The 121,690-nt window shown below is 44.4% G+C and overlaps 2 protein-coding genes across 3 annotated transcripts; both read left to right on the top strand.

The window, feature by feature from the left end:
* Positions 1-5,671: 5,671 nt before the first annotated feature.
* On the top strand, positions 5,672-35,852 carry TMEM87B (transmembrane protein 87B). The gene is made up of 20 exons (XM_069954578.1): positions 5,672-6,205; positions 16,988-17,048; positions 17,249-17,340; positions 20,862-20,963; positions 21,820-21,930; positions 22,823-22,840; positions 23,310-23,406; positions 25,933-25,994; positions 27,202-27,385; positions 27,476-27,575; positions 29,254-29,347; positions 29,892-29,967; positions 30,508-30,612; positions 30,691-30,749; positions 31,756-31,859; positions 33,530-33,600; positions 33,688-33,758; positions 34,512-34,564; positions 35,133-35,163; positions 35,245-35,852. Exons 1-20 carry the CDS (start codon positions 6,089-6,091, stop codon positions 35,284-35,286), a joined length of 1,650 nt encoding a protein of 549 aa, XP_069810679.1. The 5' UTR covers positions 5,672-6,088; the 3' UTR covers positions 35,287-35,852.
* Positions 35,853-47,505: 11,653 nt separating this feature from the next.
* FBLN7 (fibulin 7) lies at positions 47,506-100,747 on the top strand. Of its 2 annotated transcripts, none has more exons than XM_069954547.1 (8): positions 47,506-47,626; positions 79,613-79,772; positions 80,834-81,004; positions 89,182-89,307; positions 89,806-89,943; positions 91,500-91,637; positions 96,923-97,061; positions 100,083-100,747. In XM_069954547.1, exons 2-8 carry the CDS (start codon positions 79,655-79,657, stop codon positions 100,453-100,455), a joined length of 1,203 nt encoding a protein of 400 aa, XP_069810648.1. In that variant the 5' UTR covers positions 47,506-47,626; positions 79,613-79,654; the 3' UTR covers positions 100,456-100,747. The 2 variants fall into 2 exon arrangements, with proteins under 2 accessions (XP_069810648.1, XP_069810647.1); XM_069954546.1 differs by lacking the exon at positions 47,506-47,626 and adding an exon at positions 53,345-53,664.
* The last annotated feature ends 20,943 nt before the right edge of the window (positions 100,748-121,690 follow it).

Below are 121,690 nucleotides of genomic sequence, written 5' to 3'. Positions count from 1 at the left end.
GCTGTGTTATCAGGGTTATACAGTTACTATACATTATACACCACATGCTGATTACTATACTGTACGGTAACTTATATATCACATATCCAGCTGCTGTGTTATTAGGGTTATACAGTTACTATACATTATACACCACTAGCTAATTGCTATACTGTACAGTATAGTACATGTTATTTACAATAAAAAAAGCATTATTTTTGGGGTGTGGAACCAATTGTCTGCATATCGGTGATTTCAGTGAAAATTTGCTTTGGTATAAGAGTTGATATGTATGTATATATATATATATATATATATATATACACTCACCGGCCACTTTATTAGGTACACCATGCTAGTAACGGGTTGGACCCCCTTTTGCCTTCAGAACTGCCTCAATTCTTGGTGGCATAGATACAACAAGGTGCTGGAAGCTTCCTCAGAGATTTTGGTCCATATTGACATGATGGCATCACACAGTTGCCGCAGATTTGTCGGCTGCACATCCATGATGCCAATCTCCCGTTCCACCACATCCCAAAGATGCTCTATTGGATTGAGATCTGGTGACTGTGGAGGCCATTGGAGTACAGTGAACTCATTGTCATGTTCAAGAAACCAGTCTGAGATGATTCTAGCTTTATGACATGGCGCATTATCCTGCTGAAAGTAGCCATCAGATGTTGGGTCCATTGTGGTCATAAAGGGATGGACATGGTCAGCAACAATACTCAGGTAGGCTGTGGCGTTGCAACGATGCTCAATTGGTACCAAGGGGCCCAAAGAGTGCCAAGAAAATATTCCCCACACCATGACACCACCACCACCACCAGCCTGAACCGTTGGTACAAGGCAGGATGGATCCATGCTTTCATGTTGTTGACGCCAAATTCTGACCCTACTATCCGAATGTCACAGCAGAAATCGAGACTCATCAGACCAGGCAACGTTTTTCCAATCTTCTACTGTCCAATTTCGATGAGCTTGTGCAAATTGTAGCCTCAGTTTCCTGTTCTTAGCTGAGCGGAGTGGCCCCCGGTGTGGTCTTCTGCTGCTGTAGCCCATCTGCCTCAAAGTTGGCCGTACTGTGCGTTCAGAGATGCTCTTCGGCCTACCTTGGTTGTAACGGTTGGCTATTTGAGTCACTGTTGCCTTTCTATCAGCTGGAACCAGTCTGCCCATTCTCCTCTGACCTCTGGCATCAACAAGGCATTTCCGCCCACAGAACTGCCGCTCACTGGATGTTTTTTCTTTTTCGGACCATTCTCTGTAAACCCTAGAGATGGTTGTGCGTGAAAATCCCAGTAGATCAGCAGTTTCTGAAATACTCAGACCAGCCCTTCTGGCACCAACAACCATGCCACGTTCAAAGGCACTCAAATCACCTTTCTTCCCCATACTGATGCTCGGTTTGAACTGCAGGACATTGTCTTGACCGTGTCTACATGCCTAAATGCACTGAGTTGCCGCCATGTGATTGGCTGATTAGAAATTAAGTGGTAACGTGCAGTTGGACAGATGTACCTAATAAAGTGGCCGGTGAGTGTATATATATATATATATATATTAGCTATGTCCCTGCAGCCCTTGTACTTACCGGGACTTCTGATCCCGTCTCTGAAGTGACAGGGCACTCAGCCAATCACTGGCCAAGGCGAGCCAAAGCTACAGCCAGTGATTGGCTGATAAGCCTGTCACTTCAGAGATGGGTGGGTGGACACCAGGGAGCCTGGACGAGTAAATAAAATCTTTATCTTTTTCTTTGCCCTAACAAAAACGCATATCGGCCATGCATCACTATTACACGTGGTCAGGTGACGATGATTCATTGTCTTTATAACATGGAGCAATAATCTACCTGAAAAGGCCTGAACGGGCAGATTATCGCTCTGCATAATAGGGCCCTAAGGCAGAAGACAACAGATCAGGTGGACAATGCACCATCCACAATGGTCTTATAGTCAGTGACTGGTTCTAGGAATATGAATTCCCCGGCCTTCATGGTTCCTAGATTTCAATCCTATAGAGCTGTGATGGTGAACCAATGGTCAGAGGTCATAGATCGCACCTTTCATGTGTATGTGCATGTGTAGACCATGGATCTGCAGGGCGGTGACCTACAAATACAAGCTGCCACCTCTGACCTCCGACTGCAGAGGAAGAAGGCCGCCCGGCAGCTGGAGCCTCAGGTATGTGGTGATACCTGGCCCCTGCAACACACAAATGTCTACTGGGGGAAGCCCTGCATGGGGTTTCCCAAACAGGCCACCAGGGGCAATGGAGCTGGGATAAGCAGAACTTTTCTGCGGTAAGACACACGCAACCGTGTTGCCCCCAATATCCCCTCATGGGTTGAATGCACTGTGCCTGGCTCAGTGAGGACGGGGTTAAGTAGCGATGCACAGCATCATTTTCCTCCAGGCCCAGCTGTCTCCTGTGTGTGATCGCGGCAGTGCTGGATCCAGCAGGGGGCGCTGTGACCTGCAGAAGGAGCAGCAGCAGCTTCTTGTTTAGACTTTGAGCTCCACTGCCCCCCCCCCCCCTCTGCAGGTCAGAGTTTACAATCTTTATTTTTATTTTTGGAAAATCGAACTTGTAATTTTTTATTTTTTTTTAAGAAAAAAATTATATCAATTTTCCAATTATGGGTCAATTAATTTGATTAATCGCATAGCCCTAGTTCAAGAGTTAACTCTATGATATACAGTCATCTGCTGGACCATATATCACGGACATGTGATATGAATGTGGCCTTAATGCTAAAAGGCTGTGTTCCCACATTGGATTTTTTATATACATGCCCTATGAGAACACCACGTTTCAGCACTTTCTGGGTGCTCTTCCCAGCCGTGCTAGCCACTGGGAATGGTGTGAATGGTGCAAACTGCAGGAGGGACTGGGATTTTAAAGTGAATGTAGCAATAGTTACATCACTTTGGGTTTTTCCACATTAACAGAACAGCGCTGGTGCGGGGTCCTTTTTTTGAACAGCCACCCAGTTCTCGCGCACGGCACCGGTTTATTCCTGAGCACTGACTGCCCGGGAGCACTGTGAGAAAGCCTGCCGGCCCCCAGTGTGACGATCTCCCCTCTCCTCTGTAATGCAGCTCCATTGATTCTTATGGAGCCACGTAACAGAGGGACGTTCTCTGCCTAATAATACCAGCCTGTTACTGCCTCAGGCCCAGAATGCCCAGAAAGTTCCCTGTCTGCTGGTACCCAGCTTCTCCCAATACCTGTGGTGGTGGTTACTGGGGTAATAATTTGAGGGTTAGTGAGGGGACGCCGTCCTTTAGGCGGTTTTCATTGCTAAGCTGTAAAGTAATAAGACAGCGGTCATCAATTATTATTGAAATAAGACCCCCACACCCCTCGTCGACAATTTTATTTAAAAAAAATCCACAGTTTATCAATGTAGTCCACCGAATCCGATGTGGTCCTCGGGATTGCCATGTTGGCACTTCTAAATAAATTAATAGGTTTTGGGCTTCAGTTTGGGCACTTGGGTCTCTAAAAGGTTCGTCCTCACTGCCATAGAGCTTTCCTGGGATGAGGTAGAGTGTCAGGGCCATCATCTCATGTGCGACAACTATGATTCCCTTACGTCCCATTGGCATCACAACATATGGGGTAAATTCGCCCCTGCGACGAAGGAATATTTAATGAAAAAATAACAATGAAATTTTAATCCCCTCCTCCATGAGGTATAAATAGGCTCCACCTCCCCCTAGACCTCAGTCTTTTTTTACTTCGTTGCTGTTAGCCCTAGGGGACTTTGTCGCTCCTCCGTTTTTATGCTTTGTTTACCTGTTGCATTCAGGTTTTCTCTCCAGGTAATGATTGCTGGGATGCCGCTGGAGCCGGTGTCCAGGTAGTATCCTGATATTTGCTTCTGCAGGTCTTAGCGTTTAGATTTTACCCGAGCCGCTGACTTTTCTTCCAGTCGCGTTCGACTGTGGAACGCATCGACGCTGCGTGCGTCTCAGCACTGCGGCGTCGGCGTGATGTCACTTCCGGCAGACCGAGCTCTCTGCACGCCGGATTAGCTGTGTGTCCAAGGCAGAAGGTAAGCTGTTGCTACCTCTAGGTCTGGCTGTCTTCCTCTGGAAGGATTTTCTGTGACTCATCTGAGTCTAATAGAAATCATCTGAGTGCAAAGGTTATCCTTAGGTTCCTTCCAGGATTCCTGCCTATGATGGCTTCATTTGCCAACAACAACCAGCCTATAGTATTGCCTGTATTTTCTCCCACTGGATCATCTGAAGAAGACTTGGATCTTTCTTTATTGGACGTATCCAGTGCTATCAAGATCTATCTACATAGAGTAGGTGATTTTCGTAAAGATGAAAATTTCTTTATCCCTTTCGCAGGAAAGAACAAGGGGAGGAAGGCTTCAAAACCTTCAATATCCAGATGGATCTGTGACTCCATTGCCTTATGTTACTCCTCTGCTGATCTGGATCCACCAGAATTTACCAGGGCTCACTCTACTAGAGCTGTGGCCTCCACTTGGGCAGAGCGTGCCGCTGTGCCACTTGAGGACATATGCCAGGCAGCTACCTGGTCGTCTTTGATTACCTTTGTGAGATATTTCAGGCTGGATACTTCTTTCTTGTCAAGAACAACCTTTGCAAGATATGTTCTTAATGCGGACGTAATAAATAACCCGCCCATTGGGGATAATGCTTGCTAATTCCCCATATGTTGTGATGCCAATGGGACGTAAGGGAAGCTAAAATTATGTTAATTTGTTTTCCCTGAGACCCATTGGCATCACAAGACTCCCTCCCTGTGTTTTATGTTTCTAGGGGGAGGTGGAGCCTATTTATACCTCATGGAGGAGGGGATTAAAATTTAATTGTTATTTTTTCATTAAATATTCCTTCGTCGCAGGGGCGAATTTACCCCATATGTTGTGATGCCAATGGGTCTCAGGGAAAACAAATTAACATAATAATTTTAGCTTCTTACTGTGTAGGCAGATATTCCTGCCAAATCTTATTACCTGCTCCTAGTGCTGACCTATGCCATGATAAACTACTGCAGTTCTGAAGCTGAAGGCTTAGGGCAGGCCAACACAGCACTGGACAGGGTCTCTAGTAGTGTTGAGCGGATCTGTCAAAGTGTTCGCGTTCGGCAACATTATCCAAACGTCCGGCAATTGATTCCCTGCGGCTGCAGAAGTTGGAAGTTATGGAAAACACGGACACAACCATGGTGTGTATGCAGGTTCTCCTGGCAGCCCTAGGGCGGCATCCAACTTCTGCAGTCGCAGGGAATCAACAGGAGCAAATGTATTAGTATTAGTAAAGCCGACTGCCTTAGAGATCCGCTCCGGGTGCCAGGAAAAGCTGGAGAAGTTTCCAGGGAATAGATCCAGCTTTTCCAGGCACCCGGAGCGTGATAAAGCACTCTGCTAATACTGTAGATTTTCTCATCTCTAGTTACCACAGTGGTGTGTGTGTGTATATATATATATATATATATATATATATATATATATATACACATATGTGATTTATCAAGCTGTCACAATCTGTGTTGTTGCCCATAGCAACCAATCACAGCTCAGCTTTCATTTTACCAGACCACTATAAGAAATAAAAGCTGAGCGCTGATTGGCTGCTATGTGAGGTAACCCTCCTCCGTAGTATAGACGTGTATATGGCGGTAAGCTGTCGGCTGGCAGCCGCTGTCCTGCCCACACAACACACGTACATTCCTCCACAGCACTGAGGATTTCATCGTCACCCGCAGTATCACACACCAGAGCGCCCACAGCCGAGGTGTCCCCACCACAGGCGCCATATAGGCGGCGATCACAACCCAGAATAAACAATAGTTGGTCCTCGAAAACATGGCGGTCACCGAGAACACATAGGGACAGTTATTATACCACATTCATCCCCTGGAAATGGAAGTTTGGTGACAAATCCTAACCTACAGTGTGTATACAATGTGGCCATGACAAAGGGGCGTCTAGGAAGTGTCTGTCCGCCTCCTCCTCCAGGTACAGCGGTGATGTCACAGCCGGCCAGGTGAGCAGGAGCCGTCAGCGAGGAGGAACAAGAACCGGAGCGGCGCCGCCGTCTGAGGAGCCGCTAGCAGTATGGTGGCCGCCCGCATCTGTCGCTGTCTTCCGCCGGTCGTGGTGTGCCTGTGGCTGGGCCTGTACGCGGTGGAGGCGGTCCCGGAGCCCGGCATCTGGAGTGTCTCCATGTCTAACGTGAGTTCTGTCACTTCCTCCTATCAGTGTGCGGTGCGATGAGGCGGGTGACCCGGGGCGCGCGTCACGTGACCGGGCAGCTGTCACCTCTGACCCCGGGACAGGCGGTGAGCGACACCAACTGAGCGGACTGAGACTTGTAGTCCTACAGCAGCGTCTGTCCACAGCACAACTCCACCTTACTAACAACTTCTGACAGAGCTAAAGTGACCTGAAAACTGCCCCCCATTATATACAGGACCCCATTATACTGCCCCCATTATATACAGGGCCCCATTATATACAGGACCCCATTATATACAGGACCCCATTATATACAGGACCCCATTATATACAGGACCCCATTATATACTGCCCCCCATTATATACAGGACCCCATTATATACAGGACCCCATTATATACTGCCCCCCATTATACTGCCCCCCATTATACTGCCTCCCATTATACAGGACCCCATTATATACAGGACCCCATTATATACTGCCCCCCATTATATACTGCCCCCCATTATATACAGGACCCCATTATATACTGCCCCCCATTATATACTGCCCCCCATTATATACAGGACCCCATTATATACTGCCCCCCATTATATACAGGACCCCATTATATACAGGACCCCATTATATACTGCCCCCCATTATATGCAGGACCCCATTATACTGCCCCCCATTATATACAGGACCCCATTATATACAGGACCCAATTATATACTGCCCCCCATTATATAAGGACCCCATTATATAAGGACCCCATTATATACAGGACCCCATTATATACTGCCCCCCCATTATATACAGGACCCCATTATATAAGGACCCCATTATACTGCCCCCCATTATATACAGGACCCCATTATATACTGCCCCCCATTATATACAGGACCCCATTATATACTGCCCCCCATTATATACAGGACCCCATTATATACAGCACCCCATTATATAAGGACCCCATTATATACAGGACCCCATTATATACTGCCCCCCATTATATACAGGACCCCATTATATACAGCACCCCATTATACTGCCCCCCATTATATACAGCACCCCATTATATACAGGACCCCATTATATACAGGACCCCATTATATACTGCCCCCCATTATATACAGGACCCCATTATATACAGGACCCCATTATACTGCCCCCCATTATATACAGGACCCCATTATATACAGGACCCCATTATATACAGGACCCCATTATATACAGCACCCCATTATACTGCCCCCCATTATATACAGGACCCCATTATATACAGGACCCCATTATATACAGGACCCCATTATACTGCCCCCCATTATATACAGGACCCCATTATATACAGGACCCCATTATACTGCCCCCCATTATATACAGGACCCCATTATACTGCCCCCCATTATATACAGGACCCCATTATACTGCCCCCCATTATATACAGGACCCCATTATATACAGGACCCCATTATATACAGGACCCCATTATATACTGCCCCCCATTATATACAGGACCCCATTATATACAGGACCCCATTATACTGCCCCCATTATATACAGGACCCCATTATACTGCCCCCCATTATATACAGGACCCCATTATATACAGGACCCCATTATATACAGGACCCCATTATATACTGCCCCCCATTATATACAGGACCCCATTATATACAGGACCCCATTATACTGCCCCCCATTATATACAGGACCCCATTATATACAGGACCCCATTATATACTGCCCCCCATTATATACAGGACCCCATTATATACTGCCCCCCATTATATACAGGACCCCATTATATACTGCCCCCCATTATATACAGGACCCCATTATATACAGGACCCCATTATACTGCCCCCCATTATATACAGGACCCCATTACATACAGGACCCCCATTACATAAGGACCCCATTATACTGCCCCCCATTACATACAGGACCCCCATTACATACAGGACCCCATTATACTGCCCCCCATTACATACAGGACCCCATTACATACAGGACCCCATTACATATAGGACCCCATTACATAAGGACCCCATTATATAGAGGACCCCCATTACATACAGGACCCCCATTACATACAGGACCCCTGTTACATGGTGACCCCCATTATACTGGACCACATTACATACAGGACCCCCATTATACTGGACCCCCATTACATAGAGGACCCCCATTATACTGGACCCCATTACATACAGGACCCCCATTATACAGGACCCCCATTACATACAGGACCCCCATTATACAGGACCCCCATTATACTGGACCCCCATTACATACAGTTCCCCTATTATACTGGACCCCATTATATACAGAACTCTCATTATACTGGACCCCCATTACATACAGGACCCCCATTATACTGGACCCCCATTATACTAGACCCCATTACATTCAGGACTCCCATTACACTGGACCCCATTACATACAGGGCCCCCATTATACTGGACCTCATTACATACAGGACCCCCATTACATACAGGATCCCCATTATACTGGCCCCCTTTTACATGGTGACCCCCATTATACTGGCCCCCCGTTACATGGTGACCCTATTATACTGGCCCCCTGTTACATGTTGACCCCGTTATACTGGACCCCCACAGTGGGACCTTGGATTACGAGTAACTTAGTCTGAGAGCATTTTGCAGGACAAGCTCTTAATTAAAGGGATTGTCCAGCGAAAATCTTTTTCTTTCAAATAAACGTGTCAGAAAGTTATATAGATTTGTAATTTACTTCTATTAAAAAAAATCTCAAGTCTTCCCATACTTATCAGCTGCTGTATGTCATGCACCATCTTGCCTACACATGGCGCTGGATGGTGTATGACGGCTGCTTCCCTCTGACCCTGGTGCAGCTGCGAGGTCCTCCATGTCTAAGCTCTTCACACTGGGGGACTAGCTACCAGACACTCCACATACCCATCTACTGTGGGAATTAACCCCTTCCCTGATAGCTGCTCCAGGCAGCCGGCACTAGGATCACCTGGGGAGTTGTGCGTGTGAAGGGAGAGTTAACTGATTAACCCCTTCTTTACTGGTACCATCTTCTTTATTAATACAAAACACCTCATCTACCTTATGTTTGGGTTATGGAATTAATCTGCAATTTAGTTATTTCTTATGTGATTCTATTAAACAATCTCCAGTCTTCCAGTACTTATCAGCTGCTGTATGTCCTGCAGGAAGTGGTGTAAAATTTCCTCGCAAATTTTACTTGTAAAGTCAATATTTGCCTAGAAAATGAACTTTATCCCCCAAAACACATTTCACCATCATTGCAGCCCGGCCTTACAAGGAGCAGCTAACATCGTTTCAGTGATTGCTCCATTAACACAGGTGTGGGTGTTGGTGAGGACAGGGCTGGAGATCAATCTGTCATGATTAAGTAAGAATGACACCACTGGACACTTTAAAAGGAGGCTGGTGCTTGGCATCATTGTTTCTCTTCTGTTAACCATGGTTATCTCTAAAGAAACACGTCCAGTCTTCATTGCACTGCACAAAAATGGCCGAACAGGGAAGAGTATTGCAGCTAGGAAGATTGCACCTCAGTCACCAATCTATCGTATCATCAAGAACTTCAAGGAGAGAGGTTCCATTGTTGCCAAAAAGGCTCCAGGGCGCCCAAGAAAGACCAGCAAGCACCAGGACCGTCTCTTAAGGGTACAAACCCACACACCGTATACGCAGCAGATACGCAGCAAATACGCAGCAGATTTGATGCTGTGTTCAGTTATTTAGATCTAATCTGCTGGGTATTGCGTATCGCAGCAGTAAATACGCTGCGTATACGGTGTGTGGGTTTGTACCCTAAAAGTGTGGTCAGCTGCGGGATGGGGCTACCAGCAGTGCAGAGCTTGCTCAGGAATGGCAGCAGGCAGGTGTGAGGGCATCTGCACTGTGCACTGTGAGACAGCGGAGACTCTTGGAGCAAGGCCTGGTCTCAGGGAGGGCAGCAAAGAAGCCACTTCTCTCCAGAAAAACATCAGGAACAGACTGATAATCTGCAAAGGGTCCAGGGAGTGGACTGCTGAGGACTGGGGGAAAGGTCCAGGGTAGTGATGTCACGATACCAGAATTTTGAGTTCGATACCGATACTAACTTTTTTATTTCGATACTCAATACCAGTTCGATACTTAGTAAAGTATAAAAGAAAAAAAAAAAAATGGTAGAAATATAATACCCCTGCACTATTACAGTGATACCAATTTTTGGACTATTTTTATTTTATTGTGTTAAAAATAAAGTTAGTGATATCTGTCTAAGACAGCTCTGCTACATCAGCTATCAGTAAGACAGCTCTGCTGCATCAGCTATCACTAAGACAGCTCTGCTGCATCAGCTATCACTAAGACAGCTCTGCTACATCAGCTATCAGTAAGACAGCTCTGCTGCATCAGCTATCACTAAGACAGCTCTGCTGCATCAGCTATCACTAAGACAGCTCTGCTGCATCAGCTATCACTAAGACAGCTCTGCTGCATCAGCTATCACTAAGACAGCTCTGCTACATCAGCTATCACTAAGACAGCTCTGCTACATCAGCTATCACTAAGACAGCTCTGCTGCATCAGCTATCACTAAGACAGCTCTGCTGCATCAGCTATCACTAAGACAGCTCTGCTGCATCAGCTATCACTAAGACAGCTCTGCTGCATCAGCTATCACTAAGACAGCTCTGCTGCATCAGCTATCACTAAGACAGCTCTGCTGCATCAGCTATCACTAAGACAGCTCTGCTGCATCAGCTATCACTAAGACAGCTCTGCTGCATCAGCTATCACTAAGACAGCTCTGCTGCATCAGCTATCACTAAGACAGCTCTGCTGCATCAGCTATCACTAAGACAGCTCTGCTACATCAGCTATCACTAAGACAGCTCTGCTGCATCAGCTATCACTAAGACAGCTCTGCTGCATCAGCTATCACTAAGACAGCTCTGCTGCATCAGCTATCACTAAGACAGCTCTGCTGTATCAGCTATCACTAAGACAGCTCTGCTACATCAGCTATCACTAAGACAGCTCTGCTACATCAGCTATCACTAAGACAGCTCTGCTACATCAGCTATCAGTAAGACAGCTCTGCTACATCAGCTATCACTAAGACAGCTCTGCTACATCAGATATCACTAAGACAGCTCTGCTACATCAGCTATCACTAAGACAGCTCTGCTACATCAGCTATCACTAAGACAGCTCTGCTACATCAGCTATCACTAAGACAGCTCTGCTACATCAGCTATCACTAAGACAACTCTGCTACATCAGCTATCACTAAGACAACTCTGCTACATCAGCTATCACTAAGACAACTCTGCTACATCAGCTATCACTAAGACAGCTCTGCTGCATCAGCTATCACAGACAGCTCTGCAGCATCAGCTATCACAGACAGCTCTGCAGCATCAGCTATCACTAAGACAGCTCTGCTGCATCAGATAACACTAAGACAGCTCTGCTACATCCGATATCACTAAGACAGCTCTGCTGCATCCGATATCACTAAGACAGCTCTGCTACATCAGATAACACTAAGACAGCTCTGCTGCATCAGATATCACTAAGACAGCTCTGCTACATCAGCTATCACTAAGACAGCTCTGCTACATCCGATATCACTAAGACAGCTCTGCTACATCAGCTATCACTAAGACAGCTCTGCTGCATCCGATATCACTAAGACAGCTCTGCTACATCAGATAACACTAAGACAGCTCTGCTGCATCAGATATCACTAAGACAGCTCTGCTGCATCAGATAACACTAAGACAGCTCTGCTGCATCAGATAACACTAAGACAGCTCTGCTACATCAGCTATCACTAAGATAGCTCTGCTACATCAGCTATCACTAAGACAGCTCTCCTGCACCACCCACCACTAAGACAGCTCTGCTGCACCAGTTACCAAGATTGCGGAGGAAGAGAAGAGGTTACACAGAATCCCACACACTACAGCCGATCTTATCTGCTCCTCTCAGCCCCGGCCACCTCCCCCACCTGCCAGCCGGCTGGATCCTCACATGTGCTGCACTTCCCCCGGCCTCCTCTCCCGCGTCTCACAGACCCCCGCTCTCCCTCTTCATCCTCCCCACCTCCAGCCTTCTCCGTGACCTCCCGCTCTCCCTCTCCAGCCGCTCTCTTCTGTGCAGCTCCGGCTCCTCTCCCGGACATCCCGCTCTCCCTCTCCTCCGTCCTCTCTCCCGGACCTCCCGCTCTCCCTCCAGCCTTCTCCTCCGTCCTCCTCTCCCGCTCTCCCTCTCCAGCCGCTCTCCGTGCAGCTCCGACTCCTCGGCATAAATCATCTCTCTGATAACAGAGTCTGGCGGAGCCGGACTCTGTTATTAGAGAGACACCAGCAGCGGGGGTCTGTTACACACAGTAGCCGACCCCCGCTGTATATGGAGCGGGCTCAGGAGGGCTCAGATGCCGCTGTCAGTGTGACAGCGGCATCTATATACTTAAATAGCCGACACTAGCAATAGCTAAGTACCGGCTATTTGAAATTGGCGCCAATGGGAGCGGAGGGAGGGAGAGCAGAGGAGGAGACTGCAGGGGGCAGGGGGAGGCACATAGAGAACATGGCCGGCGCTCAGCTAGCCGCCCACCGTGTTCTCTGCTTAACTTAAAGTTTCGATACCAGGAAATCCTGGTATCGAACCGTTTTTTTGCCCGAAATATCGATAGTAGTATCGATATTTCGGTGCATCGTGCATCCCTAGTCCAGGGAGTGGACTGCTGAGGACTGGGGGAAAGGTACAGGGAGTGGACTGCTGAGGACTGGGGGAAAGGTACAGGGAGCGGACTGCTGAGGACTGGGGGAAAGGTACAGGGAGCAGACTACTGAGGACTGGGGGAAAGGTCCAGGGAGCAGACTGCTGAGGACTGGGGGAAAGGTCCAGGGAGTGGACTGCTGAGGACTGGGGGAAAGGTGCAGGGAGCGGACTGCTGAGGACTGGGGGAAAGGTGCAGGGAGTGGACTGAGGACTGGGGGAAAGGTCCAGGGAGTGGACTGCTGAGGACTGGGGGAAAGTCATTGTCTCTGATGAATCCCCTTTCCGATTGTTTGGGACATCTGGAAAACAGCTTATTGGGAGAAGACGAGGTGAGCGCTACCACTAGTCTTGTCTCATGCCGACTGTAACCGGCATCCTGAAACCATTCATGTGTGGGGTTGCTTCTCAGCCGAGGGAATCGGCTCTCTCACAGTCTTGCCTAAAAACACGGCCATGAATAAAGAATGGGACCAGAATGTCCTCCAAGAGCAACTTCTCCCAACCGTCCGAGAGCAGTTTGGCCACCAACAATGCCTTTTCCAGCATGATGGAGCACCTTGCCATAAAGCAAAGGTGATCACTAAATGGCTCAGGGAACAAAACATAGAGATTTTGGGTCCATGGACGGGAAACTCCTCAGATCTTAATCCCATTGAGAACTTGTGGTCAATCATCAAGAGACGGGAGGACAAACAAAAACCAACAAATTCTGACAAAATGCAAGCATTGATTGTGCAAGAATGGACGGCTATCAGTCAGGATTTGGTCCAGCAGTTGTGTGAGAGCAGCCGGGGAGAATTGCAGAGGTCCTGAAGAAGAAGCCGCAACACTGCAAATATTATAGACTTGCTGCAGTAACTCATCTAGCTGTCAGTATAAGCTTCTGTTACTCATAATATGATTGTAATTATATTTCTGTATGTGATAAAAACATCTGAGAAACACACATAAAAACCAGAGGGCAGGGGATCATGGGAAAATAAAAGATTTGTGTAATTCTCAAAACTTTTAGCCATGACATACAGCAGCTGATAAGTATGGGACGACTTGAGATTTTTAAATGAAAGTAAATTACAAATCTATATAACTTTCTGAAACCATTTGATTTGAAATAACGAGATTTTTGCTGTAGTACCCCTTTAATACAAGACTGAAAGCGTCTCTGCATCTCTCTACGGGGCAGTGTCTGTGTGATCCCTGATGGAGACTGAGGGTACAAACACACACACCGTATACGCAACAGATATGCAACAAATACACAGCAGATTTGATGCTGTGTTCAGTTATTTAGATCTAATCTGCTGCGTATTTGCTGCGTAGACGGTGTGTGGGTTTATACCCTGAGGCTACATACACCCCGGTTATTCCAGGCGCACCGTCCTGTCACCTTTGCTCTCTTTTACTGTAATGACTTGTAGGAGCAGCCCAGTTGTATAGCAGACTCCTGTAAGGTTTTATCACTAGTATTATAGTCGTTCCTGCAGCAGTCACCTGCATTGTTTGTTTCCATTGTGACCGCTTGCAGTTCTTCTGCTGGTTGTTGAAGGGCATAGAGTTATGACACCATTGTTTCAGCTTGTGTGTTATATGAAGACAAACTTGCCAAACCCTTCAAGTTTCGCTGTCGTTACAAAAAAGTTTTGATCGCTCTGGGTCATACCTGTACTGATCGGGAGAACGAGCAACACATCCTCCCCCCACTCTGAGTTAAGGCCCTATTACATAAAACGATTCCAATAATCATCTCTTGTAATAGAAGACAACAATCAGCCATCTTGAACGATGTCGGCTGATCGTTGTCTGTCGTCTTTCAACATGTTGAAAGACAAACGACTAAGATAGCAACAATCTGATGCTGTCGCTCCGTGTAATAGGAGTGGCAGCAGCAGACCTCCGCTATCACCTATGGGCTGCTTGGTTAGCTTTGGTTAGCTGCCTGGATGATCCAGCGATCACCCGGGCAGCCCCCCTGCAGCTTCCCGTGCCCCCCCTGCACTTACCCACTTGCTGCCAGCATGTGTAATAACGCCGGCAGTGAGTGGGGAACGAGGAGCAAGTAAGCACTGACAGCGCACGTTTTCTTCTCTCCGTTGCCCTGTGTAATAGGGGATTTAGAAAAAAAAGTCGGACTTGTAATGGAGCCCGACTATTTATTCTAACTCAAAGCGTTGAAATGCCGGGCTGTACATCGATCTTCTCCTGGCTCGTTCCCCTGATCGGTACAGGTGTGAGCACTCAGACGCTGACCGAACAAAGCTTTTGACATCTCTCTCTGATGTCTCTATGATGTGTCTCTGATCCCGCTTGTCCGATCTCTGATCTTGCATGTAATAGCGCTGGTAGCGCTCGCTGTGATGTCTCTATGACGTGTCTGTGATGTGTCTCTATGAAGCATCTCTGTGATGTCTCTATGACGCGTCTCTGTGATGTCTCTATAACGCGTCTGTGATGTCTCTGATGTCTCTGTGATGTCTGTGACGCGTCTCTGTGATGTCTCTGTGACGCGTCTCTGTGATGTCTCTATGACGCGTCTCTGTGATGTCTCTGTGATGTCCCTATGACATGTCTCTGTGATGTCTCTATGACGCGTCTCTGTAATGTCTCTGTGACGCGTCTCTATGATGTCTCTATGACGCGTCTCTGTGATGTCTCTGTGACGCGTCTCTGTGATGTCTCTGTGACGCGTCTCTGTGATGTCTCTGTGACGTCTCTATGACGCGTCTCTGTGACGTCTCTATGACGCGTCTCTGTGATGTCTCTATGACGCGTAATAGTTACCAGCGTCCACTAAAGCTTCGCTCCCACAGCTGATAGAACGGTGTGCAGGAACGCTGTGAGCTTCAGAAAGCAGCCGCTCCTGGTCAAACCGGACATAGACATTAGATAAAAGCATCAAAACGATGGACGACAGACCCCACATAGAGCCAGGCCAGTACTCTAGCAGAAAGTGAAGCTGAGCGGAGGAACCCAGCGGCGTTTTGATAAAAGGACAACACCACCGGGATCCCCACGCCAGCGTCTAACAGGTTCTGCAAACAACATTTTCTGTACGTGTGATGGTCCATTCGCTCTAAGATCGGTCTTCAGTTTACAAGGATATGGCCCCAGAACTCAGAGCCCTGATCTCAACATCATCAAGTCTGTCTGAGATTATAAGAAGAGACAGAAGGGCCTGAGCAGCAACATCCATAAAGCTTGGGATTTGTCTTCCCTTGTACACAGCCCCAAGGCGTTTATTCAGATACTTCCTGCTGGTACCTAGAATAATTTAATGTTATAGTGTCCCCCCCCCCCTTACTCTATGTGTAATTCCCCACACAACCCACAAGCTTAGATGCTGCACATGTGATATTTACCTGTATAACACTTGTCTGTGTCTTCTTTCTGCTCTAATATTGCTTCATTTCATAGGTGCACAGTGTCATCTAGGCGGGGCTTCACTGCAGTTGGGTCCTCTTTAGTATATGGAAAGTGTCATCTAGGCGGAGCTTCACAGTAGTTGGGCCCCCTCTCCTATATGCATAGTGTCATCTAGGCGGGGCTTCACAATATTTGGGCCCTCTTTCCTATATGGACCGTGTCACCTAGGCGGGGCTTCATGACAGTTGGGCCCCCTCTCCTATATGCATAGTGTCATCTAGGCGGGGCTTCCCGGCAGTTGGGCCCTCTCTCCTATATGGACAGTGTCATCTAGGCGTGGCTTCCCGGCAGTTGGGCCCTCTCTCCTATATGGACAGTGTCATCTAGGCGTGGCTTCCCGGCAGTTGGGCCCTCTCTCCTATATGGACAGTGTCATCTAGGCGTGGCTTCCCGGCAGTTGGGCCCTCTCTCCTATATGGACAGTGTCATCTAGGCGTGGCTTCCCGGCAGTTGGGCCCTCTCTCCTATATGGACAGTGTCATCTAGGCGGGGCTTCTCAGCAGTTGGGTCATCACTTTCTTTTGGGAGAGGTGGATACAAGAAGTCACACTAAAATCCTGACGTTTTCTTCTTTCAGGGTGACAAGCCTCTCTTATTCAGAAAGATATTGTTCAACCATACAAACATACAGCTGAAACGTGAGTACTGCACACTGTGTACCTTATTCTTAGAATTTTATGTCCTGCTTACCGTACTGCTATTGCAGAACTACATTTCCCATCATGCCTGGACAGACAACACTTTAGAGAAGCTGCATCACATGACACTTACTATTTCATCTATATAGTTTAATATAAAATGTCATTTAATGAATGTTTTATGAATTTTTCCTGAACAGTTGAAAGAATGGAGTGCGCAGATCCCGTGAAGATCACTGTGGTCTGGTTTCTCAGACATCACAAGTGTTACAATGAATTTTCCACCATTGATGTAAGTTACGTCTTAGTGTACAGGTTCTATAATTCGGCCTGTGTTAGTGGAGATGGGAATACCCCTGTAAGTGTCCAACAGACGTCATACATCGGCTGGGTACTGAGACCCTCACTTAGAGTTGGATACGGCCAGGAGAAGCCATCCACTCCGCAGCCTGCTGCCTTTTCTGTCTGGCTGGAGGAGACTGTCCGCATACACTTACCATGGAGACCATCCGAACACCCAGGCCACAAATAGGCAAAACTTTTTATAAGTCTGTGTTCTTTGGTTGTCTTTTTTTATTGGTACTATTTTTGGCTACTTATAACTCCATTGGCGCTGTTCTGGTGCAGTTAGTCGTTTACTCCTCGGTCTGGTGAGACAGTTACGAACACTGCCTGCCCCCTTAGCTACACTGCCCGCCCCCTTAGCTACACTGCCCGCCCCCATAGCACCGAACCGCCCCAGCTATCCCATCCCTTGTAATGATAATCAATGAAGCAGGCTAGCTGGGGGCGGGAAGTGCTCCTAACTGTCTTACCGCATCGAGGAGGAAGGTAAGAGACACGCTATAAGGGACATCCCTTCCTCCTCAGCGTCTCCTGTGCTATAGAGACATATCAGCAGGTTAGATTTTTCTAACCTGCTGATAGTTCCCCTTTAAGTCGTCTTGGTGTAAGCTCTGCCTCTTTTAATGCTGTAGTTCAGTGTAAATGCTGCTCACTCCACAGTCACCAGTCACCAGACCATTTATTAATGCACAAAACCAGTGTTACCAATTACACAAAACAAAGGAAAAGTGGTAAATTTTTTTTACAGGTAATAATTTTAAGTTGGCATCTACATTTTTTTAGACTTAGGCGCCAAAAGCACTGAAGTAGTGTATATGTATTTGTTTTTGCTTGGTTGGCTATAAACTATGCACTGCCCCTTCAGTATTTACAATCTTCTGTTCTTTTATAGGAGTACTCCGGTAAAAAAAATGTTTTTAAATCAGCTGGTGTGAAAAAGTTGTATAGATTTGTAATTTAATTTTAAAAATCTCCAGTCTTCCAGTACTTATCAGCTGCCGTATGTCCTGCAGGAAGTGGTGTATTATTTCCAAGCTGACCCAGTGTTCTCTGTTGCCACCTCTGTCCATGTCAGGAACTGTCCAGAGCAGGTGAGGTTTTCTATGGGGATTTGCTGCTGCTCTGGACAGTTCCTGACATGGACAGAGGTGGCAGCAGAGAGCACTGTGTCAGACTGGAAAAAATACACCACTTCCTGCACAACATAGAGCAGCTAATGAGTACTGGAAGACTGGAGATTTTTTTTAAATAGAAGTAAAATACAAATCCATATAACTTTCTTACACCACTTGATAAAAAACAAAAACCCCGGAGTACCCCTTTAAACTACATAAATTCTCTTATAGGAAGGCTGCACAGATTAAGTCCCCATTGGCCTGATCTTATTTTGTTCTCATTATATTATCTGGCCCTTATAAATGAGCAGTAAGATTCTATTCTTGGCTTCAGAAAAGGTTAATAACTAATTTACTTTTCCATGTATCTATTATCTGCACTGATAAATATTTACAGGACATTGCCCACTCGCTCTGGAGGATATATATATATATATATATATATATATATATATATATATATATATATATTTCTAATCTTACTTCTATATGTCAGCCTATAGACATATTTGATGATAGGATGGAGCAGCCATGCAGGATCTCCAGCCTTTTGGGCCATATCTATACACTCCGTTCACATTCTGGAATGATTTACATTCAGCCTGTTAGAGGGGAGATCAGTACTAATGCTGGAGTTGTGAACCATGCTCAAACAGACAAAGTTTTATAGAAGGGTGTCTCCTTACATGATACAGGGACTTTCTGTGTTGTTTGACATTAAAGTATATCTGTCATTAGAATTTTTTTTTTTTTTTTTTTTGCAGAAATCAATAGTACAAGCAATTTTAAGAAACTCTGTAATAGGTTTTATAAGGCAAAAAAGCCTCTTTCTATACTCAAAAAGCTGTTTCCCAGCCTCCTCCCCCAACTTCCTATCTGTGCATTATCAGGCAAAGCCGTCTACATTACTGAGGAGCAAAGTGAGGATGGGTTCTGCTATGTCCTTTATAACCTATGGAGGAGGGAGGGGTCAAGGGGGATGAGTGAGAAGGGAGAGCAGAGAAGCAGCTGTACAGTTTGGAGACTGTCTGGACACATAAAATGCTGGATTCACAGGTCAGAAAGGTCAGTGCAGGTCTGGGAGCTTGGTGAGAGAAGATTGCAGTATGATGTTTTGTACAGCCCTGCTTTTCTCCTCTCCGTGCTTACTCATCCCCCTTAGCCCCTCCTCTCTCCATAGACCATAATGGACACAGAAAGCCTGCCTCTTCTGAAGTAAGGGGGGGGGGGGCTGGGAAACAGATTCTTGAGTACAGAAGGAAACTTAAAAAAAACAAAAAAAACACAGTACAGTGTTTCTTAAAATCACTTGTACTATTGATTTCTGAAAAGTGGCGTTTGCAAGACAGTTACACTTTAAATTACGATTTGTGTAATTTGCGCTTGGTTACATAGTGTTCATCAGTCTGGGTCATGGGTCTCCAAACTGCGGCCCTCCAGCTGTTGCAAAACTACAACTCCCATCATGCCTTGACAGCTAAAGCTTTGGATTTGGCTGTCTAGGCATGATGGGAAATGTAGTTTTGCAACAGCTGGAGGGCCGCAGTTTGGAGACCCATGGTCTGGGTGGTAGCTAATAGTCTAGTGACTTTGTATAATTGCATCTAAAACCCTCAGTACAACGAATATTGCTCGTCCAGTACTATCATACAAGAAAAGGCTCATGTACTGATCCGTCATATTGCACAACGTCCCACGTGCCAATAAAGGTGCAGTTATATAAATAAGAATAGAGGGATCAGTAAAGAGCCCCACCTCCACACGTTCTATCTCCAGTCTTTTGTGTATGATCAGTCGGACATAAGGATTCATTTGTTTAGGTTCATCCGTCCTGAAAATTGCTTTGGATTGTTGGTCCCCGGGTAATAGTATCTGGATCTGGATCTCTCCCTTGGTTTCTCCCTGGCTTTTGGCCTTAGCGGAGCAGTCACCCTTATAAGCAGATGAACTGCTATCACACCCCTAATTCATGTCCTGTTATACCTGCCCAACGTCTTAAAGGGAAACTATCAGCAGGATCATCCACCGGACCATGGAGCACATGACTAACTGCACCGGAACAGCGCAGAGGAGGAAGGTAAGAGACGTACTATAAGAGACATAGCTTCCTCCTCCGCGTCTCCTGTGCTATAGGGACATATCAGCAGGGGAGATTCCTCTAACCTGCTGATAGTTCCCCTTTAAAGCGATCATACAATGTAGAGGAAGATCAGCCGCGCCTGACTTGGAGACAACCCCTCTAATAATGGATGCTGATCTCTGATACGTATGTGCAGCGTCAGGTCTTGTAGATCAGTTTGTGTTTGCTGGATCTCTGTACATCTGTAGATCTAAGAGGACCTTTATTTTCCAGGAGCTGCAAATGACCATTTCCAACATATTTACTGAGAAAAATGAAGAAAACTCCTACACCTTTACCTGTGACAATCTAAACCCTCAGCTCCCTCTGCGTAACGTAAGTCCTCTGTCCCGGACGTCTCTCTGCCGGTGTTGGGCAGCACTTTTGCCCTATATTTCTCTTCCATAACGCAGTACAGGTGAAATAGAGGAAACAAATAGATGCATGCGAAATTTAAAGGGGTTGTCAGGGCAAAATTAACTTGTCCCTTTTCTACAGGGGGGTCCCACCTCTGTACCCCCTACCGATCTCCATTTGGGGTCTCCGGCTTCTTTGTTTTGAATACAGCCGCATATACGGCACATGATCTGCAACCCTATTCATTCCTATGGAGCTGCTGGAAATGCTTACTCGGCTCCATAGGAATAAATGGAGTGGTGGGTCACGTGCTGTATCTGTGGCTGTATTCATAACAATAAAGCCGGCGGCTTCTTTGAGTAAAAGAAATGGGAGTGGGATTTTGTAAGCTCATGTGATGTTGAACCCGTAGCCTTGGAGTCGGCAGCACTATGCTGGGTTATTGAAGTGAACCCTACACAGTCACTATACAGGGTATGGGGCCGTCTGCTTCTGCCTCTTATATATAACCCAGTAGACAGGGAATTATCTCTTAGGTCTTTTTGACATATTTTTTCGTGGCCGCCATCTTGCAGACAGACATTTAATTTCTGTACTTACCTGTATCGTCACTACAGCAGCCATCTGTGTGCGCTTTATGGCAGCTGAGCATGGAGTCTTATAGATTGTACAGTCTCCAGGAAGTGATGGAATACATCTGTACCCTTGCCCGAAAAACTAGAGGAGATATATGAAGGGCTGGCTGTCAGGCTGTCACTAAATGGCTCTTTTGCTGCCCCGCTGACAGCACTCTGAGCTGTAGGGACGGGTAGGACATGTGATCCCATTTGTACAGGTCACTTGCACAATGGTTATGCACATATTTACCGAGCATCTAAAATGGATTGTTTTTTTTTTTCTTTCTTTTTTTTTACAGGCCAAGTTAACAAATTCACTGAACAGTCAGGTAGGATATTTTGTTCCAGCTTTTATCTTGCAGGGTTTCTGCCAGTACGTGTAGTAAGGACACCAATGGATATCCCCATCTTGTAGGGATAGTTTCCCAGTCCCCCCTGGCCGCTGGAGGTGGCTAGGATATTGACTATAATGGGAGTTGTGTAAATGGCATGGCCCTATGTACTCTGAGATGACCAAGAGATGAGAATAGCTTTTTAAAGGGGATGAACACCACTGACGTTAAAGGGAACCAATCGGGAGTATTTTGCATACAATGCTGTTAGCAGCTCTTGAAGCGTTCCCTTAGGCCGGGTTCACACTGCGTTTTTTCAGTCCGTTTAACGGATGCCTTTTTAAATGGTTACTTTTACTGTGCACCAAAACGTGGTTAATAGGAAAAACTGATTTTTTTTTTTAAACAGACTGCCCCTACCCCCTAATCGCACCTCCAACAGTTACCCCGGGCAGTGACGTGCAATGAATGTCAGAAGGGCAGGGATACCATCTGGATAAGATTTTGTAATTCTTCTCTTTTGCATGTGATACAACCATGTGAGAGGACAGGTTTCTTGTCTGATTGGTTCCCTTTAACCCCTTAACAGCAGGGGGTAGTTTATTTATGCCCTTGATGCCTGGTCTTTAGTGCTTTTGGGGTAAGTGTACACCCCTTCCCCTAGGGTATACAACTATAAAGCGAGCTCAGGAGCTAGGCCTGCTTCATAGTGGGTGATTGCAGCTGGTCCTCACATTTTACTTTTATGTAAATGTTATGTAAAGATGGGTAGCACTGTATTCAGACTGATGTATACAATAAAGACATCTTATCAGTTTTAACGTAAAGTGCATTATGTAAACACGGAACAGCCAAAATTTGCTAAACTTTTTTATTTTTTATTTTTCAGAAAGGCGTCCAATCCAAGGTGAGATCCTGAAATCCTGTATGCAAGATTTGAATATTGGAAGAGATTTATTAAAAGGAGTTTGCATGCATTTACCACCTACATACAGAATAAGTATTACATGTGTGACTGCCACCACAGGTCCAACCGCTCGGACCCAGTAAGAATAAGGATCCCTGGATGGAATAAGACTGTGCCTGCATGACTGCTGCTAAACTACAATTCCCATCATGTCTGGACAAAGCTAAAGCTGCCTTATCTCTCCAGGCATGATGGGAATTGTAGTTTAACGACAGCTGGAGGGATGTGAGATTGACACCTGAGGTTGTATATTCTCAGAGATATGGTGTATATTCCGTGTAATTTATAGAAATACACACTCTATTCTATAGAAATCGCCTCCACTGGATCATCAGGTCTTTTCAGCAGCATGTAAATGGACAACACTGTTTTTTTTAAATTATTTTTTAATTATTTTTTAATTTCTCAGTCGCGTGATGTTGTGGCCCAAACTCAGCAAGACGGACCTTATGTTTTTGCAGTCCAGGTATCATCAGAAGCAAAGGATTCAAAGTGGAGTTTAACAGGTATCAACTGTTTGAATTTGCGGATGGTCCATGCAGTATGAGCTTTAGCATGATCAGAGTCAGGGCTAAAGACAGGCAGCCACCATCACACAGCTGTCATTAACCCCTTTTAGCGGTCGCAGCGTTTAAGGCAGTCAGTGATCGGAAAAGTACTTGTCACTGACTGATGGGGACCCTCGCAGTCACATAGTTTTGATTACTTTCCCTGACAGACGGAGGGTTAATACTTACTCCATCCTGTCGGATAAGCAATCTTCTCAAAGAGTCTGCCTCAGGCAGACTGTATTAGAAGAGCCCAGATAATACTGATCAGTATATGCAATCTATTGATTGCAAATGTAAGTTCCCTAGGGAGATTTATGAAGTTTAAAAAAAAAAAAAAAAAGTTTTAAAAAATATTTTAAAAAAATAATAATCTCCCCAAGAAAGTTTAAATCACCCCCTTTCTTATTATATAAATAAAAATATATAAAAAATAAATAAACATATTTGGTATTGAAGGTATTGAAGGGTCTGATCTATTGAAATATTCCAATATTGTTCCCGCACAGTGAAAGGCAAAGAGGGGGAAAAAAACACCAGGATTGCTGAATTTTTAATTAGATTTTTTCATTTTTTTTTTTATTATAGATTAGATAAAAATAAAAAGCCTTTAAAAACTCCCATTTGCACCAATATGTCAGCAAGAAAAACTATACATAATGGTGTAAGAAATGACGCACCAACCAGCCCTGGAAGTGGAAAAATAAAAGCGTCATGGCTCTTAGAAGGCGAGAAGGAACATTGCTTCAATGTGACCTGGACATTTGGGCATCAATTACCTTAATCATAAAGGGGTTAATATAGATAATTTAAGGATTTAATTAAAATTTAAAGGGGTTATTTGACCATTATTCATAAATTAAGATGTTGCTGTCCTACAGCAAGTCAATTGATACACCACAGACCACTCCAGACAGCTGTATGACCTTACCTATAGTCAGCTGTTGTTTATTAGGCATCATACTCTTCTAGCGGTTTGTGTTAAAGGGGTATTCCCCCCAAAATTATTTTTGCATTAATACGTTGCCCACCCATAGCTTTCCATCTTTCCAATATAAAGTTACTATGGATTCTGCACAGTTTTGCTGTTATCCAGGTGTATTCACCCCCACCGAACGCATAGAATCGTCAAATCTTAGTCCAACGCGACACGCTCCCTGCTCCTGGCCCCCGCCCTCCGAGACAGCATCAAGTGTCCTCAGTCTCTTCAATGGGCCGGGTTAGTGCTTCTAACCCAGTCCACTGAAGTGAGGGAGGGCACTGAGACAGTGACAGCTGCTGCAGCTTATCACCGTCTCCCTCTCTGACAGCAAGTCCCCAACCCCCCCCCCTCCACAGTGTGTGCTTGCCCTCACCCGCCCTGCACCCTCTATCCCCCCACCTGAAGCGTACCCACTCTCTCTGCTCACCCCGTGGCCGCTCCTGTGAGTGCAGCCCCCCCCCCCCCCCCGGGGGCGATCTCCCGGTGGCTGCTCGATATCAGTCCCCTCAAACCCCCCCCCCCCCCCCCCACACACACACATACGGTGGGTGCCCCCCCCCCGCAGTGCGATCTCCCAGTGGCCACTTCATATCCCACCCCCCTGACCCGGAAATCTGACCAGGCGGCCGTCTGTGGCTTTGTTGCCCCTCCCCCCCCCCCGCCTCCCGCGGCACCCCCGTCCCCCCGCATCTGATATCTGATCGTGGCACCAATCACCTCCTCCCGCATCTGACCCAACATCTTACTGAGTGCCCTCCTGTGGCCTCCGTCCGGCTGGCTCCCGCTGCTCCCCCACCACCACCTGACCCGGAGGCTGTTCCGGCCGCCTCCCGTGGCACCCCACCCCCCTGTCCGGCATCTGACATCTGATCACGGCAACAACACTGTCTTCCCCCCCCCACCCCGGATCTGACCCGGCATCTTACTGGGTGCCCTCCCGTGGCATCTGATTGCCGCAATCCACTGACACCAGTCGCCTCCATTCCCCCCGTATCTGACACACAACCAGCACCATTCCCCCCGCCAGCACCACAACCGCTCACCTGGGCACACTCTGGAAACTCGGGGGGGGGGGGGGGAAAGCCAATATGCTAAACCTCATCATAGAGCTCCCGGACCCTGCCAGCTGTCCTCTTTTCTCATGTTCTGGGTACGTCATGACCCGGGTTTGACATCACAGACTGGTGGGATTTAGCATGCTCAGCCAATCAGTGACGATGAGGAGACCAGAACCGGGACAGGTCAATATACCATCTTTTTTATTTCCCCCACCCTCTGCCCGTAATGAATTTTTGCCCCCGACCCCCACTGGACTTCTCCTTTAATCTTCAACAACCATAATGACAACGCGGTGGGGCAGTGTTATCACACGCAGGGCATGTGGAGGAGTTCATTGTAAATACTGACTATGGAGCTTCCCTGCTGTATATCATGGCTATGTGATAGGAAGGTGCAGATATGAAGAGCAGATATTCACAAGCCGCCTTTCTCTCTCCTGACAGTGTCTACCTCAATGGAAAGCCCTCATGGATACATCTCTGCCTCAGAGTGGCCACTGATGATAGTAAGTATATCATCATTTTATTCACTATTTAAAGGGAACCTGTCACTAGGTTTGTGCTGCCTGAACCATGGCCAGTATAAAACATTGCCAGGCTCCGCTATCACATCGATGTATGATTCACTGTGAATGGCTGTGCTGTTTTAGAGATGTCATACTCGTAACTTTGGCCAGAACAGGGATCCTAGTCATTGGGGTGGTTCACCAGCCTAGACTGATAGACCTCTCCTTATATGCAAATCAGGAAAGATCTGTCAGTCATGGTTGTTGGACCGCCCTGATGACTCTGAGCCGTGTTATTACCGGCCAAATTTACAACTATGTATTCTCTGAAACTGCACCGCTCTTCAGAGGAAATCATATAACTGTGTGGTAAGGGATATGGAACTTAAGAAAGGAGAAAATACTTTTATGCTTCTTTATGTAAATAGTTCAAGAGGTTTCCAGAATATGTGAAATATAATGACCGTGAGAGCATGGACTTTATATCATTTAAAGGGGTATTCCACTCAAACATAACTTCTGATATGTTGCTGCCCATGGTGAGACTAACCATTCCTTCCATATTTGTTATTACCTATTCAATCTCCTTCCTCCAGTTCTTAGCTGCCGCTTTCTGCTGAAGACACAAAAATCTGTGTGTGAGCTTTTCTCTCTGCCCCCCCCCTTCTGAGACGGCTGATGTAAACAAGTCCCTGGCAGGCTTTATCTGCAACATTGTAGCTTCTTTGTAATGCTGAGAGGGTTAATGACAGTGAATTCATCAGCAACCTCAGATTAACCCTCTCAGCATTACAGAGAAGCTACAATGTTGCAGATAAAGCCAGCCAGGGGCTTGCTTACATCAGCTGTCTCAGAAGGCAGGGGGGAGGAGGGGGATAAAGAGAAAAGCTCACACACTGCATTTTGTGTCTTTAGCAGAAAGCAACAGCTCGGAACTGGGGGAAGAAGACTGAATAGATAATAACAAGTATGGAAGGAATTGTTAGTCTCACCATGGGCAGCAACATAGCAAAAGTTGAGTGGAATATCCCTTTAATCCCATTAAAAAAACACTGCAGTAAACCAGCTCCTCCCGGCCTGAAATGGCTGATACCAGGAAGCAATAGAGTCTCTTATATTGAGGATATAAGGATTTGAGTATTGATGTGTTGCGTAGCCTCCTGTATTCTGCAGGGTATAATAGAATGACAGGTGTTTGTCTTTGCAGTTCTATATGGTGATGTGCATTATGTACATTGTGCTGGGGGTGATGTGGTTCGTCTGGTCCGCCTGCTACTGGAAGGACTTGTTAAGAATCCAGTTTTGGATAGCAGCTGTTATATTCCTGGGAATGCTGGAGAAAGCCGTGTTCTATGCCGAATACCAGAACATTAACAGCACCGGAGTGTCCTGTGAGTGACTGCTTTTTTATGGCATTGTCATTGTGAGTTATAATACACACGTGGTATACCGCTATAACCATGCTCTGTATCTCTCTGTAGCTCCTGGTCTGCTGATATTTGCAGAGTTGGTTTCTGCTGTTAAAAGAACATTGGCCCGATTATTAGTGACCATTGTCAGCTTGGGATATGGTATAGTAAAGTAAGTGATTTTTATTAGACTTCTCACAGCTGTTACTTATGTGCTCACAACATATACCCAGAGCCGACACTGGATGTTCTGCTGCCTGAGGCAAAACCTGAGATTTTCAGCAAACAATTGTACCAGCACAGTTTACGGTATAATAGTCCTGGTCCTGACTGCCTGGCATTCCTTATGAGCATCCTGGTGCCATTTACAGGTCACGGGTTATTGGATCCAACAGTACAGAAGGAGAGTGTATAGCAGAAGATACTACACAGTATGACTTACCGCCACTCCATCTAACATGCTGCCCCTCAGGGACTCAGCAATTTGCCTTTCATACAACTTTTCTCTTGTATAATCGTAATACAATACAATACTGTCAGGGGCAAATAGATAACAGCTATACTTAGTGAATCAAGGTCTAGTCTGCTGAAGGCTGATATATAACAGCTATACTTACTGTATCCAGGTCCAGTCTCCTGAAGGCTGCTATATAACAGCTATACTTACCGTATCCAGGTCCAGTCTCCTGAAGGCAGCTATATACCAGCTATACTTACTGTATCCAGGTCCAGTCTCCTGAAGGCAGCTATATAGCAGCTATACTTACTGTATCCAGGTCCAGTCTCCTGAAGGATGCTATATAACAGCTATACTTACTGTATCCAGGTCCAGTCTCCTGAAGGCAGCTATATAACAACTATACTTACTGTATCCAGGTCCAGTCTCCTGAAGGCAGCTATATAAGAGCTATACTTACTGTATCCAGGTCCAGTTTCCTGAAGGCTGCTATATAACAGCTATACTTACTGTATCCAGGTCTAAACACAGAAAGTGGCATGTTTTCCAACAAAAAAAAACAAACAATAATTTTTGCCTCCAGTTACATAAGAAATATAGCCTACATTTTATGGACGAATACATATGAAAAACAAATGTGTCATGTTTACTTCCTGTGTACACAAATAGGAAGAGATTAATCAGTTTCATGATACGGATAACAGGTTACCTTTGAAGAAATCGCCTTTTGTATTTTATTATTGCTCTCATGCCCCTCTGTCTCCATTGCCGTTTACAGTAAATGTAGTTGCCAGAACAGGGGGACCTTGATAACCGGAGTTAGATTTGGCACTTTAGACTGTAAACTATAGAAATGAGGATGGTGAGCATTGATAAAAGATTGTGATTTACCATGTACTAGATGGATAGTAGATAATGCTCAGGTGTACGGGATGAAACAATCCACCTTATTCTTCTAGCACTGGGAAAGACGGGTGCTGGGTATCAGCTGGCTGCTGGTCATTCTCAGTGACAGTACTGTAACCATTGAGTGCAGGCAGTGTGTACACCTTTTTGTCATGTGTTGGAATACGCATGAATAATGTGTGTGACTCTGACCATAACCCTCTGTATGCAGTAACAGGCCATGTTCACACTGCGTAAGTTTCATATTAATCGCGGCCGATGTTGCCGTTTTGCAACAGCGACTGTAATTAATATAAAACTTGCATAATGCTGCCGTCTATGGAATCACGACCGGAGTGTATACACATAGTATACACTCCGGCCGGGTCTTACTCCATGTGAACATGGCCACACTGTGGGAATGCAGAATTTCTGTAGATCATTTTAATCTCAATACCAGTGAATTTCATTGTTTATTGAATTGGCGTCTCCTTGTTTCCACGGTCAGGCCACGATTAGGAGCCGTCATGCATCGTGTGGTCGGAATGGGCATCCTCTATCTGATATTTGCCACTGTTGAAGGAGTTATGAGAGTCATTGGGGTAAAGTCTTTTTGTTATGTCTCATGTGGTTTTAGGTTTTGGTTGTGTCGCCGTCAGTAGTAGTGACCACCTTCTGCTATGCAACCGCCATATAAGACAAGCCATATTATTCACAGGCCAGTTTTACCATTATCCTTGTGAAGCGTTTTTGCAGTCCATTTAACTTCTCTATTTTCTGGGGGGAAAAAACAGATGCAATTGTGTGCCATTTGTATGGATCCGTTTTTTCCATTGCCCTCCATTATATAAAAAAAAGAGAGAAATGGATTAAAACGGATCTGTTTTTTGTTTTTTTCCCCCCCTAAGCATACACAAGTGTTTTTTTTATTTTTATTTTTTAAATTAACCATTTAAAAACGGATCCGTTAAACGGACTGCAAAAATGCGATGTGAACCCCCCCACACACACACTAACCAAACGCTCTTCCTTATTATATGTAACATATATGTATTACTGCAGAGATACATCATTGTGGATCTTTCTACCTCTGGCGGAAGTATAAGAATTGCTGACTTCTTTTTTTTTTTTTTTTTTTTATTCCAGACAAAAGAATCTGATTTGGTGTTGCTGGCGAGTATCCCCCTGGCTCTGTTGGACTCTGCCTTGTGCTGGTGGATATCCTTTACTGTCCAGTCATTGCACTGTAGGAGCAGACACCACTAATAGAGATGAGTGCAGCTGGAGCATGCTCTGGTCCGTCTGTGCTATATGTGCGACCGCCAGGCCACCGTAAAAAGGATCAGCGATCATTAGGAGGTTAAAGTGGTTATCCAGGCTTAGAAAAACATGGTCCTTGAGAAACAGAACCGCTTGTCCTCAGGTTGGGAGTGGGGGTTTTGCAGCTCTGTTCCATTAAAATGAACGGAGGTGAATCGTATTACCACACATGGATGTGACGTCCACAAAAAACACAGATCCCATGAATTCCTATTGGTAATTTGTACTGCAATCGCAATCCGCACCAGGACATGAGGTGCGGATTGCGGATTGTGTGAATAACCCAATAGAAAACAACAGGCAATAAGTAGATCTGTGAGTGTGGATCCGCACTTTGCAGGACGTGTGAATAAGGATTTAAAGGGCTACAAAGGTTACTGTACAATGACAGGGTTATGTGCTTCTCTATTTTCTGGTATATTCCTCAGCCATATATACATATTTGTAAGTCTGGCACAAACAATGAAGACCCTAAAGTTAAGGAAGAATGCCGTGAAATATTCACTATATAGACACTTCACCAACACCTTGATATTTGCTATATTAGGTAAGTTCTGCACATACTGCATATACTCATGGTCGGCAATGGGGACCCGGTCCTGATTTGTATCTTCTTTCCCTGAAGCTTCTGTAGTGTTTATGGCTTGGACAACAAAGAAGTTCAGACTGACAGACTGTCCCTCCGTAAGTACAACGCAGAAACATTAGTACTAAATAGACTGATCTATGCACGCAGGTAAAGAATAATATGAAGTAACATCTCATATGTTCAATATGGAAGCAATATCCCAGCAAAGCAAGAGCAGTTGTTTTCCACCATGGACACTTATTCCCTATCCACTTGGCTATCTTCAGCAGTCCCATAGACAATGAATGGAGCACCCTACTGTGCTATGGCAGTAAAACCCTTGAGATTTTAAATCAACTGGTTCCAGAAAATGTCAGAGATTTGTAATTTACCTCTATTAAAAAATCTCCCATCTTCCAGTACTGATCAGCTACTGTATGTCCTGCAGGAAATGGTGTATTCTCTCCAGTCTGACACAGTGCTCTCTGCTGCCACCTCTGCGCATGTCAGGAATGGGGATTTGCTGCTGCTCTGGACAGTTCCTGACATGGACAGAGGTGGCAGCAGAGAGCGCTGTGTCAGACTGGAGAGAATACACCACTTCATGCAGAACATACAGCAGCTGATAAGTACTGGAAGACTGGAGATTTTGTAATAGAAGTAAAATGCAGATCTCTGGCACCAGTTAATTTGAAAGATTTTTTTTTTTTGTGAACTACCCCTTAAAGCAGTTAGCATGCAGATCCTAATTTTAATAGTAAAATCTGGAATATTGTTGCTTTTTGAATAGTTTTGGTAAATGTCATTGTGTGCTTCTTACTTAGTGCCATTCCTATATGTGACATGCAGTAACCTCTGTAGTACCATACATGTCGGCCTCTTCCACTTCTACCCATCATGGCTGTTCATGTGTAATGTCATTGACAGAACTGGAGTTTGTGATATTACTAAGAATATTGCAGTTTGGATAATACGGGAGTAACACATCTCACCAACATAGTGAGAAGTAATGACATGTGATTTCCATATCTAGTTGTGCGACCGCTTCATGGAGTTTGATCTAAACAGACATTAGATTTCAGTCTCTTGTATTAACACTGTCCGTCTTCACATCCTTTACAGGACTGGATGGAGCTGTGGGTGGATGATGCTTTCTGGCGATTCCTCTTCTCTGTTGTGTTATTGGTTATCATGTTTCTGTGGAGACCATCGGCGAACAACCAAAGGTACAGAGCAGGAGGTTCCTGTAGTGTCCTTGAGTGCTGTACTAAGGGGGGCACCTTTGCATTGGTTTATAATCGGAGATTCTGAAGGAAAATTTAAAGGGCAAAAATTTTTTTCTTTTAAATCAGCTTGTTTTACAAAGTCATATAGATTTGTAATGTACTTTTTATTTAAAAATCTCCAGTCTTCTAGTACTTATCAGCTGCTGTATGTCCTGCAGGGAGTGGTGTATTCTCTCCAGTCTGACACAGTGTTCTCTGCTGCCACCTCTGTCCATGTCAGGAACTGTCCAGAGCAGGAGAGGTTTTCTATGGAGATTTGCTGCTACTCTGGACAGTTCCTGACATGGACAGAGGTGGCAGCAGAGAGCGCTGTGTCAGACTGGAGAGAATACACCACTTCCTGCAGGACATGCAGCACTTGATAAGTACTGGAAGACTTGAGATTTTAAATAGAAGTAATTTATAAATCTGTAAAACCTTCTGAAACCAGTTGATTTAAAAGAAAAAAGATTTTTGCTGGAGTACCCCTTTAATAACAAATGTTCTGCAAGTATTCTTCCAATGAAAAAAGACGCCTTTCAGAAATCACACTGCCTGCGGGTATGCTCCTGGTGCTATGGCCAATATCCAGAAACTGATTGCCAGGCCTGCATGATGGAAGTGTAGATGTCCGTTCTGTTTCCTCCTGAGCACGTTGGGTTGTGGAATATGCTGGGGAATTGCTGATACTTTAGAACACTTTGCACTTTAACGAATCACTGCACCGAGTCTTGGACAAGAGGAGGTCAGGATTTCCTGCTATAAATAATTGTTATAGTGTTTATATATAATAATAATAATAAATGAATGAAGGTTTGGGGGGCATTTATAAAGACCGGTTAACTCGTCTGCCAGTCTTAAATAAAGCCCTGCCCCCATTTACCCCACCAAATTCACTAATCCGGCCTGACCTGGGCAGGTGTGGATTTCTGCCATGATGTACGCCTGCGAGTGGGCATAAATTATGGTAAATCAGACACTGGGATGAAGCCACGTATCCACCCGCCTTGCTGCACCCCCCTGCTCGCCTGGTACAGCGGGCATACGCCAGGGAGAAGGGGCAAATCTGCTTTCAGAAATGTCCCCCCCTTAAGAACAGTTCTTGCTTTACCAGAGATGCAGGCGGTGTACCTCTTAAAAAGGGGGGGTGCACAACCCTGAACTGGGTGCTTCCCATAACAGACCAATAACCAATTGTAGCTCAACAGAAAAGAACGGAGGTATGTTATATAAAGGAGCACTCCAACAAAAATGCTAAACTATGAAAATATTTATTATAAGTTCCAAAAAGCAAAAAATATACAAAGGCAAAGAGACAAAACAGAATCCCTATACACTTAAAATATCCACAACCATGAGGGACCCGTACAATAAAAGGATCCCCCGGGCCTGCAACACGGTAAACAGTACAACCCATAAACCCTCCTTATTCAGCACATAGCACTTTATATGCTTTAGGAGAAGGTGTGACCACTATATCAATCAATGACCCACAGTGTGCGCCATATTATATCACATAGCATATAATATATGACTAAATAAGCAAAATAAGCTAGTGCAAAAAAAAAAAAAAAAATTCCGTGGTTTGTCGGTGTACCCCTTGTGATGTGTCTGGAATTGATCATTTGCAGGTACGCGTTCACTCCTCTCATGGACGACTCGGACGATGAGGTGGAAGAATTCCTGGTAACGGATCACTTAGGTGAGTGTGACATCCGGATTTCCTCAGTCTTTGCTCAGTGCCGCTATCTTCACTATTAAGCACGACTGTTCTGTCTGTTTTCTCTAGCTGAAGGCATGAAGCTTAGAGGAATAAAGACCGAGGCCAACGGTACGGCCAAGCCTAGTGCGCCTAGTGCTGTGAGTATCACCTCATGTTAGCATACATTTAGGTTGCTGCTTATAAAAGTCTGGGCAGGGGATGGGTGAGGAAAAAAAATCTGTGCTGTGATGTGCACGTACCTAGTGGGAAAAGTGAGAGAAAAGAAGGTGCGCAGGGTCGTCTGTCATCTAGGGAACCAACGTGTATGGAAAGTGCAAACCCATTGGACTGGACCTGAATGTAATACCTGTTAGCCCAGGGATGGGGTCTCTACCTGTTACAAAACTACAACTCCCATCTTGCCTGGCCAGCTAACAGAGGCGTCCATCAAGAGTGTATCACCATGTATACCTTCATTGGGGATTATATATGTTTTGTAGTGTCGGTATACCAATCCAGGTCACCTGTGTGGAGGCCCTCGTAGTGATTGAGGGACCTCGGATTCTATGGGGGAGCCTCCCAATGATACCTTAGTGTAAGGCACTAAACAGGTTGGGGTTGTTTCCTCCCAGTAACTTGCTAGGCCTGGTTCACACTGCACTTTTGCAGTTCTTTTAAGGTACACAAAAACGTGGTCAATCGTGTTTTTATGTACGCTAAAAAAAATTGGATCGTATTTATTTTTATGTTAATGATGCAAAAAACATCCAAATACATGCAGACAAATGCTTTCCTTTTTGCACCCGTTTTTTTTATCCGTATTTTTTGCAGTGTGTCCCAGCCTTACTGATGCTTCTGCATATAAGGGGACCTGAATTCTGTATAAAATATCTTTATTTCCTTTTGTTTAGGATGAAGACCTGAAGTGGGTGGAAGAAAATATTCCGTCTTCTTTCGCTGATGTGTAAGTATTGTTTTTCCCTAAAATCTGCATGATGTAATTGCATTTTATTCCATCCTAATATTTATCGGACACGTTTTCCTGTATAGAAACCGACTTGTTTGATTTTTTTTATGGTGGGGAATTTGCATAGATGTTTTAAAGTGACTCTGTACCCACTAACAGCGGATGGTGGGGGGGCAAAAAAAAATCATATCAACTCACCTCTCCAGTGCTGGATCGCTGGTCCAGGACTCCCGCTGGTCGGCCCCGATCTGGCTGATGGACTGACCAATCAGCCAGTCTGTGAATGGGGTGGGGTGCCACTCTAGTCACTGATTGGCTGACGGGGCCTTCCATCATCCGGGACAGGCATTTTCCCCCTATTCATGATGTCCTCACAACTCGGGGGGGGAGATACCTTTTGTCGGGGGCAGTCAGGTGGCGCATCAACAGTACAGGGAGAGGTAAGTAATGGTTGCTTGTTACTTTCTCCCCTGACGGCTGACACATTTTCTAAAATGGACTTTAGCACTTTTTATAATACTTTTATACCATTTATTAAACTCTATGTTATTTTGATTCATTTCAGAGCCCTTCCAGTCTTATTGGACTCTGATGAGGTAAGTGCCACTGAAATAGTCAGCAATAGTCCGTTGTTTTCCGTCACTTGTTTATTTTTTATGTTGTTTTTGGCCGCACAGGAGATTATGATGACCAAATATGAAATGTCAAAAACGGAGTGACGCCCGGAGGGATGAGGTCTCCCGTCTGTAATGTGAACTGCTCCGCAGCGGCGCCTGCATTGGTGGAGACTGCTTCAGCGTGGAAGAGTCTGAAGAGTAACCTAATGTACGGTGTGTGTGTAATACTATCCCATTATAAGAGACTCTTCTTATTTTTATCGTTATCTGAATAATTCCGTTCTCAGAGAGGATTATTGTACAGAAAAGCAAATGTGAAGACGCCGCCTCCTCAACATTTCTTTCTCTTTTTTTTTTTTTTAATGGATATAACAAGTGCTCAGTCTTGACATGTGTGACCTATACATGTGTTATACACTCTTTTATATACTTAGCACATGACATACTATTCTCCTCCTGTCATTCAGCGTGTTTGTGTGTATTCTTTGTACTGCAGGCGGTTACTGCAGGATTTCAATAAACATAATGGTAAAGGGGAAGTTCAGCAAAAATAAAAAAAAACTTTCAAATCAACTGGTGACAGAAAGTGTCAAAGATTTGTAATTTACTTCTATTAAAAAATCTCAAGACTTCCCATACTTATTAGCTGCTTTATGTCCTGCAGGAAGTCTTGTTGTATTTTCAGTCTGACACAGTGCTCTCTGCTGACATCTCTGGCCGAGACAGGAACCATCCAGAGGAGGAGACGTGTTCTATGGGGATTCATAGAAAATGGAGACAACAGTTCCTGTCTTGGCCAGAGATGTCAGCAGAGAGCACTGTGTCAGGCTGAAAATAAAACATTTCCTGCAGGACATACAGAAGCTAATAAGTATGGGAAGACTTGTGATTTTTTAATAGAACTAAATTACAAATCTATATAACTTGATTTAAAAGAAAAAGATTTTCGCTGGAGTTCCCCTTTAAAGACACCTTTTAAATTTTCTTTCTATACTCTAGTACCATTACGCATATAGCCTATTCCTTATTTATTTGTTCGCTTACATCCTAATTTATGATTTGTTCATATTCTTTGCCTTAAAAAACAAAGCACATTCTGGGCACGTGGCATCCGTTTTGCAGGCCGGAGGTGGGGCCCTTCTCTTCTAGTATGCATACATTTTTGTGATGCACATTGCTTATTTATGAATATGCAGAGATCCGTGTATATAAGAACACCTATGATCCCACGCTAATAACGTTTTTCAGCACCTTTCTTTCTTTTCGCGGAAAACGATTTTTTGTGAATGAGCAAAATGTTGTCGAGAATAATTTATGCCGGATAGTAAACGCCTGCAGCCTGCCCCATGTTACCGGCTGCTTCATTCTCACAACAGCAATAACTACATTTGTATGGTTTGTACCTGGCTTTATGGATTTACAGGATTATATTTTGTTAATGTGAATATTATCGAAGATGGAAAAGTATATTATAGTTTTTTTACATTTTCAGTGAGCTTTGTTAAGGCCCTATTACACAGACAGATTATGTGACAGATCACTGAAGCCAAAGCCAGGAGTGGATGTGAAAAGAGGAGAAGTCTGTCTTTCCTTTATGACCTGTTCCTGGCTTTGGCTTCAATGATCTGTCAGATCAATCTGTCTGTGTAATAGGCCTTTATTCAGTATTTTACATTTCTCTCCCAAATAAGAGAAGATCATTGGTATTACCTAGTATAAACTCTAACGGCCATCGACATAGCTGCTACTGTGTCAGGGTTTGTAGGACGGTTTCATAGAGTAAAGGGAGGAAAGATAAGGTTTGTGTTTCTTTTATCAAAGGTATAGTTTTGATGATGATGATGATGATGGCATCTTTGTTTTCCAAAAAGTTTCAAGGTGCCTGGATCGTTTTTGTACATTTTGAAGGCAGTGTTGGGTCGGTATTTATGTGGGTATAGACGCATGGGCCTAATGTACAGCCCACAATGTGATCCGTGGCTTCAGGATCCATCTCCAAAGTGTGGATCATGTAATGAAGAAAGTCCACAGCTCCATAAAACTACTTACATTTATTTCATATCCTTAAAATGCTACAAGGCAGATAAAAAAGCACCAACGTGTTTCGGGATGACGTCCCTTAGTCATGACCAGAAACATGTTGGCGTTTTTATTTGCTTTGTATTGTTTTAAGGATATGAAACCAACACAATTAGTATCTTGGAGCTGTGGACTTTCTTTGTTATACAATTAAACAGCTGGTGAACGGCCCAGAGTTCCCGCTCCAACGTCCAATTACCTATAGGAATTATTACCTAATGGACTATATATGCACACAGTGAGCTGACATACCTGCTTCCATAGTGTGGACCTTGTTAAATAATGTTTTGTTTTTCCCCCCAATGTGATGGACCATGCTCAGTTATATCACTATGAAGGAAAATTAGAGTAAGTTGCTTCTCGCAGTTGCTTAGATTTCAGAAGCAGATAGAACATTTGTTTCGATACAATCCAGTGATTTTTCTCCTTAGTCATTATTGTATCCGGACCACAATAACCCAAGTAAGGGGTCTGCAGTGCTGTACTACATATATGTGTACTCAGCGTCTCTGAAATGTTACTACAATACACAGATCTTGTCCCTTTTTAAAGAAGAAGTCCTGCGAAAGTAAAAAAAAAAAAAAAATCAATGCCGGGCAAGGGGTGTGTGGGAACATAAAGAATTAATACTTACCAGTCTCTGTGCCCTGTAGTACCGCTGTCTCCCAGTTCAGCTCCCGCTGCTGGATTTCCTGCCTAGCCAGTCAGTGATTGGATGAGCGAACAGTCCATCAGCCGGGTACATAACATTGCAGCAGCAGGAGGATGCAGGCGGCTGTGCAGGGGCACAGGGACAGGTAAGTATGCATTCTGTATTATGTCCCCACACCTCCTGCCTATCTTTTACTGTTGCTGGAATTCTCCTTTAAAGCAACACTTCTAGGGGAGAATACCATCATCATATAACATCCAATGGCAATATCTTTTCTGTCTAATCTATACAGAATCTGTCATTTAAAAAAAAAAAAAAAAAAAAAAAAAAAAACTGTAAAAATCAGTGACATATGGGGATAGTAGGACCACGTGGACTCCCATTATATTATGGAAGCTGAAATACTAGTGTCTGCATATGGCCGAACATTGGCACATGAGGATATTGATTACTTCTATAGAAGCACGCCAAAGCTAAAACCGTATTGTATGGAAAACAGTATAAATTATAAGTAATAAACATGCGGTATGCATATGGGACTTGGACCTGTGCGGTAATACAGCTCTACTATGTTTCATCTGCTTTATATTCAGGTGTGTTATACTTAATAAATATTGGAGGGACATAAGAAACAAACGTCTCTAGACCTCTAATATTCTGTACATGTATAAGGAATTAGCGGCTCTATGGTCCCCAGTATAGACTTGTAATATTCTGTACATGTATAAGAAATAAGCGGCTCTATGGTCCCCAGTATAGACCTGTAATAATCTGTACATGTATAAGGAATTAGCGGCTCTATAGTCCCCGATATAGACCTGTAATAATCTGTACATGTATAAGGAATAAGCGGCTCTATGGTCCCCAGTATAGACCTGTAATAATCTGTACATGTATAAGTAATAAGCGGCTCTATGGTCCCCAGTATAGACCTGTAATATTCTGTACATGTATAAGGAATAAGCGGCTCTATGGTCCCCAGTATAGACCTGTAATATTCTGTACATGTATAAGGAATTAGCGGCTCTATGGTCCCCAGTATAGACCTGTAATATTCTGTACATGTATAAGGAATAAGCGGCTCTATGGTCCCTGGTATAGACCTGTAATATTCTGTACATGTATAAGGAATAAGCGGCTCTATGGTCCCCAGTATAGACCTGTAATATTCTGTACATGTATAAGGAATAAGCGGCTCTATGGTCCCTGGTATAGACCTGTAATATTCTGTACATGTATAAGGAATAAGCGGCTCTATGGTCCCCGGTATAGACCTGTAATAATCTGTACATGTATAAGGAATAAGCGGCTCTATGGTCCCCAGTATAGACCTGTAATAATCTGTACATGTATAAGGAATAAGTGGCTCTATGGTCCCCAGTATAGACCTGTAATAATCTGTACATGTATAAGAAATAAGCGGCTCTATGGTCCCTGGTATAGACCTGTAATATTCTGTACATGTATAAGGAATAAGTGGCTGTATGGTCCCCAGTATAGACCTGTAATATTCTGTACATGTATAAGGAATAAGCGGCTCTATGGTCCCCAGTATAGACCTGTAATAATCTGTACATGTATAAGGAATAAGCGGCTCTATGGTCCCCAGTATAGACCTGTAATATTCTGTACATGTATAAGGAATAAGCGGCTCTATGGTCCCCAGTATAGACCTGTAATAATCTGTACATGTATAAGGAATAAGCGGCTCTATGGTCCCCAGTATAGACCTGTAATAATCTGTACATGTATAAGGAATAAGCGGCTCTATGGTCCCCAGTATAGACCTGTAATATTCTGTACATGTATAAGGAATAAGCGGCTCTATGGTCCCCAGTATAGACCTGTAATAATCTGTACATGTATAAGGAATAAGCGGCTCTATGGTCCTCGGTATAGACCTGTAATATTCTGTACATGTATAAGGAATAAGCGGCTCTATGGTCCTCGGTATAGACCTGTAATATTCTGTACATGTATAAGGAATAAGCGGCTCTATGGTCCCCGGTATAGACCTGTAATATTCTGTACATGTATATGTATGTAACAGTGCAGCTGCATGAGCACACAGACTCATTGTTGGATCTACGCGACCATAAGGATGCTGACTCTTCTCTATCTGCACTATGGACTATGGATGGAACAAAACTGTTTTATGTTCAATATTTATTGAAAACAATTTAAAATCCTTTTCATACGGAAATATGTTTTCTTCTAATGAGAGATGGGCATGTCGATTCTGAAGGTATTTCTTTACTTGAAACGTAAGTCTGTGTTACTGTGCCTTAAACTTATTCTGACGTTGAATAAAACTGTGTTTCTAAGGTTTGTTGTTGTGTTTTTAAGTGTGAATTAACTTTTTTTTTTTTTCAAATTTTACAAAAAGATTGAAGGCTTAAACCATGCTCAACATGGGGTAGACCTTAAAGTGTCACTGTGGTTTTTTTTTTTTGGCAGAAATCAATAGTACAGGAGATTTTAAGAAACTTTGTAATTGGGTTTATTAGCCGAAAAAAGCATTTTTATCATGAAAAAGCAGTTTAAAGCTCTCCCCCTGTCTTTATTGTTCTCTTATGGAGAGGGGAGGAGTTGAGGGAGATGAGGCACCAAAACAGGACAACAAAGAGTTAATTTACTGTTTCATCACCGGGCTATCTCCTCTGAAGTCAGCACTGACCTCTGAATACCGGCTATCACACAGGTCCCGCTGTGTAACCTTTGTTCTCTGCTGCTGACTAATCTCCCTCCTCCCCCTCCCCTCTCCATAGAACAGACAGGGCCCGACTGATGTAAACCAGTCGACATTTCCTGATAATAAGCAGTGAATGAGAGAGAGAGAAGGGAGGGGGGACCTGGGGAAAGTCTTTTTGAATGCAGATAATGGCATAAACCAAATTACAAAGTTTCTTAAAATCGCCTGGTCTTTTTATTTCTTCCAAAAAAAAAAAAAATGAAATGACAGTGACACTCTCATTAGAGACTCTCTCATTAGGTTTCTGCTGTCCTATCTCAGGGTAGCGCATATTATTGAAAGAGAAGCTGAACAGAATAATGGATCACATACATTGTTCTGTGCAGCTGATCCAGAGATCTCCTCCTGAATAACATGGACAATAAATAGTCCTCTCCATTATGTGCATGAGCCCAGTAGTCCTGGATATTCATGAGAAGCAGAAAACTCCGCCCACCAGCTGCTGATTGGCATGCTGTGTATAGGCAGTCACCTATCAATCAGCAGCTGGAGGGTGGGGGAAGGGGGTGTGGCAAGAATCCTATTCTCCTGCATATTAGGAGAACGGTTGAACAGAATGATGTAAGTAATACACTGATCTGTTCAGCATTTCTGTCACTAGTTTACACTGCCCTCATTTAAGATGAAATAAACCTAGTGACAAAATAGTGTGGTTTTGCATAAAGGAGGGCATGGCTTACACTGGCAAAATTGTGCAATAAATGCACCAAAAACTAAACCAATAGAAAGATGGTGCAAACTAAAACTAGTCTGAAGATGACGTTTACACTGTCTGAGACTCTTAAAAATCTGCTGCATCTGTATAATGTCTAGTTCCATGGCCTAAATGAGAGCCAACCCAGCGAGATCAGTGCCCCTTGGTCAGGAAAAACTGTGGGCTACTCATAAACCTTCAATCCCTCTCATCGTAATCGCTCTGATTGTTCAGCTGAAAGTTCTCTCTCCTGTCCGCCCCATTCACATGAATGTTCAGCCTGGTCGAATGAAGGGGTAAGCTGCAACCAGACAGTTCTGGAGGTGGCTTATCTCTCCAAGAACAACTGGGCTGGGCAGTGAAATTCCATCATGCTTGACCCCTGTGTTCACCAACATCATCCATCTGAAACAGACGATAAAAACAATCTAGTCTGCCCTCCTAGTATTTCCCCTTTTATTATCTTAGGATAGATATATGTATATACCAAGCAGGTTACATTCAGTTATTGTAGATTTCCCTACCACATCTGCTGGAAGTTTCCTCCAAGCATCTACTACTCTTTCAGTAAAGTAATATTTTCTTGTGTGCTTCCTGACCTTTATTTTTTAAAATAACATTTTGTAACTAATAAAATGTAAAAGCCTGCTCTAAGACCTGGTTTATCTGTCCTCGGCTGATCGCTGTCACTTTTACAAGGGACTATTACGGCCGCAGGAGCATTTCTGGAAACAATTCTGGCTGATAATCGGCCCATATAAAAGGCTCCTAAATGTAGCTGCTCTGTGTAAACGCACCATTAGTGAAAATGGCCAAATTGTGCCCAATTAGCCATTCTCCTTCCCAGGTGTCATGTGACTGGTTATTGTTACGTGACCTCAGGTGTGAATGGGGAGCAGGTGGGTTGTATTTGCTGCCATCTCTCTCCTACTGGTAACTAAGTCCGACATGGCACCTGATGGCAGAAAACCATCTGAGAAGAAAGAATTGTTGCTCTACATGTAGACGGCCTCGGCCAGGCATGCCAACCCCCGGTGCCAGAATTATCGGCCCACAGGACATTGAAGCGGAGTATAATATGGGCAGTCCGGCCTGCCATCTAATGATAATCAATGGGGCGGGCCGGATAAGGCTAGGGCGGCGGGCAGTGCTCCTTACCGGACTGAGCAGTATACGACTAACTGCATGGGAACGGTGCTGAGGATGAAGGTAAGAGACAACTATAAGAGACATAATTATATCCTCAGCATCTCCTGTGTAATAAGGAAGAATCAGCAGGTTATAGTCGTCAGTTCCCCTTTATTATCCCCCCACCATCCCTCATGCACTCGCCGACCCTCCCATTACTTCTGTCTGTCTTCCCTCCCCCCCTCATTTGTCTGCACCTCACACAACCCCATCCAAGATTTTGCCCCAACCTCCCCCATACTCTGGAACTCTCTACCCCGACATGTCCATTGTTCTCCAACACAGGAGCCAGAAGCAACAAACTCTGCAAGCTAAGTACTTCTATATTGTATTGTGAGCGAGTTTTGGAGCGTGCGAGTTTTTGATCTAAAGTGTGTTTTTGTCTCAAGTGTGGGACTTTAATATTCTGGGACTTTAGATTCGGGGAGTTTTAGAGGAAAACAAATTGTTTATTTGCTTTTGAACACATTGTTTGCTTTTGTTGCTTGTTTGTTTTTTCTTTCTTTATACATAATATCCCCATATAAATGAGCGCCATGTTTGACAATGCGGCCCAATGTACATCTTGTGCGATGTATGCAATCCTTGATCAACCGATCGAGGGTGCATACCATTGTGGGAGATGTGTGCATGTTGCTGGTTTGGAAGCCCAGATCCTGGATCTAAATGAGCAGCTGCAACGATTGAGATGCATTGGCAAACTGGAAAGGGGTCTGCTTCTGACTGAGCAAGCACTCCAAGGGGTAGATGGGGGAGAGTGTGATAGCATGGAGGTACAGGAGGAAGAGGCAGCTAGTTGGGTCACAGTTAGAAAAAGGGGTAGAGGGAAGAGTGTGAGGGAGGCCAGTCCTGATCTGGCACACCCCAACAAGTTTGCCAAATTGGCGGATGAGGGGGATGTTGATTCAGGGGTGGCATTGCTGCAGCAGGACACTGCCTCTGAAAGCCAGGGGGGTGTCTGCTCCAGTAAGGTGGGAAACAGGAGTTCAGGGCAGGCCAGGCAGGTACTGGTAGTGGGGGACTCAATTATTAGGGGGACAGACAGGGCAATCTGTCACAAAGACCGGGATCGTCGAACAGTGTGTTGCCTTCCTGGCGCTCGAGTTCGTCACATCGCGGATCGGGCTGACAGATTACTGGGAGGGGCTGGCGATGACCCAGCAGTCATGGTGCACATTGGCACCAATGATAAAGTTAGAGGTAGGTGGCGGGTCCTTAAAAATGATTTCAGGGACTTAGGCAGGAAGCTTAAAACTAGGACCTCCAAGGTGATATTTTCCGAAATATTACCTGTACCACGAGCCACACCTGAGAGACAGCGGGAGATTAGGGAGGTAAATAAGTGGCTCAAGAGCTGGTGTAGGGTAGAGGGGTTTGGGTTCATGGAGAACTGGGCCGACTTCTCGGTCGGTTACAGGCTCTACGGTAGGGACGGGCTGCATCTCAATGGGGAGGGTGCAGCCGTGCTGGGGGAGAAGATGGCTAAGAGGTTGGAGGAGTGTTTAAACTAGGGACCGGGGGGGAGGGCAACTACAATATAGTAAGTGAAGACAGAGTAGATGGAGAGCTGGGCCTAGATTATGGAACTGGGGGTGGAGCGGCGGGAGGGGTTAGAACAGTCACTAGTGACAAGAGGAAAGGGAATATGGACAAATATATTAAATGTATGTATACTAATGCTCGAAGCCTCACTAATAAAGCTGAGGAATTAGAACTCATAATGGTTGAAGAGAAATATGATATAGTGGGGATAAGCGAGACATGGCTGGATGAGACCTATGACTGGGCCGTTAATATCCAGGGTTATAGTCTATTCAGAAATGACCGTAAAAATAAGAAAGGGGGAGGGGTCTGTCTATATGTTAAATCCTGCCTTAAGCCTATTCTGCGGGAGGATATATGTGATGATAATGTGGAGTCTCTTTGGGTAGAAATAAGGGGAGGGACGAAGAATAATAAAATTCTTATAGGAGTGATTTATAAACCGCCAAGTATAGTGGAAGAATCAGAAAATCTTCTTATAAGACAAATAGATGCGGCAGCGAAGCAGGGGGAAGTCATTATTATGGGGGACTTTAACTACCCAAATATCAACTGGAAAGCAGAAACCTGCAGCTCCAGGAAGGGAAGCGTGTTTTTGGAAATAGTAAAAGATAATTACCTTTCCCAACTAGTAGAGGAACCAACAAGAGGGGGGGCCCTTCTGGACCTGATCTTAACCAATAGGCCCGACAGAATATCAAAAATAGAGGTGGGGGGTCACCTAGGTAATAGTGACCATAACATAGTAAGTTTTCAATTATCCTTCAATAAAATGATTAGCAGAGGGGCTACAAAAACATTAAATTTCAGGAAGGCTAATTTCCAAAAACTAAGAGAGGACCTTGGGAACATAGACTGGGACACAGCCCTGAGATATAAGAGAGGACTCCGGGGACATAGACTGGGACAATGCCTTCAGAAATAAAAGTACACAAGAGAAATGGGACATATTTAAGAGCATCCTGTGTAAATCGTGTGAACGACACATACCATATGGGAATAAACGTAGTAGAAATAAGAGAAATCCAATGTGGTTAACTACAGCTGTAAGGGGTGCAATAAATGATAAGAAACAAGCATTCAGACAACTAAAACAAGAAGGTAGTGGGGAAGCATTGAGCAACTATAGACAGAAGAATAGAATGTGTAAAACGCAAATAAAAGAAGCAAAAATAGCAACAGAAAGAAGGATAGCCAAAGAAAGTAAAACAAATCCCAAAATGTTCTTCACCTATATAAATAACAAAAGACTTAAAACCGAAAATGTTGGTCCCCTCAAAAATAATCTGGGTGTAATGGTGGAGGGGGAAGAGGAAAAGGCCAATCTACTAAATACATTCTTCTCTACTGTATTCACAGAGGAGAATCCCATAACAGACGATATGACTAGGGATAATGTTAATCCTCCCATAAATCTCACCTGCCTAACACAACAAGAAGTGGGGAAACGCCTTAAAAATATTAAAATCCATAAGTCACCGGGCCCAGAAGGTATCCATCCTAGAGTTTTGCAAGAATTAAATACTGTGTTAGACAGACCGTTATTCCTATTATTTAAAGATTCTATTACGACAGGGATTCTTCCACAGGACTGGCGCATAGCTAATGTGGTACCAATATTCAAGAAGGGGTCAAGGAGTGATCCTGGAAACTACAGGCCCGTAAGTCTAACATCTATAGTAGGTAAAGTATTTGAGGGGATTGTAAGAGATGCTATACTGGGGTATCTTAATGAAAATAATCTTATGACTCAGCACCAGCATGGATTTATGAAGGATCGGTCCTGTCAGACTAATCTGATCGGCTTCTATGAAGAGGTAAGTTATAGACTGGACCTGGGGGAGGCTGTGGATGTTGTGTATCTGGACTTTTCAAAGGCATTTGATACTGTGCCGCATGAAAGGTTGGTCTACAAAATGAGGATGCTGGGACTCGGGGAAAACGTATGCAAATGGGTAAGTAACTGGTTGTGTGATAGAAAACAGAGGGTGGTCATTGATGGAACATATTCAGATTGGGTTTTAGTTACTAGTGGGGTACCACAGGGGTCAGTGTTGGGTCCACTTCTTTTTAATATTTTTATTAATGATCTTGTAGAGGGGCTACAGAGCAGAATCTCCATTTTTGCAGATGATACTAAACTGGGTAAAGTAATCAGTACAGAGGATGATAATATCATATTACAGAGGGATTTGGAGAAGCTAGAGGCTTGGGCGGAGAAATGGCAAATGAAGTTTAATGTGGATAAATGTAAGGTTATGCATTTGGGCCATAGAAATAATAAGTACAGTTATGTGCTAAATAATAAAACACTGGGTAAAACTACTTCCGAAAAGGACCTGGGGGTATTGGTGGACAGTAAGCTCAACTTTAGTGATCAGTGCCAGGCAGCAGCTGCCAAGGCTAATAAAATAATGGGATGCATCAAAAGAGGTATAGATGCTAAAGATGAGAACATAGTTTTGCCTCTTTATAAATCACTGGTCAGACCACATATGGAATACTGTGTACAGTTTTGGGCACCGGTATATAAGAAGGACACAGCTGACCTAGAGCGGGTGCAGAGGAGGGCAACAAAGGTCATTAAGGGAATGGGTGGGTTACAGGACCAGGACAGGTTATCACGCTTGGGGTTATTTACGCTAGAAAAAAGACGTCTTAGGGGCGATCTGATCACAATGTACAAATATATGAATGGACAGTACAGAGATCTTTGTAGTGGTCTTTTTACTCCTAGGTCTGTAACAATGACAAGGGGGCATCCTCTACGTCTAGAGGAAAGAAGATTTCATCATCAGCATCGACGCGGGTTCTTTACTGTACGAGCGGTAAGACTGTGGAACTCTCTGCCACATGATGTTGTCATGGCTGATTCAGTAAATAAGTTCAAGGGAGGCCTGGATGCTTTTCTTGAAAAATATAATATTACAAGTTATGGGCATTAGATTTCTGGTGATACGTTGATCCGGGGATTGTTCTGGTTGCCATTGCAGTCGGGGGAGGGAGGGGGGGAGTTTCTCCCTGTGGTGGGGCGTTTGTCTTCTGCCCCATAGGGGTTTTTCGCCTTCCTGGATCAACACAGTAGGATTTTCCTAGGTTGAACCTGATGGACTCTTGTCTTCTTTCAACCTTATTTACTATGTTACTATGTTACTATGTTACTATGTCCATGTCTCCCCCACCATCAAGACTTTCATGAGCCCCACCCTATGGCCGGCTGCCCTACTGTCACCCTCCCCTCACCTTATAGATTGGACGCCCTCGCAGGCCGGACCCTCTATTCCAGTGTAGCAATCTGTCATTGACTTTGTCATTTCTTTCTTGCTGTTGCAGTGTCTGTATGATGACCCTTATTCAGCGCTCTGGAATCAAGGCCACATTACAAATGAATACTAAGAACATGCTGTTTTGGAATTGCTCTATGACAATGTGTCTGTGTGTCATCTCTGCCAGCAGAGGGCGCCAAACTACTGGGATGCAATGAATGGTTTTTACAACTAGATCAGGATATGCTTGAAAGCCGACCATGTAATCCGTAAGTGGTTGTCTTTAATTTTCTAGTATATATTATGTATTTTATAGCGTTATTTTATGATGAGGACAGAGAAAGGCTAATTTGCATTTCAATTAAAAGAGCTCTCTCTGGAGTTGTCAATTATCAAAACACGAGAAGGCTCGGTCTCCGGGGTCAGAGGTCCTATACTACCATGATCTTAGTATTCACACCAACAAATACTGGCAGGTCCACAGAGAAGACAAAACATTGAGGAAAGAGGAACGTCCATCACAAGGCTTCAGTCCTATAGAAAATGTAATGAACTGACCTGCCTGTCCTTCCTGAAGAAATAGGGCGAGACTCCAGCAGCTTATTAGGAGAGGCTTATAGAAGGCTTCCCAAAACAACTGACCCAAGTTAGAATATTTAAAGGGACAGTGTTATCGGAAGATGGCCCACTGTGTAAATAATGTTTTTATGTTAAACAGCTTTTTAAAGAATTTTTGGTGACTTTTTAAAAAATGTTCAATTTTTCTATTTATATTATAGTATAATCCTGATATCTTGCAGTTCTCATTCTCACCACTGGGGCTAAAACTAAGCTGAGACTTCCTGTTGTGTCTGTGGCAATAAGAGGAGGCTGCTGTAAAGCGATCTGTACAGCATTGCAGCATCATGTGACCCCAGTAGGTAGAGGAGACAATAGCAGCTCCCTGTGGAATGACCTCCTCACAGGTCACAGAGCGCGCTCAGTAATGTCTCACATTCATCTCAAGGGGACAGACTGTCAGATTTTTGTCTATGTCCATGAGTCTTGCTGTAAAGCATGTCACTAAATGCTGTTAAGAACAGCCCAGGCAAGATGGCTGCCCCCATAGTAATGTACAAAAACGGGGGGAAAAAATTGTCAGAAAATAGAAACAGATTAGAATAAAAGAACAAGTTTTAGTATCTGACTCTAATCTGTAAAAGAAAATTTAGGTGACGCCTTCCCTTTAAGGCAATGATACCAAATACTAATCACGTGCATGTAAACTTCTGAGCCACAGAGAATGGGAATAAATCATTGTCTTCTAATATTCTAATATTCCACACTCTTGAAATATAGTAGTGATCCTAACTGACCTAAGAGAGGGAATTGTGAAAAAGTGAGTTTTAATGAATGGTGCTTATGGTGTGTTTACACAGACAGATTTATCTGGCAGATTTTTGAAGCCAAAGTCGGGAACAGGCTATAAACAGAGAACAGGTCATAAAGGAAAGACTAAATCCATTCCTGGCTTCAAAAATCTGTCAGATAAATGCACCAAAAAGTGTGTCTGCACAATGCTATCTCTCCTCCTCCATCATCGCGCACTATGTGCTTCTCTGCTGACTCTTCCTCCTCTATGTTAAATAATTGCAGCGCGCCCTCCCCTGGAGCTCTGCATTGTGATGTTCTCCCGTTATGTCTACTGGAAATGAATGATCACGCCCAGTAATCAGATTTTTCATACATTATGGTCCATGTGAGGTCTGTCAGCACTAGAGATGAGCACAACTGAATACCAGTGGCCATAGGCTGCATCCATGTTTTCCAGGCCTCCCTAGGGCCGCATCTAACTTCTGCAGCCGCCGGGAATCAAATGTTGAACAGTTGGACTCGTGCTGCCCCAGTTGTGCTCATCTCTATTCCAATCTGCACTCAGGCATAAATTATTTCTAAATTCCACGCCAGGCCGAGAGTTCTGAGGAGCAGCAGATGCACAGGAGGCACGCACCTCGTGATAAGTGCAGCAGCGCTGAGATAGACTGGTAATTCAGATTAGATTGGCCTATGAAACACTCATTTTTCCCCATAGCTGTAAATTTATATATTCTTAGCTAAGGCATAGGCAGGGCCAGGAGGTAGGGTAGGCAGGGGGCACAGGGCCATCAGAAACGCCCACATTACATATACATATACATACATATATATATATGTATTTTTTTTTTAAACAATATTGTAAAATGTACAAACAAAGCAGGTGTGTGGATGTTACATTTTTCTTCTTCTTTTCATCTGTTGTCAGCATGGGGGCCATATATTAATGGGGGACTACACAGGGGCCATATATTAATGGGGGACTACAGAGGGGGGCATATATTAATGGGGGACTACACAGGGGGCCATATATTAATGGGGGAATGCACAGGGGGCCATATATTAATGGGGGACTACACAGGGGGCCATATATTAATGGAGGACTACACAGGGGGCCATATATTAATGGGGGACTACACAGGGGCCATATATTAATGGGGGACTACACAGGGGCCATATATTAATGGGGGAATGCACAGGGGGCCATATATTAATGGGGGACTACACAGGGGGCCATATATTAATGGGGGACTACACAGGGGGCCATATATTAATGGGGGAATGCACAGGGGGCCATATATTAATGGGGGACTACACAGGGGGCCATATATTAATGGAGGACTACACAGGGGGCCATATATTAATGGGGGACTACACAGGGGCCATATATTAATGGGGGACTACACAGGGGCCATATATTAATGGGGGACTACAGAGGGGCCATATATTAATGGGTGACTACACAGGGGCCATATATTAATGGGGGACTACACAGGGGCCATATATTAATGGGGGACTACAGAGGGGGGCACATATTAATGGGGGACTACACAAGGGGCCACATATTAACGGGGGACTACAGAGGGGGGCATATATTAATGGGGGACTACACAGGGGGCCATATATTAATGGGGGACTACACAGGGGGCCATATATTAATGGGGGAATGCACAGGGGGCCATATATTAATGGGGGACTACACAGGGGGCCATATATTAATGGGGGACTACACAGGGGGCCATATATTAATGGGGGACTACAGAGGGGGCATATATTAATGGGGGACTACAGAGGGGCCACATATTAACAGGGGACTACACAGGGGGCCATATATTAATGGGGGACTACACAGGGGGCCATATATTAATGGGGGACTACACAGGGGGCCATTTATTAATGGGGGACTACACAGGGGCCATATATTAATGGGGGACTACAGAGGGGGCACATATTAATGGGGGACTACACAGGGGGCCACATATTAACGGGGGACTACAGAGGGGGGCATATATTAATGGGGGAATACACAGGGGGCCACATATTAACGGGGGACTACAGAGGGGGGCATATATTAATGGGGGACTGCACAGGGGGCCATGTATTAACAGGGGACTACACTAGGGCCATATATTAATGGGGTACTACACAGGGGGCCATATATTAATGGGGGACTACACAGGGGGGCATATATTAATGGGGGACTACACAGGGGCCACATATTAACAGGGGACTACACAGGGGGCCATATATTAACAGGGGACTACACAGGGGGCCATATATTAATGGGGACTACAGAGGGGGCCATATATTAACAGGGGACTACACTAGGGCCATATATTAATGGGGTACTACACAGGGGGCCATATATTAATGGGGGACTACACAGGGGGCCATATATTAACGGGGGACTACAGAGGGGGCCATATATTAACGGGGGACTACAGAGGGGGCCATATATTAACGGGGGACTACACTAGGGGCAGTATATTAATGGGAGACTACACAGGGGGCCATATATTAATGGGGGACTACACTAGGGGCAGTATGTTAATGGGGGACTACACAGGGGGCCATATATTAATGGGGGACTACACAGGGGGCCATATATTAACAGGGGACTGCACAGTAGGCCATATATTAACGGGGGACTACACAGAGGGCCATATATTAACGGGGGACTACACAGGGGGCAATATATTAATGGGGGACTACATAGGGGGCCATATATTAATGGGGGATTACACAGGGGGCCATATATTAATGGGGGACTACACAGGGGGCCATATATTAATGGGGGACTACACAGGGGGCCATATATTAATGGGGGACTACACAGGGGGCCATATATTAAAGGGGGACTACACAGGGGGCCATATATTAATGGGGGACTACACAGGGGGCCGTATATTAATGGGGGACTACACAGGGGGCCATATATTAACGGGGGACTACACAGGGGGCCATATATTAACGGGGGACTACAGAGGGGGGTATATATTAATGGGGGACTACACAGGGGGCCATATATTAATGGGGGACTACACAGGGGGCCATATATTAACGGGGGACTACAGAGGGGGGTATATATTAACGGGGGACTACAGAGGGGGGTATATATTAACGGGGGACTACACAGGGGGCCATATATTAACGGGGGACTACAGAGGGGGCCATATATTAACGGGGGACTACAGAAGGGGGCCATATATTAACGGGGGACTACACAGGGGGCCATATATTAACGGGGGACTACAGAGGGGGGCATATATTAATGGGGGACTACAGAGGGGGGCATATATTAATGGGGGACTACACAGGGGGCCGTATATTAACGGGGGACTACACAGGGGGCCGTATATTAACGGGAGACTACACAGGGGCTATATATTAACAGGGGACTACACTGCGGGCCATAAATAGGAGGCAATCTGCCTGGAGCATTCCTAATGATGAGGAGGGTGGGGAGGAGATACAGAGGGGTGGTGCAAAGTTAGGGCACAGATACTCCCGTTGGGCACAGGGCTGCAAGTTTAAAAGTATTTTTTTTAGGACAATAACTGCATCACCTGCCGAACGGACCCCAGGACAGATCTTGGATTAAAAGCAGCTATCCGGAGGTACAAGTGGTTTGGGAGGGCAGATTGTGGGTACAGAGTCGCTTTAATAGCAGTAAAGTACAAATCACTTTCTGGCACCAGTTGATTTGAAAGAATTTTTATGGAGTGCCCCTTTAAGACATATGTGAAACCAACAAGGACAGTTTATGGGACTGTAAACCAAGGAAACAAGGCTGTTGCCATATTGTCACCCTGTTGTTTTGCAAAAGTATTGCAAAAAAGTCACATCATACAAATTCACCTGATACTGACCAGACATAGACCTGCACCAGTTTCTGCAACTTTTTTAAAAGTTGCAAATGATAAATCGGGTGTAAATCCCGGATTATGTTAATTTTTTGGGTGAATACTAAAAACAGGCAGAGTAAGGCTATGTTCACACACAGTATATTTGCAGCCAAAACCAGGAGGGGATTAAAAACACTGAAAGGCTATGTTCACACATTGTTGAAATTTAGTGGATGGCCGTCATTTAATGGCAAATAACGGCCGTTGTTTTAAAATACTGGCAATTATTTCCCATTGTATGTCAGCCATCCACTAAATTTCAACAGTGTGTTCCCATAGCCTTTCAGTGTTTTCAATCCACTCCTGGTTTTGGTTGAAAAATACAGAACATAGCCTTAAATAAGTTGCATCTAAAAAATATTCGCCCATCAAATCCTTGTTCATAAGAAAAATCCAATAGTTCACCTAAAAATGGACGTCCTTGATAAATTTCTCCCTATGTAAAGTCATTTGCCATTGAATCCATTCTTTGAGCTGCTTGCATTGAGATGAAGTCGTCCGTTCCCAGTCTGATCCTATGAATTCACGCTTCCTTTTTCTTCTCTCCACGATTTGTCAGACTGAATGAGATGTAGTAACTTGCTCCGGCTTTGTCAGATCCTGGGCATAATAAGGCGTCTTTTCTCCACCTTTCAAATTTTGCAAAAAAAAAAGTGGGAGGTCTGGAGAAGGCTGAGTAAGGTAGAAGCAGCAGCAGCAGCGTAGGTGTCAGCACTTGGAGAAAGCCGTGTCCGGCAGCAGGCGAGGTCTCCCGGCTCGCTCATCCCCCGGCTTCAGTAACACTGCAGCACCAGTGGTCATGCTGCCACAGTCAGAGATCCGGCTGTCAGCAGAAGACGTCTGCTAGAAGAAACTTCTCCAAGGAGGGAAGACTGAGAAGAAGAAGAAGAAGAAGAAGAAGAAGAAGCAGCAGCTCTCTCTGTGGATTCATTCCCCTCCAGTCTGGTTGCATCTTGCACTGAGGACTTGTCAGTATGACCTCTGGATTACAGTGCAGTCTACTTCTGCTCCTTTGTGTCAGCGGCTTTCAGGAGTCACAGGCGGCTCAGGTAAGAGATTCCGAGATTCCGAGATTCCTTACTGAATGTTTCTCCAAAGAGCAAAAAATATGTAAATTTGCAGAATAAAAAAAGGAGCAATTCATCAAAATCTCCTCAGGACTAGTGATAAGTACGATGGAGTCTCAGGCTGCATCCAACGCCTTCCGTGTGTTTCTTGGTCCGTGGATGTACTCCGCTAGCTACATCCGTGATCCGTGCAAAATTTCCATATTTTCATCTGTGTCCGTGTTTTTCACGGACTGGTTAAAGTGATAGTGTACTAGTTTAAATCCGTGTTTTCCACGGATGACAAATGGGGGAATCCGCGCTGTGCTTCCGCTGTTCTATTTTTTAACAGAACAGATTGGGGATCCAGGAAAACACTGAACATCAGAATAGCCCCATACAAAGCAATGGGCTATAATTTGTCAGTGTGCACGGACAACTTCACAGAAGGTGTGAATGCAGACTAATATATATTCTGCACATTATGTCACTTATCCCTAACCCTTTTACTAGTCTGGGAACAATATGGTGAAACAGCAAATGGAGATGGGCCAGGTGCAGTCTCTGCCTAGACATTTACTAAGGAGTCTAATCTGTGACTCTTCTAATGAGGATCGGTGGATATTTTGTTCCAATATCTTGTTACTGATTTATTAAAATGTTGCTCTGCCATAGTAGTTGCAAAATTGTAGCAAAAAGTAAAAAAAATAAAAATAAAAGTATGGCAAGTCTATGTCTGACACTGACCAGACATAGACCTGCACCAGTTTGGGTGAATTTTAAAAAAATTGCAAATGATGAATTGGGTGCAAAACCCGGATTATGCAATTTTTTTGGTGGATACTCAAAACAGGCAGATTTAGAAAAAGTCGCATCCAAAAAAAATATTCACCCGTTACTGATTTTATTACAAATACTGATTCATAAAAAGAACTTAGACTAAAAATGGGTGAAAAATTCCAATTATTCACCTAAAAATAGGCACAGCAGTAAATCCCCATAGAAAAACTTTCCAGACTGGAGAGAATACACCACTTCCTGCAGGACATACAGCAGCTGATAAGTACTGGAAGACTGAAAGCTGCCACCTCTGTCCATGTCAGGAACTGTCCAGAACAGGAGAGGTTTTCTATGGGGATTTGCTGCTGCTCTGGACAGTTTCTGACATGGACAGAGGTGGCAGCAGAGAGCTCTGTGTCAGACTGAAGAGAATGCACCACTTCCTGCAAGACATGCAGCAGCTGATAAGTTCTGGAAGACTTGATATTTTTAAATAGAAGCAAATTTCAAATCTATATAACTTTCTGAAACCAGTTGATTTGAAACAAAAGTATTTCCACTGGAGTTCCCCTTAAAAGGGGTTATCTAAGAGCTGCAAAATGAAATGCTGGTCTTCCTCACCAGGTCCCATTGAGTATTTTGAGCCGTCTCCGGTCTTTCTAGCTTCTGCTGTTCCTGAGTTACAAGTTTTTCTAAAAGCTGATCTATATTCAAGATGGCGCCGGCCAGGAAACCACATTTCCCATCATGCATCTCCCTGATTGGTCCATTTGTGCACTCGCCCCCTTATCTTTTTTCCTGCCCACTGCTGTCATTACTATTGCACAGTAACACAGGACTATTTGTATCACTGATTCTACATCACATCACCCCAATATGTATTCCATACTAGCTGATAATGTAGCAGAGCTGATGTGTGCATGGTGTAGCTATGTCCTCCATTACTGGCATCTGTTTACTGGGGTTGGGGGGGGGGGTAGTGTAGGTTTAGATCTCTGCTTGCTGACTGTGAATGAAAACCTTCTAGTTCCATCCAAACTCTAAGAACATCTATAACACTTATATGACTACATTCACTGACAGCAATAATGTTTTTGTTTTTTTTTAAATAATAATAATAATAATTTTCATATTCGAGAGACCTAGGCTCAGGGACACATGTAAGTCTATGGAAGCATCACAGGTGCATGGAGATGATGCAGGTGATGTCTCCGCTAACCCGGTCCTCAGAGAGGAGATCACATGTCCTGTGTATACAAAGCAAGGGGGGAAGAGGGAGCTGAGGGTGGTCAGAGTGGACACAGAGAAGAAGATTTTAGACATCCAGAGCTGATAAGAATAAGAAAAAACAGGGAAAGGGTGCAAGATAGGTTATACATATATAGGAAACATAGGTTGGTATAGGAAAGGGGGATTGTTTATAATATTGTTTTTGTTACCCAGATAACCCCTTTAATATTTTTATTTGGTCCAATGAATTCCCAAAAAACCCACGGAAACACAGAGAGAACCTACGATGGTGCACTTGGTGGGATTTGAACCCAGAACCCCAGCACTGCGAGGCTACAGTGCTAACCACTGCCCATAATGCTAATCACTAACCATAATGCTAACCACTGAGCCACCATGCTAACCACTGACCATCATGCTAACCACTGAGCCACCATGCTAACCACTGACCATCATGCTAACCACTGAGCCACCATGCTAACCACTGACCATCATGCTAACCACTGAGCCACTGTACCGCTGCTTGTACATTACAGTGGGGTTTGTACAAAATCCAGTGGTCTCCAGGCTGCTCCCCCTGTGTGCAGTGCACCCCGTCTGTTGTGGTATTTTCTCCACCGTTTTCATTCATCGCATTACAAGGAGCGGGATCTGCAGCTATCAGTAACATGTGGCTTTCATTGTGGATTTTGGATGGTTTTAGGCTGAGTCCACATTGCAGACATTTTTACGTTGTGTGTGAACCGGGATCAAACAGCAGAGATGCTAGAGACGCTCAATCATATGTCTGTCTGCCGTACTGTACATTGCATGTCGATGGCTCTGTTGCTGTTTAGACAGCTCGGTGTCCGTCCATAGATCCCAGACTACACTCCATCATGAAGCGGCTGATGGTTGGTGACTGATCTGGATTATAGAACATGTACCGGGAGACGCGGCTTTATAAGTAGGTTATTAATGTAAAACATGTTTGCGGCTGATATGTATAAGAGGAGACGCCTGATCCCATCTGGCTGCTGACTCCCCCCCCCCCCCCCCCCCCCCCCCCCCCCCAGCTCCCGGCTGATACCGCAGGAGTATTACATAGTAGCCTTCAGGTTACAGCTAGAAACCCAATCCCTACTGGATCTATTGGTCTTGGGTGTCCTGAGGGGACAATAATTATTATACGTTATACTGTATTTTTTTATATTGATTTATTTTATATTGGTTTATTGAAATTAAGCGAAATTTATGGATTGCCAAATATTCAGATATAACATGGCACTGCGATGGCCAGCGCTGTGAGGACAGTGCCTGTAGCCTACACCTCTGCCGCTGGGCTCCGCTACTCTCTGCAGCCACTGCCGTCCCCCGGAGGTTAGGCTCATAGTTTGATCAAATTGTGTACTAAGAACATTTTTTTATAGATCACCCGATAAAATGTGGATGTGCAGTCATTGTGGCACAGGTATATATATATATATATATATATATATATATATATATATATATATATATGAACTTCTAATGAGACGGCACTCCGGATTAAAGTGAAAAAGCAAAGTGTTTTATTCACCCATCAGTTGCGACGTTTCGATCGAAACGTCGCAACTGATGGGTGAATAAAACACTTTGCTTTTTCACTTTAATCCGGAGTGCCGTCTCATTAGAAGTTCTTTTGTGAATCCGGGAGCCTTGGATCTGGCAACCTGGGACTTGTGCACCCACCTGAGCCTTAGAGCCACACAGTGCTGTTCAGCAACCAACCACTCTGTCTACACATAGGCTATTTCAGATAGTAGGCATATATTTATAGTGCAATAAAGTGACAGATGTGCAGCAGACTTTTGCATTCTGTTTTGTCAACTAGAACTTAAAGGGAAGGTTAAAGGGAATCTGGAACTGTCCAGAGCAAGTGTCCTGTAGTGAGCTCCCCCTGGTGGCCAGCCATGCTGTGCTGTGCGAGTGTGCTGTGGTAAGCTCTCCCTGGTGGCTGGAAGGCGCTATACCGTACGATTTCCCTGCTGTGCTGTACCAGTGTGCTGTGGTGAGCTCCCCCTGGTGGCCAGAGGCCACCATACTGTTCGCTGTCCCTGCTGTGCTGTACCATTGCGCTATGGTGAGCTCCCCCCGGTGGCCGGAGGCCACCATACTGTTCGCTGTCCCTGCTGTGCATGTGACATGTGAATTCTTCATGGAAAAATAAAACATCCCATCTAAATAAGACCCAGCGCATCTTTGGGAGCAAAAATTAATATAAGACACTGCCTTATTTTTGTGGAAACACGGTAGCTGCAGTGTGTGCTGTATATCTGGGTTATTCTGAAGGTTTTCAGGAGCCCCCCGACCTTTCTCAGTCTGTGATCCTTTTTTCTGGAAATATTTTACCGATTGTCCTACTTTTATTTAATTGTATTCTCAATCAAATATATTTTTTTTGCCCGACCCGTCCTTTGTTCTTTCGGTATAGAGATCTGGCTACGTCTCTCTGAACTCTATAGGATTTATTATTATAGAACACATCTCATATAACGCTCTGAATGAGTCTTCTCTTTTCGGCAGTATCCAGTACATCCTACATTCCTTTCCTCGAATAATTTTATTAAAATTTCATTCATTCCAATCATATCTTCCCAGTCACAAAGATTCCAGAACCGATATAAGAAAACATCATTCCTTTTTATTTGTTGAGATTAAATTTAATGAAAATTTTTTCCAGAAAGTCTACAGGGTGGAGGGGACTGGGAGGTCAATGCTGGACACTACCTGATTCTGGTTCTGACTGAAAAGATCTCGGCACTCATCTTCATTTCTCATATTTTTGTAATTTTTATCCATACTGGCTGCCACAGGGCATAAAATGAGTATTTGAATCTAGTTGTCAAATTAAATCTTATGAAAGTAGTGTTATAAAAACTGTCAATCCCATTTTGTTGGACTAAAATGCTGTCTGCTTGTGAATCATGATTCTGCCTGGGTCTATCTGCCCATGCCAGTGGCGTAGCTACCATGATGGCAGACCACGCAGCTGCTACAGGACCTGGCAAGGTGTGGTCTGCCATCATGGTAGCTACTCTCAGAGACCCCTCTACATTGCAGCATCATCACCTGGAGGTGGTAACACCCCCCCTCCCCCGATCACTGCAGCAACTAACTATCCCCCGGGAGGGGGTGCAGTCGGTGGCGTTCCATCCCTGAACCCCATACTTACCTAGCCAGTACAGCGTTCCTGCATTCTCATTGCCTTCCTGCCACACAAGTGATGCCACTTATGTGCCAGGGACCTGTCAGAGGGACAGAACGCTGTGCAAAGTGAGAAGTATATATGGGGTTTAGGGATGAAACGCCATCAACAGCACCCACCCTCCTGAACAGCTGGGGGGGCACACCTGATTCATGGGCCCTACACAGTTTTTTTTCTATGGGGCCCCATGAATCCCAGCGAGGCTCCTGCCCAATACTATGCGGGCCTGCCTCCAGTGCTTTGTGCCGGACTGGTGCTTGGGAACAGACTGACGCCGTGTGGGGGAACCAGGCGGTGGTTCAAAACAAGGAGATGAGTGCAACTGGAGCATGCTCGAGTCCACGCTGGAGGTGGTAGTCCTGCCCCACTGAACCAAACAGCCCGATCATCCTGTGGATATTACTGCTTAGTCTGTTGATAACTAAGCAAACCTTTATTCCTGTATACTGGCAGGAGATGTTGTTTAGGGGCTGTATGCGGAGAGCTTGCAGCGGGTTGCAGTCTTGTTCACACGGAGGGCATTGAGTGAGGTCAGATCCCCAGGACGATGGAAAATCTCACAAGTGCTGCTCAGAACAGATTGCGCTGGGCTGACATTCTTTGAAGTAAATACCAGGTGTAAGTGAGGTTAACCTCTGCCTCTATGGATGAAGCAACGTTCAAAGAATGCACACATAGGCTTTGGTTGGCAAGTACACACAGATGGAAGTATTTTGCAGCATTTTGGGGCTTCGCTATTTTCTGATGGATATTTCCGACAATGTAAATCTTTGTGACTAAAGTAAATACCTTTTAAAATACTAAATTATGTATGTTTGACTATGGTCCTACAGTAATATACAATTCATATATGTAATATACATCCACCGTGATTCTGCTCACATTGTATCCGTAAAGGGGTATTCCACCCAAGAGCTAAAAAAATGAAATGCTCCCAGACCTAGCTGGTCTTACCAAATCCCCCTGAGTATTTGGAGCCGTCTCCCATTTTTCTAGCCGCTACCATTCCTGAGTTACAAGTTTTTGTAAAAGCCGGTCTATATCCAAGATGGTGCCGGCCAGGAAGCTATATCTCCCAGCATGCATTGCACCTGGGAGCCAACTGCCAAGTATCCGCCTCATCTTGTAGTATCTGCCCATTGGCTCAATCTGCTTCTGCTTTACACTGTAAACAGAATATCTATCCAATGTAAACACACACGCAAAAAAAGTTCCAATGCGATATTTTTATATGAAAATTTTCATATCTTACATGCAGTAGACATTTCACCACTTGTGCAAGTAACGCTGTAAGGGAGGAAGCAATAAAGTCCACGGCACATACAGAGCTCTTTAGGTCCATTTGGAACAGGGTCTTGACGGAACGTCCACGCAGGGCCGATTCTGGGGTTTCTGCCGCCTGAGGCAAACCTCAGGCGGCCGCCCCGAGTGATGGCCGGCATCCCCCCCGCAACCCCCCCCCCCCCCCGCAGCCAGCCGCTCACCTGTCCCACGCCGCAGCCCGCCCGCGCTCTCCACATCTCGTCAGGTCCCGCAACGTCACCCTGCAGCTGTCACGGACCTCCAGGCTGTGGTGATCGGGTCGCGCGGGGCGGCCCCCACCGACCCCAGGCACTCACCACAGCCTGGAGATCCGTGACAGCTGCAGGGTGACATCGCGGGACCTGACGGGATGTGGAGCGCGGGCGACGGGACAGGTGAGCGGCCGCTGTCATTTTTGTTAAGTGATACTTAACAAAAATGACAGCAGGGGGGACATAATGCCGCCCCCCTGCCGGACCGCAAAATCTGCCGCCTGAGGCGGAAGGCTCATTCCGCCTCATGGCAGAAGCGGGCCCTGCGTCCACGTTCACATGCTGTGTAGCTACATAGATCCATAATGATCCATAATGTATCCATATTGCATCTGTATGTCACCTGTGTGGCAAAGGGGCCGGCTTATGTAAATCAGTATTGTCCCTAGCAGACAGGACTGAGTGTGAGTGAGGCTGTGGTGCTTTTCTACTTCGGTGTTCAGGCAGCATAGATCCTGTGTGCATAGACATAACCCAAGTGGTGAGTGCTTCCACTCTCCAGGGTCTCATCCAGACATCTCCTATCACTGCCGTGCACATGTGGTGCTGTATGTTGTATGACCACTGCTTCCCTCTGACCCCTAAATTAAAGGGGTACTCCAGCAGAAAAAGAAAGTCTTTCAAATCAACTGGTTTCTGAAAGTTATATAGATTTGTAATTTAATTCTTTTTTTTTACAAAAAAATCTCCAGTCTTTCAGTACTTACCAACTGATGTATGTTCTGAAAGCTATGTATTCATTCCAGTCTGGCACAGTGCTCTCTGCTGCCACCTCTGTCCATGTCAGGAACTGTCTAGAGCAGCAGCAAATCCCCATAGAAAACCTCTCCTGCTCTGGACAGTTCCTGACATGGACAGAGGTGGCAGCAGAGAGCACTTTGTCAGACTGGGGACAATACACCACTTCCTGCAGGACATGCAGCAGCTGATAAGTACTGGAAGACTGGAGATTTTCAAATGGAAGTAAATTAACAAACCTATATAACTTTCTGACACCAGTTGATTTGAAAGAATTTTTTTTTCCGCTGGAGTACCCCTTTAACCCCTTCCCCAATAGCTGCTCCAGGCAGCCGGCACTAGGACCAGCAGGTTTGCAGCCACCTGGGGAGTTGTGTGTGTGGAGGGAGAGTTAACAGGTTAGCTCCTTCTTTTACTGAGACCATCTTCTTTATTGAAACAGAACACAGTAAATGTTCCTCTGACTCCTGACCCCGAGGTCCATTTTGTCCCAGGAATCAATAGATAAAACATGTAGAGATGATGTATTCTCTGAGTCTCCGTCCAGCAGAGAAAGAGTCCCTGTTCCTCCGGGTGAATGATGAGTGCAGCTCTGGAGGCAGCGCTCGGCTTCTTTCAGGACTCTAGTAAACTGTGCTGCCTTTTTACAGGTTGGTGTTTATTATGGCTTCCTGGACTGCTGGCAAACAGAAGTGCTGAACAGAAGGCGTATTATGGGAGTCCATCCCCGCATACCTAAGCGCTCGGCTCACCGGACTCTCTCACATCATCTTTATATAGCGCCTGCTCAAGTTTTTGCAGAAAGTTTAATATTTACTATAATTTAATGATGAAGAGCTGAGCTTTAAGGGTTTCCTATTCAATAGTCTTTAAAAGGAACCTTCTTAGACAGAAGTCTGGTTCTAAAAGCATCGCTTATTGTTAAGATATTGCTCATAGAAAGATAGAAAGATGTTGCTTCTGATATTTATATATATAATGGTATGCTGGGCTGTATATATATATAATGGTATGCTGGGGTGTGTATATATAATGGTATGCTGGGGTGTATATATATATATATATATCAATATATATATATCAATATATATATATATATATATAATGATATGCTGGGCTGTATATATATATATATATAATGGTATGCTGGGCTGTATATATATAATGGTATGCTGGGGTGTGTATGTGTGTGTGTATATATATATATTATATATATATATATGCTGGGCTGTATATATATAATGATATGCTGGGCTGTATATATATAATGATATGCTGGGCTGTATATATATAATGGTATGCTGGGCTGTATATATATAATGGTATGCTGGGCTGTGTGTGTATATATATATATATATATATATAATGATATGCTGGGCTGTATATATATATATATATATATAATATGCTGGGCTGTATATATATATATATAATGATATGCTGGGCTGTATATGTATAATGATATGCTGGGCTGTATATATATAATGGTATGCTGGGCTGTGTATATATATATATATATATATATATATATATATATATATATATATAATGATATGCTGGGCTGTATATATATATATAATGATATGCTGGGCTGTATATATATAATGATATGCTGGGCTGTATATATATAATGGTATGCTGGGCTATATATATATATATAAAATGATATGCTGGGCTGTATATATATATATATATATATATAATGATATGCTGGGCTGTATATATATAATGGTATGCTGGGCTGTATATATATAATGGTATGCTGGGCTGTATATATATATATATAATGGTATGCTGGGCTGTATATATATATATATAATGGTATGCTGGGCTGTATATATATATAATGGTATGCTGGGCTGTATATATATAATGGTATGCTGGGGTGTATATATATATATAATGTTATGCTGGGCTTTATATATATATAATGTTATGCTGGGCTTTATATATATAATGGTATGCTGGGCTGTATATATATAATGGTATGCTGGGCTGTATATATATATAATGGTATGCTGGACTGTATATATCTGTGACGCCTCTCCTTTCTTCCTCCCCACCCTCCTCATCATTAGTAAGGCCCCAAGGCAGGATTCTTCCTATTCCTCACACAGTGACACAGGTGCAGTGGTTAGACGAACGATGAATAGAAATCCTGCCTGGGGGCCTTACTAATGATGAGGAGGGTGGGGAGGAAGAACGGAGAGGCGTTGCAGACTTGGGGCACAGACACTCTAGGCCACTTGCCCTCTACAGATTAAAAGATAATTTTTGCTCTAACCAAGGCACCAGAAAGTATTTACTCTCATCAAATGGATGGTGCTAGCGGTTTGGTGGGTTGGGTTGGTGGAGTCACTTTATGATAGGGGATAAAGGGCTGATTGGTGGGGGTCTAACCACTGGAGAAAATGTTGCCACTCGTGCGCTATTCATTATCTGTGGGAATACTGAACGGTTGTAAATTCAGTGTGTGAGAATGTTCAGAGGTGCCAATAGAGGAAGACTGGAGCGCTGGCTGTATATATTCCATTGACCAATTTGTCCCTGTTGATGGGAATGATGGGGGTCCTGGGAGGGGAGACGTACGGATAAAGATAAGAAAACTTTTTTTGGGGTTCAAATGGAATGTGGACAGGGGTGTAACTAGAATTGGCTGGGCCCCATAGAAAACGGTTGATTGGACCGCAACCTTTCCTTCCTGACTGACCACTAAGCGGTCAAGTGTAGCCATAACTTTATAACTGCAAGCGCTCGTTAGGGGTGCTTACTGTTAAAGGGACATTTGCGGAACCTGGGGGGCACAGTCGGCCACCTGGTGCTGCAAATGATGACAGTTCAGGGGCGTCAGTGTATTGCAGGAGCAGGCCACTGGGCCCCCTGATGCCGCGGGCCCTGTAGCATCTGCTATGGCTGCTACAGTGGTAGTTAAGCCCCTGAATATGGAGAAGCCCCAAAGCTGCAGAAATATGTTGTGCTTCTCTTAATCTTCCTTCAAAAATGCACATGAGAACCGTGGGCAAATAGCCAAGCTGGCCAGTCATAACTGAGTATTGAGCAAGACGAGGGAGGTTCATGAAGACATGGAGGCACATGAAGGTTGTGGAGAGAAACTCTAGCCTGGAGAGGTGGTGAAGTCTTGGGTAATCTCTGGGTTAGTATCCACTGAGGTTCACGTGCCCGAGGTAGGTCACCTGTCAGAAACCGTGACGTGTGTTCGGCTCCCGCCTCTGCCGCACAGCTGTCCCAAAAGGGAGCAGGCGGCGTCCCTAGCAATTGGCCTGGCTGGTCTGGTTGCTGGGGGCGCATTGGCATCCATTCATTATGCCACAGCTGGGGCTACCTGTTCCCGGCTGAGCGGCTCAGCTGATCTGGGTCTTGCTGTAGTGATTCGTGGCTGGCACTGCCAGTGAATCTGTAGTATGTGTCCTGGGGCTGCGCCCCATAAGTATCCTCCCCATTCAATTGTTCCTTGCCTGCAATAGTGCCTAGTTTACTAGTGTATCCTGACCTACCGTTGTTTCCTACATTGCTTTTCTGGTTATCTGACTTCTGGCTCTTGACTATTTGACTACCCACTTAGATTCTGTATTGTACTGCGCTGCTAGTATGTTGTTGACCTTGACCTCTGACCTTGCCTTATTTTGTGTGTTTGTCTTGTTTTGTTCTGTGTTGCACCTAGCTGAGAACAGGGTTTGCCGTCCAGTTGTCTGTTGCCGGTTAGGGCTTCTGAGGCAAGTAGGCAGGGACAGCAGGGTAAGTGCCAGCTTCAGGGCTCACCTGTCCTTGTGTCATCCTGTCCCTAGCCTAAGAACACCTGTATTTTTGGCATTGATTTGTTAACAAACATAGCTGATAGCACCTAGCTCCGACTGTATATGCTAAATGTTTCCATAGGGTTAAATAACCCAACAGAAGCCAAGAGAGCCCCTTCTAGCAGGCAGGGACTGTCCCAATCAGAGAACTTCTGAAATTCATATGTACAATTTTGTATCCATCACTTAGAGGTGAGCGGACTTTTAGGCGACTCGGGTTTATCCAAACCTAAACTCTTAGCATTTCATTACTGGTGGCTAAAAAAGTTGGATGCAGCCCTAGGGAGTCCCGGAAAACATGGATACAGCCATAGACCATAGGTCTGCATCCAGTTTCTTCAGCCACCGGCAATCAAATATTTAGAGTTTAGGTTCGGATAAACCAGAGTCTGCTCAGGATTCACTCATCTCAATCCGTAACCTTTGACTTCAGATCTCCCGGGTAAAGCATGACATATTTCACTGTTCAGAAAGCACAACCTTCTCCAAATCTTAATCAGCCTCATACGGATGGATGTGATTAGTGTCCGACATATCTAACCTCCAAACTTACAATTTATGATACGGCTGGATCAGAGATTAAGCGGCCTGTCCTCACAATTTATCTTCACCAGCTACTTTTTCCTGCCTCGCGGTCTCCGTCCAACTTTCTCCAGTCTCTCACAAGTATTAGTGTAAGCTTCCAAACCGCATTAGTCATAACGTCTTTCATCAAATGCGGTCCCATTGAAACCAACCGTGTTATAGGTCGATGACCCCGTCATGCTGCAGGCCCATATATTTTTCTTCTGTAATATATATATATTATACATATATTGTGCTCCAGCGGGTTTCAACCTACAAATCTATTTTGCTGTAGAAAAATAATTCACAATAATTCACAAATTTCTTTTTTTCTTTTAAATTTCTTTTAGCTTTATTATTAAAGTGAATGTACCACTTCACCCAGCATGTAAGATTTTCATATGACCAGATGGGCACTGCCATGCAGATTCTGATGGTGCCCTCCTGGTTCCTGAGATCTGCTCCCTTTTCTATATATCCCTTTTTCGTGTACTGGAGGTGGGCCCAGTGCCCCCAGTGCACCAATGTCTCCTCCCTTGGGTGGCACCTTCTGCAATCTAAGCCAGCCCCCAGTGCACCAATGTCTCCTCCCTTGGGTGGCACCTTCTGCAATCTGGGCCCGTCCCCAGTGCACCGATGTCTCCTCCCCTGGATGGCACCTTCTGCCATCCTCTGCAATCTGGGCCCGTCCCCAGTGCACCGATGTCTCCTCCCCTGTGTGGCACCTTCTGCAATCCTCTGCAATCTGGGCCCGCCCCCAGTGCACCGATGTCTCCTCCCCTGGGTGGACCTACAATCCTCTGCAATCTGGGCCCGCCCCTAGTGCACCGATGTCTCCTCCCCTGGGTGGACTTGAAATCCTCTGCAATCTGGGCCCTCCTCCAGGGCACCGATGCCTCCTCCCCTGGGTGGCACCTTCTGCAATCCACTGCAATCTGGGCCCACCTCCAGCGCACCAAAATACTTCATTTGCATAAACTGAAAATGGAGTAGATTTTGGGAACCAGGTGGCGGTTTAAAAAGTGAAGGGCACCATCAGAATTTGTGTGGCAGTTGTCATCAGGTGATATGAAAATTTTTATGTACTGGTTGAATTAGTACAATCACTTTAAAGGGAAAGTCTGGCACCGGCCAAATAATTATTCCGGGCTGGGGAACATAAAAAAGAAATCATATTCGCCTCTCCTGGTGCCCGCGCAGTGCTGCATCCCATTCCTGTCTTCTTAGCTCCCATCCGCCTACGCCATGACCTGGGTGAGGGATGCCCCGCTCAGGCAGTCAGTGATTGGGACGGGACACTGCTGCAGTAACTGATTGGCTGGGCGGAATCCCACCCGCTTATTATGTTCAACCCCGGTGGTGACGTACGCAGACACCGGGAGGAGAGGACACCCAGCGGGGTATTGGAGCCCAGTGATTCGGTGCAGCTCAGCCAAGGGAGCAGGTGAGCATATTGTCTTTTGTTTTGTTTCCCCCCCATCCCCTAACCGTAATGATATTTGCATGGGAGGAAGGCTCTTGTGGCCAGAGATGCAATATATATTTTAGTATTTTTTGTACATTATTATGGGGTCGGAAGGGGCGGGCTTCCCAGCCACATGGGCCCCGTAGCAGTTGCGTGGTCTGCCTCCATGGTAGCTATGCCATTGTTTCTAGACTCGTGAGAATTCTGAAAGTTTCCACAGCATGAAGAAGAAAGAATATGATCTGGTCAAACTATATTATATTTTCTCAGTACTTTGTGTTCTCTTCGGAACTCGTATGCATATTAAAGTTATTATTTCTTCTAATATTGCTCAACATTTGAGGACAAAATGCCAAAGTCAAGACCACAGATCCCAAAGCATTATATATTCTTAACCTATGATTTAACACATAGGCTGCAGGCTGCGTAACCATTAGGATGAGCTTGATTCCAGATGGACAAAGGAGCTCAGCTTTGGTGTAAAAGCAAGAATATATAAGATGAAGCAGGAAGATTTATGGTACTTATGGGGGCAGTTACTGTCAGTGAATGGACACTGTATCACACTGCCTGTTACTGTGTAATGGAATCCTCTTTGGTGCTATTTATCCGTATGATGTATGGTGCTTGATGATGACACCTGATGCTTTCTGGTTGTTGGATGACACTACTTATCTGGCTGCTGTATACACTCTTTTTTTATAATGGTAGATGACACTCTATATATGCACTGAGTGTTGCTATCAGAGCATTACATTAATTATTGCACTTATTATTGCATTATATTACACTATCTGGGCACTGGGGTTCATTATTTTACTAGTTGTAGGTCTTTTCATTATGTCCATACTTAGTGTATCCAGATCTAGTGTTCTGAAGGCTGCTATATAACAGCTATACTTACTGTATCCAGGTCCAGTCTCCTGAAGGCTGCTATATAACAGCTATACTTACTGTATCCAGGTCCAGTCTCCTGAAGGCAGCTATACTTACTGTATCCAGGTCCAGTCTCCTGAAGGCAGCTATATAACAGCTATACTTACTGTATCCAGGTCCAGTCTCCTGAAGGCTGCTATATAACAGCTATACTTACTGTATCCAGGCCCAGTCTCCTGAAGGCAGCTATATAACAGCTATACTTAGTGTATGCAGGTCCAGTCTCCTGAAGGCTGCTATATAACAGCTATACTTACTGTATCCAGGTCCAGTCTCCTGAAGGCTGCTATATAGCAGCTATACTTACTGTATCTAGGTCCAGTCTCCTGAAGGCTGCTATATAACAGCTATACTTACTGTATCCAGATCCAATTTTCTGAAGGCAGCTATATAACAGCTATACTTACTGTATCAAGGTCCGGTCTCCTGAAGGCAGCTATATAACAGCTATACTTACTGTATCCAGGTCCAGTCTCCTAAAGGCTGCTATATAACAGCTTTACTTACTGTATCCAGGTCCAGTCTCCTGAAGGCAGCTATATAACAGCTATACTTACTGTATCCAGGTCCATTCTCCTGAAGGCTGCTATATAACAGCTATACTTACTGTATCCAGGTCCAGTCTCCTGAAGGCAGTTATATAACAGATATACTTACTGCATCCAGGTCCAGTCTCCTGAAGGCTGCTATATAACAGCTATACTTACTGTATCCAGGTCCAGCCCCCTAAAGGCTGCTATATAAAAGCTATATTTACTGTATCTACGTCCAGTCTCCTAAAGGCTGTAGTGTAGCTGTTATACAACAGCCTTCAGGAGACTGGACCTGGATGCAAGTAAGAAAAGCTGTTATATATTGTAGCTGCCTTCAGGAGACCTTACTTGCATATAGTAAGTATAGCTGTTATATAGCTGCCTTCAGGAGACTGGACCTGGATACAGTAAGTAGAGCTGTTATATAACCGCCTTCAGGAGACTGGACCTGGATACAGTAAGTATAGCTGTTATATAGCTGCCTTCAGGAGACTGGACCTGGATACAGTAAGTAAAGCTGTTATATAGCTGCCTTCAGGAGACTGGGCCTGGATACAGTAAGTATAGATTTGTTATAAAGCTGCCGTTTGGAGACTGGACCTGGATACAGTAAGTATAGCTGTTATATAGCAGCCTTCAGGAGACTGGGCCTGGATACAGTAAGTATAGCTGTTATATAGTTGTCTTCAGGAGACTGGACCTGGATACAGTAAGTATAGATTTGTTATAAAGCTGCCATTAGGAGACTGGACCTGGATACAGTAAGTATAGCTGTTATATAGCAGCCTTCAGGAGACTGGACCTGGATACAGTAAGTATAGCTGTTATATAGTTGTCTTCAGGAGACTGGACCTGGATACAGTAAGTATAGCTGTTGTATAGCAAACTTCAGAAGACTGAACCTGGATACAGTAGGTATAGCTGTTATATAGCTGCCTTCAGGAGACTGGACCTGGATACAGTAAGTATAGCTGTTATATAGCAGCCTTCAGGAGACTGGACCTGGATACAATAAGTATAGCTTTGTTCTATAGCAGCCTTCAGAACACTGGAAGTGGACACAGTAAGTATAGCTGTTATAGCTGCCCTCAGGAGACTGAATCTGGATACATTAAGTATAGATGTTATATAGCAGCCTTCAGGAGACTGGACCTGGATACAGTAAGTATAGCTATTATATAGCTGCTTTCAGGAGACTGGACCTGGATACAGTAAGTATAGCTGTTATGTAGCTGCCTTCAGGAGACTGGACCTGGATACAGTAAGTATAGCTGTTGTATAGCAAACTTCAGGAGACTGGACCTGGATACAGTAAGTATAGCTATTATATAGCTGCTTTCAGGAGACTGGACCTGGATACAGTAAGTATAGCTGTTATGTAGCTGCCTTCAGGAGACTGGACCTGGATACAGTAAGTATAGATTTGTTATAAAGCTGCCGTTAGAAGACTAGGCCTGGATACAGTAAGTATAGCTGTTATATAGCAGCCCTCAGGAGACTGGACCTGGATACAGTAAGTATAGCTGTTATATAGCAGCGTTCAGGTGACTGGACCTGGATAGAAGTAAGTATAGATTTGTTAGAAAGCATGAGAACGGAAAAAAATAATGCATATAAATTGCAATAATTCTTTATATCACATCCCCTGCTGATATAGATTTTGAAAGTTATAACGACCGCGACACTTTAATTTCTACCGTATAAGATGTAGAATACTAGAAATAAATGCTAGTAAATCCTTCCTGCTTATTAAGCTTAGACAGATAGATGGGTTCAGAGTGGGTGACTATAGCCAATAATACCAGGAAAAGGGGGTGGGTGGGGGGGGGGTATGTACTGTGGAGCCCTCCCCATATGGTGGATACTACTGTTTACAATCCCTTGTTTCTATTTACAGACTGTTATGTTATATCCTCACGGTGTCTTCTAAGTTATGTCTGATAATTCTTTCCAGGAGAACAGACATAGGAAACATCCAACATAAGGAAATAGTTTGGGATGTAGAAAACTTGTTTGGGCCGATCACATAGTGAAACAACAGACAATCACCGTAGCGCACAATCTCCATGGAATCCCTAATATCACTGGGCAAACGCTGCTGATCCTATGACATATTACTGCTGATCCTATGACATATATTACTGCTGATCCTATGACATATATTACTGCTGATCCTATGACATATATTACTGCTGATCCTATGACATATATTACTGCTGATCCTATGACACATATTACTGCTGATCCTATGACATATATTACTGCTGATCCTATGACATATATTACTGCTGATTCTATGACATATTACTGCTGATCCTATGACATATTACTGCTGATCCTATGACATATATTACTGCTGATCCTATGACATATTACTGCTGATCCTATGACATATTACTGCAGTATCATGTAACAGGATCTGTAGAAACAACTTGTTTTTGTGCATTTACCATTCAGATGAGGTTTTCTGCCGCTGCTGTGAGTGGGAAGGCTGCAGGTCAGATCTGTGGTCGCCCCTCAGTCACCGCTAAGCCCGTATGTCACACACTGCTAAAGAGGGAAAGCCAGAGAAAGCGGCCAGTGTACGCGCCATACCGCTCGCACAACAGTCAATGGCTTCGTCTCAGGGCAGGAGCTCGATGAGGTATAAATTGCCGCTTTGTAAATGGCTTAAGAAGTAAAGTGATGATTATGTGGGTGGTATTTCTATTGATGATATATATAGACAGTGCGAATGTTTCACAGAACGTGGTGGAGAAGAATTTACTTTAAGAAGAAGTCTCCTAAGCCTAAGTCTGCTAAGCTTATTTTAAAAACCAACGCCAGGGTGTCGGTATATAATTTGATCCAAGTCTCCTGGTTCACATGGGTCCCTACTCTAACTCCACGCTGTGTCGATCGGTGGCCACCAATCCCGCAAAGCGCGCACCTGCAGAGAAGGGAGGCCATGGAATGGTCCTTCAACCCCAATGTCACAGGACCAAACCCAAAATGCCCCACCAATACCCAGCCAGCACCACCGGCGGAGAAGGCTGCCCCGACCGACACAGTGTGGAGTTAGCGTAGGGACCCATGTGAACCAGGAGACCTGCATGTGGTACACGGGGCGGTATGGTTTGGTCAATTATACGCCAACATCCTGACGTTGGTTTTTAAAATAAGCTTAGCAGCATTAGTATCAGCCATAGGTGTGATGTGCAGCCGTTCCTCTCTCTCCATGTCGTGTTTTACATTTCTCCCTCTCTCAGCGGCTGGCACTCCCCTTTATAAGACCCACGTGACCCAAATCAGCAGAATATACCTGTGCTCACATGTCAGTACCTCCATGTTTTTCCCATTCTGTTTGCAGCAGTGGTGGTGAGTGTAATACCATATTCATACTTGTTTGTGGGCAGCCTTCTCCGCCGGTGGTGCTGGCTGGGTATTGGTGGGGCTTTTTGGGTCTGGTCCTGTGACATTGGGGTTGCAGGGCCATTCCATGGCCTCCCTTCCCTGCAGGTGCACGCCTTGCGGGGTTGGCGGCCACCGACCGACACAGTGTGGAGTTAGCGTAGGGACCCGTGTGAACCAGGAGACCTGCATGTTGGTACACGGGGCAGTATGGTTTGGTCAAATTATATGCCAACATCCTGGCGTTGGTTTTTAAAATAGGCTTAGCAGCATTAGTATCAGCCATAGGTGTGATAGGCAGCTGCTCCTCTATCTCCATGTCCTGGTCTGTATTGTACATTTTTAACAGGTTGTGGATACAGAAATGTGGGGGAGGGGGGATTTAGAGGCCACACAAACTTTAGCATTGAATCACATATACGATAATTGTATTGAACCATGTGCGACCAACAGGACACAGATAAAGTAACACATATGGTCAGGGATTTACAGTGATAAGTCATGAAAGAGATGAACTAATTGATAGTGAACAGAGCGATGATCCAGGTCTGCTGATCCAGCTCTGATCCTCCATATGGCAGTGACCACCCAGAACTCTATCATACAAAGCAGATGGAATACAAGATGCAACCATCTGCGACTGACGTGCACACCATTGTATATATCAGATTGTGATTCACTAATGGATAAGGCTATGTTCACACAAAGTACTATTTTTTAAAAGAACAGTCACTGTTTTCCATTAAAACAACGGACACTCTTTTCATACTGCATTGATATTCATCGAGGTCAGTAAAGTTAAGTGCCAAACAATGGCCGTTGTTCAATGTATATCATTGCAGTAATAAAAGAACAGCTGTCCAGAGCAGGAGAGGTTTTTTATGCTCTGGACAATTTCTAACATGGACAGAGGTGGCAGCAGAGAGCACTGTGTCAGACTGGAGAGAATACACCACTTCCTGCAGGACATACAGCAGCTGATAAGTACTGGAAGACTGGAGATTTTTTGAAAAAAAGTAAATTATAAATCTATATAACTTTTGAAACCAGTTGACTTGGCCACAGTTCATTAGACTTCATCAACTTTTACTTTAACTCCAGGAAATGATTACAACATCTTTTTGGCTTTGTATATTTGGTTCGGGAAAAAATTCAGAAAAAAAAAAAATATTCTTCTTATTTGGTGAATAATGAATTATTATTATTATTATTATTATTATTATTAGTTAATGTTTTTCTGAGAAAATATTGTACGCACCAAAAAGATTTAAACTGCACAGAGACTATGAGCTACAGATTTATTCGAACGCATTCATTGCTTTAGAGAATTAAACATTTCAACTCAAAGAGTTCTCATACCAATCTATGCCTACTATTTTCACAGAAAACATCCTATCAGTTTAAAGCTGCTGCTTTCTGCCAAAGAAACAAAAATCCATGTGCGAGCCTTTCTATCTGTCTCCCCCTCCACCCACCAAAGTTGATATAAAGTTGCAGATACAGCCAGCCAGGGACTTGTTTACATCAGCCGTCTCAGAAGGGAGGGGGGAGGAGGTGGAGACAGAGAGAAAAGCTTGCACACAGATTTTTGTGTCTTCAGCAGAAAGCTGCAGCTCAGAACTGGGGGAAGGAGACTGAATAGATAATAAAAAGTATGGAAGAAATTGTTAGTCTCACCATGGGCAGCAACATATCAAAAGTTATGTTTGAGTGGAATACACTTTTAAAAACTGATGCTGTGATGATGATTGGGGTCATACATAGCTGCATCAAACATCAGCAGGATTGTGGTTCCTAGTGATTATTTTCTGAACAGGATCATAACTTAACAAGTGTATCCCCCTTATAGATGGCCCCCCTCTGTGTATCCCCCTTATAGATGGCCTCCTCTGTGTAGCCCCCTTATAGATGGCCTCCTCTGTGTAGCCCCCTTATAGATGGCCCCCCTCTGTGTAGCCCCCTTATAGATGCCCCCACTTTGTGTAGCCCCCTTATAGATTGACCCCCTCTGTGTAGCACCCTTATAGATGGATCCCCTCTGTGTAGCCCCCTTATTGATGTACCCCCTTTGTGTAGCCCCTTATAGATGGCCCCCCTCTGTGTAGCCACCTTATAGATGCCCCCCCCCCTTTGTGTATTCCCCATTATAGATGTCCCCCCTCTGTGTTTCCCCCTTATAGATGGCCCCCCTCTGTGTATTCCCCTTATAAATGTCCCCCTCTGTGTAGCCCCCTTATAGATGGACCCCTTCTGTGTAGCCCCCTTATAGATGTCCCCTCTCTGTGTAGCCACCTTATAGATGGACCCCCTCTGTGTAGCCCCCTTATTGATGTTCTCATCTTCTGGCATTGTTATATCTGAAGCATAGTATTTTTGGGCTACTGGGAAACATTATAGGTAAAATAATAGGGGCACATGGGGCAGCAGTAGGCACAGTATGGGCAATAACAGCAGGATGGAAGTATTAACTGTAATGTGTCATCAGGAAAGGAGTATAAATAATGTTTGTTTATGTCAAAAACTGATTTTTTAAGAACTTTTGGTGACATTTTTCCTAATTTTCCATTTTTCTATCTGTATTATAAAATAATCCTGATATCTTGCAGTTCTCATTCTCACCACTGGGGCTACAACTAAGCTGAGACTTCCTGTTGTGTCTGTGGTGATAAGAGGAGGCTGCAGTAAAGTGATCTGTACAGTATTGCAGCATCATGTGACACCAGTAGATAGAGGAGACAATAGCAGCTCCCTGTGGAATGACCTCTTCACAGGTCACAGAGCGCGCTCAGTAATGTCTCACATTCATATCAAGGGGACAGAGTCTGTCTATTGTCGTCTATGTCCATGAGTCTTGTTGTAAAGCATGTCACTAAATGCTAAGAACAGCCCAGGCAAGATGGCCGCCCACATAACAATGTACAAAAAGTGAGATAAGATCCTGCTAAGACATCTCACCTATGAACAATCAGAGATCAGCAGGAGGACTGGACGTTGCTGAACCAGGGACAGTGGGGACCAGGGTAGGTAAGTATCAATTATTTTCACCAGCTCCCCCAAAGAAGACAGGGACATAAAGGGCTACATGTTTATTGGGGAATGCAGTGTCCCAGAACATGCAGACTACTACTCCTATTATGGCCATTTCTCTTGCTGTGTCAATGCCTGTTCTGGTAAGTGTTTGCACTGCAACTGCTGCTGGTTTTCCCCTAGTATTCTCTGGTAATGTGCATTCTCATGTGTATTGTCATGTATTCCTGTGTATTATTACAGTGTACAGTGGTATGCAAGGCTGTTGATCACGTGACCTGTAACCATGGTTCCTCCAATGGCCGACTAGCTCTGGCCAGGAGCAACCATGTGACCTCCCACTTCCTGCTGACAAGTTAGTCTTCCCCCTGCTTCCAAGCAAGGAGGATGTGTGTCGTCCCTCTCCTGCCTCAGAGGAGTTGGGCTTCTTCTCTGCAGCCTTTTCACCATAAGAAGAGTGACTGATTCTGCTGCTGTATTCAAGTCTTCGGCTGTATCTGCCTGCTCAAGTGACCGGATTCTTCTCTCTCATCTGGGTGTCATTCCGTTATCTCTCATCATCGCTACAAGGATTCACAGCAAGTATTACTCTCAAGCTAATCCACCCAGCAACGCTATTTCTCTCATACTCCTACTCCCATCATCCGGCACGTATTCTCACAGCCTATGCAGCACCACTCCTGCTTTATTTGTCAAAGCCTGCTATATACCCGGTTGCATCCGGACAGAACTGTTGCTACTAGTTACTTCATCTATAATAAAACCGCTGTTACTGAACCCTGGCATTGGTGTCCACTAACTGGTGCCCTGACTAAGTGCAGCGAAGAATCGCATGCCCATCATCACCCGCAGATTCCTCAGACCGGCCCTACAGCTGTGCTGCCCTCAGGCCTATACCGTGACAAGTATAACCCCTGCAGCTGCCTCGGTCATTGCCCGCTCATAACACCGGCACTGCGGAAGTGGCCCCCAGGGGCCAGGGCATCGCATTTTTGGCGTCACGAACAGGATACAGACTGTGTTGTGTCAACTGTCAGTGCCCCAGAACTGTACTGAAACCCCCTAGAGACTTTGCCGATTACTATGGGGGTGATTGAGGTGTTTCGGGCCCTAAACAGTACACAAGATGGCCGCCGTCTTCTTCAATTTCTGGCTGCGCCATACCCCAGAGAGGAGGGGGTTAACAGCCATGCTGCCAAAGCGCGGGAATCGCCCAGCGCCATAGACTTTCCATTGACTGCTCCTGATTGGCTGCCTGGGCCGGATGACGTCACTGTTGCCGGGCAGACTCTGAGACCTGATCCTCCAGCCCTCTGCTCCTCCCCTTCCTGCTACAAGATCCGGGCAGAAAGTAGCAAGATGATGACCTATGAGGGGCATCTATCTGCAGCCACAGCACCTGTTATGCCTGACCTGCCCGAGAATCTCAGCCGGACCTCCACCCTGGCCTCCACTGGTCCAGACGAGGAGCCTGCGTCCGATGCCAGCGTCTCACCGGGACCCGATCGCTCCGGCGCTTCCGAGTTTGCCTTCACCACCGGAGGGTTCACATCACCGGAGGGTGACCAGATCGTAAGTGAACCGACTCCTCTGTCCTCAGTCCCTGGCCCTAAAGGGGAGAACTCTGCTAAGGCCTTCATATCCCCGGGTCTGTGGCAACCTCCAGGGCGTGATTCGCCGCCCCTGCCGCAATGGATGCTCGGACCGGGGCCTAAGATTAAGCAGCTGATCGAGGACATTCAGCAGGCCCTCGCTTCCCTGTCGCCTGCCACTACAGCTGCCACCGCTATGCCTAGCACTACTCCTGCAGCTTCCACTACAGCGGGCCCGTCTACTACCGCAGTCCCCTCTACTGCCCCCACTGCTGTGGCTAAGGCTGCCTCTTCTACCACGACCGTCACCTATCATGTGGCCCCCATCATCTCTCCTATCACCACGGTGACGCCCAGCATTGTAGTCACTACTGCATCCAGTGATGCTTCTGCTCCAGGCCCTTCACGCTATCGCTATCCGTGGAAGAAGAAAAAGAAGAAGCCTACTCAGGGTCCTCCAGGACATTTCTGCTAAGTATCCTTACAGAGACCAGAGCCCTTAAACTGTTTTTGTTGTCTAACTGTTTTGTTCCAGTTCCTGCAACGTTCAAGGTTCGTGCCTGGTCCTCCTGACCAAGTTCCCTGTACTAACCAGCCATGAGCTGATGGACACTTACAGTAACAAAAGGTTCTCTAGTGCCTGTCCCAGAGCCTTTTACATGGACGATGTTCTAATTGCCTAAAAGAGACTCTACCTAACAGAGACACTTAACCCATTCCTTCCTAATGCACTTTCCTGTGATTGTGTGTTCCACACAGGGTATTATTGCACTTATTTCATTATTGTACTTTTTCTACTATTGCATTTCAGTGTTATCAAAGTCTTTGTATTTCCTCCTCTGAGTAAGCACAAAGTTACATAGATTGCCTCAGAGTAGAGCGCCTCTTTTGTAAAACAGTATATTTTCCAGTGTCTAAGACAGATAGCTCCTCCTCTGAGTAAGAGAAGTCAGTTTACATATACCTCAGAGAAAGTCCAGTTTATGTAGGAGTGTTTTTTCTCATCCAGTCTCATTATTGTCTATATTATCTCTATAGCTGGAAAGATTTAGTTGAGCCAGTTTGTATGCAGATTTTTCTCAGATTTTCATTCAGATTTTTCTCAGATTTTCATTCAGATTCATGTGAGCCAGTTCTCCTCAAGACCTCGCAGTATTTGTTGTCCCTTGTGTTCCCTTTCCTTTTGTTTCCAGTATTTGTTCGCCTCTGTCTTGTCCCAACACAGTAGTTATCACACATAGTCATACCTAACCTTCACACTTGTCCATACATATCGCACCTTGGATACCTTTTCGTATGTTTGGCCTGTGGAGTGCTTGTGTGTGTGATTGAGTGGTATGAAAGGGAGCTCCCCATGTATGTTTGCTTTTATTATTTTGTTCTTTTCTCTTCCAGGTATCCAAGACACTACTCAGACACGCCAAGGTAGTACACAGGTCTTCACAGTTCTCTTTTCCAGTAGGGTAACACATTTAACAGAAAACCTACTGTCTAACTGGCTGGAATATTGAGGGTCACCCGCCAGCAGTTAAGTTGTCCTGGCTTACACGTCAGATGGTTCACGCACTAGCTACCTGGTCGCCAGAGTACGTTAGGCAGCCCTAGGTGAAGTCCTGCCACTAGGGTTTCTCATTCTCTCTCTCTTCACACCTGTGCCTTGGGCGTGGGAAACACACACCTCATCACACTCACTCTCATCATTCATTCCTGTTGTTTGATTGTCCAGTCTATTCATGTTTGCTGCCGTCTAGATTCGCCGAGGTCGGCTCAAATTTGCTAGGGAGGTATGCAGTGTCCCAGAACATGCAGACTACTACTCCTATTATGGCCATTTCTCTTGCTGTGTCAATGCCTGTTCTGGTAAGTGTTTGCACTGCAACTGCTGCTGGTTTTCCCCTAGTATTCTCTGGTAATGTGCATTCTCATGTGTATTGTCATGTATTCCTGTGTATTATTACAGTGTACAGTGGTATGCAAGGCTGTTGATCACGTGACCTGTAACCATGGTTCCTCCAATGGCCGACTAGCTCTGGCCAGGAGCAACCATGTGACCTCCCACTTCCTGCTGACAAGTTAGTCTTCCCCCTGCTTCCAAGCAAGGAGGATGTGTGTCGTCCCTCTCCTGCCTCAGAGGAGTTGGGCTTCTTCTCTGCAGCCTTTTCACCATAAGAAGAGTGACTGATTCTGCTGCTGTATTCAAGTCTTCGGCTGTATCTGCCTGCTCAAGTGACCGGATTCTTCTCTCTCATCTGGGTGTCATTCCGTTATCTCTCATCATCGCTACAAGGATTCACAGCAAGTATTACTCTCAAGCTAATCCACCCAGCAACGCTATTTCTCTCATACTCCTACTCCCATCATCCGGCACGTATTCTCACAGCCTATGCAGCACCACTCCTGCTTTATTTGTCAAAGCCTGCTATATACCCGGTTGCATCCGGACAGAACTGTTGCTACTAGTTACCTCATCTATAATAAAACCGCTGTTACTGAACCCTGGCATTGGTGTCCACTAACTGGTGCCCTGACTAAGTGCAGCGAAGAATCGCATGCCCATCATCACCCGCAGATTCCTCAGACCGGCCCTACAGCTGTGCTGCCCTCAGGCCTATACCGTGACAAGTATAACCCCTGCAGCTGCCTCGGTCATTGCCCGCTCATAACACCGGCACTGCGGAAGTGGCCCCCAGGGGCCAGGGCATCGCAGGAATAGTTGGATCGGTTATAAAATAATTTTTCTAATTGATAAATTCTTTGCTTGGTTTAACATTTAGCAATTTTCAGTTCAGAACTAGAGATGAATGAGACTGGAGCAGCTGGAGTCCAACCATTCGGCAATTGATTAGCGGTGGCTGAAGAAGCTGGATCAGCCCTAAGGCCCCCTAGAAAACATGGACACGGCCATAGGACATAGGTTGTCTCCATGTTTCCTAGACTCCTTAGGGCTGATCCAGCTTCTCCAGCCGCCGCTAATCAATTGCCAAATGGTCTGACTCCAGCTGCTCCAGTCTCACTCATCTCTATAGGATATAATATGGATATGTGATAGCAATCTGTTTACTCAGATGTCTTTAACCCTAGAGCTGCCCCAGCAAACAGCAGGTCCTGACCGTCATCAAACAGATGCAGCAATTCTTAAAGGGTCAAGAAACAAGATTTGCAGAAGGAATTCGAATTATGAAAAGCAGACTGAATAATCTGCAAAACACTGTGAACAAGGGCGGCCCGGACCCCCAGCCAGGTCAGTGCTGAAGACGGAGTATACAGCGACATATCATGTACCGGATGGAAGGATAGCTGCACAGACTATGGGCGGTCCTAGGGGACCCACCAACCCCTCTGCTCCACAAGAAATTACATGTTGTATATACTATATGCCACATCTGGCCCCTTTATAGATGATTTTTTTAGGAACTTTGGGGCAGATTTATCAAACATGGTTTAAAATGAAAACGGCTCAGTCGCCCCCGGCAACCAATCAGATTCCACCTTTCATTTTCCAAAGAGTCTGTGAGGAATGAAAGATGGAATCTGATTGGTTGCCGGGGGCAACTGAGCCAGGTTCACTTTACAGCATGTTTGATAAATCTCCCCCTTTGGGTTTATTATCAGGGGTTTATTTAGATTGATGTCATCATTAGTAATAAAATCTTTGCTTTTTTTGCCGGTAGGAGGATATAATTCTACCGACTGAAGACAATGTCCAATTATTGTATTTAAACACATTAACCACACTTTATAAAATGTTCATTTGACTTACCAACAGCATCATTTACCATTGGAAATGCTAATCCCCAGCTTCCAATTCAGTTTCAATTTCACAAGGTTGTTTTCTGTTTAAATTTGAGAAAGTGCAAGAGATTTGTGATTTCCTTTTATTCAAAAATTTCCAGTCTTCCAGTACTTAGCAGCTGGTGTATGTCCTGCAGGAAGTGGTGTATATTCTCCAGTCTGACACAGTGCTCTCTGCTGCCACCTCTGTCCATGTCAGGAACTGTCCAGAGCAGGAGAGGTTTTCTATGGGGAGTCACTACTGCTCTGGACACTTCCTGACATGGACAGAGGTGGCAACAGAGGTGGCAGCAGAGGGCACTGTGTCAGACTGGAGAGAATACACCACTTCCTGCAGGACATCCAGCAGATGATAAGTACTGAAAGACTGGAGATTTTTAAATAGAAGTCATTTACTTATCTATATAACTTTCTGACACCAATCGAAAAGTAAAAAAAAACAACACCCTGACTGATAAAAAATAATATATAATTGATTGAATATATATTTTTGTATATGATTTCTTTCAGTCTCTTGTCCTCCACTGGAAGCTCCTGAGAACGGTAAAAAATTTGGTACCAAATATCTTGCGGATCATGAGGTCCATTATACGTGTGATCCTGGGTACCAGCTGATTGGTGCGAGCAGCAGACTATGCCAGCCGAACGGCACCTGGACGGACAACGCCCCGCACTGCAAAGGTTGGGATAATGGGGTCTCTTACAGGGGTGGTCCGGGCCGGACAGTTGTATGTCAGGACGGGGATGAGTCCAGTCAGTTAGCTCTTCATAAGGCCGGGTTCACACTGCGGTTCTGCTGTCCGTTTTACATATCCATTACTGTATGTAAAAAACAGATGCAAAAGGCCTCATTCACACTTTCAATGATTTTTATGGATCGTGATTTTAGTCTGCTAAATCCGTGATCTGTCATTGCATCTGTTTTTACATCCGTTTTTACATCAATATTTTTGGGGTTCCACCATTCATGCTATGGTAGATTGAAAAGCGCCTTTAGGCCATGTTCACATGGCGTATAACACCGGCCATTCTGTGACCCAGCCGAGTCACAGAGCGGCCGGTGTTAGTAAAAATCATCCCAGCTAGTACTACGGTATTGGCCGGATGATCTTCATTTTTGTTGAGTTCGGATGTGGGTGCATCCAATTCACACATTGCACTCAATGGTGAGTGAACTGACATGTCTCTGTGGCTGCTATTCAATAAATAGTGGCCACACAAAACTGACGTCTGTTTTTCGTGCGGCCGGATGGAATCCTGGCCGGAGCGTATGCTCTGTGAATACACTCCGTCCGGGATTGCATTCATTCAAATAGAACGTATGTTTAGCATAAATCACGGCCATTGTTGCAAATCTAGGTCAGTGTGATGTGCATTTGTGCCAGTTTATTTACCCTATTGGAGCCCTCTGTCCTCCGCTTCTGTAGTTACATTCACGTACATTAGGTAGACCTGATCACTTTCCGTCATGTCAATCAACCAATCACAGCTCAGCTTTCAGATTTCATACCTTGCCCTTGAAAAATTAAAGCCGAGCTGTGATTGGTTGTTGGAGCAATACAGACAGTCCTTCTTTTAGACAGCATCAGAAATCAGTGGATGATACATATCAAGGCTTTTGTGTCCATTTTTAGGTGAATATACATGGTTTATAATACCTACAATAGGACCCCTATATACTTATTTGTCCATAAGAACAACTCCAAAGTTTATACCTAACAAAAAACAACAATGCTGGACAATAATTCCAAATATAACGAAAGTATCTCTTTATTAATTACATACCAAGAATAAGAACAGTTTTATCTAAAATTGCAGGAAGCAAGTACATACATTGGAGGGATGATGGGCAGACAAAAAATTAATTACATATACAAAAATGCATACGTATCCATATGTGTATACATGGCTACATACATACGTGGTGGGAAAAAACACATGAAATGAAATTAAATGGAAACAGAAAAGAGGACTGCGGGCTACAAGAAATAACACAGTACTACTCAATGGGTAAAAAAGTCCGCACTTGTGCCCCAGTTAGTGACTTCACATGACCAATACTAGACTCCTCACCACCTGAGCTCAAAATAGAGCTATTGCCCAACACCACCACTCACCCAACGCTGCGTTTCGCCAACAAGCTTTATCAAGGGTGTATGTATGTATGTAGCCATGTATACACATATGGATACGTATGCTTTTTTGTATATGTAATTAATTTTTTGTCTGCCCATCATCCCTCCAATGTATGTACTTGCTTCCTGCAATTTTAGATAAAACTGTTCTTATTCTTGGTATGTAATTAATAAAGAGATACTTTAGTTATATTTGGAATTATTGTCCAGCATTGTTGTTTTTTGTTAGGTATAGAAAAAAAAGAATATACATTGTTTGCGCCAATCTTTCACACATAGAGGTATTTAGCAATGAGTAGTTACCGGTTGAATATTTATTCACTGCAATTATCTTAGTATTCGTCTTTTTAGCAGTATTCAACAAAATATTCCCTCTATGGGGCCGGCGCACCTGCTTTATCAACTGCGCAAAACTTTAAAACAAAATTGCTGGCTGAAGGCGACGTCCGCTCTGGACCGGGAGAATACAGATCGTTTATCTGTTAGACAAAAAAAAAATGCTAGATATTTCAGGGTAGGAAAATCAATGTCATTCTTTGAATATTGAAAGTTTATACAATTTCCTGTGGAACAATTTTTCACAATTTTCCAAATCTTTCTTTGTAATCCTTCATAGTTTATTGATTAAAGGGGTTGGCCACTTTATAGTAAAATAAGTCAGTACAAAGTATTAGTAAGTGTGCTCAATGTGTATACTGACAGCAGCTCTCTGTGTACTCACTGTATATACTGACAGCAGCTCTCTGTGTACTCACTGTATATACTGACAGCAGCTCCCTGTGTACCTCATAGAGCTAATATCAGACTCCCCTCCTTCAAAAAGGGGTGCCCCGCTCTGTTTTGTTCCTGTCCATAAAATGGCTGACATGGAGGAGCATGTGACCATGCCCTGCCCACTGTGTTCTCCATAGACACATACAGGCTCAGTGGTGAACACTGGGGGGCGGGGCCTGGTCACATGCTCCTCCATGTCAGCCATCTTATGGACCAAAACACCACAGAGCAGGGCAGCCCAGCCTGGAGTAGGGGAGTCTGATATTAGCTCTATGAGGTACACAGGGAGCTGCTGTCAGTATATACAGTGAGTACACAGGGAGCTGCTGTCAGTATATACAGTGAGTACACAGGGAGCTGCTGTCAGTATATACAGTGAGTACACAGGGAGCTGCTGTCAGTATATACAGTGAGTACACAGGGAGCTGCTGTCAGTATATACAGTGAGTACACAGGGAGCTGCTGTCAGTATATACAGTGAGTACACAGGGAGCTGCTGTCAGTATATACAGCGAGTACAGTTACTAATACTGTACACTGACCAATTTTACTATAAAGTGGCCAACCCCTTTAACTTCTGTCGGATAAAGATCTGTTCTGATCAGACAGGCGCATAGTTCCTTACATGAGAGAGGCCTGAAATTCTAAGGCAGGTTTAAAGGAGAAAAGTGTGGTGAAAATTTTAATTAAAGTATTGTATTGCCCCCCAAAAGTTATACAAATAACATGGTGATGTCATTTCCTGGATAACATGGTGGTGTCACTTCCTGGGTAACATGGTAATGTCACTTTCTAGATAACATGGTGATGTCACTTCCTGGATAACATGGTGATGTCACTTCCTGGATAACATGGTGATGTCACTTGCTGTATAACATGGTGATGTCACTTCCTGGATAACATGGTGATGTCACTTCCTGGATAACATGGGGATGTCACTTCCTGGAAAACATGGTGATGTCACTTCCTGGATAACATGGTGATGTCACAACCCGACTCCCAAAGCCTTTCGGGCTGTGACTGCTGGAGAGGATGATGGCAGAGGGGTGCTCAGTGTTCCTCCAGTGCCCTGCATCCCTCAGTGTCCCCTTGCCATCATCCTCTCCAACAGCAACAGCCCGCAAGGCTCTGGGAGTCGGGTCGTGACATCACCATGTTATTCAGGAAGTGACATCACCATGTTATCCAGGAAGTGACATCACCATGTTATCCAGGAAGTGACATCACCATGTTATCCAGGAAGTGACATCACCATGTTATCCAGGAAGTGAAGCCTTGATGTAGAAGTAAGTGCAGGGAAAAAAAGCACTTTATAAGTATTTCCCGTAATAAGTGTATATTGGGGATTCATATAACTTTTGGTGGGCAGTACAATACTTTAATAAAAATTTTCACCGGACTTCTCCTTTAACAGAGTGGGGGGAATGAATATAAAGATTTCACCAGGAAAATATAATTTTCCAGGCAAACCCGACTCGTGCACAGGAGAACTTCCTCAGGGTTCCAAGTCAGGAACTGTCCAGAGCAGGAAAGGTTTTCTATAGGGATTTGCTGCTGCTCTGAGCAGTTCCTGACATGGACAGAGGTGGCAGCAGAGAGCACTGTGCCAGACTGGAAAGAATACACCACTTCCTGCAAGACATACAGGAGCTGATAAGTACTGGAAACATGACATATTTAAAGAGAAGTATATTACAAATCTGCATAACTTTCTGTAACCAGTTGATTCAAAATATTTTTTTTTCCGCTGGAGTTTCCCTTAAACCTAAAGCCAAATAAAAATATATTATGTACTTCTTATTTTACAAATTGTTGCGTAATTTCCATTAGAGTTATACTGTCTCTTACACAGCTTGTTTTGTCTACAGATTCTTCACCTTTATAGTCTTCCCTTAATGGCTTTGTAAAAGTTATCTAATGTCATCTCCTGAATCCGATGCCTGCCCATCTGCACGCCTGCCCCCCTGCCCACCTGCACGCCTGCACGCCTGCCCACCTGCCCCCCTGCCCACCTGCACGCCCGCCCCCCTGCCCACCTGCAGGCCCGCCCATCCACGCCAAACAAAGCTCCGTGTATGCGGAGAGGTCGGGGTAATCAGCCTGACTTTCTGCTGACTACCGTCATGGTCCATCAGTCGGCAGGTATTCGGACTATGCTATTGATGGGCGGCTGCAGCGGCTTCTTGGCAGGACCTGAGGAATGTCTTGCCATGTGGCGTTCATTGACTCTCTCTCTCCGAGACATTCCAAGTAACAATAATGGAATATAATATTCTGTTTAATCTCAAATCTCGCCTTTTGGGCATCAGAAAAAGAGAATCATATCCCAATAATATATTTTACAGATACTTTTTAGATGCTTAAAGTGGAAACAGGTTGTTGCCAATTGAACTCTATCTAACCCATCCTTTAAGGCGGTCCGTTCAAGAAGGAAAATATCTTCAGTACACTGATAATAGTGACACACGGAGACCCGGCGGGAAACGCAACCGATGTGAAGAAATGTGCGCTTCGCTCTCCAAAATGCATCGGTGCTTCATATCAGACAGGAAATAATACTAATACTAATACTCCATCTAATTCACATGGCAGGAAATTAAATTTTTTGCTTGACAACCTTGTAAGTTTGAGGAGGGAATTTACGAAGTAAAAATTTTGAAAATAATCTTAAAATCTTAAAGGGGTATTCCTATTGCTAAACTTTTTTTAGGTGATGAAAAACACAGAAGAAAGCAATTTTACCAATCCATTGCATAAGCAAAATTGCTTTCTTTTGAAGTACGTCCCTCTTCTCTCACTGTCAAGTTGACAGCAGTTGCCCTGGATCCCGACCACCACTATCAGCTATGAAGTGACAGGACTGGTGGTCGGGATCCAGGGCAACTGCTGTCAACTTGACAGTGAGAGAAGAGGGACGTACTTCAAAAGAAAGCAATTTTGCTTATGCAATGGATTGGTAAAATTGCTTTCTTCTGTGTTTTCCATCACCTAAAAAAAGTTTAGGGAATACACTTACAAGGATGTCAAGCAAAAAATGTCTTACTTATATCTAGCAATTTAGCAAGACCTAGTAAAGGTTGCCCCTAAAAGTAAGACCTACACTTTTGGATGCATGCCCACCGAACAGAACACCAGGGCATGCAGCTGTGATTCTTTTTAGCCCGTCGCCATTCTGTCACCATCCGTTGCAGAGCAGCTGCATGCAGGACATAAAGACAGTCACCTGCCACCAGCCCTGATGTTCCCTTCCACAGCTGTCACTTGTAACTGTGCAGGAAATGCATCAAGAGGTCCGTCGTCCGCCAATATCCCTGTTGTCCTCTACCACCAGATGTAAAGCTGCACACAGTGTCCCGTTATCCTGTTGTCTTTTGCCATACAATGCACTGTCCCTGCTGTGCTGTACAAGTGTGCTGTGGTGAGCTTCCACTGATGGCAAGAAGCCACTATACCATACGCTCTGGCCCTGCTGTGCTTTATGAGTGTGCTGTGGTGAGCTCCCTCTGAGGGCCATAAGCCGCCATTCCGTACGCTCTGTCCCTGCTGTGCTGTATGAGTGTGCTGTGGTGAGCTCTCCTTGGTGGCCGGAAACCACCATACCATACGCTGTTCCTGTTGTGCTGTATTAGTGTGCTGTGCTGAGTTCCCCCTGGTGCCTGAAAGCCGCCATACCATATGCTGTTCCTGCTGTGCTGTACGAGTGTGCTGTGGTGAACTCTCCCTAGTGTCCAGAAGCCCCCATATCGCACACTGTCCCTGCTGTACTATATGAGTGTGGTGAGGTGAGCTCCCCCTGGTGGCTGGAAGCCGCCATAGCATATGCTGTCCTTGCTGTGCTGTACTAGTGTGCAATGAGTTCCCCCTGGTGGCCATAAGCTGCAATACCGTTCGTGCTGTATATCCACCATAGATACACTCTGGGTGTAGTTTTTTTTGGGGGGGTGGGGGTTCGCTCATACCCCTACATTTCCTCATAAATTGCAATAAATCAAGGGCACAAAGTTTATTTTTCTGAATGCTGCAATAATTCTTACTAGATATGTCTATAGGACATCCGTAAGTGCAAGACGATTGCTGGGCTCTGTGGTGGCATACTGCAGTCCTCCAGCCGCAGTTCACTTGGTTCCCTCCGTTGGGGAGAGGATTAGCCTTGTGGTCCGTTATCACAACGTTTCGGGGTGAAACTCCCGCTTTGTCGAGCCTGACCTTTCACTGGGAACCCCCAAGCCAAGGGGGTGGGGGTGGGGTGGGGGTCTCCAATCCAGGAAACCACCTTCCAACAAGACACAGTCAAGCATAGCCTGACCTGGGGTATACCCCAGCAATGGAGGGAGACGCAGCAGAGCCGAGCACGTACAGCACTGCTACATCCGGTCCTGGCTCCCCCGCTGTGAGCATAGTCTACAGTACTTTCACGTAGGTGAGTGGGTATGCCAATGACACTCATCCCAGAATGTGGAGAATCCTACAAATTACAAAGTTTACAAGCTGAGCGGAGTTTTATTTCCAGTGCGTCGCGGTTTATACAATAATCTTTACAATCACATAAAACTCAGTTTAAGGGAAGAATCGGCCTTATAAATGTCTGTATTACCGCTCCGTAGAATCCCTCTAAATTCTGCATCTTCTTGTTGGGGTCATCTGTAAAACCTGTTGTACTCCATTAAAGTATAAAATAAGCTTTTTATCTTCATTTTATATTTACAAAGTAATTTTATAAGTTACAAGGGATGTGTGTAATGTCTGGGCCCCAGCAGTGATTACCACCCCAGTAAGTCACTTGTTTTCAGATAAAGGGGGACTCCATCACATCTATTTTCTTTAAAATCAACTGGTGTCAGAAAGGTATACACATTTGTAATTTATTTCTATTTAAAAATCTCCAGTTTTCCAGTACGTATCAGCTGCTGTATGTCCTGCAGGAAGTGGTGTATTCTCCCCAGTCTGACACAGCGCTCTCTGCTGCCACCTCTGTCCATGTCAGGAACTGTCCAGAGCAGGAGAGATTTTCTATGAGGATTTGCTGCTTCTCTGGACAGTTCCTGACATGGACAGAGGTGGCAGCAGAGAGCACTGTGTCAGACTAGAAAGAATACCCCACAGGTCACCTGTACAGCATCTGATGACACTGTCCCTTTAAGGAGCTGCTGCCCTACGGCTTCCCTCTCCTGGTCTCTACAGCTCCAAAGAGACTGAAACCCTCCCCCAACTGCTGTTACTTATGGAGCTGATAAGGACCCAGGAGATTTCGGGGAGTATTGCACAGGTCTTGCAGTATTAACAGCCACTCAGATGTAATATGGAGTGGTCTGTAATAATGTATTATGGTGGTTATGCTCTAATTGGCTGTTGTTTCAGATTTGATGGCTAGGATTTGGCCCTACACATGCAGAGCACCCAGCACAGTGAATATGAGGACTTAAAGGGATCCTGTAACCACAAAAATGCTACCTCAGCTATTAACATCATATTAAAGATCAGGAAGAGCTGAGCAGATTGATATATATCTTTATAGCAAAAGATTCAGTATAACTTTAAATTTATTGATTGAAATCTCTGATGTTTCCATGCTAAGGAATCCAGTCCATTGAATGACTCCGCCCACTGGACTCCTTATCACAGAATAACATGATGGCGATAGAATAAATAGCATTGTCTTGGTGGTTGGTTCCCTTTAAGTGGTGATGTACATCCTTGCTGCTTACCTCCTTGGGTCAGACAGTAAGCAGTAATACTAAATGTATACTGTAGAGGAGCAGGGACTCCTGTAAAAAAAGACAGGCGTCCCTGTGTGATCTATGTTATCTGCTCCTGTAGACTGAGCAGCTAGCTACTTACTTACATAGCATAGCTACAAAGCAATGAGCTCCCAGAACACCATTATATTACTCCGTAGCCTGATCCTGCTGAAAATTTTATTATTATGACAGCGACTCATGTATTTTTTAGACATCAGGCCCTGCAGTAGCCAACCCTGTCTGAATGGAGGGACATGTGTGGATGGAAGCAATCAATACAAATGTACCTGTCCGCCAGAATGGAGAGGAAGCAACTGCCAGACTAAAACCCCGACAGGTAAAGAACATTTATGGCTCCCCCGTGTATTTCCATTGTGTAGCTGCTAGTGGGGATGTACAGGATAAGAAGAACATTGCTACTTTTTCCTAGGAATTGTATCTTTCTCCGGCAAAATATTTTTCTTTTAACTCTATTGGTTTCAGAAAGTTATATAGATTTGTAATTTACTTCTGTTTAAAAATCTCCAGTCTTCCAGTACTTATCAGCCGCTGTATGCCCTACAGGAAGTGGTGTATTGTTTTCTATGGGGCTTTGCTGCTGCTCTGGACAGTTCCTGACATGGACAGAGGTGGCAGCAGAGAGCACTGTGTCTGACTGGAGAGAATACACCACTTCCTGGAGAACATACAGCAGCTAATAAGTACTGGAAGACTGGAGATTTTTAAATAGACGTAAATTACAAATCTTTATAACTTTCTGAAAAAAAAAAGAAAAAGATTGACTCCAGAGTACCACTTTAATTAGTTTTTTTTTTCTTTCCACCTGTCTGTTTAGCACCATCCGACTGGCCAGTAGTCAATGATGCAGCATTAAGCCGCAAAGCTACCTGTACCAGAGTAGACCACACTCAGCACTGCAGCTGTGATCCCGGCTTCCAGATGAGCGGCACTCCCGAGAACAGTATATGTCAAGGTGGGTAACACGTACTCGCACGATGAGGAGAAAATGCAGGAAAAAGTATAGTTGTATATACTCTGTCAGAAGAAAAGGGGGTTCAGCTGGGACACGGGTGTCGACCTGCATCATAGAAGGACGAGCGATTAAAACAGAGATGGGGAACCTTCAGTCCTCCAGCTGTTGCAAAATTACAATTTCCATCATGCCTGGACAGAGGTGCTCTGAAGGTTTCCCATCTCTGGATTAAAATAAGTGAATTTCTTAATAATTGGACAAACATTTTATTATAGAATCCCAAGAAATAATAGGGACAAATAATAAAGGAAACTTACCCATCCCGGGTCCTGTTAACAGCCATTAGTGTCCTGCAGCTCTTCCAGCTGTAACCTCACATACCTGGCTGAGTGTCTGCCCGCTCAGCCAATCAGTGACTGGGGCGGGATAGTATCCCAGTCACTGACTGGCTGAGTGGGCAATAACTCAGCCGGGTACGTGATGCTGCAGCTGTAAAAGCCGGGTACGTGAGGTTGCAGCTATAAAAGCTGGGTATGTGTCGTACCCGATGTCCAGCCAAAAATGACAGCAAGGCCAGGGAGCAGCACTAAGGAGACAAGGGGACAGGTGAGTTTAAGTTGTTTATTTTTTACCCGCACCCCCTGCCTGCCTTCCTCTTTTTTTCAAAGTGTAGCTGCCATTCAAATTTTTTGCTGGAATCAATAGTAAAAGCGATTTTAAGAAACTCTGTAATAGGTTTTATTAGGCAAAAAAGCCTTTTTCTGTACTCAAAAAAGCTGTTTTCCTACCTCCCCCCCCCTCCCCTTACTTCTTATGTCTTTATTATCAGGCAAAGCCGTTTTCATTAAAGAGGAGCAAAGTGAAGCCGGGTTTACTGAGTCCATTATAACCTATGGAGGGGGAGGGGCTGAGGGGGATGAGTGAGCAGGGAGAGCAGACAAGCAGCTGTACAGTTTGAAGACTGTCTGAACATATAAAAAGCTGGATTCACAGGTCAGACAGGTCAGTGCTTATCAGGGATCTTGGTGAGAGAGGATTGCAGGATGATGTGCTGTGCAGGGCTGCCTTTTCTCCTCTCTGTGCTCACTCACCCCCCCTCAGCCCCCCCCCCCCCATAGACCATAATGGACACAAAAATCCTGCTTCTTCTTAAGTGAGGGGGGAGGTAGGAAAACAGCTTTTTGAGTACAGAAGGAAACTCTTTTGCTTAATAAAACCTATTAGCGAGTTTCATATAATCGCTTGTGCTGTTAATACTTATTGATTTCTGAAAAATGACAGTTACACTTTAAATTTGTTGGGATGTCTCGTTTAACTGCAGTAATTGATGGTTTTATTGCCATCTTGCTGTCCTCTATTGCATCAACACACTGAAACTCCAATGTGTGAAAACTTTGTCCCTTTGGCTATTGAATCAAGTATATTCATTACATGATATTCAGAATACACGTGCAATGTAATAATTTATGGAATCATTCTGCTTACTGTATGTGACAGCGCTGACACTGGAGACATGGCGAGACATTTATCACTTCTGAATGCTTCTTTTCATGTAGATGTTAATGAATGTGAATTGTACAAGGCAGAAGGAACAACCCGGCTTTGTGTACATGCCTGCATTAACACTCCTGGATCTTACCGGTGTGCCTGTCCTGCCGGATATAAGATCCTTACTGATGGCAAAAATTGTGAAGGTAAGAGCAGAGTAAAAATAACTACTACTGTAGAGGCCTGCATGCTTCATGCTTAAAGTGTCCCTGTCGTTATGACTTTCAATATGTAAATCAGCAGGGGATGTGATATAAAGAGCTCTTATGCTTTATAACAAAGCTATACTTACTTGTATCCAGGTCTGGTTTCCTGAATGCTGCTATATAACAGCTATACTTACTATATCCAGGTCCAGTCTCATGAAGGCAGCTATATAACAGCTATACTTACTGTATCCAGGTCCAGTCTCCTGAAGGCAGCTATATAACAGCTATACTTACTGTATCCAGGTCCCTTCTCCTTAAGGAGGCTATATAACAGCTATACTTACTGTATCCAGGTCCAGTCTCCAGAAGGCAGCTATATAACAGCTATACTTACTGTATCCAGGTCCAGTCTCCTGAAGGCTGCTATATAACAGCTATACTTACTGTATCCAGGTCCAGTCTCCTGATGGCAGCTATATAACAGCTATACTTACTGTATCCAGGTCCAGTCTCCTGAAGGCTGCTATATAACAGCTATACTTACTGTATCCAGGTCCAGTCTCCTGTAGGCAGCTATATAACAGCTATACTTGCTTGTATCCAGGTCTAGTTTCCTGAATGCTATTTAACAGCTATACTTACTGTATCCAGGTCCAGTCTCCTGAAGGCAGCTATATAACAGCTATACTTACTGTATCCAGGTCCAGTCTCCTGAAGGCTGCTATATAACAGCTATACTTACTATATACAGGGCCAGTCTCCTGAAGGCAGCTATATAACAGCTATACTTACTGTATCCAGGTCCAGTCTCCTGAAGGCTGCTATATAACAGCTATACTTACTGTATCCAGGGCCAGTCTTATGAAGGCAGCTATATACCAGCTATACTTACTGTATCCAGGTCCAGTCTTATGAAGGCAGCTATATACCAGCTATACTTACTGTATCCAGGTCCAGTCTTATGAAGGCAGTTATATAACAGCTGTACTTACTGTATCCAGGTTTAGTCTCCTGAAGCTTTTTAGTCTTGTGCACATGGGAATCGGTTGCCTTCATAATTGGGCACATGGGAATCAGTCTCCTTCATATGTTTTCCCCTTAGGGAGCTTATTAAGTCATCTGTACTTTTTATTGGATTATCACCAAGACTAAAAGAGTGACTATAAAAGCAGGACTATATTAGGGAATGGCCAATGGTAAATGGAAACATTCAATCAATGTGAGTATTGAATAGTTATCTTGCAGGTATGGTTTGTTACGCTCCAGTCAGCACGGGCCGTTGCCGCATGTTACTCTAGTTATAACTTGTCCATCTGTGAAACAATTATCTGAATCATAGAATTAAATTAATTAAATTAAGTTTCCAGTTTCCATTGTTGTGGATGATGTCAATAACCTCGGGAAGGAAAACCTGAACTCACTGTTTAATTATGTGAAAGTCGCCTCCGGCGTCCCCGATTACTGTAAATTAACATTGTTTTTATGATTTCATTACGGCACTTGGCAGGTGTCTACAATCTCTTCATTTAATGAGTTGGGTTTTAGTTTTCTTTGTCTGATTTCCTGGCGTTGGGATTACAGCGCAGCTACGTCTTGGATTTCTACTTTTCATAAACAAATGGATGTAGCAGCCATTTTCTGGCCATACTTTAGTGGGAACATATACTCGGACAATGGGTGCGGATCCACTGTGCCACCTAACTAGTTTAATTTGATGGCTATACTAATAAAGATCATGATATTCTACCCTGATTCTCCAATCATACGCTGCCCCTGCTGTGTTGTACGAGTGTGCTGTATTGAGTTCCCTCTGGTGGCCATAAGCCGCCATACCGTACGCTCTGTTCCTGCTGTGCTGTATGAGTGTACTGTGGTGAGCTCCCCTGGTGGCCGGAAGCCGCCATACCATAAGCTCTGTCCCTGCTGTGCTGTACAACTGTGCTGTAGTGAGCTCCCACTGTTGGCTGGAACCAGCCATACCATGCACTCTGTCCCTGCTGTGCTGCACATGCTCAGCACGGGCAGAAGCTGCCATACTGTACACTCTGTCCCTGCCGTGCTTTACGAGTGTGCTGTGGTGAGCGTCCTCTGTTGGTGTGAAGCCACCATACCATGCACTCTGTCCCTGCTGTCCTGTACGAGTGTGATGAGCTTCCCCTAGTGGCCGGAAGTTGCCATACCATACGCTGTCCCTGCTGTTCTGCACGGGCTCAGCATGGACGGAAGCTGCCATACTGTACACTCTGTCTCTGCTGGCTGTGCTGTACGAGTGTTCTGAGGTGAGCTTCCCCTGGTGGCCGGAAGCTGCCATACCATACGCTGTCCCTGCTGTGCTGTATAAGTGTGCTGTGGTGAGCTCCCCCTGGTGGCCAGAGACTTATGAGTAGTGATGAGCGAACTTACCAACTGTTCAGGTTCATCCAAACCTAAGCGCTCAGCATTTGACTCCCGGTGGCTGGAGAAGTTGGATGCAGTTCTAGGGAGTCCTAGTTAACCTCCCCCCTATGACTGTAATAGTGAGTATGAGAAGAGGAGGGTAGTAGCTTGTGATACTGATGTTCTCCATAGAGCTATCTATAAGTGATATCAGACCACTCTATTTCTGGGACTGATTCCCTCATTATCTATCACAGATATAATAAGATGCAGATTTTGACATTTTCGGTTACATCAGATAATTTATAGCAAACATCCGATTATATCTCATTATATGTTCTGTACCACGCTGAAGCCTCATCTATCTCATAGCCAGAAAATGACTGCAAATTCTAACGCCAGATACAGCTCAAGAACCAATCAAAAGTCAGAGCAAACTCAAATATCTTATATTCACATGTGGCAGATTTTGAATTTTTAGAATATTTTTTTTTTTTTTACTATTTATTTAAATGGTGCTGCAAAAATTAATGTCCCTCCTGCCAGCACAGACCCATTAAGATGAACGGAATTGATTTTCAGATGCAGAAACTAGCCGGGATCGGAGGAGAGTCAGATCCCAGCAATTTAAAGGGGTTATCCAGCGCTACAAAAACATGGCCGCTTTCTTCCAGAGACAGCCCCGCTCTTGTCTCCAGTTTGGGTGCAGGTTTTGTATCTCTGTTCCATTGAAGTGAATGGAGCTTAATGGCAAACTGCACCTGACCTGGAGACAAGAGCGGTGCTGTCTCTGGAAGAAAGTAGCCGTGTTTTTCTAACCCCTTTAACCACATTAGATGCAATGGCCAATAAGTAATGCAGCATTATAGTCATTTTACAGAGAGAAGTTCCTCCATCTGCTACTCCTTGGCATCCTGCCCGTGATCTTGGGGGCCAAAGGTCACCGCTGTATGTAACATTGGCAGACTAAAATGCTCATATACATGGAGTTTGCCGAAGCATCATATGAGCCATTGGAATATTAGATCGTAACCTCACCGAGAGGGACCATATAAAATAACTGAAAACGTTACAATAAAAAAAAAACAGAGTAAGTGCATAGTAAGAAAAAAACTTACATTTTCCCCCTAAAAGTTGTTTCATTAAGTGTAAAAAAACATACACACACAGTGTGGACTGGGGTATCGGGGGCCCACCAGAGGAAATGATCCTGGGGGCCCACCAATGAAGAACCAGTGAGAAACAAAATGTCAGTCAGTGTTTGTGCAGGTTCTAAAGCTGGGGGATCCTTCTGTCCTCCGGTGGGCCAGTCTGACACTACACACACACACACACACACACACACACACACACACACACACACACCTCATTCCCAGGGCCATATCTGCCATGAGGTGAAATAAGCATCTCGCCTCAGGTGTCGGGATCTCCTGTACCAGATGCTCTCCTGGCTGCCGGATACTTAGATCCCTGTTAGTTTACAGACCAGAGCAGAACTCCCCCCCCCCCCCCACCTCTGAGTACGCTGCAGCATCGCCATTGTCCGGCTCCTGGTGCTGACGCCCTGGTCTGGTGGTTCCTGACCAATTTCCAGTATTAGTTGTGGGGGTAGTAAATAATGATGGGGGGGTCAGACCTAGGGGTCAGGTTCCCCCTGCCGCTGCTCTGCACACAGTATATAACCTGGCAGCTCCTGCGGTTGAAATGGTTGAAATCAGTTTAACCCTCTGCCGACTGTATCACTATTGTAGTCTGAAGATGTAATTGTAATTAACACCTGTAAAGCTGAATACAGCTATCACTTCTTGTGGGGCACTGTCATTATGATTTTTGGGGGAGGGGGGGGACTTGTTTGGCATCATTTTAGGAGCACTGATCTTTTAGAGCACAATTTGTTCAACAATTTTATACATTGCTGACATATAGTTTTATGTGTAGTATATGTACTGCTGTATATAGTTATGTATGCAATCTATACACTGTTGGTACATTTTTTTCTGTGTGGTATATACTATGCTGGTGTATATATATATATATATAATATGTGTGCTATATACACTGCTGGTGTGTATATATATATATATATATATATATATATATATATATAATGTGTGTGTGTGTGTGTGTGCTATATACACTGTTGGGATATAGATATGTGTGCAGTATATATGGCCACATATATATGGCAGTCTCTGGGATCTGCTGGGATCTGAGCATGGCTCGGGTCACAGCGGTTGCAGCCGGGACCTTTCACGGATGGCACCAGTGCAGATTCTGTGCCCGTTTGGATGTACTGGCACTCCATATGTGGGAAGGGGTTAATTCTATATTTTTGTTTCTGAGTGTTTTGTTACTAGATCTTAATGCTACATGTAATGACCTCATAGAGTTAAAGGGGTAGTGCGGCGGTAAAAGATTATTCACAGAATAACACACATTACAAAGTTATACAACTTTGTAATGTATGTTATGTCTGTGAATCGCCCCCTTCTCCGTGTCCCACCACCCCCGCCCGTGTACCCGGAAGTGTAGTGCTTTATACATACCTGATCCGTGCCGACACGCTGAGCCGCGATTGGCCGAGCACAGTTATGCTCAGCCAATCGCGGCTGAGCAGCTGATGACGCGGCCGGCACTCGGGAAGATCGGAGGTGTTCGGGCCGGCCGGCCGAAGATGACGTTTGGCACAAGATGGCGGACGCGTGTCGGCACAGATCAGGTATGTATAATGCACTACACTTCCGGGTACACGGGTTGGGGTGGTGGGACACAGGGAAGGGGGCCATTCACAGACATAACATACATTACAAAGTTGTATAACTTTGTAATGTGTGTTATTCTGTGAATAATTTTTTACCGCCGCACTACCACTTTAACATAACGTGACTGTCTTGTTTCCTTTGCAGATATAGATGAGTGTACGTTAGGACTACACAACTGTACCAAGCATTCCATGTGCATAAACACTGCGGGGGGCTTTCAGTGCGTCTTCCCTGAGTGTCCAAAACCCAACGGGAACATCAGCTATGTGAAAACCTCCCCCATGTAAGTAGAGGACCCCCCACCATGGTGGAGTGGGGGTCAGCTGGATACGGCCGCACTGTTCAGATTGCTGTTACACCAGAGAGTCGCTCTCGCTCATGGAGACATCACGCTGCAGAATGATAAGGCTCAATGCAATTTACGCACCAAATGTTTGTAAGAAAAAATTCTTCGGATTTTGAAACATAATTTTCCATTTCAAAATATATTTCACACAATTTTCTGCAGTGACGTGAAGAATTAACACAACAAAATCCACTGCAAAAAAAATAAAAATACTTGGGGGGGGGGGAGGGGGGGTATAGAGTGGTGTAAACTGCCCCCAGCAACCAATCACAGCTCAGCTCTAGTAGCATAAAATCTGATCTGGTTGCTGTGGACATTGCAGTCTATAGCTTACACCCTTTGATAAATCTGGGCCACAGTGGACAGGTTGTGGTCACACGTCCTTTCCCATAGACGTTCCAAATAATTAAGCTCAGAGGTAGAATATCCCAATCTATATAGCAGTCTTCCCTACCAATCAAAATGCCTGTAGTATTGTAGTTAACCCCAGTTATGCCCCTAGTATTCAAGTTAACCCCCCATGATGCCCCCCTGCATTATAGTTAACCCCCTTTATGCCCCTAGTATTGTGGTTAACCCCATGATTTCCGTAACAGTGCACTTAACCACCCATGATCCACCTACCAGTGCAGTTAACTCTTATGATGCCCCTACCAGTGCAGTTAACCTTTATGATGCCTTTACCGGTGCAGTTTACCCCCATGATGCCCCTACCACTGAAGTTAACCCCCATGATACTCCTACCAGTGCAGTTAACCCTCCACCCACAATGCTCCTAGTCTCACCCTACCCCCACTCTAGCTCTGGCTGGGTCCTCTTCCTTCTCCTGCCGCAGCAGTGCACGTCTTCTCCTACAGATGGCGCACAATGAAATGACATCATCACACGCAGCGTACAGGAGAATGGAGAAGACTTGCTCTGCCTTGACGTACAGGAGTCGTCACGCACAGCCCCCTCCTATGTCCCTCCTATGTGTGCTGGTGGCCGCACTCAATGTTGTACTGTGCACAGCGCCTGCCAGAGGGCGCATCGGAAAAACCTGTGGGCCAGATGCAGCCTGTGGGCCGGAGTTTCCCCACCACTGCCATTAGAGTACCTGTCATTAGCAAAAACTTTTCATATGTCAGAGAGACCTATCAAAAGTTTGGATCGATCTGGGTCAGAGTGTACAGACTGTGACCAATCAGGCGCTATGCAAATGAATATTAATATTATTGAGAATAGGATAAGTATTCGCTTAGTGCGTTCCCTCCCGCCTTTAAGTCACATGACCTGGATGGACTCTCAGTGCAAGTCTATGGGGCTGTCCAGGTCTTATAGCCACAGAGCTGGGAGAGGAGCGCGGTCGTCTCCCCCCTGTTTGTTCTACTGATTGGTCTGGTCTAAACACTCAGACCCTGACCGATAAAAACCTTCAAGAACCCTCAGGCCCCAATACACGGAGTGATAATCGCCCCAAATCAGGCCAATTCGGCTGATTATTGCGCCGTGTAATAGAGACAATGATCATTGTCTGACTGTGTCTATAGGTCCAGACCTAAAACCATTGGCTGCTGACCTCGGATAGCTACGTGTAATAGTGATGCAGGGCCAGCGGATAACGTTTGTATAAACTGTTATACAAAACCTCTCAGCTTCACAGCAGTCTCTGAGCTGACAGGGTGCTGCTGCCACTGGTTCCGTCCAGTGATTGGTTGAGCGGCCTGTCAGCTCAGAGACCGCTCTGAAGCTGCAGCTGGTGCCTGAAGTGAAAGCAGAGGTCAGGAGAAGACCGGGAGCGCGGAGTGGTGATGTATAACAATATAGGGCAAGGGCTGCACAGACATCGCTAAATATATATCTTTTGATTTATATATATATATATATATATATATATATATATATATATATATATACACACAGCCCTTGCTAAACGATCATCGAGTCGTGTAATAGGCTCAGTAAACGATCAGCGCTCATTTACCTTATTGATTGTCCCGTCTAATAGGATCCTTACTCTAGGGCCATGTATAATTACTGTGTGTAAGCGTAACTGTAATTTCAGGGTCATTCTTCAGAAAACAATAAATATCAATAGTTCAGGCGATTTTAAGAAACTCTGTAATAGGTTTTATTTAGCAAAAGAGTTTGCTTCTGTCCTCCAAAAAAACATTTTTTTTTTTACCTCCTCCCTCATTCCAGAAGAAGCAGGATTTCTGTGTCCATTATGCTCTATGGAGAGGGGAGGGGCTGAGAGGAGTGAGAGAGCACAGAGAGGAGAAATATCAGTCCTGCACAGCACAACACCCTGCAATCTTCTCTCAGCAAGTTCCTAGATAAGCACTGACCTTTCTGACCTCTGAATCCAGCATTTTAGATGCCCAGACAGTCTACAAACAGCTGACCTTCATGTCTTTTCTTCCTGCTCCCTCATCTCCCTCGCCCCCCCCCCCTCCATAGGATATAATGGACACAGCAGAACCCGTCTTCACTTTGCTTCTCTGTAATGAAGACGGATTTGCCTGATAATGCACAGATAAGAAGTCAGGGGGGGAGGCTGGGAGATTGCTTTTTGAGTACAGAAAGAGACTTTTTTGCCTAATAACACCTATTATAGAGTTTATTAAAATTACTTGTACTATTGACTTGTGCAAAACAAAACAAAAAAAAAAACATGCCAGTTACACTTTAAGGTATCTGCTTTTATGGATCAATAATAAGGATTTAATGTTTCTACATCCATGCTGGATCATCTGAAATTTCTTCTGCAAAGTCAGGGTGGGATGTTTGAGGAGAATGGTGGAAGGCTGGTGAAGGTGGTGGGCTCGCACTCCCCTGTTTCTATAGGTGTCCTATATAATATGAGCAGATAGATGAACCTGCATGGGTCTACCCTGGTGTTCTTGGACCTTAGACCAGATAAATGATAATACGATGACATTACAATCATCTTAATACAACTTCATTTTTTCTTCACAGTCAGTGCGAAAGAAATCCTTGTCCAATGGACAGCCGCTCCTGCCATCATGCGCCAAAGACCATCTCCTTCCATTACCTCTCCTTACCGTCAAATATTCCCACGCCAGTCTCACTTTTCCGTATGGCGACAGCTTCGGCCCCCGGGAGACCCGGCCCGGACAGCTTGAGGTTTGGAATCGTGGGAGGAAATAGCAGAGGGAACTTTGTCATGCAGAGATCCGACCGACAGACGGGAGAACTAATACTGGTTCAAAGCCTTCAAGGACCTCAGACCATAGAAGTGGACGTGGATATGTCGGAGTACTTAGACCGCATGTTCCAAGCCAAGCATGTCTCCAAGATCACCGTCTTCGTTTCACCTTACAGCTTTTAAACTTGAGAGAGAAGAATGAACGTTAAGACGCAAAACGACACGTGAAAGGCAGTGACTTACGGTTTACAGAATGGACATGAAACATGTAAAACTGTAGATATAGTATACTCTTTATTTACCTCACCACCAGTACAACGTAGGTTTGCCTCTTATGCCTAATACAGTATGGATGCTATAGCATTATACTGTTCATTCATAATCCGTATACAAAGGGTATTACCTCAGTGATGGTTAATTCCTCGCAATACTTAAAAGTGTATTCTTTAAATTACATTTTTTTTTTACAGAAATCAATAGTACAAGTGATTTTAAGAAACTCTAATAGGTTTTATTAGGGAAAAAGCCTCTTTCTGTACTCAAAAAGCTGTTTTGTAGCCTCCCCCTTCTGCTGTGTCCATTATATCCTATGGGGGGGGGGGGCGAGGGGGACGAGTGAGCAGGGAGAGCAGGGAAGCAGCTGTACAGTTTGGAGACTGTCTGGGCACATAAAACACTGGATTCATTGGTCAGAACAGAAAGGTCAGTGCTTATCTGGGAACTTGGTAAGAGAACATTGCAGGATGATGTGCTGTGCAGGGCTGCCTTTTCTCCTCTCTGTGCTCCCTCATCCCCCTCGGCCCCTCCCCTCTTCTAAAGTGAGGAAGGGTAGGAAAACAGCTGTTTGAGTACAGAAGGAAACTCTTTTGCTTAATAAAACCAATTACAGGGTTTCTTGTACTTACTGATTTCTCAAAAGTGACCTTTACATGACAGGTACACTTTAAGCAAGTTGCAAAATCAGACATAGTGCTTGTATTAAAGGGGTTGGAAAAAAAAAAGCTGATGGCACACCTATGCCCAGAAAGTAAGATATTGCAGATCAACCCCTTTTACTTGGTGTCAAGCCGTTTCAGAAAAACGCAGCCAAATTTTTCTTATACTTAAAAAAAAAACAATAATTGGGTTATCTGGCATTTTGCAAAAATCCATATAGTGCCAGAGCCCGGAAACAAAACAACAAAAAAAAAACCTATACTTACCTACCCCATGTCCCCTGCTGGCAGCATACAGCTCCCATTAGGCTCCTTTCAGTCTCCCAAATCTAATGTTTTCCTGCTTATCACCTGTAGTGGCCAGTGATTGGCTGAGCTGGCAAGTTTTTTTTTTTTTTTTTTAAAGAAGACAGGCAATCGGGGGCCTGGAAGGAGCAGAGAAGGAGCTTCAGGGGAGCGGTGGGGGACTGGGGGACTAAGGGACAGGAAGTGTAGGATTTCTCTACTACCCCCATACTGACAGTTTATGAATTTTAGAAAAATGCTGAACGACCCCATAAAAAGACGCTAAGGGAAGAAGTATGTATTCAGAGGTATGGAGTCATCTCACCAGCAATATTATTCTCTTACAGAAGCTGATTCTTAAAGGGGCATGACAGCATACTTCTGACTGATGGAACACATTTTTTATTTGTCAGGTCAAAAGATTTTGTAACAACTTGTAAAATGATTATTGTTTATCATATTGATTTATAGGCAGATCATTACGATGTCTATAATCAGCTTTAGAAATAGCTAGTTATATTTTGTAATTCATTGGAAAGGTGCATACACATTTTCTTAAAGTTGGGTCGACTCAGCACGATGGGGCAGAGTCCTATACAGGATTGGTAAAAAATTAAAGGGGTACTCTGGTGAAAAATATTTTTCTTTCAAATCAACTGATGTCATAAAGTTATATAGATTTGTAATTTAGTTCTATTTAAAATATTTATGAGCCGCTGTATGTCCTGCAGGAAGTGGTGTATTCTCTCCAGTCTGACACAGTGCTCTCTGCTGCCACCTCTGTCCATGTCAGGAACTGTCCAGATCAGCAGCAAATCCCCATAGAAAACCTCTCCTGCTCTGGACAGTTCCTGACATGGACAGAGGTGGCAGCAGAGAGCACTGTGTCAGACTGGAGAGAATACACCACTTCCTGCAGGACATACAGCGGCTCATAAATATTTTAAATAGAACTAAATTACAAATCTATATAACTTTCTGACATCAGTTGATTTGAAAGAAAAAGATTTTTGCCAGAGTACCCCTTTAAGACACTCTGAAAATAAAGTTTGATAGATTTGATTGAGTGACCTTGTAAATAACATTTAGTTTGTTTTTAAAGTTAATGGAGAAAAAAAGCCAATCTAGGCAGAATCGGCACTGACTGCTGCTCTGTATATGTAGACGGATAATGAAAACGCCGAGCCGATCCAAAGCATTCCCGGCTCAGGCCTAAGGCTTATTCACACAATATGAGCAAAAAATATAGGCGGATGAGACAAAATTACCAGTGCAGATAGAACATGTGATCTAATACGTAAAAAAGGCCACAGCTTCCAAGACGGACGCAAAGTGCTACATAATAAAGTGGGTTTCGTCCATCGTGGCGTCTTACTGACAAGTGACGCTTCAACCAATCAGATGTTGATACAGAGTAGGTTGTAACAGGATATTTTCATATCAGTCGGCCAATCAAATCCCTTGTGATGTCATATCACATTAGCCAATCAGAGTTTACCATCTGCATAAAAACATTATAAACCTTTATTTTAGATTAATCCATAAAACGGTGCAATATATACAGGGTGGTCCGAAACTAGATAGACAGTGTGTGTAATAGGGTTATATAGGGGGAGATTTATTAAACATAATGTAAAGGGACACTGGCTCAGTCGCCCCCGGCAACCAATCAGATTCAACCTCTCATTTTCCAAAGAGTCTGTGAGGAATGAGAGGTGGAATCTGATTGGTTGCCGGGGGCGACTGAGCCAGTTTCACTCTACACCATGTTTGATCAATCTCCCCCTATATAACCCTATTATACATACTGACCACCTACTTTTGGACCACCCTGTATATAAAGAAAACTCATATAATAAATCCTCAGGAATATGTAGAGTAAAAACCAATCGTTGTGTGTCTCGGTGTGTCACCTGACCGCTGCCTAGACAACCAAGCTGCTTATCGCGGCATCGGACGGAGGCAGAACCTGAAATTGTTCACCATAATACACGGAGCGATAGTCGTTAGTTACCAATCGTTATCACAATCGCTTGTATACGTTATACTCCTTCTGATCCGAGCGAACAATGTGTACATACACCGAGCGATTAATGATGATATATGGTCAGCGCAAAAGATGGGATCAACGACGTGAACAACGTCTTGTCATTCGTTTGATTGTTGCCGGCATACACAAAGATTGTCGCTTACATTTGAACGATATAACGATTTTTTGCATGATACTCGTCCCGTGTAACAGGGCCCTAACAACACCATGTAGACCAGGGATGGGGAACCTGCGGCCCTCCAGGTGATGCAAAACTACAACTCCCATCATGCCCAGAAAGCTAAAGCCAAAGCTTATCTAACATGTCCAGGCATGATGGGAATTGTAGTTTTGTACCAGCTGGAGGGCCGAAGGTTCCCCATCCCGGATGAAGACAATAACCTTCATTGTGCCGGACCTGGATGCTGCTTTAAACTATAACCGACTGCTGCCTGATCTCAGTAACATTGAGCAGCTATTAAAGGGGTTATCCAGCGCTACAAAAACATGGCCACCTTTCCCCCTCTCTTGTCTCCAGATTGGGTGGGGGTTTCAAACTCAGTTCCATTGAAGTAAATGGAGCCTAATTGCAAACCGCACCTGAACTGGAGACAAGAGAGGGGGAAAAGTGGCCATGTTTTTGTAGCACTGGATAATCCCTTTAAACCTTGCGTGTGGACGTAATTTTGTCTGTGTGCAACGCTCGAACCATGGACCTGCCCCCCCCCCCACTTATCTGGTAAGGTATACATCCCAGAAGGCCAGTGGGAGGGAAGGGAGCGAAGGGGACGGGAGCAAGTAGGAATCCGGTCTGTCTCTGTATAAATAGAGATGAGGGAATTTACAGTAACATTGAAGTGAAGTGCTCAGTTATCTTATAACTGACTGCCACCCTGTGCCGCTCCTCATCGGCTGCCCTATAACTAACTGACACCCTGTGACACTCCTCCCCGGCTGCTTTATAACTGACTGTTACCCTGTGCTGCTCCTCCCCGGCTGCCTTATAACTGACTGCCACCCAGTGCCGCTCCTCCCCGGCTGCCTTATAACTGACTGCCACCCAGTGCCGCTCCTCACAGGCTGCCTTATAACTAACTGACACCCTGTGACACTCCTCCCCGGCTGCTTTATAACTGACTGTTACCCTGTGCTGCTCCTCCCCGGATGCCTTATAACTGACTGCCACCCTGTGCCGCTCCTCCCCAGCTGCCCTATAACTAACTGACACCTTGTGACACTCCTCCCCGGCTGCTTTATAACTGACTGTTACCCTGTGCTGCTCCTCCCTAGCTGCCTTATAACTGACTGCCACCCTGTGCCGCTCCTCACAGGCTGCCTTATAACTGACTGCCACCCGGTGCCGCTCCTCCTCTGGGGTTTGGGAAAGCTGGATCCAGTCCTGGGAACCTTCTCCCAGCCTCCGGGGAGGAGCGGCACTGAGCATCAGTCAGGTGAGGCAGCCGGATGATGAGCGGATTTCAGAGATAATAAAGAGTTCACTTTGTTATTACTGTAAATTCGCTCATCCCTACCCTTTAAAGGGGTTCTCTAGTGCTACAAAAACATGGCCACTTTATTTCAGAGACAACACAACACTTGTCTCCAGGTCAGGTGCGGTTTGCAATTAAAGGGAACCTGTCAGCTGGGATGACGGCGCCGAGCCCGCCCGACCCCCCGGTGGAGCCCTGGATACCCCCCCCTTTCCTGCAAGTCCTGATTCTGGTCCCGGGGCGGAGATATCGCCGTCAGAAGCCGCGCGCGCTCAGCAGAGATGAGTCCAATGCCCATAGAGAATGACTGCTCCAGTCATTCTCTATGGGCAACAGACTCATCTCAGGTAATTAGCATACAGCGCGCGCTCACCTTCCATCGCCGATATCTCCATCCGGGGACCGGGTCCAGGGGGGAAACTGGAAGGAAAGGGGAGGTATCCAGGGCTCCCCTGGGGGGTTGGGCGGGCTCGGCGCCGTCCTGCAGGGTGACAGGTCCTCTTTAAGCTCCTGATTTGCTTAGATCATTGGCAATTCATCAGTGACAATCTACCACATGGAGGGTGTTAAAGACTGACCTGCCAGCCGGCACACCAGGAGGTAAAACGTCCTCTCTGTTCATTTGTATCATAGAATGGTATAATAAAAGCCGCCATCTGTATACACACAAATACTAACATACAAGTGCAGCCAAGCTGCCCACCTGACAGGAGTTGTTTGCAAAAATAATTAAGAGTTTGAGATATTTTGGTTTGTATTTGTAATGTAAATATTAAAAAAAAATTACATTATAAAAATATCCCAGTTCCCTGTTTTTTTCTTTTTTTCTATAAATATTTTAATTCCAACTGCTGAGTAAATTGTTATTCACTATAAAACAGATGGTAATATTGGGTATCAATTTCTTTTCAAATCTGAAAACGTATTATTTGTGGGTAAAGAGGTATATATAGAGTAAAGCTATATCTCATATGATATTCTACAGTGTGAATTAGGGAACAGAAGGTCTATGTCACTAATGTATCACTTGCTGCACTCAGAGAAAATGCTGTGATAACATTCTGCCCCCTCTGCCTCTGCCAGACTCATCATGTAGGCTGCATTGGGAAACCAGATTAGTGGGAAACTAAGAATCAAGATGGCAAACAACCCAATGCCGCAATAAATAGTCATACATGAGATTCTACTTTATTTATTTTAAACAGTAATATTTATTTCCTTTTGCAATACACAAAAACATAGATAAAACTATAAGTTAAAGAAAGAACAATTTTCATAATGTAACATTTTAAAGAATGAACATTCAGGAAAGAAGATTAAATGAAGCAATGGAAATTTCATGAAGACCATTAGAGGATTGGGCAACTACTTTTATACTGTTGGAAGTTCTTACCACTAACAAGATATCTAGGATTTATCTGCATTACATACTTCCACAATGTTAGGGTATATTCCCACTATGGAACAGGTGCCGAAATGTCAAGTGGAAGCCGCGCAGTGGACTCCACTTGAAGTTTCGTCTGTCCCATGGACTCTGTGATATTCTGAAGCTCAATCTGCTGTCCGGCCAAAGTGTCAATCTCAGTTCTTTGGGCGGACGGCAGATTGAGCTTTAGACGGGCGGAAATTCAAGTGGAGACCACCGCGCGGCATTTGATTAAAATTTTGCCAGGTATTCCCTATTGGGAACGTACCCTTAGAGGATGGAAAATGGTCCTGGATCACCTGGCGACAGAGTTCACCTGCCCCATCATGCTGAGCCAACCCAATTTATAGCAAAGAGCTTAACGTCTGCCGTTTTCTAGGTTTCCTGTAAAAGGGACCGATCAAAAACTGGATGATGGCAATTCAGAAGCGTTTGTTTTGCATAAGAATGGCGAGCCGTGCGAGGAACGGCGCACAATGCATATAAACAACATCCACTGGACAACTATAACCGAGAAATTCTAATGTGGTTCATTGCTTGGGATTGGGAAATCTGTTCTATTGGCCAAGGCTGTGAAAACCGAAGCATGTCTCATACGTCCCCAATGTATGTTTGTTCCTCTGGTCTCCGGCCAACACATGATCAGACTCCCTCCTGCAGAAATAGCGCTCACTGCCAAAAGACTGAAATCCCCAAAAGCATAATTCCACAAAATAATAAGACTGCTGAAATCCTTGTTATTCTGAACGCCTCTATATACAGTCAGCATGCACATATAGACGGGGTAGTAACCTTCAGTAGGCTCCCTGTTATTCTACAGGGATAGAACAGATTCATGAGAATAGGAAAGCACAAATGTAATTATAGCCACAAAGGGCGACAATCAGTGCAGGAACAAACAGCAATTGTTGGCCCTGGCGCTCATACAAGCAAATGACCCTTGGCAAATAGAGACTATAAAGCCAATAGCAGTACATGGTGAGAGTCATGAATGTGAAGGAGCTTCTCTTCATATTGATGGTGTTCACTATAAGGTAAAGCCGACTAGGCGACATTCAGCCGTGCACACCAAGAACCGGCTATTACATCAGAGTTAGTCGGCTATCCTCACCGCTGTCGGAAAGTAGAAGATGGGACTTGGCCAATTTGTATCTAATAATTGTGGCCAATAAAAGCCGGGAGGAGAAGCATCTAATCCCTCCCTATATAACTACTCTCTAACTGCACCTCTGTGACTGTAGATAGTAGAGGTATCACTATTGGACTAACCCATGCCTACCTTAGTGTAGGGTAAGTCCCTCTTGGTATTTGGGGATGCCTGAACCAAGGGGTCCCAACCAAGACTAGGCAGGGTGTAACAGGGGCACCTGACCGATCATACTTACCTGCAAGACTATTTTATGTGTGTATCAAACTATTTGTTATTTTGGTTTACTTTAAGACGCATTGTAGTAATCAACTTCAGTTTTCCGTATATACTTTTTTCTAGTTAAATATTAGGACTGTGGGGACCTATCTGTATTGAACCGAAGGGTTCTTTGTGTAAGCACAGAACAGCAGAGTACAGGCCAGCAGCCATGATAACAGCCCTAGTGCTGCTGGTGAGGTGGTAAGAACTTACGCCCGGATCGTATGCAGAGCCGTAAAAAATGAACCATACCATTGTCTCGGGACAGAAATGCTGTAACTTACGCCCGTAGCGTAACATGCGGTCCCGTACAGAGTGATGATTTCTTCTTTTTTACACTTTGATTTGCCGATCCAAAAGGTTCTGTGGGGTGTCCGGGGCTAGCCGAAGATATCCAAGTAAAATACCACTGTCAGATCGCTACGTACGCCGCTCGGGAAGCCTACGTACATTACGGGCGTAAGTTCGCGGACCGTACGTAGCCAGCCGCAACTTGCGTAAATCCCGGCCGGAGTTTTATACGTATATGTCCGGCCGCAAAAAATATGCGGCCGAACATATACGTAGTGTGAACATAGCCTAACTGTCATGTAAAGGTCACTTTTCAGAAATAACTATCAATAATACATGCGTTTTAAAAAAACTGTAATAAATTTTATTAAGCTAAAGAGTTTCCTTCTGTAATCAAAAAGCTGTTTTCCTACCTCCCCCCTCACTACAGAAGAAGCAGGATTTCTGTTTCTATTATGCTCTATGGAGGGGGGAGAGGCCAAAGAAATTAGTGAGCACAGAGAGGAGAAAAGGCAGCCCTGCACAGCACATCATCCTGCAATCTTCTCTAACCAAGATCCCAGATAAGCACTGACCTTTCTGACCTGTGAATTCTGCATTTTAGGTGCCCAGACAGTCTCCAAACTGTAACGCTGCTTCTCTGCTCTCCCTGCTCACTCATCCCCCTCAGCCCCTCCCTCCTCCATAGGTTACAATGGACTCAGCAAACTCATCTTCACTTTGCTCCTCTGTAATGAAGACGACTTTGCCTGAAAATGAACAGATAAGGGGGGGGGGGGGGGCTAGGAAACAGCTTTTTGAGTACAGAAAGAGGCTTTTTTGCCTAATAAAAACCTATGACAGAGTTTCTTAAAATCGCTTGTGCTATTGACTTTTTGCAAAAAATATTTAATTAAATGACAGTTTCACTTGAAATGATCCTTATGTCATCGCTCCCGCCACAAATAATAATGTCGTCCGTACCAGTAAATCTGGTTTGAATATTTCTTTTTGTTAATTTATATCTTCAATGTTATAATTGGGTTTTGTGAGCTAGAAATGAAAGAAATGCGGCTCGAGACCATGAACATACCTCATATATTCCACATTTAGAATACAGGCTACAATATGATCCCACACTGGAAAGTTGCCTCATTTATGGAAAACCAGATGTAAGCGTTTTTATTACACAGCTGTAGGACAAACACATAGATTTCACACAAACTTGTGGTTTATAACTATTAGAAGGCAATATATGGAGCCGACCCCATCACTGCCGATAGACAGGCACTAGAAGATTAATATTCAGAAGAGATTCCATATCTAAGATGGACACATCCAAACCGGATGAGATTGCTTCCCATTATACATGCAGGTAAACTCCACAGGACGTCCATATGGTCCAGAATTGTTTTGCAGATATACTGAGCAGTTTAATTATTTTGACAATTTATATATTATTAGCCTCAGTTACCGACCAATATATATATGTTTACATTTAGTTACATAATAATTGTCTGTTCTGGGTCCTGTTTAACCCTTTGATAACCAGGCCCAAAATGACCCAGTGGACCGCGCAAATTTTGATCATTGCGCTTTCGTTTTTCCCTCCTCCCCTTCTAAGAGCTCCAGCACTTTCAGTTTTCTATCTACAAGGCCATGTAATGGCTTATTTGTTACAGGAATAGTTGTACTTTGTAATGGCGTCTTTCATTTTACCATAACATGTATGACGGAATCCCAAACATATTATTTATGAAGATATGAATAGGTGAAATCTTAAAAAAGAATGCAATATGGTAACGTAATTTCTGAAAGTCACTGAGTCACCAGTGCAACCAGGCAGTGGGGGAAGGAAATTACAGCTGGGCTGTATATATATATATATATATATATATATATATATATATACATACATATATATTGGTATGCTGGGCTGTGTATAAATATATATGTATATATATATATATATATATATATATATATATATATATATATATGAATAATGGTATGCTGGGCTGTATATATAGGTATGCTGGGCTGTGTATATATATATATATATGTATATAATGGTATGCTGGGTTGTATATATATATAATGGTATTCTGGGCTGTATATATATAATGGTATGCTGGGCTGTATATATATAATGGTATGCTGGGCTGTATATATATTTAATGGTATGCTGGACTGTATATATATATATATATATATATAATGGTATGCTGGGCTGTATAAATATAATGGTATGCTGGACTGTATATATATATATATATATATGTAATGGTATGCTGGGCTGTATATATATAATGGTATGCTGGGCTGTATGTATATATATATATAATGGTATTCTGGGCTGTATATATATAATGGTATGCTGGGCTGTATATATATATATATATATATATATATATATATAATATATATAATGGTATGCTGGGCTGTATATATATAATGGTATGCTGGGCTGTATATATATATATAATGATATGCTGGGCTGTATATATATAATGGTATGCTGGACTGTATATACATATATATATATATATAAAGAAGAGAAAGGGGGACATGAGGGAAACCTTTATATATGTTACAGGAGGAAGAAGGGAAAGAGGGTCATGATAGAAACCTGTATATATGTTACAGGTGGAAGAAGGGAAAGGAGGACATGATGGAAACCTTTATATATGTTATAGGAGGAAGAAGGGAAAGAGGGTCATGATAGAAACCTGTATATATGTTACAGGAGGAAGAAGGGAAAGAGGGTTATGATGGAAACCTTTATATATGTTACAGGAGGAAGAAGGGAAAGAGGGTCATGATGGAAACCTTTATATATGTTACAGGAGGGAAGAAGGGAAAGAGGGTCATGATAGAAACCTGTATATATGTTACAGGTGGAAGAAGGGAAAGGAGGACATGATGGAAAACTTTATATATGTTATAGGAGGAAGAAGGGAAAGAGGGTCATGGTGGAAACCTTTATATATGTTACAGGAGGAAGAAGGGAAAGAGGGTCATGGTGGAAACCTTTATATATGTTACAGGAGGAAGAAGGGAAAGAGGGTCATGGTGGAAACCTTTATATATGTTACAGGAGGAAGAAGGGAAAGAGGGTCATGGTGGAAACCTTTATATGTTACAGGAGACTGAACTCAAGAATAAGAGGAGACAGTGAGAGGTGACTGGGGGAAAGATCAGAAGCAACGTGACAAAATATTACCTTACTGAAAGAGTAGTAGATGCTTGGAACAGACTTCCAGCAGATGTGGTAAGTAAATCTACAATAATTGAATGTAACCTGCCTGGCATATACATATATCTATCCAAAGATAATGAGAGGAAATAATATAAGGGCGACTAGATGGGGCAGGGGGGCACCTTCTGCCCACAATCTTCTATGTTTGTATAATTGCTAATATATCTATACTGTTACTATTACTGCATATATCTATAGTACACTTACCTCCCAGGGCTCTGTACATTATTTTTTTAACATTCATAGCAAACACATAGCCAAACAGCAATCCAAACAACTCCTAATGTGAGAGGGCAAAAATAGTCCAAACATGAGGAAAGAGCGACAAGAGGGAGGATATAAGAGGTGACGGAATTAGAAAACATTCTTGTCTTATCGATATTGCATCAGAGCTAAAGCCGACCCTATGACCTTGTCAGAAAGGAGAGCTTGTACAATATATCTGGAAGTTTGGAGAAGAACTGAGAAGCTGATGAAAAGAGAAACGGAGGAGATGACTAGTCTGGCAGACAATGAGAGATGAGGTGCCGAGAGCTGCGGGTGCTGGTGGTGACATCTTGAGTTGAATTAAAGGCAGTGGACAGATCCTATAGGGTTAAAGGAAATGCCTCACCCAGATCTTATGTTTTACTAATCAGAGCATTTTTCTGGTTAGTTTTATTTTAAGAATAATATTTTCGATTTATTTTTAATACTTCAATTTTTTAAAAACCTTCAGTGATATTTAGAAGTAGAAAAAATTGTTCCTAAACTGTCCCCACTGGTGTAGCTACCATAGAGGAAGACCACGCAGCTGCTACGGGACTTGTGCGGCAGCAAAGCGTGGTCTGCCTCTATGGGACTGCTCAGATCCCCCTACCCCAGACAGTCGCTGGCCCACACCAGCACCCGCCCCGACCCACACAGCTGTTGGCCCGCACAAGCGCCTCACACATCTGGGGAAGGGGACTGTACAGGATTCATGGGTCCCATACAGTTTTTTTGCTATGGGGCCCCATGAATCCTAGCTATGCCCCTAACTGAGCAGTCATTATTTTTAGGTTATATATAATAAGTGTGTGTATAATATACATAATAGGTTTGTTCATATTGTGCATAATAAGTCTATGTGGTTCACCAACGGCCTCCAGCCCTCCAGGAGCCTCGCTCATGGCTAATAACAACTGCTAATCTTATACTTCCTCTTGTTGTAATTCCAACTGCATAAAACCACACGACTAACTACAAAAACAGTATAAATATAATCATTTCTCCAAGCCAATAAAAATACATAGGAATTTTACTCAAACTCGATGTGATGTAACATTATATCAGTTCTTTGGTTTGAACCCCTGGGGTGTGTCCGCTCTGACCGCCCAGCGTGTTTCTCTATTAGGCAGCAGTCTCTCCCAGTTCCCACCCTAGAAGGTCTATTACATAGTATCAGAGTTAGTAAGGTTAAAAAAAAGACAGGAGTCTATCATGGTTCTTGCACCCGGGGCAATGATTCAGTATGGCCCCCCCTTACCCTTACGACATCCCCAACACACACTCTTCAGTCTTGAGGACCTTAAGGCTGCATTCACACATCCATAGATGTTGCGGACCTGCAGATTGTGAATGCTGCAATGGATTGTTTCCCGCCTGGCATGATGTATCAATATCTATCACTACAGAGCCGCGGCGCTTCAATGAGTTTCCTCGCTGCCAGAATAATATTGATACATCATGTCGGGTGGTGAAACAATCTGTTCCAGCATTCACCGCCCGTAGGTCCACAACATCTATGGACGTGTGAATGCCGCCTTAGGGTCTATTCACACGTCAGTATAATTTTCTCTCCACAATTTTTTATATTTAATTCTTTGTCCTTTTTTTGCCCATCAGTATTAGGACAGTCTGCTTCGTAAAAAATGTTTGCAATAAAATAGACTTTGATGTAAAACCTGCTCTGCACTTTTCTAAGGATTTATGTTCAGATGTGCAGTATGTCAGATTTCACAACACACCGCCACCTTACAGTTACTTTGATTTTGTATGGGTTTTTTTTTAAGAAACGTCAAACGGCTGCGAACTGAACGTGTAATCACTAAAAGGCCGTAAATCAACATATTACAGGCTCTAATAACTTATCACTCTGGTCTGAGGTCCCCAGATTTATCCTGTATCCCAATCTCACATATATGGAGGCCTCCTATAAACTACAATGACTGCAAACAGATGCGACGAGAAGCGAATGGTCTCCAGCCACCGGGTGGGAAGGATCCATGACTGGTTTGTGCATTTTACTTGATTCAATGGTTGGAATAGTAATAAGATAAGTACAATGATCTAAGCGACAATAAAAAGAGATGATTCACCTGAAAGACATTATAGCCAGAAGCCGAACTGTTCGAGATGCACAGAGGTTTGTAAGACATACGGACCTTAGAAGATGAATGTCTCATAGTACAGTACCTCATATCTAATAGTTGGCGGAGAAGCTTACAGTCTCCAACTGGCAGGAAAGAGTAGGCCGTAAGGAGGAAACGGTAAATGGAGACCTAAGTGTGTGAGAGCCCATATGATGGTAAGTATGATATTCAATTTATTAAAGGAAAACTATCAGCAGGTACGAATCTGATTCTTGTAAGTCCCTCAGTTGTTTGGCGCACTGGGGCGGTTCCTTGGCCCGCTCAATGGACCATTTGGCCCGCTAGTTACCTCCGATGCTCACGCCTACTGGCTAATAATCAGGAATGTATAATCAGACAGGCTGGAATAGGCATCAGAAGGCGTGAGCATCCGAGGGGAAGGAGGGCGGCGAGGACGTGCACGTACCCTTAGTGCCATTTCTATAGGGTAAAATACCAACCTTGAAGACACACAAAGATAGTAGAGCTTAGCCAATCAGCGGCCGCAGTGGGGTCCTGCCTCTACTGTTGACTGGCTGAATAAACCTCACACATCACGACCCAGGAACCCACTCAGACCAGGAAGAGGCCGAGAACCCAGGGACTGGAGCGACGGCCACCAGCATTAGAGAGGGGGAGGTAAGAACATGTTATTTCTTTTATCCACCCCCTCCCTAACACTTGCTAAACAAATAGGTCTGGCAGGACTTCTCCTTTAAGAGAGTTGGCATTGGCTTTATACATTGTAATCATACGTGCATTGGAGCAAAAACATGGTTGCAAAACAGCACTTTCTTTTAACGTCCCAAAAATACATTGTTGATGAATGGATGATATGAAATCTGACACTTTGGCCTCTCTATTCGGGCTCTGCCAGTGCCAGTTCTCAGACGCTAACTATGTTTACATGAGCGAGGTGTGTAGTATAAAACTAGAGATCACCTCATATCCTATCCATCCCTTCAGCTCTCTCCTGAGGACGGATATAAACAGAATGGGTATTTTTACAGCTGCTGGTACAACCTTCTCCAACCTCAAGGAGATGGAAACGGCCAAATGTTACACACTAAGGAAATAACCAAGGCCTCTGATCTCCTGAATAAGTATGGATGCCACCTTGGACTCCAGGATATATATATATTAATGATTTAGCTGTTTGTAATGTGTGGGCATTGGGTTCTCTCTTGCTCTGTTTTTTCTTTAATGAAGTCCCATTACTTAAAGTGTAACTATCATCTTTAGCGGGCGGCAGAATGTGCTGTCAAAATCCTGCTGCCGCGCTCCTGTTGCAGACGTGCATCGGCTTTCGGCAGCAATATTGTATACAATGCAAACAACTGCTCTGCCGGAACAATTCTGTCTCCTGCATCTGTGCCCTAGGCCTGCGGCGCCTCTCTCCCCGCCTCCATCCAGCCCAGGGGAGTGCTGAAAGTGAAGGGAGGAGAGGAGAGGCGCTGCAGGCCTAGGGCACAGATACTCTAGGCCACATCAGATCGACTCCCTGCCCCGCAGCAGCAATAAAAGTAGTTTTCCTTTTAAATACCGGCACTGGGAGACTGGGACACCTTCCCCACCCACCTGATGGGTTCTGGTAGATTTCTGCCATGGAGTAAACCATGATAATACATTTTGTCTTCAAGGCTGCGCAGTAGAGAACCACATTAAAGTGACTCTGTACCCACAATCTGACCCCCCTCCCTTGTACCTTCGGATAGCTGCTTTTAATCCAAGATCTGTCCTGCGGGCCGTTCGGCAGGTGATGCAGTTATTGTCCTAAAAACAACTTTTAAACTGGCAGCCCCCGTGCCCAACGGCCGTGGCCTAGATTGTGTATGCATTAGGCTGGCACAACCTCTCCGTCCCTCCTCCCCGCCCTCCTCATCATTAGGAATGCTCCAGGCAGATTGTCTCCTATTCGTCACCTGTGTCAGCCCAGCACACGGGCTGGATCTTTAAGACACCTGTGCAATGTTCAGACAGGAGAAAATGTTCCAGTGGCATTCCTAATGATGAAGAGGGATGGAGAGGAGGGACAGAGGGGTGGTGCAAAGTTAGAGCATAGATACTGTAAGCCACGGCCGTTGGATACAGGGCTGCACGTTTAAAAGTAGTTTTTAGGACAATAACTGCATCACCTGCCGAACGGACCCCAGGACAGATCTTGGATTAAAAGCAGCTATCCGAAGGTACAAGTGGTTTGGGGGGGGGGGGGGGGGGGGGTCAGATTGTGGGTAGAGAGTCGCTTTAAAACTACTAGGTCATATTGAACTCAAAATGATCATGGAAGAAAAATCTGCACTAAAAAAATTAATCAGCTAAATGTCTAAATGTAAATGATATTAGACCATGAGATTATGACTTTAGATACTGTAGTGTGCCTTAAAGGGGTACTCCGACAAATTATTCCCCCCCCCCCCCCCCCCCAAATCAACTGGTTTCAGAAAGTTATATAGATTTGTCATTTACTTCAATTTAAAAATTTCAACTCTTCCATTACTTATCAGCTGCTGTATGTCCTTCAGGAAGTGGTGTATCCCACCTCTGTCCATGTCAGGAACTGTCCAGAGCAGCAGCAAATCCCCATAGAAAACCTCTCCTGCTCTGCACAGTTCCTGACATGGACAAAGGTGACAGCAGAGAGCACTGTGTCAGACTTCAGAGAATGCACCACTTCCTGCAGGACATACAGCAGCTGATAAGTACTGGAAGACTGGAGATTTCTAAATAGACGTAAATTCCACATCTATATAACTTTCTGATACCAGTTGATTTGAAAGAAAAAGTTTTTGCTGGAGTACCCCTTTAAGCTTGTTTAGACAAGCTGCCTCCCCTCTCATCTCACCAATGAAATTATAGATGTTTTAAAAATAAATATGAACCTTGCTAAACACCAGATCTGTTCTCTGCACTTCCTTTACTAATAAGATTCTATGTTTCATGATTTATTCTTCCTTCACTTCTTTCCGCTTTTGGATGCAATAGGTATTTTATTTGGCGAGATCAGTTTCCCCGTGTATCTGTGGCCGGCGCGGTCTGAAGACATTCTGCTCACACCTGGCTGAGCTTCCTGACAGGCAGAGGGGCCGATTACTACGTGTCAGCAATAGTTATATCCAGAGTGAGTCACTTACTATATGCATATCACATATGATCGCCACCAGTTATACACACCTCGGCATCTCTCCAGAGCAGCAACCCCATAGAAAACCTCTCCTGCTCTGGACAGTTCCTGACATAGACAGAGGTGGCAGCAGAGAGCACTGTGTCAGACTGGAGAGAATACACCACTTCCTGCAGAACATACAGCAGCTGATAAGTACTGGAAGACTGGAGATTTTTAAAATAACTAATTTACTAATTTACATGTGCCCCTGCCCTGTCGGCTTGGTTAATTATAAAGGAATCAACTTAACAAGACAAAGTGGTCGGCGCTATTCATCCAGTCAGTATAGCGTATAAGAAGACTTTGTGGATAATTCTAATATATGAGGGTGCTCTCTCTCTTGCATATAAGTAAACAGCAGAAACATCAGATGTAAAAAAAGATATTTGAGATGGCACTCACCAACGTTTGGTAGACTTTATTCTTCAGATTTCATTAAAATCCCAACTCAGACTCCACAATTCCAATCACTGTGACAGCTGTTTCGTGCGTAACTGCACTTCTTCAGACTTCACCTCCACTTTCCCTTCACCCTTTTGTATTTGCTTGATGATGTGAACTGTGGGGCGTTTCGAGTAAAAGCCAACAAAATTATTTAAAATCAATAATACAAAAGTTAAATTATTACAATAACAACTAGTAACTTACGTAATTCCAGGTTTACCGCTCCTTTTATACAAACCACCGGCAAAATGAAGGAATCTTCTTGTTAGAAGGGCTCGCTTACCACTGTCTGAGACTGGCATCTTCACTTGGAGGACTTTGGTTTACATTGTATCTAACACAGTCCACATATCCAACCCACAACTGGACTATAAACTCACTGGCACTTTCTCACATAGATTCTTCAACTTACATATTACACAAAGTGCCCTGAATCTGTATTGGGGAGACTAAGCAGAAACTAAAAAGGACAAGAAATCTTGGGAATTCAAACTTTTAGTCAAGTAAGATATCACTCAGGGTCGGCTCCAGGTTTTAGCGGGCCCTCGGGCGACAGAGCCTCAGTGGGCCCCTCATCCACGCACATTGCACTCATCATCCACACACTATGCACAATCACTTGAATCACCACTAACATACACAAACACACATTTTTGACAAAGACACTGACTGACTGACATGGACACTGACTAATTGAAACTTACTTGATCTCCCTGAGGTCAACCAGCGTCCTTTTGCATGCACTTACTAGGCATTGCTCCCACTAGTCAGAATCCTACTCCACACTGATGAGGGGAAAATACCCCGAAACAGCTGTCTGTGGATGGATACTTTGCCTGGGTGGTTTCCTTGATTGGAGACATTCCTGGACTTGGTTGTTCCTTCCCGGAGGGAGGTCTGGCTAGTTCACTGATGTCGAGTCATGTGATGGTATCTCTGCAGTGTTCTTTTGCATAATTGAAACTTACTGACTGACACGGACTAAAACAGACACTGACTGATACAGACAATGACTGACACATGGAGACACTGACACACAACACTTACAGCTCAGTCTTCTCCCTTTTCCTCTCTGTCCGGCTGCTCTCCACACCTTAAGGCTGAGGACCTTCAGGTCATGTGATCAGGTCCTTCACCCTTTTCTCTCTCTGTGCAGGTCCTGTTTTGTCTTCTGTGTCTTCTGACTACAGTGAGCAGGCTGAATATTAGAACACTGGGCCCCTCTCCCTCTCTGACACTTGTCCAGGTTCGCCCTGTGCTGACCCTGATATCACTGCTATAGTAATTTTTTTTACAATGTTTTATTGGGTAAGGTCCATGAACAGAAACATGGATTATGAATTAGAGGAAAATATTAGAGCAAAAACGTGAGCCAAATGACTCATGATACAGATTCAAATCCTTACACTTCTCACTATGTCACCGCATTCTCCTAAACCACAATTGTCTCCCAAAACAATTGCACAATGATATTTACAAGGACGATAATGGGAAGAAATTTGGCAAAACTTTGTGGAGACAAGCGAGTAGTAGCGTTTATTCCAATAGACAGATGTAGGATTGCACATTATTACATTCAGTAAGTAATACAGTACATCAACAGGATAGAGAAAGAATCTGTCACCTAAAAAATTGCTATGAGGCTATGTTCACACACTGTCAAAATGACGGACGTTCTTCAAGGACGGCTGCCATTTAACAGCAAATAAGGACCGTTATTTGTATAATAATTTCTGTTGTTTTAAAATAACGGACATTATTTGCCATCCTGGAGGGTTCCTGGAGGCACCCTCTATGAGAAGAACGATGATCCGGCAGGGAGTATTACTCCTCCTGTCATGGAAAGTGATGGGGAACCCGCTGTCATGCTGCAGGGGCCCTGATCAGTCAGTGACAGGCACTTCTCCTGTCACTGACTCCCTTAAATGCCTCGATCACTATAGATTGCGGCATTTAAGGGGTAAATGGTCGGCAACGGTGTGATCCCTGATACACCATCAGTAGATGTCTGAACACACTACCTGTCTCACAGCAGCTTCTAAATCTCTGGTCTTTATACTTTCAGCACTAACAAGGGCTTTTGGGGGTCCCTTCCTACCTAACTTCACCTAAAAGCTCTCTCTCCCTGGTATACAGTCTGTCCCTCTCTAGCTCCAACCAGCAAGTGACACAAATCTGAAATCACTATTCTTATATTCAGGAGGTGACATACTTTAGCCAGCCAATTACAGTCCTGCCTACTCCTAGTGCCTGTCCCTACCCCCCTGCATGTTTATTGGCTGGAAAAAAAAACCAGGGGATGTGGGAGGGCGAATCGAATTTTTACTGCGTTATCGTTCGAATATTCAAAAAAGCAATTGAATAGCGCGAATAGCGTACTATTCAATCAAATACTATTCGCTCATCACTAGTAATGAATACTATAGATACTTAAATAGCCATGTAGCCAGGTCCGCAGCTTGGAGCGTCTTTTCTGGCTGACAGTTTCCCTTCAGTAATGGATAATGTTTACTGCAGAGAAATACTGGAGGTTCCTGAAAAACTATGACTATCCCATAATTATAGTATACGTTTCCTATCCCAAAACCCAGCTGTCATGGTGAGAAGTCTAAGTATAGGGGAAGCAGATGTCGCACTGACACCTGGTCCTACGTGCCCGAGGGTCTTTGCATTTACATCACTTGTATCCCTATATACTATATATATTGCTGTGTTTGTGCCATCATTTGTATATTGGTGCTGCCCAGGGGTGGAGGTAGCGCTGTATACTGCTGTTCTTACTAACCTCCTCAGGGCAGCCGCCATGTCTGCAGTGATTTATAGCAGCAGATACTGTGACCGGGCCGCTCCCAGCTTTGGGCTCCCCCGGCCCGTCTTACATGGATATCTGGTCCTGTGCTAAATATATATTGTACAAGAAGTCTTCCCTAACGTGTGGCCCCTCCTGGTCTGGTGCATCCGGCTCTCTCACACCTGAGCTGCTTATTCTGCATATTTAACACCTTAATGATGATTACCTGCTCTGTAGATTGATAATGACCATTAGGTTGGGGTACCCAGCACTTCCCTGCACAGTCTGTCCGGTTGCACAGCTTCCTAGTACACGGCCATATGGGCTCCACAATTCTTTTTTCACCAGAATTTTACAAAAAACCCTGCTCCATTTGCCAGTACATGAAATGCATGTAGAGAAAATCTCGGCACTCCCCAATAATTTTCTTTCATGCAGTGCAGATGCATCAATAGTTACAGTCAGTACGCATTTTGGACAGGCGGGGTATTCATCAGCTTAGGTATACATGGCCGAAACGCGTGCTGACTGTAACTATTGATGCATCTGCACTGAATACATGAAAGAAAATTACTGGTGAGTGCCGGGATTTTTTCTACACATTGCTGGTTTCCCCACCACAAGCACCATACGGCTGTGTTCACAGGACGGGATCATCACCAGAGGCAGTAAAAAGACGTCTGTTATTTGCCAGTAATGATGGTCAAATAACGGGTGCCTTTTTGACGGCCATTGTCAATGATGGCCATAAAATCCCATCATGTGAACGCACGGCTATGGCTACGTTCACATTCAGAAAACCATCAGTCATTTCTCTGTTTGGCCGCTAGTCAGTGCAGTGATGGCTGTCGGTCGATTATTCGAGCTCAGGTGGACTGATCGCCCTTTGTCTTTAATTAAAAAGTCCATTGAATTTATTAGTAAAGTAAAAAAAAAAACTGTGTGTGAACAACTAAAACATAACGTCCATTCTTTGCAAAAGACGTCCGAAAATAATTGTCATGATCATAATTTTGATGTCCGCACAGACAACATCTGTTACTTGATACAGTGTGCAGTGGACGGCCATTGACTTCATTGTCTTTCATGATAACGTCCCTCGAAAATAATGGACGTTATTTGCACAATGACACCAGTCATCAGGAAAGACGGACGTCATTTTTACTTAATGTGAACCTAATCTTCTAGATTTCTACTTCAGGCCTTTTGTGATAATTTCAGTAAGTATGTTACAGGACTAAATAAGGGTCGGGAGGGAAGTAGTTTTTAGAAAAAAACTGAACTGAAGAACAAGAGGAGACAGTGAGAGGTGACTGGGGGAAAGATCAGAAGCAACATGAGAAAATATTACTTTACTGAAAGAGTAGTAGATGCTTGGAACGAACTTCCAACCGATGTGGTAGGTAAATCTACAATAACAGAAAGTTACCTGCCTGGTATATATATATATATATATATATATATATATATATATATATATATATCTCCTAAGATAATAATAAGAGGAATAAAGCAGACTAGATGGGGCAGGGGTCTTTGTCTGCCG

This window comes from Dendropsophus ebraccatus, chromosome 15 (genome assembly GCF_027789765.1).
Source record: "Dendropsophus ebraccatus isolate aDenEbr1 chromosome 15, aDenEbr1.pat, whole genome shotgun sequence".
Taxonomy (NCBI): domain Eukaryota; kingdom Metazoa; phylum Chordata; class Amphibia; order Anura; family Hylidae; genus Dendropsophus; species Dendropsophus ebraccatus.
The sequence above is the reverse complement of the archived record's forward strand: the minus strand, read 5'-3'. Positions and strand labels throughout refer to the sequence as shown.

Bases quoted from the DNA above. Each gene is read 5' to 3' on its own strand.
- FBLN7 (XM_069954546.1), top strand. From the start codon at position 53,590: ATGACCTCTGGATTACAGTGCAGTCTACTTCTGCTCCTTTGTGTCAGC. The intron at 81,005-89,181 runs GTTGGGATAATG...TGTATTTTTTAG, and splicing joins CAACGCCCCGCACTGCAAAG to ACATCAGGCCCTGCAGTAGC. The intron at 89,308-89,805 runs GTAAAGAACATT...CTGTCTGTTTAG, and splicing joins CCAGACTAAAACCCCGACAG to CACCATCCGACTGGCCAGTA.
- TMEM87B (XM_069954578.1), top strand. From the start codon at position 6,089: ATGGTGGCCGCCCGCATCTGTCGCTGTCTTCCGCCGGTCGTGGTGTGC. The intron at 6,206-16,987 runs GTGAGTTCTGTC...TTCTTCTTTCAG, and splicing joins GGAGTGTCTCCATGTCTAAC to GGTGACAAGCCTCTCTTATT. The intron at 23,407-25,932 runs GTATCAACTGTT...CTCTCCTGACAG, and splicing joins TTCAAAGTGGAGTTTAACAG to TGTCTACCTCAATGGAAAGC.